The sequence below is a fragment of the Microcaecilia unicolor genome, chromosome 4 (assembly GCF_901765095.1).
Source record: "Microcaecilia unicolor chromosome 4, aMicUni1.1, whole genome shotgun sequence".
NCBI classification, from domain to species: Eukaryota; Metazoa; Chordata; class Amphibia; order Gymnophiona; family Siphonopidae; genus Microcaecilia; species Microcaecilia unicolor.
This window is the reverse complement of record NC_044034.1, coordinates 71,974,209-72,118,387: the sequence shown is the minus strand read 5'-3', so window position 1 is coordinate 72,118,387 and position 144,179 is coordinate 71,974,209. Positions and strand designations below refer to the sequence as shown.

Sequence of the window (144,179 nt, the reverse complement as noted above, 5' to 3'; positions counted from 1 at the left end):
GCCCTTAACTATACCTATTTTCTAGGCAGTAAGGGCTTATGCGCTAATAATTAGCTCATTGCAATGTTGCTGCAGTAACCGATGCCTACTGTCCAAGCCCTGCAGTAGTGGTTTTTAACCTGTGGTAAGCATGCATTAGTGCTTACCACAGCGTAGTAAAAGGGCCCCTAAAATCACTAGTAAAAGGATATTCTTTTGACTACCTTAAGAAAGAGTGCTAAGGAGCTTGGGCAAGCTTTCTACAGTTCATTCTACTTTACGTATAATTAATGCTTGCTAAGATGAAAACAGCACTTTACATGATGATGGTCTTTAAGAACATGAAATGATTATTGGACATGATAGCCAACAACAACAAAAAAAAGTCATGACGTTCTGCAAGTTGCATGTGTTTTGGACAGAAACTTGAGTACTCTTACTTTGTACCAACCATCAGAAAAACATTGTTGCTCAGACTACAGTGTCGGAAATAATTAATCATTGGATGTGCTTAATCAGGTTTATTTCATGAAAAAATAGATAGTGCTAACAACACAAGGACTTTAACCATCTCCAAGAAAGGCTGAGACAGATGATGGTTTGTTCAAGAACTGCCTGCTTTTTTTTCTTTATGGAAAATATCCTGAGTAGGTTGCTCTGAGAGCCCACTTCATTAAAATGCACTTACAAGAGTAATGCTTGATATTCTTGTCATGATTCCTGGTACATATATTATTTGAGAAATTAAAATGAAAATCATGAGTTACGATGTGATGTTTGCAAGTGACAATAATTTAGGTAAGCTATAAACATGTGGCCCTGCATAATTAAAGAGAGCAAAAGCTGAAACATTTATATTTTGCTATAAAAATTGTTAAAAGTTAAAATTTTAAAAACCTGGCCTGATCTGGTAATTTGGAAATAGCTTTTCGCTCTAGTGCAGGATTCCCAGGTTCAAGTCATATGTTCAATGCAAGTTGGGTAGAATGAGGTGAGGCAAAGGCAAGCATTTTGGGATGTCTTCAGTTATTTTCTTTGTGAACAGTTTCACTGCTTGTAATATATTTCCTGTTTGCATTGCTATATAGTCACATTCAGGCCAATTTTCTGCCAAGACCTAATTTACCAAATTTTTACAGGATCTATCTAGTGTAACTTTGAAGAGGCATTGTGAGATGAAGTCTGTTACTACAGGTGGCTGTATCCATTTGGCTTGTTTTCCATACTCAGTGACACAAATTAGAGTAGACTTTAGGGTTCCTTTTACTAAGCAGCGGTAAGCCAAAATGCGGGCTTACCGTTCACTATACAGGAAGTACCGCCAGGCTACTGCAGCAGCCCAGTGGTACTTCCCATCCCTAGCACACCATCATTTTTGGTGCTACAAAAATGTACTTATTTTTGTGGCGCTGGAGTGTACCTGGTGGTAATTGGGCAGTACCACGCACTGCCGGGTTAATGCAGGAGCCCTTACTGCCACCTCAATAGGTGGCGGTAAGGGCTCCCCCCTGAAATGGCCATGCAGCAAGTGCTTTACTTATCTCATTGCCATTTTCTGCCGGAAGATGAGACTTCCCTTTTACCAGCTGCAGTAAAAGGGGCCTTGGCACGTATGAAAACATGCGCTGACACCAGTGCCGGCCCCCTTTTGCCACAGCTTGGTGAAAGGGGGCCCTAAGTAAAGTATAGGCCACTCTGAGGAAGCTAGGTCTGTGGAGGGAAGAAGCACAATGTGAAGTAGGAAACTCACAATCCTTGGCATCTATCCCGAGATGGCTCAGGGTGTCTGAACAAGGCAGAAGACTGAAATGCCAGTCTTCATGATAATGGATTGCCACAGTGAAATGTTTGCAGTATGAACAAGGTATTACAATTGGACATAGTCTGTTGATATGTTTATATATTAGTCTTAAAGCCTTGTGGCTGTGCGTGATGCCTGTTGGTATGATATAAGGGACGAGAGAGGGGAAGCTAGGGAGTGGTGAGCAGACCAGGAGGCAGCTGATGCTGACTTTGCAAGCTGTGGGTGAGAAGCTTAGAAGTTTGAAGCCATATGTGTGTGTGTGTGGGGGGGGGGGGGGGGTATTGTGCTTGTTGGAAGGATGATATGTATACACAATCCTTCCCCTCCATCTCACTCTCCCAATGACCACAAACTACAATTAGTATTCTACATCAGGGCATTGCTGACTAGAGGAGGACAGGCCTGATCTTCCTTGTGCTGAGGAATCCATTTAGTGAGCCAGACACTCTGTACTGGAATTATAAGAGTGAGCCCCACCCTCTCTGGTGACATCATCTCCTGGGGTTAAGTGCAAGTGTGTCGATTTGACCCTAAATTCAAAACTTGAGATTATAAAAATGCTAGATAACAACTGTAAGTGCAAAGACATCACTGAAAAGTTTGGTATTGACATTTCCATTGTGTCAAAACTTGCTAACAAGCGGGACAAAATAATAAAGGATTTCCATTTGTCACTAGCAGTGGCATGCAGTAAGCGTATGTGGACTAGCCTGTACACAGACATTGAAGAGGCATTAGTAAAGAGGTTTAAACAGACCTGCGTTGCACAACTTCCGGTAACTAGGCCGATGCTTACAGAGATTTCTGAATGAGTGGCTAAAGAGATGGGGTTACCTGAATGGAAGTGTTTCAACAGATTCCTTGAACGTTTTAAAAAGTGCCATAATATCGTGTTCAAGGTTGCTGCTGGCAAGTATGCTAGTGCTGAACAGGAAGCAGTGACTGGTTGGCTTTCCCATTTGCCAAAAATAATGGAGGGCTAAAAGACCCGATGATGTTACCAGACTGAACACTGTGCTTCAAAACAAGAGAAGTGCCACGGTAGAAAAAGAGCTAAAGACCACCTCACAGCTGCAGTTTGCTGCAACATGTCTGACACTGACAAGTGCCCACTGTTTGTAACTGGTAAATCACAAAATCCGCTCTGTTTCAATAATGTTAAAAGCCTTCCGGAGACCTACAAGCAGGGGCGTAGCCACGGGCGGGCCTGGGCCCACCCATTTTCATCCCAGGCCCACCCAGCAGAAAACCAGCCAGGCAGCCACTATCCCTCCTCCGTTGATTGTTGCAGCTTCAGCAGCGAACGAAGTTGCAGCATCGGAAGATCCATGGCAGAGGAAATCAGCTGGGGATTCATTCTACTGCAGCGCGGGACCAGTCTCATATCCGCTAACAGCTTTGCAGCGTCCCGACTCCAAGTCCTGCCCCTTAAGACACAAACGGCCTGTTTCCGATACAGAGAAACAGGAAGTTTGTGTCTTAAGGGGCGGGACTTGGAGTCGGGACGCTGCAAAGCTGTTAGCGGATATGAGACTGGTCCCGCGCTGCAGTAGAATGAATCCCCAGCTGATTTCCTCTGCCATGGATCTTCCGATGCTGCAACTTCGTTCTCTGCTGAGCTGTTTCGTTCGCTGCTGAAGCTGTATGAGGGAAGGAATGGATGAGATCCTTGCCATGGGGAGGGATGGGTCATAGAGAGGGGGTACTGGGCATGAGGGAAGGAATGGGGGAGATCCTGGCCACACTGGATCACGGGAGAGAGGGCAAGAGGAAAGAGAGAAGTGACAGGAAGATGCTGGGAGGGGTGAATGGTGAGGAGAAGAGAGGGAGCAGATGCTGGGCTAGAAGGGTGGAGGGAAAGAGACACTGGGAAAGGTGGCACCATGTGGAGGAGGCCAAGGGGGGCCAACGTGAGGAGGATGGTGATTACAGGGGAAAGAAATACAAATGTTAATAATAATGGGGAATAGATTGAAGATGGAAGGGAATGGATGGATGGGGACTAGGAGAACTAGTGGGTGAAAAGGAAATGGAATCTGACAGGTATCTGCAAAGTAAAACAAAGGAAAAGGGGTTAGGATAAAATTTGGGTGGACAGAGAGCAGAAAAGAAAAAAAAAGAGAGGAAAGAGCTAAAATGGAAAGGTCAATATGTCAGAGGCAAGTGAAGTGAGGGAATGGAACAAGAGAGGAGAAAAAGACAAATGGACAGAAGCTGCTTGAAGGAGAAATAGCAGAAAGATAGGAAAGTTCAAAGGAGAAACTGGATCAACATGATGGAAAAAGAAAATGACCAGACAACAAAGGTAGAAAAGGCATTTTATTTTGAATCTTAACTGAAATATGATAGCTTGAGAAATGTGCATAGTGGATGTCACTTTATTGTGTTCAGTAGAAAAAGACATATATTTCTATTTTTATTTCTCCACTGTTGCAGTATGGTATCCGGCTAGTTGCCAGCCACCAATTCCTGCTTGGACAGTTCCCTCCTAGGACGTTTCCCCAAGGTGGAAAATTCCCTCCTAGGTCTGTTCCCTCCTGGCTAGTTCTTACTGGCATGTAGTTTTGTCTTTTTGTGTTGATGTTTTGCTGGGGGGGGTTTCTTATGCATCATATTTTTTTTATGAGGAGTGTCATTGCGTGTCGTGGATGTGTTGGAAATATTTTGTGTAAGTTTTTATATATAATATTTTATGCTCTGTATTAATTTGGATTTTGGCTTATTTTAATTTTTTTGGTGTGGTGTGGTGTGGAGTGTTAAAGGTAATATTTGAGTGTGTGTGGAGGTGGAAGGGCATACCCCCCCCCCCCCCCAAAAAAAAAAAAAAACACTATCTGGAAGAGGAAAGGGAAAGAGATAAATTTGACTGTGATGTTTCATGATTGTTAAGGGTGGGAATTGTACTCCCTGGAGCAGTGGGAATTGTTTAGGTAGTAATTGTCCTAGGTGCGAACTGACCTAGAACCTGCAGTATATGCCAAGGCTCCCAGTTCAATTTTTGTCTACATATTTTTATTTCTAATTTGTGATCACTTGTTCTGTATTTGGTGAGGGTCTGTTGGTGTGATTGCAATGGCAGGTGGGGAGATTGGAGGGGAGAAAGGGAGAAGAGGGAATTGGGGGGGGGGACCTTCCTAGCATGTCAAACACCAGTCCTGACCTTTGCTGTGGCTGGAGGGGATCCCTAATCCCCATAAGCTGAGGTGCTCTTCTGACGGCAGCCAAAACTTCCTTCTACTAAGCTTAGCAGGCGGCGGTAACTACTACTACTATAAATTATTTCTATAGCGCTACCAGTCGTACGCAGCGCTTCACATCCTCGAGTCACCAATAACTAAGCATGCCTGGGGTGCCAACATCAGTAGCTCAAGCAGCCTGCCAAGCTTGGTAAAATGGAGTTCTTCAGAGGAAATCAGCTGATAGTGCTTGGGGATCCTCATGAGCTAAAGTGTTTCTGTTTCTATTTTGAGTTGGGAGGTGCTGGGGGAGAGGTGGAGAATAGGGGGAGGAAGGAGGCGGGACAGAGAAAATTTTGTGCCCACCCACTTTGGGCTCAGGCCTACCCAAAATTGGCTGTCTGGCTACGCCACTGCCTACAAGGCAAACAAATGCACATGGATGACGGGAGATCTGTTTGAAAACTGGGCGGTTTCATTTGACAAAAAAATGAAACAAAGAAGAGGAAGGTCCCGAACCCTTACAAAGAACAACCATGTCTCAAACAACTAATTATTACCTGCATTGGTTATTACTCTGTTTACCATTAACCTTCTCTTTGCTTCATGCAGTGGCGTAGCCACAGGTGGGCCTGGGAGGGCTGGGGCCCACCCACTTAGGGCTCAGGCCCATCCAACAGTAGCACATGGTAATGAAAATGCTGCTCTCCACAATACTGGCACCTTCGCATGCTCAGTTTTTAGTGCATGCCTGCTGCAGACTACCAAGGTGGAGACTGGAGAGAAGCATTTTCCCACCAGCTGAGATATTTTTTTTGATGTGGGGGTGGGGGGAGAAAACATTTGGTGCCCACCCACTTCTTGCCCAGGCCCACCCAAAATCTGCTGTCTGGCTACGCCCCAGGCTTCATGTACAATTTCTCATTCATAATAGATTTTCTAAATGTTAACTATCCATAGCATCTCAGTACATTTATGATACTGTATTGTAAAATTGGATTCTTACAACAAATTACTTTCTTATCCATTACTCTTTGTTATGTATCCTATACTGTTTATTGTAAGCCACATTGAACTCAAACTTGTTTGGGATAATGTGAGATATAAATGTCACAAATAAATATTTGTGGACAATTGCCCAACGCACACCGACATCAGTTACCTGACTGCAACAAAGCTAATTTTTTTACCACCTAACACAACCAGTGTGATTCAACCTTGTGACCAGAGTATCAGCTATGCATTCAACAATACAGAAAGTGAATTGTGCGGTACATTCGGCATGCAATGGAACAGAAGTGATCAGCCGACATTGATGTCAAAATTGCCATTGACTTCATGCACGCTGCATGGAATTCAGTTAGCCAGGCAACGATCATCAACTGTTTTCGCAAAGTACAGTTTGATCTGTCACATGCACATGAAAATGTTGGCAACATAATCAGCATTGATCAGCCTTTACCCATGCTGAGTGGCAAAGAGTGGTCTGCACTTTTGGATGGTTCAGTGACCTTCGAACAATTTGTAACAACTGAAACACGGTCCACTGAAGAAATCACTGAAAGTTGCTGTAAAAACAATGACAACTGTGCTCTGGAGGATGCAGAATGTATTGAAGATGAAATGGATGAAACAACCTTTAAGAAATGACCACTGTTATACTTGCCCAGTCTGTGACTGCTTTCAAAATGGTACATGCTTTTATTGGTAGTTTGATAGATGTACAGGAAGATGTTTTCAATGCTGTGACTTGTATTCAGGATTTCTTAATTAACAGACCAGTGAATCTCACACCATGTAAAATCACAAATCTTTTTTTCTGCTGCAGATCAGCATATTTGATTTGACAGTTACAGCCCTTTTGTGTACTGTATAGTGTGTCAACTCTGTTGAATAAAAGCTGAAATATGAAAATAAACCTCTGGGTCTGTCTTCTGTTTTTAGTCTCATTCATTAATCCAGTGGTCTTTAATGTTTCTCATACCTCACACTAACACTATTTGCTTTTGTCTCACCTAGAATGTAAACCGCAGTGAACCCTGGAATGGGCCCTTGAATGTGATATTAAGCGAGTTTGACTGTATATTTAGGTTATATTTTGATGTTGTTCTTTGCATGTTTTATATTTTTAGATGTTGTAGTTTATTTATGGGCCTTTTTTACTAAACCACACTAGCAATTCCTGCATGGAAAATGTGACTCAGCCTATTCAAAATGAATGGGTTGTGGCGCATTTGCCATGCTGGGAATCGCTAGCATGATTTAGTAAAAGAGGCCCTATATTTATCATGAACCGCTTAAAGATTTTTGGGTAGGCAATATATCAAGTGTGATAATCAAATATTACAAAGAAATGTTTTCTTCCTCAAAATGTACCACCTGTTCCTCTGATCCCATTCCCACCCACCTTCTTAATGCCATCTCTCCTACTCTTATTCCTTTTATCTGTCACATTCTCAACCTCTCACTTTCCACTGCGACTGTCCCTGCTGCCTTTAAACATGCTGTGGTCACACCTCTCCTTAAGAAGCCTTCAATCGACCCTACTTGTCCCTCTAATTACCGACCCATCTCCCTCCTTCCTTTTCTCTCCAAATTACTTGAGCGTGCTGTTCACCGCCGCTGCCTTGATTTTCTCTCCTCACATGCTATTCTTGACCCACTACAATCTGGTTTTCGCCCTCTCCACTCAACCGAAACTGCGCTTACAAAAGTCTCCAATGATCTATTACTGGCTAAATCCAGAGGTCAATATTCCATCCTCATTCTTCTTGATCTTTCCACTGCGTTTGACACTGTCGATCACAGCATACTTCTCGATACCCTGTCCTCACTTGGATTCCAGGGCTCTGTCCTTTCCTGGTTCTCTTCCTACCTCTCCCTCCGCACCTTTAGTGTTCACTCTGGTGGATCCTCTTCTACTTCTATCCCTCTGCCTGTCGGCGTACCTCAGGGTTCTGTTCTTGGTCCCCTCCTCTTTTCTATCTACACTTCTTCCCTTGGCTCATTAATCTCATCCCATGGCTTTTCCTACCATCTTTTTGCTGATGACTCCCAAATCTACATTTCTACCCCTGATATCTCACCTTGCATCCAAACCAAAGTTTCAGCGTGCTTGTCTGACATCGCTGTCTGGATGTCTCAACGCCACCTGAAATTAAATATGTCCAAAACCGAGCTTCTCATTTTCCCCCCCAAACCCACCTCCCCGCTCCCCCCGTTTTCTATTTCTGTTGATGGCTCTCTCATTCTCCCTGTCTCCTCAGCTCGAAACCTTGGGGTCATCTTTGACTCTTCTCTCTCCTTCTCTGCTCATATCCAGCAGATTGCCAAGACCTGTCGTTTCTTTCTTTACATCATCCGTAAAATCCGCCCCTTTCTTTCCGAGCACTCTACCAAAACCCTCATCCACACCCTTGTCACCTCTCGTTTAGACTACTGCAATCTGCTTCTTGCTGGCCTCCCACTTAGTCACCTCTCCCCTCTCCAGTCGGTTCAAAACTCTGCTGCCCGTCTCATCTTCTGCCAGGGTCGCTTTACTCATACTACCCCTCTCCTCAAGACCCTTCACTGGCTCCCTATCCGTTTTCGCATCCTGTTCAAACTTCTTCTACTAACCTATAAATGTATTCACTCTGCTGCTCCCCAGTATCTCTCCACACTCGTCCTTCCCTACACCCCTTCCCATGCACTCCGCTCCATGGATAAATCCTTCTTATCTGTTCCCTTCTCCACTACTGCCAACTCCAGACTTCGCGCCTTCTATCTCGCTGCACCCTACGCCTGGAATAAACTTCCTGAGCCCCTACGTCTTGCCCCATCCTTGGCCACCTTTAAATCTAGACTGAAAGCCCACCTCTTTAACATTGCTTTTGACTCGTAACCACTCGCCTCCACCTACCCTCCTCTCTTCCTTCCCGTCCACATTAATTGATTTGATTTGCTTACTTTATTTATTTTTTGTCTATTAGATTGTAAGCTCTTTGAGCAGGGACTGTCTTTCTTCTATGCTTGTGCAGCGCTGCGTATCCCTTGTAGCGCTATAGAAATGCTAAATAGTAGTAGTAGTAGTAGTAGTTTTTAGGTATAAACTGAAACACAGAAGGAAACCTACCATATTGTAGCAGAAAATGCAAATATTATTGTATATAATAATGGGTCAATGTACATTTTTGCACACCTATCACACAGCATTTACTCTATTTAGCACAAAACTTTAAAAAAACAAAACAAAACTGGATTCCTCCTGGCGATACTACAGTCAAAATTCTGCTTCCATATGAAACCATTTTGGAAATTGAGAATTTCAGCTGTCAAATAAGGACACAACATCAAAACTGTGGTATAAGCACTGTAACCCACTTTATCAGCAAATATTCTTTTTTCAATTCTAGCTATAGTTTGACCCAGATTTTTTCATTGTCATTTTTCTCACAAATAATAAAATCTCACAAAGCAAAATAATACTTTGTTCTTTTTGGTTATTTCATTTTCATGACTGGATAATAACATGCTTCACCTTATTCAGTACATATATTTCCATTTTACCCTGGCTTGTGAAGCCTCCCCTATGCCCCCCCTCCCCCCCAATAGAGATTTCATACCAGGATTGGAAGGTTCAACTGAGATCAGTCTGAAGTCAATAAAGTTTTCACTTCAGACTTAAAGACCTTAGAATCTCAATTATGGCCGATAGAAGTGGTTCCAGAACTTTTACTCAGGAAATGTGAATCAGCAGAGTTTTAACTTTTCAGGATCTTCAGGAGTGGCCTAGTGTGTGTGGAGGAGTGGCTTAATGGTTAGAGCACCAGTTTAGACATCCAGAGATGCCAGGTTCAAATTCCACTTCTGCTCCTTTTGATCTTGGGCCAGTTACTTAACCCTCCATTAGATTGTGAGCCCTCCAGGGACAGGGAAATACCCAGTGTACCTGAATGTAACTCACCTACTGAACACGTAACAAAGGGGGACGTGTCTAGTAAAAATTTAAAAAAAAAAAGAAATCATATAATATGAAGTAATAAAGAAAATGGCCTGGCTCATTAATCCACCATAATAAGCATTAATCAGTTGTTAAATTATTACGCTGGGGACACATTAAGGACCTGCTTTTGTTCCAAGAAAGATTTTAACTGGTCCGGCTCAAAGAAAACATACTTTACATTAAGATATTTCACTATACATTTACAAGGGTAGGATAACAAAAAAGAGGCTCCAATTGCCCTTGTCTCCTCTCTTAGCGCGAGAAATAACTTTCTCCTATCTTGAGTAATTTTAGTTACGTCTGGATAAATCCAGACCCTGGATCCACAAAAAAATTTCATAGAATTTTTGAAGTACATTTTAAATATCGCGTTAAGATCTCATTCGAAGACTAATGATATCAATAGAGTCTGTCGATGTGAAACTACTGAGAAAGACTGTTCCAAAAACGCTGAAAGATCTTGAATTTCCTGCTTGTTCTCTTGTGAATTAGCTTGATTACTTATCTCCTTCGATTCTCCCTCTTTATTTTTAGGCAAAGGAACATAAAAAATCTTATTGACAGGAGGAATATGAGAGGGGGAATATTGTAGATTTTCAGTATTTTTCGGACTATAAGACGCACCGGACCATAAGACGCACCTAGGTTTTAGAGGAGGAAATAGGAAAAAAAAATTTTCCTTTTTCCCTCCTCTAAAACCTAGGTGCTCCGGTGCGTCTTGTTCGAGTTTTGGACCGCCGTCCCGTACTTACGCGATGCCATGTTCCGTGGTGGTCTAGTGACGTCGGGGCAGGAAAGAGCCCCCTCTTTCCTGCCCATCGCGCTGCTCTCCGTGCTCCTCACTGCTTTCTGACGGTCTCGGCGAGATTCAAAATGGCCGCCGAGAATCTCGGCGGTCATTTTGAATCTCGCCGAGACCGTCAGAAAGCAGTGAGGAGCATGGAGAGCAGCGCGATGGGCAGGAAAGAGGGGGCTCTTTCCTGCCCCGACGTCACTAGACCACCACGGAACATGGCATCGCGTAAGTACGGGACGGCAATCCAAAAACGCTACCTTCGGACTATAAGACGCACCCCCCCATTTTCCTCCCAAATTTTTGGGGAAAAAAGTGCGTCTTATAGTCCGAAAAATACGGTAAGTATTTACGAAATAATTCCATCGGGCTCAAACCAATTATAACAGGAAAACTTAATATCCTTAGGTTCAAACGCTTATTAAAATTTTCAAGTTGTTCAATCTTTCTCAAAGTCATCAATTTGTCTTTAATCAAAGCAGTATTAGTCAGTTTCAGCGTCGTTATTTCTGATTGAATCGAGTCTATTTTTGAAGCAGTATCTGTTTTAAAGTTAGCCATAGTTTCAGTCAAAACATCAACTTTATTTACAAGCAGGGAAGTCTCTTACCGTGTTTGCTACAGTTTGAGTCAGTTCTTGGATAGCGGTCCAGATCAACTCCAGCGTAACCACCTGGGGAGCTTGTTGTTCCACAGTCCGCTTTGGAGTGGAGCCACCACATACAGATCCGCCGCCTTCGACTTCCGAAGCAGCTAGATCCGAAATCCACTGCCGACTACGAGCTGGACAAGGTGGTTGATTAATATCCGGCGGGGATAAAGAGATCTCTGAGCCCAAGTGAGCCATCGCTCCTTCGTCGGCGCTCACAGCGGGCAAACTCTCGCCGGGATTAGACGTGGGCTTTGTTGTGAAGCGATCAAGTGTCATCTGAACCGGCGAAGAGGTAAGAACCGTTGGCGGGCGGCTCTTTACCACGCCTTTCCTCTTTGTATAAAGCATTTTTAAACGAAAAGAAACAAGTTTAAGGTATAAGTCCAGGGAGCTCGAGCGCACACAATCAGAGCTGAGCCGCCATCTTGGACACGCCCCTGACTAATTTAATTTTTTTTACTAGCTTTTTGGAGTTTACTAACCTGAGGAAGGAGGTTTAGACCTCTGAAAGCAAGTCAAAAATGTATTTAGTCCAATAAAAAGCTGTCATCTTATTTTACATTTTTTTGTTTTATTTATTTATTTTTTTATTAACCTGTAAAGTGGACTAACATGGCTATTTCATTCTACTTTAAAAATAATTTTACCTTTGCTATCTGGCATCTATTTTTTCTAATTGGGCAGGTCGCAGTCTCTGGTTACTGCTTTTCTGTCTTTTAACTCTTTCCAAATCTGTTCATTTATCATTTTTCTCTCTTCGCATGTCTTCTTCACATCTTCTATTACATCCATCTCCGACACTGATTTTTCTTTTCTGCTTTCTTCCATTTTTCTGCCTCTCTGACCACTCAGACTTATCCATGCTTCATTTCCCCTGTTTTCCATCTTTTTCCTTCACCCAGGGTGTGTGTGTGTGTGTGTCAACTCCCCCTCAGCCATATCGAATGTTTCTCTCTCTCCCACCCCACCATCCAGGATCTTGTATATGTGTCTCTCTCCCTGCCTGCCATAATCTCCTCTCTGTTTCTCTCTCTCCATCTAACTTTCTTCCCCCTCCCTGCCATGCAGCATCTCTTCCCCTGCCCCAGGCACCTAGGATCTCTCTCCCACCTCACATACCATACAGATCTCTTCTCTGTCTCTCTGTCCCCATACAATGCACCTGTCTCTCCCACACCTTCCAGCATTGCTCCTCCCTCTCTCTCTTCACTCTACACCTCAGCCTCTTTTCTTCCACTGCCTGTTTTTCTTTTCACTATCCAGCTTTGCTCCTCTGTCTGCCCCCCCCCCCCACAATATCTAGCTTTTTGCTCCTCTGTTTCTTCTCTCCCCCTAATATCCAGCTTTGCCCATCTGCCTCTTCTCCCCCAAAACATCTAGCCTTGCTTCTGTCTGCTCCCCCCCAAATATCCAATCCAACATTGTGCCTCTGCCATCTCCTGCCTCCAGCATTATCTTCTCTCTCTTTTTTTCTTCCCCCTAGCCACAAAAAGAAAAAGAAGCTGGAAATTCCCTTCCATGCTGCCAAACCCGCTGCCTCTCTGATTCAGTGGCCATCAGTAAACAAACACTGTGCACGGAGCCATAGAGCTCTGCACGGCATCGCTGACTGCTCTTCCGGTCCCACCCTCTATGATGCAACATTCTGTTCGGGCAGGAACCGGCAAGTTGTCAGCAAATTGCAGAGCTCTATGGCCCCGAACACAGTCTGTTTATTGATGGCCACTGAATCGGGGAGCAGAGAGTCTCAGGCAGAAAGGCAGCGGGGAGGGGAAGCTCCAGTTAATACCTTATGCTGTCGCCAGATTGGGAAGCGCTCCAAAACGAGCTTGCATTTGGGCCTCTTATACGGGGCACCTATGATGGATGTTATAATGCCTTTGTATCGCTCAATGGTTGCCTATTGTGTGAAATTCTGGTCACCGCATCTCAAAAAATATATAGTGGAATTAGAAAAGGTACAGAGAAGGGCAACAAAAATGATAAAGGGTATGGGATGATTTCCCTATGAGGAAAGGCTAAAGCAGCTAGGGCTCTTCAGCTTGGAGAAAAGACAGCTGAAAGGAGATATGATAGAGGGCTATAAAATGGACTTTGGCAACCTTGAAGGTGTGTAGAGGGAGATTCTTTTCGTCAGATAGTCTAGCCTATTTCCTTTAAGGGCTTTTAAGATTAGACATAGTTTTAAATTTAGCCTTGTATTTACTGGTAGCTACTATTTGCAGAAATGGTGTTTGTTTATTAAAATCTTGATTTAACACCATTTCTTGATAAAAAGGTCAAAGTGGTTCATATAAGATGATGATAATACATTAAATTAGAAAAGGATGCAAATTAAAAATAGGAAACAATCATACCAAGCAGCAACACTCTACAAACTTGTGGATACATTTCTCCACTTCTCCAATGTGTTCTTGATTACCAACTCTCACCAATGTAACACTAATTGTAAACCCTACCTAATGTAAGCCACCTTGAGCCAAATTCATTCAGATAATGTGGGATATAAGAACCAATAAATAAATACTTGCCTTTGCTTATAAAGATCGCTGTGGATGATTCAAAACACCATTAACTAGGAAAAGTTAGTTGCTCAACTAATTTGACAAACGGAATTGTGAGTTTACATGCATCCACTTTACTCAGTACAAGTTCTTCAACTGGCATGATGTTTTCTTCAGTGTGAACTGATCAGGCCCTGCTGTTTCCTGACTTGCAATCAGTTGAGCCGCTTTCTCACAATTTCTTCAAAACATATTGTACATTTAACCTCTTCCATCTCTTTTCTGGAAATTCTTGCACCAGTCGATTGGAACTCTAACCTTTCTCCAGATAAAATCTTTAATAAGGATCAGGGCCTCCTGACTGAAAACCATGGTAACTGTTTATGCTTAACGCAAAATAGTGTTTATGCATACAGTGGGGGAAATAAGTATTTGATCCCTTGCTGATTTTGTAAGTTTGCCCACTGACAAAGACATGAGCAGCCCATAATTGAAGGGTAGGTTATTGGTAACAGTGAGAGATAGCACATCACAAATTAAATCCGGAAAATCACATTGTGGAAAGTATATGAATTTATTTGCATTCTGCAGAGGGAAATAAGTATTTAATCCCTCTGGCAAACAAGACCTAATACTTGGTGGCAAAACCCTTGTTGGCAAGCACAGCAGTCAGACGTCTTCTGTAGTTGATGATGAGGTTTGCACACATGTCAGGAGGAATTTTGGTCCACTCCTCTTTGCAGATCATCTCTAAATCATTAAGAGTTCTGGGCTGTCGCTTGGCAACTCGCATCTTCAGCTCCCTCCATAAGTTTTCAATGGGATTAAGGTCTGGTGACTGGCTAGGCCACTCCATGACCCTAATGTGCTTCTTCCTGAGCCACTCCTTTGTTGCCTTGGCTGTATGTTTTGGGTCATTGTCGTGCTGGAAGACCCAGCCACGACCCATTTTTAAGGCCCTGGCGGAGGGAAGGAGGTTGTCACTCAGAATTGTACGGTACATGGCCCCATCCATTCTCCCATTGATGCGGTGAAGTAGTCCTGTGCCCTTAGCAGAGAAACACCCCCAAAACATAACATTTCCACCTCCATGCTTGACAGTGGGGACGGTGTTCTTTGGGTCATAGGCAGCATTTCTCTTCCTCCAAACACGGCGAGTTGAGTTCATGCCAAAGAGCTCAATTTTTGTCTCATCTGACCACAGCACCTTCTCCCAATCACTCTCGGCATCATCCAGGTGTTCACTGGCAAACTTCAGACGGGCCGTCACATGTGCCTTCCGGAGCAGGGGGACCTTGCGGGCACTGCAGGATTGCAATCCGTTATGTCGTAATGTGTTACCAATGGTTTTCGTGGTGACAGTGGTCCCAGCTGCCTTGAGATCATTGACAAGTTCCCCCCTTGTAGTTGTAGGCTGATTTCTAACCTTCCTCATGATCAAGGATACCCCACGAGGTGAGATTTTGCGTGGAGCCCCAGATCTTTGTCGATTGACAGTCATTTTGTACTTCTTCCATTTTCTTACTATGGCACCAACAGTTGTCTCCTTCTCGCCCAGCGTCTTACTGATGGTTTTGTAGCCCATTCCAGCCTTGTGCAGGTGTATGATCTTGTCCCTGACATCCTTAGACAGCTCCTTGCTCTTGGCCATTTTGTAGAGGTTAGAGTCTGACTGATTCACTGAGTCTGTGGACAGGTGTCTTTCATACAGGTGACCATTGCCGACAGCTGTCTGTCATGCAGGTAACGAGTTGATTTGGAGCATCTACCTGGTCTGTAGGGGCCAGATCTCTTACTGGTTGGTGGGGGATCAAATACTTATTTCCCTCTGCAGAATGCAAATAAATTCATATACTTTCCACAATGTGATTTTCCTGATTTAATTTGTGATGTGCTATCTCTCACTGTTACCAATAACCTACCCTTCAATTATGGGCTGCTCATGTCTTTGTCAGTGGGCAAACTTACAAAATCAGCAAGGGATCAAATACTTATTTCCCCCACTGTATCTTGATGATAAGCACTAAGTAGTGACAAAATCATTTGAGTGGCCAGCCTGTGTAGGCTTATTGCAAATTGATTCAGGATGATATATCACAAATTTTATTGAAATTGGTCAAGGTTTACTCAGTTTTCACACATGCATGGGGGCAGGAGCAGTTGAGAGAACAACAGTGGACAATCTCTTCGGATTTCAGGGCTTGACGATCCCCACCAGCCATAGCAGCAGATGCCAAAAGCCTCAGAGCCCCCTCCCCCCCTGGTGACTGTGGTTGAGCTGGTGAGCAGGGAGGCAACTTTAATGAGTTACTTGATGTTTGAGAAATGATTAAATAATTGTGATGAACATATCAAGTTTTCCATTCAATACAAATATTTTGGCAAGATTTCATGTCTAGATATGGAGAGCACAGAGGTACAGATTTTGCTCCAAGGTTGACACTTGAAGACATTTAGAGTTCCCGAGGAAGTTTTTTCAACGAAACTCTGCAGTGTTGGACTCTTGATGCTTTAAGGATAGAGACGCTGCCGAGCCTTAGTGTGAAGCCTTCACTTTGACTTAGCGGCTTTTGTGGGAAGCAAATAAAGAAGAGACAATCTTACCAGTAATTCCAAGGAAATCCAAGGAAAGATAAGTGATTAATATTGGTAAGTGCCTCGTGAGCATAAGAACTATAAAAGGACTATAAATGAGTCAATATAGAAGTCCTTAGTGAGAGTGAGAGGAACTAGGGGTATGAGATTGACGAGCACAACTAGCATTGATTTTGCACTTTAAAGAGCACTATAGTGGTTTTTGCGAAGGAAGCGCACAAATAAAAAAATTGTCAATACAAAATCACGGAGAGGCTCTATGATTGAGAAGCTCAACCACCCCTTGAGATTTACACATGTGTAATTTCTCATATTTGGGTGAGTTAATACTCTGAGAGCCCTCCAACACACATTAGATATGATATAGTGAATGATATCAGCAAAGGTCAGATGTGCAGCCAATCTTTTAATTGAACCCCAGTATCCACGTTTTCAGCTTTTGGTTTATTTTGTATTTAGATATGGAAGTTAATACATGTGCAATTGGATGTACCACCATGGTCTACCCGAAATCAACAGACTGCAATAGCTTATTGCACAGCACCAGCTGTCATTTTCCTTTAATGGAGGAGCCTTCTAGATTCACAATTTTTGTGGTTTAGGAGAAACCAATACTCAGCTGGCGGCGGTCAGTGTTTTTTTAAATGCTGATCATCGCTGGCTAAATTATCCTCCGCTATTCAGTCCCACGCCATGTCCAGGCACCAGCACTGAATATTAGGAGATAATGGATGGGCAGGCTGCTGGCGCTTATGCGGGCCCGGTTGATATTTAGCCGAGCCTGCATAAGAAAGTTATGTGGGCCCTGGCTGAATAGCAGGACAGGACCTGCATTAAAAAACAAAAGCCCCCCCCCCCCCCAGTCAGCAGCCCTATCCCACCCCCACCTCCTCCCAGGGCCTTCCTGACCTCCCTGGTGATCAAGTGGGGCGTCGGGGGCAGGAGAGAACCCCCCTCACTGCAGCTTCTTGAAAATTACTGCTGCAACCTTTCACTGTACTTAAGACTGCCCTGAGAGGTCACAGCAGCCATTTTCAAGAAGCTGCCACTAGGGGAAGGCACAAGATAATCACAATCAAGTAGAGCATAGAGGGCTAATACAATGCTCAAATAAAGGTTGACTTTTGTATTTATCTTTGGAGCCTGTTCTTGGATTTGTTTAGGAAGGCTGATCCCTATTTTGGTATTTTTGGACTCTGCTGATTATATACAAGTAAAAGTAGGTGAATAGTGATCAGTGAAGACATCATACTTCCTTGAATCACTATTGGATGCAGTAGTTGATTGGCTGATAGCCAATGGTCTCAACTAAATCTCAAGAAATGAGGTCACTTGGATATCCCATTCTCTTACTACCCTAAGATCCCATCAACCATTGTAAGTCATCAATTAACTGCATGAATGTATTATAGTCTTTGGTATTTATCTGGACTCTTATCCTTTAAGGCTCAAATCTCTTTGGTGATATCAGTATCTTTTTGGCATTACATCAAATTCATTCTATTATACCTCTTTTGGACACAAATTCACATCTCTTGATGAGTGCATTTACAGCATTATATTTAGTCTTCCACTGTAACTATGTTTAATGGTTTTTCTTTCTTCCCTGTATTGTAACTAGTACAGATACAGCCATCAAGCTAATTTATAATGCCTTCAGGTCTTACAAGCTTAAATTTAAAATTCTAATTCACACATATGGTGTTCTTCAATCATACATCTCTTTGTACCTGGCCCTATCATCCTTCATATGCTCAACACTCACAGAGTCAATACCTGTTAACAGTGACAGCCAGATCCCTAGCTAGCCTGGAGTACTTTCTTTATCTTGCCTAGCAACGTTATTGTAAAATGCACTACCAACTTTAATTACATTTAGAAACTTCCCATCAGAAATTCAAGTAAAATTTAAATCTTTTCTTTTTCTACCTCAGGCTTTCTAGGAGTAGTTGACACAAAGTAAGGTAGGCGGCAGAGGCCAATATTGACACCCGCTGTGCCTCCCCTTGCCCTCCCTTCTTCTGGTTGACAATTATACTGTACATTTTTACATGAGATACTGTAAATTATGCAATTAGATAGCCTTGTATTTCCATTATGTTATTTCAGGGTTTTTTGTGTTTTTATTGCCCATCATTTATATTTCCTTTTGAGTTTTGTAAACCACTTTGATGTACATTCCAAAAGGCAGAACAAATTAATACACTAACACCACATTTAATTTTTTTTTTTTTTTAATTTTCCTTAGGTACAAAAGGTACAAAGACAAGTCCACATTAATAGAAAGAAAAATGGAAGTCAAAGGCAACAAGCAATTAGGAAAGCATTCACAGTAACCTGCTTATAAATCAAGGCTGATGTTTAACAAACTCTCAACTGAATTCAAGATGATACAGAATCAAACTTAAGCTATGAAACTTCTACATCAATAAGTATTCTATCTGTGCTGGATCATGAAAAACATAACTAAATATCCTGAAAATTTGACCAGGTGCTTGGAAGAGACTTAAAATAAACCTCATTCCCACTGCAAGTGCTCTAGTTTTCAACTGAAAACATTTAATCTGCAACTATATGGATTTAACCACTTCAGGAAATACTTACATTGTTTGACCACAAAATAACAAAATCTATTTTAAAAGTAAAATTTACACACAGCCAATTTCTCTCATTCAGATGGAAAGCTAACAAGGATATGACATGAAGTGATGCTATCCTGAGATGTTTCCAAAAACTGGATTAAAATAATCTAAAGTATATATCAGAAATCCCCTCTTCCCTATTTTCCTTTTTAAAAGGTAAAGTAACAATTTGAAATATGTGACTCAGATAGCGATAGCATTTTCTTAAATCTTCCTCAACATTTCTGGAAATAGGTGAATCAAAGACATTTTAAAAAATGTACATTTTGGCCCTATATTGATTCTCCAAGAATTAAAACTGCCTATGCAATACTAAACTTTTATGCAGGAGGCCCTTGCAGCCTACAAATTTGAAGCTTGAGGTTCTAAGGTTCCCAACAAAGGTTTCAAGTCCAGTGTTATTCAATGTCTTGAAAAGTTAACACTGTAATGGATGCTATGTTTTCCTATAGCCAACACCAAAAGGAAAAGGAATGGTAAAGCGCAAGACAGAGGGGAAAAAGGGGTTCTTGTATTTGAGGTACAGCAGTATATAAAGGGATGGCAATGTAGCTGATTCAAATTTGGTGAGTCACAATACATTAAAACTGAAGTAAGGCACAAATGCAGTAGATAAGGAAAGGTAAAATTAATATAAAATCAGACACAAAGATGATGGAGAAGAGAGGTTAGTAGAAAGCACTGGAAGGGACAGTATACATTATAGACTAGGTATTTTAGGTAAGGCTGAAAAAAAAAAAAGAGACAGTATGTAAAGGCATAGTAGGCAGCCATGCATGGACTATGACTGAAGATTCAATTTATCACTCTTTAGTCTGGTCTTATCACAAAAATAAAGCGTTGCTTCTCCACAATATTAACAGATTGCAAATGCAAAGCTCTGCAGCAACAATCTTGAAAAATATTAAATGGCCCTTTTACTGAGCTGAAGTAAAAGGGGGCCTGCGCTAACATCAGGACGTGTTTTTGACGCATGCTGAGGCCCCCTTTTAGCGCAGCAGGTAAAAGGCTGTCCATTTTTGACAAAAAGAAATGGCCGTGCTCTAAGTAAACCACTTCTGCACGGCCATTTTGGTAGGGAGCCTTTACTACCACCCATTGAGATAGCGGTAGGGGTTCCCACGCTAGCCCAGCGGTAAGATTATCGCCGGTTAAGTTCCAGCACTACAAAAAAAAAATCTTACAGCACCAGAAATGGCACATGCTGGGGGTGGGAACTACTAACAGGCTCTTACCATAGCCCAGCAGTAGTTTCGGATTGGCGCATGGCAAGCCTGTTGCTGTGCGCCAACCCTTTAGTAAAAGGGCCCCTAATGTCCAAAATTATAATAGATGTTTACTGAATTTTCCATTTTATATATAATCAAGACATGCATGACTAATTTGCATTATACTTTATGTTGAAGCAATATAAAAACATAAGATTGATTTAAGCAAAGGGAAAAGTATAAAAGTATGAAATCACAAGACTTCACAGAAAATTGCAAGTGCCAGGTAATAAAGCAGAGAATAGAGAATAATCATGGTGAGAGATAGATCTTACCCAAAAAACAGCAAGGCTACTAACTTTTTTGGTCCAGCACATTTCCTCCTGCTCCTTTGGACTGCCAACTTAATTAGAAACAGCTTCTATCAAGCTAAGATGTCACCAGCTTTCATTCATTGTACATATGCTCTAGGTGTAGTAAGTAGGTAATCAGAGCAAAAACTGAACTTCTTCCTTTTCCCACAACATTCCCAACCCAGTAAGAAGCCAAGACTAAGGGCATGGGGTAATATAGCACCCCAAGCCCAACCAGAGTTTTAAATGAAACTCACTGATTTTACAGAATTCTTAACTAATGAAAATTAAATCAATTTTACACAAAATTTCAAGCTGCCCTGTAGTGCTACTCATCTCAACTTGCTGTATGCTCTCAGTTCGCCGGTGAAATATCTAGAATTTATTTCATCCAGATTCAGTCAACAGAGGAGAATCATCATTGAGCATAGCAAAGTTTCAACAAAAGATGGCCAAGGAAAACAAATCCCAGTTTTCTCAATATGAATTTGCCTTACTATCCACTATATCTTGTTAACTATGCCAGACTTCCATTACATCCCACAGATCAATCCAGAGAGACAAAGTGGGTTATGTCCCTCTACCAGCAGGTGGAGATAGAGAGAACACTAGAGCTCTCCCATAAAGGATACTGTTCAGCAGCCTCACTTTCAGTATTCTCTCTCAGCAGGTGGAAGGCCATCTTCTCTGCAGCTCTCTGGAGGGGCCTTGCTCCTAGCCAGTTCCCTCAGGTTTAGTTGAACTGGGGGTCTTGGCTGGTCTTGGCCATTTTATGGGTACACCTGGTGGTGCCAGGTCCCTCCCCTACCCATTCCCTGACTCTCTTGTCTTCCAGCATGCCAACACTCTGGTTCTGTTCACTTGAACTCCTGCCTCTGAAAAAAAAAAAAAGGGAAGAGCATTGGCGGCAGAAGGGCCAGGCTCTCTGTGCTGCTGAGAGAAGGGAATACTTGAACTCTGTGGGTGCCTGCGCTGAGACACTGTCTTCAAGCGTAAGTTGTTAAGTTTTGCCTTCTCCTGTTCCCCAACCGAATGGTAGTGGTTACCACGGTTCTGTTGGCGGATTCCAGGCCTTTCCTTTTGTTTTTTTTCTCTAAAGCCAGGCTGATTGCTGGATTCCTTTGGGGTAATCCGCTGTAGGCTTGTTGGACCTTGCTCTTTCAGAACCGGTGCTGCATGTAGGAGGGGATGTGGCACACCATTTCTGAATGTTGGTCCGTGCTCCACCTCCAGGCGTAGGGCCTCACCCCACCTCCAGATAGCAAACTTTGCTTGGTCTTATCACGTAGAGCCTTGCTTAGTCTCAGCAGAGGCTATGCTGCCTTACTCGGTCTTGGCACTGGCAATGCTGCCTTTCTCTCTTACTTGGCTGGTAGAGCCTGGCTCTGCCCCTAGAGGTCGAGTTGTTATCTATCTTGGGATGTCGAGCCTTGCGCCATCTCTGTCTGTCGAGCCTTCTACAGGCTCCGGCTGGGGCCCCTTGTTCCGTCTGTGGCTCTGTCTCTGAAGTTGAAACCTTTCTCCGTCTCGGGATGCCGTTCCTTGCCCCTGTAGGTGGACGTCGGACCTTGTCGCATCTCGGCCTGCCGAGCTTTGTTCCATTTTGGGCTGTCGAGTTCTGGTCTGGATGTCAAGCTTTGTTCCGTTTCTGGTTGTCAAGCCTTGCTGTCACTCCATTTTGTGCCACGTACAGTCTCTGGAGGTTGCACCTTGCTCCATTTCTGGGAGGCGGCCTTGGCGCCGTCTCTATCAAGCTTTGTCTCCATCTCTGGCCGACAGACCTGACTTTATATCTGTCAATTCTGGCTTTCAAGGCAGGCGCCGGCTCTGGGGGGGGGGGGGGGGTGTCGAGGATTCTCCGATATGGGCCCTTGTGCCTTGCTATGTTGCTCACGGTTGAGCCTACAGCTTGCTTCGTCTCTGGTGGTCAGACTTTCTTCCACCTCAGGGTGGGGGGGGGGCTCGAGCTGAAGGTTGAGTCTTGCTTAGTCTCTGGACAACGGGTATTCCTTGCTCGCTGATCTTTGAGCCTTCCACCATTTCGTCTTGCAGTCTTCCTCCTTCAGGCAGTCGAGGTTTCCTACTTACAAGGTGGTCGGAGCTTTCTTCTGGCTTGGTTAGCTTTGCTCTGTCCATCTCTGGAGGTTGTCTCTTGTGCTGTCTCGAAATGGGGAGTTCTCTAGGGTCTCGGCCCTCGTCCTGCCTATACATCTTGACTCTGAATCTAGCGCTACTTGTCAGGGCGTGGCATGTCTTGGTGGCCTGTTCTGCAGGACTTCTGCTCTCCCACCCCACTTGGGGATTGCTTTGGTATTTCCCACTCATCTCTGCATTGATCTGTTGGACTTAATGGAAATTTATATTTCTTATCTGATAATTTTCTTTCCTTTAGTCCCAACAGATCAATCCAAAGGCCCGACCTCTCCTTGGCTGACATAGTGTGTGTATGTATATCTGTCATCCTTTTCAGGTCTGGATTTCAATTTACAGCAGATGTGACTTTCAGTTTCTTGCGGATGTCTCGTTCCATAGAAGGGTGATACAGGAGAAAGACCGTGGTGCTTTCCCATGGGCCGCTGGTTCTTTTGGTGTCAGAGGTAGGAGTTGGTTTAGGGCAGAAGTTTTCAACCTAGGCCTCAGGGCACACCCAGCCAGTCAGGGTTTTCACAATATCTCCATTGAATTCAGTGGGGATATCTTGAAAACCCCGACTAGCTGGGTGTACCCAGAGGACTGGGTTGAAAACCTCTGATTTAGGGGCTCATGGTTTCCTTACTGCTTTGGTATCAAACATCCTGAAAGTGAGGCTGCTGCACAGTATCCTTTATGGCAGAGCTCTGGTATTCTATCTCCACCTGCTGGTAGAAGGACATATTGTTGGGACTAAAGGAAAGAAAATTATCAGGTAAGAAAATTTTTTTACAGACATCCCGTGGGTGAGGACAAATTGGTAACTAACCAGTGCCATCTAATACCTGATATGCAAAACATTTAACTATTGACCAGTATCTACATTACCAGTTTTGGCCAAGATTGAGTACTGGGGCTCATCAGGCTTCAGTATTTTGAGGATCATAAGTTGCTGGATCAAAGACAGTGTCTTGCCTGGGTTTCAGCATAGAGATGTTTTTTGTCTTGCTGCTGATGGTATGAGATGGTCACTGGACCAAGAGGAGTCATCTTTGATTCAATAAAGTATGAAGTCCTCCTAAATTATACCAGAATTGGTTAAGGGAAGAGGCAAACACTCACTATCCAATCTTTTTGGGAGATCACGTGGTGGTGAAGGTAAAATTATGTATAATCATACCTGATAATTTTCTTTCCATTAATCATAGCTGATCAATCCATAGACTGGTGGGTTGTGTCCATCTACCAGCAGGTGGAGATAGAGAGCAAACTTTTGCCTCCCTATATGTGGTCATGTGCTGCCGGAAACTCCTCAGTATGTCGATATCAAAGCTCCATCCGCAGGACTCAGCACTTAGAGAATTACACCCACGAAGGGACACTCTGCCCAGCTCACCACCGCCGAAACGGGGGAGGGGAATTAACCCAGCTCATCCCCACACAAGTGGGGGAGGGGAATCTGTCCAGCTCATCCCCGCGGAGCGGGGGAGGGACACCACACCCGCCGATGCGGGGGGATCTGGCTTATCCTGCAACCGCAACCGCGGGAGGAGCTGACTGACCCTAACACCGCCGAAGCGGGAGGGGTACAAAGCTGCCCTACAGCCGCACGAAGCGGGAGGGAGTGCCGGCAGAATTTATGTCTCAATCCAGCCCCGTAAAACGGAGGGGAGAGGAATGCAGCAGCTCACTGTAACACAAACTCGTCTCAACTCTTGAAGAATCCAAGTGAAAGAACTTGAACACGAAGTCTTTCTGAAATAACTGAAGACTAAACTTGAACCTGAAATGCAACCAGAATAAAAACAGAACAGATATCTGGGAGGGGCTATGGATTGATCAGCTATGATTAATGGAAAGAAAATTATCAGGTATGATTATACATAATTTTACCTTCCATATCATCAAGCTGATCAATCCATAGACTGGTGGGATGTACCGAAGCAGTACTCACCCAGGGCAGGACATTGAAATCCCTGACCTCAACACTGAAGCTCCAAACCGGGCCTCCGCCCGTGCAGCCACAGTCAAACGGTAATGCTTGGAGAATGTATGAGCCGAAGCCCAAGTTGCCGCCTTGCATATCTCTTCCAAGGAGACAGATCCGGCCTCTGCCATCGAGGCCGCCTGAGCTCTCGTGGAGTGAGCCTTCAGCTGGATAGGCGGCACCTTCCCCGCGGCCACATAAGCCGCTGCAATGGCTTCCTTGACCCATCTTGCCACTGTAGGCTTAGCAGCCTGCAGACCCTTACGAGGACCTGCAAACAGGACAAACAGATGATCCGATTTCCGGAAATCATTGGTCACTTCCAAGTATCTGAAGATGACTCGTCTCACATCCAGATATTTAAGAGCAGAGTACTCCTCTGGGTAGTCCTCCCTACGAAAGGAAGGGAGACAGAGCTGCTGATTCACATGGAAGCGAGAAACAATCTTGGGCAGGAAGGCACTGTGCGAATAGTCACTCCTGCCTCAGTGAACTGCAGAAAAGGCTCTCGACATGAGAGCGCCTGGAGCTCGGAAACTCTTCTGGCTGTAGTGATAGCCACCAAAAAGACTGCTTTCAACGTCAGGTCTTTCAGAGATGCCCTCGACAAGGGTTCAAAAGGCGGCTTCTGCAATGCTCTTAGCACCAGGTTGAGATTCCACGCAGGCACCACTGAGTGCAGAGGAGGCGCAGGTGATTAACTCCCTTGAGAAAGCGCACCACATCTGGCTGCGAAGCCAGGGAAGCACCCTTCAGGCGGCCCCTGAAGCAAGCCAGAGCCGCTACCTGGACTTTAAGGGAACTGAGCGAAAGGCCTTTCTCCAGACCTTCTTGCAGGAACGCCAACACTGAAGAAATTGGAGCAGTGAAGGGAGAAAGTGAGCCTGCTTCACACCATGCTGCAAAGATACGCCAAACCCTGGCGTAAGCAGTAGAAGTAGAGCGTTTCCTCGCTCTCAGCATAGTGGCGATGACCTTGTCTGAGAAGCCCTTCTTCCTCAGACGCTGCCGCTCAATAGCCAGGCCGTAAGACCAAAGGGAGAGGGATCCTCCATCACCACGGGACCCTGATGTAACCGGCCCTGCTCCACTGACAGCCGCAGAGGATCGTCGACTGAGAGCCTGATCAAGTCCGCATACCAGGGACGTCTGGGCCAATCCGGACCCACCAGGATTACCCTGCCGGGATGCTTTGCCACCCGGTCTAGCACCCTGCCCAACATGGGCCAGGGCGGGAACACATAGAGGAGCTCTTGTGTCGGCCACTGTTGGAGAAGAGCATCTACTCCCAGGGATCGAGGGTCCCGTCCTCTGCTGAAAAAAGCGCGGCACTTGGCAATTGGCCGATGACGCCATCAGATCTAGGCTCGGCTGGCCCCAGCGCTTCGTGATGTCCAAGAACGCCTGAGCAGATAGTTGCCACTCTCCGGGCTCCAAGGTATGGCGACTGAGAAAGTCCGCCTTGACATTCATGACTCCGGCAATGTGGGCCGCTGAAAGCTGCTCCAGGTTCGCTTCCGCCCACTGGCAAAGACTCATAGCCTCCTTGGCTAGAGGGGCGCTCTTGGTACCTCCCTGGCGGTTGATATAGGCCACAGCCGTGGCATTGTCCGACAGGACCCGTACAGGCTACAACACCAGTACCGGGATGAACTCCAATAACACCAACCGAATGGCTCTGAGTTCCAGGAGGTTGATAGACCACTTGCCTCTGCAGGAGACTAGAGCCCCTGCGCTGTCCTTCCCAAGCAGTGGGCTCCCCAGCCCATCAAAGAGGCGTCTGTCGTGACGACAATCCACTCCGGGGTCACCAGAGGCAATCCTGCAGACAACTTGTCTGTCTGCGTCCACCAGCTCAGCGCCTTGCGCACTGCTGGGTCCACGGGAAGGCGCACAGCATAATCCTCCGACATCGGAGTCCAGCGCAGCAGCAGAGATAGCTGTAGTGGTCTCATATGAGCCCTGGCCCAGGGCACTACTTCCATCGTGGCCGTCATAGAGCCCAACAGCTGCACGTAGTCCCAAGCCCGAATAGGAGAGGCTACTAGGAACTAGTCCACCTGAGCCTGAAGCTTGACAATCCGATTGTCTGGCAGGAACACTCTGCCCACTTGGGTGTCGAATCGAACTCCCAGATACTCCAGGGACTGAGTCGGGCGCAGCTGGCTCTTCTTCCAGTTGATGATCCATCCCAGGGAGCTCACAAGAGCAACTACCCGGTCCATAGCTTTGCCGCACTCTGCATAAGAGGGGGCTCGGATCAACCAGTCGTCCAGATAAGGATGGACCTGTACTCCTTCCTTTAGCAGGAAGGCCGCTATGACCCCCATTACTTTGGAAAAGGTCCGCGGAGCAGTAGCCAACCCGAAAGGGAGGGCTCTGAACTGGAAGTGTCGTCTCAGGACTGTAAAACGCAGAAAGCGTGGAGAGGAGGCCAGATGGGAATATGCAGGTACGCTTCCTTGATGTCCAAGGAAGCCAAGAACTCTCCTGCCTTCACTGCCGCTATAACAGAGCGGAGAGTCTCCATGCGAAAGTGCCTCACTTTCCAGGCCCGATTGACCCCTTTGAGGTCGAGGATAGGCCGGACAGAACCTCCTTTCTTTGGAACCACAAAGTAAATGGAGTAACGTCCCTTGCCAATCTGATTTTTTGGCACCGGAACGACCGCACCCAGGCGGATCAGGTTGTCCAAGGTCTGCTGCACTGCCACAGCTTGACCGGAGACTTGCAGGGAGAGAGTACAAACCCGTCTCTTAAGGGTTGGCAGAACTCTAGCTTGTAGCCGTCTCTGATGACTTCCAGCACCCACGCGTCTGAAGTTATAGTGGTCCACTCGCCCAGAAACGAGGACAGCCGTCCTCCAATCTGCACTGGGGCGTGGACCAAGGCCCCGTCATTGGGTACGAGACCCTGGGGGAGGACCGGAGGGAGCACCTCCGGGACGGCGGTCTCTGCGAAAGGAATGCTGCTTGGGGGAGAAAATCCTCTTGAAGGAAGAGGGGGCAGAGGAACCCGACTTGCCCGGGCGGTACCGACGGGCTTCCAGCCACCGTCCTCTGGAGGTACCGGGACGAGTACTAGCCCGAGCCCTGACCTCTGGTAATTTCTTGCCCTTAGACGTGCCGAGATCGGTCACGATTTTGTCCAGCTCGACCCCAAAGAGCAGCTTGCCTTTAAAAGGCAACCTAGCCAGGCGGGATTTAGAGGCGTGGTCAGCAGACCAATGTTTCAGCCAAAGCCACCGCCGCGCAGAGACTGTCTGAGCCATGCCTTTAGCTGAGGCTCTCAAGACATCATACAGCAAGTCTGCCAAATAGGCTAAGCCCGATTCCAGGGCCGGCCAATCAGCCCTCAAGGAAAGATCCGAGGGGGAAGCCTGCTGCACCATAGTCAGGCACGCCCTGGCCACATAGGAGCCGCAAACTGAGGCCTGCAAACTTAAAGCAGCTGCCTCAAAGGACGACCTTAAGGCCGCCTCCAATCTTCTGTCTTGGGCGTCCTTTAGGGCCGTGCCACCTTCCACCGGCAACGCCGTTTTCTTAGTCACCGCAGTGATTAAAGAATCCACGGTAGGCCACAGATAGGCCTCACGTTCACTCACAGCCAAAGGATAGAGGCGGGACATAGCCCTAGCCACTTTAAGGCTCGTTTCCGGGACATCCCATTGAGCCGCAATTAAGGTGTGCATGGCATCATGCACGTGGAAGGATCTAGGCGGGCGCTTCGTCCCCAGCATAATGGCAGAGCCAACAGGGGCTGAGGGAGAGACGTCCTCCGGAGAGGAAATCTTCAAAGTGTCCATGGCCTGTAAAAACAGGTTGGGCAAATCCTCTGGGCTAAAAAGCCGCGCTGCAGAGGGGTCATCTGCTCCATCCGAGCGGGGATCTATCTCCTCCAAGGAATCCGCAAAGGACCGTTGGGAGACCTCAGACACGCTGCCCTCATCTACATCGGAGGAGACAAAGTCCTCCAAGGCCTGGAAATCAACCCGAGGGCGTTTACCTCTGGGAACCTCAACCTCTTTATCAGAAGAGGGAGCAGGGGCAGCGTTTTGCATGAGGAAAGCCTGATGCAGCAGCAAAACAAACTCGGGGGAGAAACCCCCCAGACTGTGCACTTCCGCAGCCTGGGCAACAGCCCTAGACGCACTCTCAACCGGCGCTCGCAATAGCGGGGGAGAGACATGCTGCGCATCCAAAATGGCGTCCGGCGCGAAACTCCGCGAAGGAGCCGCGCGGGAAGAACGGCGCTTAACTTTAGCCGCTTGTGCCGTCGCCCAAATTAAGGGCGTTCATGGCATTAATGTCTCCAACCTCAAGGGCGGCCCACGAAGAAGCCGTCCGAGCCGCGTGGCCGGCCAAGATGGCGGAGGCGAGGAGCGGGGGATGGGCGTTTATGGCGGGAAAAAACCGCCACGCCGGAGGAACGACCGGGACATTCATCGGTCACTAAACTGTCACCCATCAAGGGCGAATCAGGTTGTAAAACCCCCGCATCCCCTCTAGAAGCGCTCCAGCGATCCGGGGAGCGACCCTTTGCGCCCTCGCCCTCCGACGCCATATGCCACGAGGAGAAGAATCGGGGGAACCCCCTGCCCGCTATAAAAAGGTAAAATTACCTGCTTGCCGCTCCGAGCTGCAACGAACTGGTGTCCCAGTGAGTAGCTGCAATGAACGTTTAAAGAAACGTCGAATTAAACGCCTTTAAAGACGTTTAAAATTTTTTTTATTTTTTTTTATTTTTTTTTTTTAAACGGAGCCAGCGGGAGGGGGGAGAAAAGGAGGGACCTGGCACCACCAGGTTTGCACTTGCTCAAAAGAGCCCTCAACCCCAGGCCTCAACAAAACCTAAGGATTAGGCTTGGAGGCCTAGCCAGAGCTGCTGCTGTGTGTGACCACCACCTGCTGAGATAGAGAACATACTGAGGAGTTTCCGGCAGCACATGACCACATATAGGGAGGCAAAAGTTTGCTCTCTATCTCCACCTGCTGGTAGATGGACACAACCCACCAGTCTATGGATTGATCAGCTTGATGATATGGAAAAGAGGTTAATGCTGGCTCCTTGCTGTGAGGACTGCTCCTTGAGTCTCTACTATCTACAATAAATATTTATATCCCCTTTAAGATTACTTACAAGCACTGGGGTTTAAGGACACACATGTTTTGTTTCATTGGAAAGTAGACCTGGACAAACTTTGCAGGGCTTTTTTAAAGCACATTTGGATGCTGTTAGAACTGGATGAAAATTTTTTAAAAAACTTAGCTGAGAAAAAATGGCAATAACTCTGGGGTGACTGCACACCCATTCCAAATTGAGAATATTCAAAAATGTCTAGGGATTATTTTGGACTCTTCACATTCTGTAAAACAGCCATGGTTACTACAAAGTCATGGGGTTATTTTTAAAAATGCTTAGACAAATCTTCCATATTTATGCTCATAGGAATTTACAGTTGTAGCACAGATGATGGGGTTTGCTCGATCAATGCTATACCATGTATGTGGCTCTTCCAAAAGAGCTTCAATAGACTTTAAATGATTCAGGATGCTGCAGCAAGGGTGATCATGCATAGGTCATTATTCCCTTACATGGGTTGCCATTACAGGATAAATCAGGTTTAAGCTGTAGTATTTGGGTCCATTACTCTTTTATGAAGCAGGCCCACATATTTGAGTGGTAGATATCAAAATATGTTCCATTTTGAGAACTATACTTGAGCCAGTTACACAACCTAGCATCACCCGTGTTAAATCTTTTAGGTTGTAACAAACAAAAAAGCCTTGTTCGTTTTTAGAAATGGCAGCTAGATTGTGGAATTATTTAGCTCTGGAATTAAGGGGACTTTAGGATTAATTAGGTGTAAACAGAAACATTAGCTACTTGAAAAGGCTCAATGATCTTTAAGAGGTAATGTTTAAAAAGTGCAGATTATATTCAAGTTTGTTGTCCTGGGCTGAGGTGGGGGCTGGGCACCCTGGGTTTACTGCGTGTATGCTTTTAGGCTGGTTGTTTTCCTCCACGTCTCCTTGCACTATCCCCCTTTAGCAGAATAGTTACTTGGAACATCGAAGGCATCTCTTCCCCAATAAAATGCACAAAAATATTATCTGTTAAAACATCTAGAGGCAGACATTTCATGCCTACAAGACACGGTCTCACGGACACAACATCAAAAAAGCTTCAGTGGGTGTGTGATGTATTTTTTGCTTCTTCAGGTAGACTGGGTGGGGGGGGGGGGGGGGGGGGTGAATATCCTCATGTAAATCCCTGGCTTGCACGGCCAAGGTCCTCCTGCATGAGGTGGACTGATATGGCTGCAGGGGTGGGAGATTTATTTGCTGACTACATATTTATTTTTGTTACATTTGTACCCCGCGCTTTCCCACTCATGGCAGGCTCAATGCGGCTTACATATTGTATACAGGTACTTATTTGTACCTGGGGCAATGGAGGGTTAAGTGACTTGCCCAGAGTCACAAGGAGCTGCCTGTGCCTGAAGTGGGAATCGAACTCAGTTCCTCATGGCTCCACATCTTTCGATAAGAATTTCTACCCTTTCCTCCTGAAGCGTCTCTTACCTTATCAGGATAAAACTCTTGTAGTGCTTAGGGATCTGAATCTCCTTGCGTCCCCGAATTAGACAGTAATGCCACACCATGACAAGGGACTCACTTTTGGCCTAGTCATGGAGTTCTTTCCTCATTTTATACTTCATTAGATCTCGTAGATGCTTGGCGTGTGCTTCACCTGACTGGCCTTGACTATACCCATAGATCCCAGGCTGACAATAATCTTGTATTGTCCACATTATTTCCCTCAGTTACCAAGGCAGTTATTGGCCCTGAATTGGTTTCTGATCATTCAGCAGTTTGGATAGACCTGGAGGCAGCTTCTCATTTCCACACAGTATCAATGCTGATCAACCCGAACTCTTCTGGTGCACTGTTGAAGAAGTGATTCACAGAGACATCGTAGCCTATAGTCGCACAACCTAGGAAGACAGCAGTGAGCATCAGAAACAGAAGCTCGGTTACGAGTCAAGCGTGCATACATCCAAGCCCCATCCCCCCACACTAAAGATATTTATCCACACAGGTCACACTTAAATCTCTTATTCATGAACAAACCAAAAGAAGCTTAATTTATCACAAATATAGATTTCATACTTATGGGAATAAGCCAGGTAAAATGTTGGCCCAGGTGGTAAAATCTTGGGGGGGGCTCTAGACTCATCAGGGCACTCCGTGATCCTGTAGGACATATAGTTTATTGACTGGATTGAATTGCGCCGCTTTTTTATCATTTCCAGCTTTTGTATGCAGCAAAGTCTGGGGAAGGGTCACTGCGGATTTTGACAGCATAGCTCTGCCATGATTATTGGACACAGATCTTCAAGTTCTGAATAAGCTGCTACAGACTAAAGAGCTTCAGCAGGCTATTAAAAAAATGGAATCCTTCCTCGGCTCCAGGGGCTGATGGATTCTCCGGCGAGTATTATAAACTTCCTAGGCCCTTTATGTCCTATCAATTGGTAATTGTTCAGGTACCTTTCCACTACACGAAAATGTTGCCTTGATAACCTTATTCCCTAAACCGAGGAAACTCCATGAGGACACTGATTCCTATCGTCCTCTCTCTTTATTAAATGTTGACATTAAGCTTCTTGCATGGATAATGGGCACTTGCTTAGCCTGATTTGATCTGCCCTGCACAAAGGGGCTTTGTCCCAACTAGACAGTCTGTTCTTAACACACAGTGGGTTCTTTTGGCTATGTCACTGTCAGGCACATGATACACCAGCTATGTTAGTGAGCCTTGATGCGGCTAAAGCCTTTTATCAGGTTCACTGGCCACATCTTCTTTGGGTGCTTGATTGGGTGGGGCTCCAAGTTTGGTTTCTTGACGCGATACACACCCTATACAAGGCACCTGAAGCACATATTTTGGTGAGTGGTGACCGGACTCCCTTCTATTTGTCATGGGACGCATCAGAGTTGCTCCCTCTCCTCTTGTTTGTACTTTAATCTTTAGAGCCCCTACTTCAGGTACTTAATGCCTCTATTTCCGGTCTAAATCTCCATGGTCACCAAATCAAAGCTTTAGCTTATGCGGATGATACTTTGGTGGTGCTTACTTCTCCTCAGGAGTCTCACTGGGCTGCTCTCTCTTGAACTCTTTCGAAGCTTCTCAGGGTTTTCCTTTAACTATACTAAATCCAAGGTGCTGCCGCTTTCACAGGAGATGCAGGGTCACTGGAAGGGGGGGGTCTTTCCTCTCGTGGGAAAATACTGTGCTGCGCTATCCGAGGGTTCTTTTGCCTAGGGACCCGACAACCCGCTATAGAGTTAATATAGGGCCCTTATTTGAAGGCACACAACATAGACTGCAGGTTTGGAAGGCTTATCCTCTCTCTGTGGGGGTGTATCCATCTTATTAGATGCTTATTGTCCCCAAGTGGCTATATTTTTCATATGCTGCCTATGTATTTACGAGGTCAGAAGAGCAACTAGCTAAAATTCTTCAACACTGTGAGTGGGTAAATGACCTCGCTTACTATTGGCCCTGATCCAAACTCCTAAAGTTTATAGCTTTATAATCAGCAGGGCAAATGGACAGAATGTAAGGTGAGCTATGATCAGGGATCCATGTCTCCGTAATGAAAACCACTCCTGGTACTTGATCCTCAATAAATTAACTATATGGGCCTGTCTGAAAGATCTAGTATAGGCATCGCCAAAATATTTTACAAGGGATCTTGATAAGAATTACTTTTTTGTCGATCATTTTCATGCCTAGATTTCTTTCTTCTTTTTCCAGTACATACCAGTATAGTTTTGGAACATGAATGCAGGCTGCCAGTTAAATTTCCTAAATTTTGCACCTGCAAAGTAGATGGTTTAGATCATCATGACTAGTTAGTAATTATAGGAATACAGACTGTATGGTCATAATTAAACTTTTAGTTCACTGACTCCTCCAAACCATCCAATCCTAGACATAAAAGCAAAAGCATATAGCACCAGAGCATTTTGACTAAACATCTGCACCCAAGAAGTAACATGGTAAAAGCAAGAGTGGACTTATGTACTTGCAGTTTTTAGCTCAAAGCCGCTGGCACAAAGGCATGCACTAAGGTGTGTGCCGCTAGCCACCTGCGGAAAATATGCGCCGTGACTTGCTTCAGCAAGTAGTGGGAGGAGCCTGCTCCCATGTTCTATCACAGCTGGTAAAAGATTGAACGAAGCATGCTCCCATGCCCTCCTACTACTTGCTGGAACAGGGAAAAGGACCAATATAACAGCCGATCAGACATCAGGAAACACTCTTCAAAGCGGGGACACTCTCAAGGCTGTCCTGTGGTCTAAAGGCGATACTGATGAAATGGCTGGATTCTTCTGACCCCACTCTTCAAGGCTGGCGCTCTCTGCTTATTCAGCAAATGAGGATGGAGAGAAAAGGAATTTTCTCCCTTGATATTGTTCTGGGGAGATTACTCCAAGTGACTTGGGAGGCCTTCTGGCAGATATTACCTTTTAGAGCTCGTAGTTATCTGTTAAACTTCTGATGTTGGTACTATTACTCCTGTACCTTTAGGGGGAGCTATGGGAGGGGTGAGGGGAGTTTGGTTCATTAGTACCAACTGAGTTTTCTTACTACGTACCATGGTTGTTTCTTGAATCTGGTTTCTTAATAAAAAAAAGTTTTAATAAAAAGTGCCGATTTTGAGGGAAGTGCTGCTTTTGGCCCAGGTTTGGGTCACTTGTTTATGTGAATGTTTTATCTTGTGCTTAGATGGTTATTTTCAATTGCATTATATTAGAATATTTGTTCTTTATTGTACTCCAGTTTGTACTTTCTTACTGAAAAGCAACATAAATGTTGAAATTAAAAGGCAGAAGAAATCCTGTTCACTCAATGTTTTAAATTAATACATTTTAGATTTAGACCACCACAGGCTTTGTTTTCTGGTAACAATTGTCTTTATTTTGTAATGTGCCCTATGCCATAAACTCATAAGGAATTGGCTCCAGCAGTTCTGGTTCTTTGCCCTGTGTTCTCACGAAGTGGGCTCCTCTGGGTGCTGCAGGCTACAAAGAAAAGAAAAGGCCAAAATCTGCTAGTTACACAATCCAATAATTAATGCAGCATTAAATCCACTTGGCTTTAGAAATGTACTAGCTATATATGTGATTCAAATTTAAGGCATAAAATTATGAACTTTGATCAAAATATTAAGATTTGTTATTGCAAGTTATAACTAATTTGCTTTTGCTCTCAGAACCGGTGAAACAATATAATCATCTTAACTTCTTGTGAAGTAATCTTAGGAGAAGTTCATCACTGAGCACACCTGACCTACAACTTTACCACAACTTTTAAAACTGTCACAATTTGCAAGTGCTTTTCACATTTACTGAACAGCAATCCAAATAGCAACATAGCACTAACATGAGTAAATGACACCCTACATGCATCTGCAGCAGGGCCCATTTCATTCCAGTGGACCTTGTAATGATGGCATATTAACCATTCGTAAATGGCCGCTATACCATAAAATCTGAAATTATAATAGGATGTACACAGGACCACATACCATAAACTATATGTCCCATTTTGAGTAAAAAAGTTGGAATAATATTTAGCTATTGAAGAGCATAGGAAACATTACCTGTCGTTTCAGCTCAACCCAGACGCCCTTTTCCTTGGCCTCTTTTTTCTTTCTCTCATTCTCCTTCACACGTTTCAGGAAGCTGTGCCTGCTCTTTGAGTGCTTAATATGTTCAATACGCACATTAATTCTCTTTGCAAGAATCTTGCCTCTGTGAGAAAAATAATATTTGAGCCCTCTACTACCTTTTTACATATTCATGCAAGGCTGGTATAAACAGAAACTTATTACTCAATAGCATGGCTTCCATAAAATGAGAGTGTATACTCTTCCACAACTAAATTAAAGAACCTGAACATCTTTTAAAGTCATTTCTCATTAGTGCTTCTTCTAGAACAATTAAAATATGCCATTAAAAGTGTTCCTGTTTGTACAACTCCTCTACATTATTACAGCTATGAAAGAAGGTACTTATTCAAATAAATACAGGTGGAATAATACAGGGAACTTTCCATAATATTTTTTTATGGTTCAACAAGTCAGGAAGAAGGTTAAGCCATATTTTTCTTAGCTCCTAATCTAGTGTATTTTGAGTTTCTTTATATTTCTCATCTTAATTCAGTGGTCTTCATTAATTGTTAAACTGGGGCCATTTTGGATTTTAATGAGCTGATGGAAAGCTGACAAATATGTTCTCATGCAGTATAACACTGCTGACCAGTGTGTGCCAATGACATCCATTCCACCAGTCCACTTTCAGACTTCATTGGGGGGTACCCTCAAGGTTTTAAAACGCTTTCTATTAAGAAATGACTTGTCTTTCAACCATGTAGCTTTTCCCCTCCACCCATTCACTGGGGGGTACCCTCAAGGTTTTAAAACGCTTTCTATTAAGAAATGACTTGTCTTTCAACCATGTAGCTTTTCCCCTCCACCCATTCACTTTCCCCTTTCTGTCCTGAGCTTGGGTAGAGAGGCAAACTAGCAGAAAAAAATAAATAAAACCACAAAGACAATGGGAGCCACCACTGGCCCCCAGGCCTTAAGCTGAAGAACACTGTCTTAACTAGTACTTTATTCAGATAGAAAATAGGCTGGGCTACAATGTGCTTTTTCAAAAATTATTTTAGTTTCTGTAAGTATTGTACTGTATATGTTAATGGCTACTGTGGAACCCTTATTTTGTTGAATGATTGCAAAATTTGAGACTTTACAGCTCTAGTTCAACATGCAGCTAAAGAACTGTGTACTCCTATAACCCTTCCCCTCATAATAAAGTCCATTGCTGTAATCTATTTGGCATCTGAAGTTGAATAGAATACCCACATCAGCATCTACAGCTGAAAATCTTCTATTTGTTGATAGCACAAAAGCACAATATACACACAGGGTGAGGCTTTTAAAAAAAAAAAAAAGGCAAGCAACACCTTTGAGTTTTTTTGCTGTTTTACCTGCAACCGCTCAGAATTTCAACGTGAAATTTTACAGATTTATTGTTACAATCTATATTTATGTGCCAAGAGGAATATGATTATTTTTAAACACAGTGAAGTTACAGACTTTTTAGTGTGACCACCCTGCGATTTTCATGCATTCAAACATGTTTGCACTGTAAGGCTACCATTATTTGGGGAGAAAAAAAAAAAACTTCACACAGGGTACCAGCTTATTATTGACATCAGAAATGTAGACTTTTGTCTGGGGATCAACACTGGAGGCCTATCACAAGTTCCATCCAAAGCTGCAAACAATCACCAAACTCAAGGAACATAAGAACGTAAGTATTGCCATACTGGGACGGACGAGAGGTCTATCAAGCCCAGCATCCCGTTTCCAACAGTGGCCAATCCAGGTTACAAGTACCCAGCAAGATCCCAAAACAGTACATTTTATGCTGCTTATCTTAGAAATAAGCAGTGGATTTTCCCCAAGTTCATTTTAATAATGGACTGTGACTTTTAAGTAATCAAAACCTTTTTTAAACCCCGCTAAACTAACTGCTTTTACAACACTCTTTGGCAACAAATTCCAGAGTTTAGACACAATCCGAGTGAAGAAATATCTTCTCCGATTCGTTTTAAATTTATTACTTTGTAGCTTCATTGCGTGCCCCCTAGTCCTAGTATTTTTGGAAAGCGTAAGCAAGCGATTCACATCTACCCGTTTCATTCCACTCATTTTATAGACCTCTAACATGTCTCCCCTCAGCTGTCTTTTCTCCAAGTTGAAGAGCCCTAGCCACTTTAGCCTTTCCTCATAGGGAAGACGTCCCATCCCTTTTGTCATTTTTGTCACCCTTCTCTGTACCTAATTTCACTATACCTTTTTTGAGATGCAGTGACCAGAATTGAACACAATATTCGAGATACGGTTGCACCATGGAGCGATACAAAGGCATTATAACATTTTTATTTTCCATTTCTTTCATAACACCACCTAACATTCTATTTGATTTCTTAGCCGCCAAATAAACACTGAGCAGAGGGGTTTCAATGTATTATCAACGATAACATCTAGATGCCTTTCCTGGTCAGTGACTCCTAATGTGGAACCTTGCATTACATAGCTATAGTTTGGGTTCCTCTTCCCCACCTTTGCACTTGCTTACATTAAAATCATCTGCCATTTGGATGCCCAGTCTCCCAGTCTCATAAAGTCCTCTTGTAATTTTTCACTATCCTCTTGCGATTTAACAACTTTGAATAACTTTGTTGTCGTTATCAATTACCTCGCTAGTTACTCCCATCTCTAGATCATTTATATATATATATTAAAAAGCAACGGTCCCAGCACAGACCCCTGGGGAACTACTACTACTACTATTTAGCATTTCTATAGCGCTACAAGGCATACCACACTATCTACCCTTCTCCACTGGAAGAACTGCAGATGATCTGGGACAGCCTCCCACAAGGACCAATCAACAAGGCCATTAAGAACTTACGAAAGTGACTGAAGGTCTGTGTTAAACATGGTGGACACAACCCTCACTGGCAGTTTTCTCTGGAAAATGACCTCGTTGGAAACTAATGACCACCCTCACACATTGTTAAATGTATTATTTGAATGACGTTATTTTACTGTGTTTTAGCTTGAAAATTTTTAACACGCAAAAATCACTAGGTAGTAATGCTAAAATGTCAGTAGCATCAACACAGCTTAAGTTAATTAAATATTTAATAGTAATATGTACATATGACGACAATTTCTCACTGAAATTCAAAGCAGTTGCTGAGAACGGCAAAAAAAAAAAAACTAGTTTTTTTTTTTTTGTTTGTCTTGTTTCTGGCCTCATCCAGTAAGCGGAATTTCTTACCTGTAGCAGGTGTTCGCCGAGAACAGCAGGACATGCATTCTAATACGGGCGATGTCATTTGATGGAGCCCGATATTGCCCAGCATAATACCTCTTCAAGAGACCTTTGGCAGCTTTCCACTGCGCATGCGGAGGTGCCTTCCTGCCCGAAGCGCAAGCATGGGACTAGCAGTACAATACTATAGCTAAAAAAAATATAACCCAAGGGAAGATGGGAAGGGATGTGAGAATACTTGTCCTGCTGTCCTCGGAGAACACCTGCTACAGGTAAGTAACTTTGCTTTCTCCAGGACATTGTCTCTCATATATGGGAATCCCTAGCTACCAGACTCACCGAAAGCAACAATAGGCCAAGAGAAACTCGCAACGATGAGTCCCTGGAAAAGCATATAACCCCAAACTATATAGATAGATAGATAGATTAGGGTTATATGCTTTTTCAGGGACTCATCGTTGTGAGTTTCTCTTGGCCTATTGTTGCTTTCGGTGAGCCTGGTAGCTAGGGATTCCCATATATGACAATGTCCTAGAGAAAGCAAAGTTACTTACCTGTAGCAGGTGTTCTCAGAGGACAGAAGCCCAAGCAGTCCTGCAGATCTGATCTATATAATCTCAACAAGGGTACCAATGTAGCCATGGCTCTGACAATGTCATCTATGACATGACCCTCCAGTCAGCCCAGCCTGAGCAGAAGTGAAATAAATGCAGTCTGTAAGCCAATTGGACAGCATGCATTTACTAATGTCTGCCCCCGATTTGTTTGGATTAAAGCTGGGTGGACTGCCAAAAGGCTTTAATCCTCTCCAAGTAAAGCACCAAGGCTCACTGACAGCCCAAGGTGTGGAATGTGCTCTCACCAGGATGGGAATGAGGTCTGGGATACAATGTTTGTAGGACATATAAATGATTAAGATGGAAGTCCGACAGCACCCTAGGAAGGAACTTAGGGTGCGTACAAAACTACCCTGTTGTGATGAAATTTCATCTAAGGCAGATCCACTACTAGGACCTAAAGCTCACTGACACCGCAAGCTGAAGCGACCACCACAAAAACACGAGCCCTTCAAGGGCAGGTACTGCAGATGACAGGAATCTAGCAGTTCAAAAGGAGCTTTCATCAGCTGGGTGATAATGACTTTGAGGTCTCATGACAGTTGGGAGGTTTGAAAGGTGAGGTGCAGGAGGTATTCAAGCAGTCTTTGTGCAGGGCAAGTAGGAGGACCTTGCACCCACACTAGACAACAAACCTTCTCCATTTCGAAATATAACACCTCAGTGAAATGCTTTCGGGAAGCCAGCAAGACCTTGGAGAGACCCTCAAGCAGCTGCAAGGAGGCAAGTGTACGCTCCCACCATCCAAGCTGAAAAGGCCAGGGAGTAGAAGGTGGGATGGAGACCCCTCGTTCTGAGAGATGAGGTTGGAACACAGTCCAATGTCCATAGCAGTTCAGAGGAAAACTCCATAAGTAGAGGGATCCAGATCTGCCTCGGCTAGCAGAGTGAGGAGAATCACGGTTCCCTAGTTTTGCCTAACTTTGAACAAGGCCGTCCCTATAAGAGGTATTGGAGAAAACATATTCATAAGGCTCATTCCCGCAGTGAAGGAGAAAGCCCGTTATGTGACCTGAGCCTGGAGCAAAGCTGAGGTACTTTGTGGATGAAATGAGTGGCCAAAACTTTTCATCAAAGAAGAGCCACACTCAGAGGAGCTGACAAGCGACACCCATATTAAGAGACCACTGTTAGTGTTGTATCACCCTCCTCTGACAGGTATGTGGAATAGAGCACCATTTTGTGGCTGGTGGCCCCAGTCCACATTGTGACCGCTTCCTGCACAAGTAGTAGGACCCCATACTCCCGTTTGTCACACATGGTGCATGGCTATCTGATTGTCTGTTCGAGTAAGCATAATTTGTTTGGACAGCTAATCTCTAAAAACTAATTAAAGCATTTCAAATTGCCCAGAGTTCCAAGAGGTTGAACTGATGCTCCTTCTCTCTCTTAGGTGGACCAAGTCCTCTGTGTGTGAACCCCATCTACATAGGCCCCTCAGTAAAGAGTGGATGCATTTGTGGAAATTTTGAATGGTAATCCCAAGATCAAAGTGGTCCAGAATGTGCACTAGAGCAATGACTGACTCAGCTCTGGGAAGATCTGGATGACATCTGCTATGTGCTCTTCAACTTGCTACGACTGGGAAGCTAAGGTCCCTTGGATGCCTCTGAAGAATAGGCGCATAACGTGTACTGTGGAGGCCATGTAGTCTAGCAAGTTCAACGTCTGCTGAGCTGCAACTCAATAGCTGCTAAGGACTTAAGGAAGGAAGGCTCAAGCTTGCACAGTGTCCAGAAGGCCTCCGGGGCACAGATGGGACTCAGGGTAATTGATGAGAAACTCCAGGAGCTCCACTACTCAAATAATTCTCTGCATGGACACCTGAACACCTTTTCTCGATGTGTTCTCGACCTGGAACTCACCCAGGTAAGTCAACATATGGATTTCCTGTCTGTGGAATAATGCCACAACTACTGTTAGACACTTTGTGAACACCCTGGGAGCTGATGTAAGGCTAAATGTCTGAACGCGGTACTGATAGTGATGTTGCCCCACCCAACATCTGAGATATTTCCTGTGGCTCAGAAGAATCTGAATGTGAGTGAATGCCTGCTTTAAACCCAGACATAGCACAGCCAATTGGTCACCAGAATCATGAGACGAAGGGTACCCGGGGAAATCATCCTGGAGTTTTTTTTTTTACTAGATATTTTGATCCTTGTCTACAAGACGTACCTGGAATAGAATCTCGTCCTTTCTTGCCCTGGCTGGAATGTGTTCTACTGCATTAGTCTGGAGAAGGGCAGAGCTGCTCTGCAAATACTTCTTTGTGTGGAGAACTGAAGTATGAAGTTCTTGCTGGGCATGATAGTGGTCTTTTTCGCCAACTCAGAGCGTAGCCGAGCTGGTCTATCTGAAGAACCCACAGGTCGGAAGTTACAAATGCCCACCTTTCCTGGAGAAAAATTCAGCTTCCCTCTAACTGGAAAATCTTCTGAAACTAGAAGGCAGCTATGCTCTCCAGGAAGCAGTCAAACGTTTGCTCCCTGCTACAACAGAAGAGCAGCCTGGGCCTCCTGGATATGCTGTTGATGCGGGAGGGAGCATTAGAACTGGGCCTGCTGAGGAGTATGGGAAGAAGGGGGTAAATCTATACCCAGAATAGTAGCTACTGCTTCTGGGAGGTCTTTGGGCAGTCCTAGAAGAGGATGACACAACTGGAGGTGGCCAAAAGAGGAACTTTATGGTGTGTGTGATTCTTGTGGTCCGTGACCTCTTTCACCTTGCCCACCAAAAGATTATTTCCTCAGCAAGCAGCATCAAGATCAGAGACATGCAGCCAGAAAATTGTGCGCATTTCCACACCAGAGTGGAGAGTCTGAACGCAATGTCAAAATAAAGGTGCCTCTGGTCAGGTATCGTCTACAAAACTGCTTATGGCTCAGCTTGCAAACTCAGCAACCTTATCCATGGGGAGACAGTCTGCAAACAAGAGTGCAGTCTGCAACTCAAGAGACAGTAGTGTAGAACTGATAGGTTCAAATGCAGCCTAATAAGATGCCTCCCAAAATTTAGGGTTCAGGCCACCTTGCCCAGAAGAGCAGTGGTATGAGACATCGAACTCTGCGCGCCCTCAAGAGCAGACAACCATCAAGGAGTGGTGTGGTAACTGGATCTTTCTGGCTTCTATAGGTGCCATTTGGACAGAGATGTCTAGGTAAAGATTCATAGTCCAGAACAGCAAGGAACACAGCTCTAGGCTGGCCCTCAGTCTTCAATTTGAAAACAATGGCCTTTGTCATCTCCTGTACAAAGCTCCTCAGGAGGAAACTTGCGCCTTTCTTGTGGTGGGGAAAGATCAGATGGTATATCATTAGACTCCTCCACTGAGAAATACTATGGATTCCCTTCAGACTCCCAGGAAAGGCCTGAATCACACTGTGCGAATTACCCCTTATGGGAAGTACAAGTATGTGCTTGTCTGCCAGACTGAGGACCATAAATTGAAGAAAGCAAGGTACAGGTCTACCTTCAGACTCTGGAGAAATCTCCTCCCCCCCCCCCCCCAAATTTGAGGGCTGTACTGGACAAGTGTACTCTGACCCTGATGCAGGACTAGCATCTAGCACTTCTCCCATGAATGACTGAGCCTCCTCGGGCATCTGGAACTGTGCTGTGGCTGGCACAAGCACCCTCATGCCTAAGCACTCTGCAATGTCTGGGACCTTTCTCCAGACTGGGTCTCCTTGGACAGTGGGGGCAGTGCCATATCTGGCACAAGCGCCCTCGATGACTAAGCATTCTGTATCTGAAGAAGTCCCCCAGTTCCCTCCTTGAGCATGGCCTGGATCTCCTCATGAAGGGCAGGCATGAGTAAAAACTGGGGAGTCAGCACAGAGAAATTCTGCAGATTTGTCGGTGCTGAAGGGGTGGGTTACTGCCAGAGGGCACCGGGCAGCTTGGCACCATCACCAAGGAAGGCTAACAATCTTCTCAGTGCCGACGCCTTTCAGAGACCAGCGATGCTGAAGTTCTTGGCACCGTCCGCTGAGGTAAGCAACGTTGATGCTTCTTTGCTGATGCACGGTGCCGATCCTCAGAAACGTGCAGTTATCAACAAGGATGTAAAATGCACACGCCTCCACAGTGTTGTGCTCAATACCGGCTGGTCTCAGGGTGCCATTCAGCGGCTGATGTCAATGCCTGTAGTCCCTGGGTCTGGAATAGACAACAGCTATCAGACCTGACATCACCGATGCCAACGTTGAAGGACCTGAGCGACAAAAATTTTCACACTGAGTTTCCTAGGCTCTTTGTGACAGAGAACACAATTTAGATCCTTGTGGTTCAGTCCCAAGAAGTGGACACACTGGATACAGGTGTTGGTGCCCAAAATAATCCTGATGCACCAAACAGAACGATTAAATCTGCTAAGTGCCTTCTGAGACATGTAGTGGAAAACAGCCAAATCAAAGGGCTCAATGGGAGTAAAGTTAAACTACACCCGAAAACAGTCGATGCGACTTGGCACAACCTGGGCTACGGGTCGAGAAAAACAAAAGAAGTCAGAAACTCACACAACTCGCTAGGGTACACACTGGAGAGAGAAAAAAAAATAAAAGACATGAAAAAACAGCACAAAAACCCACAAGGGAAGGCCCCACAAAAAGAAAACATTTGACGCACAGAGATCACAGACATGACCTCTCTGCTCCATGGAAAAACGAAAGAAGCTAGTGAGGTAGAATGCTACCAAAGGTCTCTTAGATATGCTAGGCAGTGTCCACACCAGGCTCCATCAGATGAGAATAGAGAATACAATGACCTTAACTAAGAAATATGAAAGTAACAAACTGTTTGTACTCACAGTTAATAGAAAAGTAATATCCAGGATGATTTAAGAACATACAATATTAATTTATTTACCATTATAGAACACACAATATTAATTTATTTACCATTATAGAACACTTCTCCCATCCAAATGAAAGGGACAGTTTGAAACTGGCAACATATAATGTAAGGCAATAAAACATTTAAAAGGGTACTGAAGATATTTGTCAAATTATCTTATGTTAGTATTCACTCACTGGACTGACCCATGCTGTCAGCACGACAATCCAACATTGCATGATCTAATCTAACACAATTGTGTATTAGATTATTTATCATAAGGTTTCAAACATGACAGCTTTGAGGTGATTAGAGAATTGCAAACGGAACGCGACGTCACACACGAGGGTGTCGTCGTCCCTCCCTCCCTTCCAGTTCCAGGCCCCCTCCCTCCAATTTTAAAAGTCATCTTCACTTACCAAGTCGGGTTTACGGCGGCCGGCAGCAGTGGTAAAAGGCGTGCAGGCTTGGCCCTTCTCTCTCTCTCTCAGCTCTGGTCCTGCCCTCATTTCCTGTTTCCGCAAGGGCGGGACCAGAGCTGAGAGAGAGAGAGAAGGGCCAAGCCTGCACGCCTTTTACTGCTGCTGACAGCCGCTGTAACCTCGACTTGGTTAGTGAAGATGACTTCTAAAATTTGGAGGGAGGGGTGCTGGACCTGGAAGGGAGGGAGGGATGATGACCCTGGAACTGGGAGTGAGGGGGGATCCTGGAACTGGGGGAGGGGACCCTGAAACTCAGAGAGGGAGGGGGGCCATGGCACACTCTCATTCTCACACACACACTCTCTCTCTCTCTCACAGACACACTCACACCCAGTCTCACTCTCTCTGTCACACACACACTCGCACATTCACTCTCTCTCTCACACGGTCACTCTCAAACATACACAGAGGAAAACATTGCTAGCGCCCATTTCATTTGTGTCAGAAACGGGCCTTTTTTACTAGTTTTGAATAAAAGTATCAAAAACTGACAAAGAGCCATGAAGAAACAGACCGATGTTCAACTACTGTGTGACATAATGTAGAAAACCTTTTCCCTCTGAATTCAGAATGTATCTAGTATTTTTGTAGTACTCCCAAACTCAGAATCACCACATGTACCATTATATGAAGAGAGGATTAAAGTTCCTAAAAAGTCTCCAGATCCTCTTTTCTATGACAAAACTGTTTCCCCAGACAGGACACAAGTCAAATATAAAATTTGCTTGCGTTTTATAAGGATGATTGTTGTTCCCTACCTGAATGACCATTATGGACATGACAAATGACCAAATGGTAAAGTGGCAGGGGATTAAAGTCTCTAAATCAGGCTCATAAGAGAAATATTCATCAGTACTTACTTAACTTGTTTGTTTACAATGATGCCCACAGCATGCTGTGTTACATTATAGACCCTGCCAGTCTTGCCATGGTAACATTTATGGGGCATGCCTTTTTGAATTGTGCCCATACCCTGGAAAACAAAAACATTGTAAAAATAAAATTGGCAGCAATGGACTGCTCTTCTTATTTCGCCCGTTTGGGTTAACAGTAGCAATATCACATGACTACTTTAAGGTATGCAGTGTCACAATATCAAATGAATGACAGACTACCAATGACCTTTAACTGCCTCTGGCAAAGTATTCAAGCTTAGGCTTCCACTTCTATTACCTTACAAAAGTTGCAAAAATTCTAATTGTTTGTGACCAAATCTCCTTGCCTATGACAACTAAAAGAAATACAGCAAGATTTAATATAGCTTGTGTTGTCACTTCTTTTCCTTACTTACTGGAAAACCATATTGTTACAGAAAATCACACACTAACAAATCCTGAGTTTCAGCAAAGGATGAAAACACTGCATATGATACCACATTCTAGCATATGAAAATAAACATAGAAAGCATTACATTGGTTATGCAGTAACAAGCTATGTGCTAACCAGATTCACCACCATTTCTGCTTTCTAAGGCTGCATATAAGCTTCCAAAGACAAAAGGATGAAAGGGGACTGGTTTTTATTGTATTTTCTGCATCTGTACTGTTGAAAAGCTGTAACTTTGACCTCTCAAGTTATAGTCTCAAGGACAGGGGAACTTAAAGATTCCTCTAAAAAACTAAGTTAAACATGGACTACTAATAACAAAATCAATTAATTACAATCTATGTAGTTGATAAGGAGATGCCAATCTCTGATCTCTACACAACCCCAAACTTCTGGAGATCCTGGCAGACTTATAAGTTTTGAAGTTAAGAAAAAAGCTTTTGTAGTTATTTCCTGAAGGGTTATTACTGTGATTCTACTATGTGATTTGTGCAGCTGAACTGCTGAATAACAACTAAGCTTTGTCTCTTACAGGAGAGTTAAGGGAAGGGACATGTAAAAAAGGGAAAAAAAAACCCTCTTCAAAACTTGATTAGGCTTTATCTGTTCCCTCACTCACCCAATAATCAGCCTTACACTGATTACTTCCAGAGCAAAACCTATTTCTGCTCATTGACCAATTAACCTCTTGATTCTATTGGCTGAGATCCATCTGAACCCCCACAAACAGCTGGGGGAGATGTTAGTTATTAATAGAACTACTTAAAATCTGCTATGGCTTATAATATGTAAAACATTTGATATTTTTTCTGTACAACCTAAAGAACTCTGTTTCTCAATTGGACAAATAGTTAATAGCCCTCTTTGTGACCCAAGTCTGGCATGTTTTAGCATAGTAAAGGGTCATATGATATACCACCTTTCTGTGGGGTACAATCAAAGTGGTTCACATATATTATATGCAGGTACATTTTCTGTCCATAGAGGGCTCACAATCTAACTCGGTACCCACGGCAATGGATGGTTAAGTGACTTTCCCAGAGTCACAAAGAGCTTGCTGTGGGAATCAAACCCAGTTCCCCAGGTTCTCAGCCCACTGCACTAACCATTAGGTAACTCTTACACAGAAGGCAAACCTTTTGATTTGTACCTGTTAAAAGCACCCCAGGAGTCTGATGTCCCTCAATTCCTATAGACACTAGAAATTGAGGACCAGCTTAATCCACCCACCTCAGGATCTGCTTCTTATATAGATGATTGGGGAGGGGGTGGAGGGTAGAGTATGAACCTTCTCTCAGAGCACTACCCAATTACAGTAGCTCCTCCCCCATTTCCTCAATTAAACCTTGGCCATTCACAATCTGCTGTATCTGTGCTTCCACAACTTGTCCACTCTGTCCCCAGAGTTAAAATGGGGACAAACATTTAAATCTTCATGTGACCCCCCCACCCAGATGGCAAACAGCAGGCCTCCACTCTAGTCCCTCATCTATGCCTGCCATCATGTGTTGGCTAACTGTGTGTGTGGGAAGGGGGAAGGAGTGTACAGCAGTGCCAATAGTCAGCACAGTGCCCAGTGTTTCAACATACAAGAAAGGCCCTGCTACCGATCTTAATAGGTCCCAACAGTAAAGCACATATACTGGAGCTGAACAATCCAATACAACAGCCAAAGTTGGCACAATTGTTAGCTGATTCTTTCGACGCTGTTGTATTGGATTGTTCAGCTGAGTTATAATGGACTCCTGAGGCAGGCGCATTGTGTGCAGAAATACAAACTGCGTAGAGTCCCAAACATTTAAAAAAGGCTTGTACCACAATGCCAAGCCTTAAACTTTATGCAAAAAAAACCCCATCTTGTACTGTTAATAGGGTGAAAGAGCATTTACTAGGGTTAAGACTGAGCTTAATGTCTTTCCACCCAAACCCATTTCTCCTCTCCCTGCACTCTCTATCTCAGTTGATAACACCCTCATCCTCCCCGTCTCATCTGCCCGCAACCTCGGAGTCATATTCGACTCCTCCCTCTCCTTTTCTGCGCATATCCAGCAGATAGCCAAAACCTTTCGCTTCTTTCTCTACACATCAGCAAAATTTGTCCTTTCCTCTCGGAGCACACCACCCGAACACTCGTCCACTCTCTCATTACCTCTCGCCTTGACTACTACAACCTACTCCTCACTGGCCTCCCACTTAGCCATCTATCCCCCTTCAATCCGTTCAGAACTCTGCTGCACGTCTTATCTTCTGTCAGGACCGATATGCCCATATCACCCCTCTCCTCAAGTCACTTCACTGGTTTCCGATCAGGTACCGCATACAGTTCAAGCTTCTCCTATTTACCTACAAATGCACTCGGATCTGCAGCCCCTCACTACCCTCATCGCCCCTTACGTTCCTGCCCGCAACCTCCGCTCACAGGTCAAATACCTCCTCTCAGTACCTTCCTCCACCACCGCCAACTCCAGGCTCCGCCCTTTCTGCCTCGCCTACCCTATGCTTGGAATAAACTCCCTGAGCCCATACGTCAAGCCCCCTCCCCGCCCATCTTCAAATCCTTACTCAAAGCCCACCTCTTCGATGTCGCCTTCGGCACATAACCATCACACCTCCATTGAGGAAATCTAGACTACCCCAACTTGACATTTCGTCCTTTAGATTGTAAGCTCCTTTGAGCAGGGACTGTCCTTCTTTGTTAAACTACAGCACTGTGTAACCCTAGTAGCGCTACAGAAATGTTAAGTAGTAGTAGTAGTGGTGGTTAAGCAAAATAAAAATTGTACTGCTGAGTCTATAGAGTTTTGATCATCCTAGTCTACTATCAATTCTGGTTAAATTTACTGATCTTGATTCTATAGAATCATAAGAGAAAAATTATCACTGAGCTCCAACACTGTGAAGAATGTGACATCACCCTATAAACTCTTCCACATCAGCTCATAAAACTCTGGATTTATATCACCTGCGAAAGCCACACATCCAATTTTATAACTTCACCAAAAATAAGATCAGGTTAAATTACTAAACTCACTATCCAAATCTAAAAATCTAATCCACGTGGGCAAGCAAAAACCTTGAAGGGACGGGATAACTACATATTTGGATGTTGTTCACTCATCTTCAGTAGTAGCTCAAGGTGAGTTACATTCAGATAAACTAAGTATTTCCCTGTCACAGGATGGCTCAATCTAATTTTGTACCTGAGACAATGGATGGTTAAATAACTTGTCCCAAGATCACAAAGAGAAGCAGAGTGCTCCACAGACAGAAAGAGAAACTCTTCTGTGCTGGGCATGCAGTCTTTGCTAAAAACAGCAAACTCTTAAAAATGTAATTTCTCCTTCAATAAAAAAGTATTCTAATTCAGAATTAGAGAACTATATGATATGCAATGCAGGACACTACCCAGCTGACAGCGTGTTTCTGAAAGATTTTCAGGTAAACCAATGTAAACTCCCCATACACACGAACAATTTCAGCATTTAAAAGCCCCCCCCCCCCCCCCCCAAATGTAGCCTTGTGATTTTTTTTGAAATATCGCTTGTTGGAAACCCCAGTTTTTAGGCTCCCAGAGTGGGAAGTATTCAATATAAAACAGCCAGGAGTATTTGGTATTACAATATCCAACTGTAAATTTGAAAGTACCTTGATGTCCACAATATCACCTTTCTTGTAGATACGCATGTAGGTTGACAGTGCAACAACTCCTATAACAAAAAATGCAACACCATTCAATTACATATAAGTCTGCTGCTTACAAAACAAATAGTTTTATTGTAAATTTTCTGTTTACAATGGATAATATTCCTATATATTTAAAAACAACTTGTTCTGCATTTTACATATTGACTTATTTGTCCAAGTCTTTGCCATAAAACTAGGACTACTATGTAAAAAGTCCATGAGAAAGGCAGAAATATGTAGAAATTTTGGCAATTGCAAAAATATTCAGTTACAGAAAGTGTTAATTTTGTCTACTGTTTGTTCTGTTCATACTTGCCCAATGTGGCTTCTCTCCCCAAACAACAGTGGCTTACTTTCGTTTTCTTTCCAAACTTCAGCCTCTTCCCCTACCTTGCTCTTTAGTTGCTCTCTCTTCCTTCTTGCTAGCTTGTCTCTCCCTCCAGCTGCAATACCATTTTTTACTCCCACAGTCTGTCCTTCCTTGGCCCAAAAATAACTGCTCTTTTTGGCCCTGACCCAGTATCAGCAGTAACAGCAAACTACCACCAGTTATGAAAATCTTTTGAACACAAACGTAATTCCTGGTGCTGACAGCATTACTTAATGCTCCCGTTGGGCAATTTGGAGAAGAATGTTCCAACTGCAGTGTGTAGCTTGTCCAGACTATTTTGAGAATCCACTGCTCGGAGGATCTAAGGGGCCACCTTGCTTAGAAAAAAAATTCAGCCTCTTCCTCTGGTAGGCTGTCCAGCACAGCTATGGGAACTGCGACCATGCAGAGTCAAAAGCTTATTCCCTGTTTTGACTGTGGAGCCAGCTAGCTGGGAATTCTGGGCCTTCTGCTGCTTTGGGTGGGAATGAAAACCCAGGTTATTTGGAAGAAGTTGGAGGGGGGAGGGTGGAATACCGGTACCTCTAAGAGTGGTAGGAATTCTATTGTCCTCCACCAGAGTACCTCCTAGAAATGGGCTTGGACATTGACTTGATGGTTTCAGAACATTTCTTAATGAAGTCTGCTACCTCTTCCACCTTGTTACCAAAAAGGATGTCGTCACCTTGGCACAGAATGTCTGCCAGCTTCTCCTGAACTGCCAATTCTAGGTGCAAGGTGTACAGCAAAGCAAATTTGCACAATCCAAAACCCGTGACACAGGTTCAAAAGCATCATTGGTTGCTCAGACCAAGTACTTTCTGCACTCCTCTCTCCCTGGCTACTAGCTGACAAAGCTCCTCAGCCTTTTCCAAAGGGAAAATGTCGGCAAACTTTGCCACACTGTGCACAGTGTTCCGCAAATGTATGCTTATAAAAAGCTGGTAATACGCTATACAAGCATAGCATTATTCTGATAAATCTTTCACCCCCCCCCCCCCAAACGACTCAAAGGTCCAGGCCTCCCTCCCCAGGGGCAACGAGAAGAAAGTCTTAGAACTCTTGGCTCTTCTGAGAGAGGATTCAACCACAAAAGAAGATTCAACCAGAAAAGAATGGTGAGGAAGCTGAAGCTTCTGTAATCTTGGAACCTTCTGGACTCTATAGTCAACCTTCTTGTTTAATGGCTGTACTGGGGGGGGGGGGGGGGGGGGGGGGGGGGGAATTGGAGGGAGGAATGGGAAGTGTCCTGGGTTCTTCCACTGCTTCATTTGTACCAGCTTAAAGATTCTATGCAAGGGCACTATCACAGCTTCCTATAGGGGAACATGAATCTGAAAGATGTCAGTCTTGGCCTTGGGCTCAGTCTCCAAATCAACAAGGAATAGCTTCTCCAGAGGAATTCTCTCCTTTCAATTGGGGGGGGGGGGGGGGGGGTATGAGGGGAGACTAAGGGACCCTCCAGTGCCTCCTCAGAAGAAGTCTGAATCAAACTCATAGAAATACTCCCCTGGAGACCGTCAAGTCTCTGCCTGCCTTGAGACACCAGAGGAACCCTGGTTCACCAGGAAGGCTCCTTCCCCCACCACGGCTCTAGAAATAGACACCAATTGGCTCCAAGGCCCTTTGAGGCCTTGGTGTCGATGTGTTCCCACAGGCAGTGCATGGGCATCCTGGAAGGAGCAGCCGCTACCGCACTCAACCTCAACCCCTCTGTTCCTGAAGCACATCCTTGAGCTGCTCCTCAAAAGCTGGGGCTTCATATCTTTTGAAGTCACTGGGGCAGTATTGGTAAACCGGTCCCAGCTCGATGGAGGTTGTTACATCCCATCAGGTTCCCAGAAGGGTGAGTTGCCTATATGTCAGGGGCACACCCTTAATGTGTTGCCTCCAGGAGGATCAATGCTTCTTGGCCTCCACCCAACGCATAGAATTTGGAGTCCCTCTGTGATGATGAGAATAAATCCTTCTTTGCCCTCAGGAGGGAAAGCGGAGGTTCTCCAAGGACAAGCAGAATAATACTATTCTTACTGTTGGGCGACATCATCTAACTGAGCCTGCCACAGTAAGCACTGCACAATAGGACATGGTCCTACTGTACCAGGTGCACTTCTTAAAACCACAGGGAGGCAAAATCAAATTGTTCAATGGTGAAAAAGGTTCCCACCAAGTGCTCAAGGCCTAAGGGGGCTTAGTGAACCACGGAAAAAAAAAAAAAAAAAAATGAACACGTCTACATTGCGGTGGGCTCCATTCTCCCTGCTTGTCCTCTTACAAAGAGCAGGGACCCACTGGTTGGAAGGACTGGAGAATTTTGGGGAAGGACTAGAAGGGGGATGGAAGAATGGGGACAGAAGGAGGTAGGGAGGCCTGAAGAATAGAAGAATGGTGACTTGAGGACTGAATAGGAGAGCAGGAACATGGAAAATAAGTGAAAAATAACATGGAGGAAGAAAGATGCCTGGAGAGACTCATATTGTGTTTGGGAGGGTGAGTGAGGAATGTGTGACTGAGCATAAGAATGAGAATTTGGAAGAAGAGTTGGAAATAAAACTGGGGATGGGGAACTGAGGAAGAAAATATGTATGCAATTACAGGGGATAAGGGCACGAAATATGTAGGGAATAATGAAGAGGAAAGAATGCATGTTATTTGATTCAATCTAAAAAAAAAAAAAAAAACACTTTTACAATACAAATTATAGTGAAACTCTTATTTTTCCTACAGGGTGCCAAAAACACTGAATTGCCTGAAAATAGTCCCCAAGTTTTCAAAATGATAAACTTCTGGATTCAGAATCCTTAACTAGAAAGGGAAATGGGACTTGATATACTGCCTCTCTGAGGTTTTTGCAACTGCATTCAAAGCGGTTTACATATATTCAGGTACTTATTTTGTACCAAGGGCAATGGAGGGTTAAGTGACTTGCCCAGAGTCACAAGGAGCTGCAGTGGGAATTGAATTCAGTTCTCCAGGATCAAAGTCCGCTGCACTAACCACTAGGCTACTCCTCCACTCCAAGCCACTGAAACATCATCTAACTGGAATTAAAGACAGTATCGCATAAAGCTTTCATCAAGATAAGTACAGTTTAATATGTGTTCTAGTACTGAAGCGCTTAGATTTGTAAAGTAGTGCAGGGGTTGGTGCCTTTTCATTAAGGTGATAGGAGATCTGATGAGGTTTCCCCCCTTTTCTTTTCTTGAACACCATCTTTGCTGGATTTTTTGTTTTTTTTCGGGGGGGGGGGGGGGGGGCTACATTTGATTTTTTTTTTTTTAATTCATTATTGGTGACTTTTTTTCCTTCATATTTTGTTTTTTTAAAGTGAATTTCTTTTTGTACTCTTTTTGATATAGAATACTACCTGTGATTGAGTGTAGCTGTACTCTTCCGCATGAATCTGTCAGGTCTGGTGGAGATATTTAGCTCCGAGGTCCACCCTTTATCATTTATCAATTCCAGCAAAGAGAATATGCTTGAGCATGCGTCAATGTTGCCATTAGCGCTTCACAGCCATTACCAAAAATTAGCGTGTGGTAATGTGGCTGCACTAACCAATTTGTGTTGCCACACCCATTCTCCACACCCTAGACATACCCACTCAGAGAAAAATAAAGAAACATTTTTCAGTGTGTGATCTGTGTGCACATGTTGGGCTTTTAAAACAGGATGCCTTGCAGTAAGCTCCTTTAAGCACTAGCGCTTACCACAGCTTAGTAAAAGGAGTCCCAAGTAACTTGCCCAATATCACAAGGAGCAGCAGTGGTATTTCAACCCTGGCTTCCCTGGGTCTCAGCCTTACGCCTCTACTCTAACATTCCATTTTCCACTGAGTGAATCCATGTGGTGTCTAGCAGCAAGAACAGTAGTGTACATTCACCTGTATTCTTCAATAAAACTAGCATTAGCACTAGCTGCAGGGTACAAAACAGACCTAACTAGCAACCAAAAAATAAAAGGTAATAGGAGACTTTTTTTTTTGTTATTGTGAAGCTCTGTCTTGTACAGAAAACACTAAAACTGCCCTTTTAAGAAACCTAAGCATTACAAACCATTTGTAAGCAGCACTTACCATGTTTGCGAAAGGGTCTGGAGAACATATAACGTGTTCCTCTCCGCTTTCCTTTTGTGTTTGTCATGTTGGCAACTTAGTACTAAAATAAATTTTACAGAAAAAAAATATTACTAAATTCTTAAATAAATCAAGGTTTCTTATCTTTACAAATTAACTTTTTTTTTTAATAGTTGCACATCTTACTTTACGATAGGTCAGAAGTTTAACTGGCTGTCACATAAACCATGTGGAAATGTGATGCAGTTTTTAGACTGCTAAAGGGAATGAAAATTTTTCAACACCAAAAGAGACCAAGAGTTATGACTTAACAGTACAAACAACCAGAAAACTTTATATGCTTCACATAGGATTAGTACCAATAATAGATTCTATCAGAGGCAGTCCCATGTTTTTACATAGTTTATTGTGGATCATATGGTGGTCTGCACAGGCAGTGTTCAATAGGTGCTATCAATCAATGCAGAAATGCCAGGCAAGCTGCACAGGGCCACTGGACTTCAACAGCACTAACACATTTGAATGACAACTGCTGGGGAGCCCAAGTTCCATCAGCTGGTGATAGATTAATAAACCATACACACTATGGCAAACAAGGAAAGTGATGATACTTACCTGTAGCAGGTTTTCTACAAGGGCTTATAACAAGCCTTAACAGCTCTGTGGAGTGCGAGACACCCACCTGCAAGGGTGCGGTTACCACAGTTAAATATTACAGCAAGAAAATAAAAAATAGGAAACAACTCCAAGAGAAGGTGGGAGGGTTTGTGAGAATATAAGGCTTTCTGTCCTCAGAGAATACTTCCACAAGTATCTTTGCTTTTTCCGAGGACAAGCAGGCCATTAATTCTCACAATTGGGGTAAACCTAGCATCCAGGCTCACCAAAACAAGCATTGGTCAACTGGGCCTCACAACAGTGAGGACATAATTCAGATTAACCTGAAACTACATACAAACTGAGTGCAGCCTGGAACAGAATAAAATGAGTCTTGGGGGGGGGGGGGGGGGGGGTGGATTCTAGACCCCGAACAAGATTCTGCAACACTGTCTGCCTGAACCACCTGTCGCATAAGGTATCCTGCTCGCGGCAGTAATGACATGTGAATGTGTGAACTGAAGACCACGTCGCAGCCTTGCAAATTTCTTCAATGGAGACTGACGCAAGTGGGCTACAGACGCAGCCATGGCTCTAACATTATGAGCTTTGACATGACTCTCCAGTGTCAGCCCAGCCCGGGCATAAGTGAAAGAAATGCAATCTACCAGCCAATTAGAGATTGTACGTTTCCCCGATGACAACCCCCATCCTGTTGGGATCAAAAGAAACAAAATGCTGGGCAGACTGTCTATGGAGCCTTCTCCGCTACACATAGTATGCCAATGCTCGTTGCAGTCCAAGGTGTGCAAAGTGCTCTTGCCAGGCTGGGCATGAGGTTGGGGAAAGAATGCTGGAAATCAACTGGTTCAGATGAAATTCCGACACAACCTTCGATAGGAACTTAGGGTACGTGTGGAGGACTATTCTGTTGTAAAGAAACTTAATATAAGGTGCATCCACTACTAGAGCTTGAAGCTCACTGACTTTGTGAGCGGAAGTAACAGTCACCAAGAAAATGACCTTCCAGGTCAAGTACTTCAGATGGCAGGAATTCAGTGGCTCGAAAGGAGCTTTCATCAGCTGGTTGAGAACAGCATTGAGGTCCCATGACATAGGCAGAGGTCTGACAGAGGGCTTTGACAAAAGCAAACCTCTCATGAAGCCAACAACTAGAGGCTGTCTAGAGATGGGCTTACCCTCCACACGTTGATAAGCACTAATTGCACAGAGGTGAACCCTTACAGAGTTGGTCTTAAGACCAGACTTGGAAAAGTGTAAGAAGCTATTCAAGCAGGGAATGTGTAGGACAGTAAACAGGATCTAGGGCCTTGCCCTCACACCAAAAGGCAAACCTCCTCGATCTGAAAAGAATAACATCTCTTAGTGGAATCTTTCCTGGAAGCCAGCAAGACTCAGAACACCGTCTGACAGACTGAGAGATGCAAATTCTAAACTCTCAACATCCAGGCCATGAGGGCCAGAGACTGAAGGTTGGGATGTAGAAGAGATCCCTCGCTCGGCATGATGAGGGTTGGAAAACACGCCAATCTCCACAGTTTTTCGGAGGATAACTCCAAAAGAAGAGGGAACCAGATCTGCCAAGGCCAGTAAGATGTGATTAAGATCATGGTGTTGCTTGAGTTTCAGTAAAGTCTTCCCCACAAGAGGAATGGGAGGATATGCATACAGCAGACCTGTCCCCCAATGCAAGAGAAAGGCATCTGACACTAGTCTGTCGTGGGCCTGAAGCCTGGAGTAGAACTGAAGGACTCTGTGATTCAGCTGAGTGGCAAAGAAATCCACCGAGGGGATACCCTACTGTCAAAGATCTCGCAGGCAATTCCCATATTAAGAGACCACTCATGCGGTTGAACAACCCTGCTCAGCCTGTTGGCTAGGCTGTTTTTGCCCGCCAGATAAGTGGCCTTTAGCGCTACATCCAGACGGTCTCCTGACACAGGGGACATGATCCCCCCCTCCACACACACACATGTTGGTTTAATACACTGCAACCTGGTTGTCTGAATGAGCACAATTTGGTTGGACAGTCGAAGAGGCTCCAGAAGATTAATCAGAAGACCTGTTTTCTGGAGGGACCATGCTCCCTGAGTGTGAAGCCCATCTACATGAGCTTCCCAACCAAAGAGAGATGCATCTATTGTTAGCACTTTTTGAGGCTGAGGAATTTGGAATGGGAGTTCCAGGGTCAAACTGGATCAAAACAGCCCACCAGAGCAGAGAATGAACAAGGTCTGGAGACACTCTGATGACATCTCCCAGCTCTCCTGTAGCCTGGTACCACTGGGAGGCTAGGGTCCACTGGGCGGATCTCATGTGAAGGTGTGTCATGGATGCCACAACTATGGAAGCCATGTGGCCTAAAACTCAACACCTGCCGAGCCGTGACCTGCTGAGAGGTTCAAACCTGAGAGGCCAGAGCGACTAGAGTGTCCGCCCTCGGTCCTGGAAGGGAAGCTCAAACTCTCTACGTATCAAACAGGGCTCCAATGAATTCCAATTGTTGTGCAGGGTGAAGATGGAACTTGGGGTAGTTTATAACAAACCTTAAGAGTTCCAGTACCGAAAAGGTTTCTACATGGACTCCGAAGTACCATCCTCTGACGTGCTCTTCACCAGCGAAATCATTGAGATAAGGGAACACAGACTCCCAGTCTCCGTAGCAACGCAGCGACTATTGCTAGACATTTGGTGAACACCCTGGGAGCTGATGTGAGGTCAAAAGGCAACACATAATACTGGTAGAGATGTGTTCCCAGCCGAAATCAAAGATACTTTCAGGGACGCCTTGTGCTGCTTGGCCAACCGACACACTGATTTGGCCTCCTCCGAGAGTCCATCAGCTTGCAAACCCATTCCCACAAGTGCACACTTGTAAAGAGTTGGTAAGACTGCATACAGGTCATGAGCATTGAGGCCTGGAACATCTTCCTACCAAAAGTGTCCAAGCTCGTAGCTTCTCTGCCTAGGGGCACCAAGGCACAGTCCCTAGAACTCCTGGCTCTTTTGAGAGTAACTGTGCAGTAACCGTGCCCTCATGACAGGTAGGAGGGCACCCGGGCAGGAGCAGTGGAGTGTGTCTCACACTGCTCTTAAGGCTGGTTAAAAACCCAAGACCGTGGAACCGCGTTACCCAATTCTGTGACTTAAAGGCCTGCTTGTCCTCAGAGAATGGCACATTCTCAATTACTGGCTCTTGTGAACGGAATAAACTGCCCTTGGCATTAAGACAGCAAAGGAACTTATCTTTCTCCAAATTGATGCTGAAGCACTACTTGATCAGGCCTATGACTTGTCTTGACTTTATTTGCAGTGTATGTTTTAATTATGTACATTGTTTTTCCCCCGCTTTTAATAAAGGTAGCTTATAAATAAACCAACACTATAGACCCTGATATTGGACCAGTGTTAACCCCCCCCCCCCCCCAAAAAAAAAGTCCAATGCCATGCCAACTAAAATATTTATATAGAAAATATGTTTACATAATGTTTTCATCCAAAATAGACCCATATCAGAAGGATTTCAAGGTAATAACTACATTTTTATTTATTTTTTTATTACATTTGTACCCCGCGCTTTCCCACTCATGGCAGGCTCAATGCGGCTTACATGGGGCAATGGAGGATTAAGTGACTTGCCCAGAGTCACAAGGAGCTGCCTGTGCCTGAAGTGGGAATCAAACTCAGTTCCTCAGGACCAAAGTCCACCACCCTAACCACTAGGCCACTCCTTTTCTTTCATCGCGTCTTCTAGTGTGGCACTTCACTATATAATGCTCTCAATCAAGCCCAAAGCAAAATAATTGTAATTGCGAACATAACCAGTGTAATGAAACACTAAGTTACCAAACTTGCAATCAAAATAAATCAAACTTATGTCACTTATCTCAATTGAAGTGACAGCATCTAAAGAATTCTGTGTGTGCCTGCTGTGAAATTCTAAGGCAGTAAAAGTCCCCCCTGCAAGTAAGCATACCCAACACTGCAGGTTTCATAATCTAACTGCTTCCAAGGACTCGGTGGCGACTTGACTTTGCTGTCATTGTTCTTCTGAAGTGCTGGACCAGCTGAACAGCGATAGTAAGGTAAAATTATGTATAATCATACCTGATAATTTTCTTTCCATTAATCATAGCTGATCAATCCATAGACTGGTGGGTTGTGTCCATCTACCAGCAGGTGGAGATAGAGAGCAAACTTTTGCCTCCCTATATGTGGTCATGTGCTGCCGGAAACTCCTCAGTAAGTCGATATCAAAGCTCCATCCGCAGGACTCAGCACTTAGAGAATTACACCCACGAAGGGACACTCTGCCCAGCTCACCACCGCCGAAACGGGGGAGGGGAATTAACCCAGCTCATCCCCACACAAGTGGGGGAGGGGAATCTGTCCAGCTCATCCCCGCGGAGCGGGGGAGGGACACCACACCCGCCGATGCGGGGGGATCTGGCTTATCCTGCAACCGCAACCGCGGGAGGAGCTGACTGACCCTAACACCGCCGAAGCGGGAGGGGTACAAAGCTGCCCTACAGCCGCACGAAGCGGGAGGGAGTGCCGGCAGAATTTTAAGTCTCAATCCAGCCCCGTAAAACGGAGGGGAGAGGAATGCAGCAGCTCACTGTAACACAAACTCGTCTTAACTCTTGAAGAATCCAAGTGAAAAAACTTGAACACGAAGTCTTTCTGAAGTAACTGAAGACTAAACTTGAACCTGAAATGCAACCAGAATAAAAACAGTACAGATATCTGGGAGGGGCTATGGATTGATCAGCTATGATTAATGGAAAGAAAATTATCAGGTATGATTATACATAATTTTACCTTCCATATCATCAAGCTGATCAATCCATAGACTGGTGGGATGTACCGAAGCAGTACTCACCCAGGGCGGGACATTGAAATCCCTGACCTCAACATTGAAGCTCCAAACCGGGCCTCCGCCCGTGCAGCCACAGTCAAACGGTAATGCTTGGAGAATGTATGAGCCGAAGCCCAAGTTGCCGCCTTGCATATCTCTTCCAAGGAGACGGATCCGGCCTCTGCCATCGAGGCCACCTGAGCTCTCGTGGAGTGAGCCTTCAGCTGGATAGGCGGCACCTTCCCCGCGGCCACATAAGCCGCTGCAATGGCTTCCTTGACCCATCTTGCCACTGTAGGCTTAGCAGCCTGCAGACCCTTACGAGGACCTGCAAACAGGACAAACAGATGATCCGATTTCCGGAAATCATTGGTCACTTCCAAGTATCTGATGATGACTCGTCTCACATCCAGATATTTAAGAGCAGAGTACTCCTCTGGGTAGTCCTCCCTACGAAAGGAAGGGAGACAGAGCTGCTGATTCACATGGAAGCGAGAAACAATCTTGGGCAGGAAGGAAGGCACTGTGCGAATAGTCACTCCTGCCTCAGTGAACTGCAGAAAAGGCTCTCGACATGAGAGCGCCTGGAGCTCGGAAACTCTTCTGGCTGAAGTGATAGCCACCAAAAAGACTGCTTTCAACGTCAGGTCTTTCAGAGATGCCCTCGACAAGGGTTCAGAAGGCGGCTTCTGCAATGCTCTTAGTACCAGGTTGAGATTCCACGCAGGCACCACTGAGTGCAGAGGAGGGCGCAGGTGATTAACTCCCTTGAGAAAGCGCACCACATCTGGCTGCGAAGCCAGGGAAGCACCCTTCAGGCGGCCCCTGAAGCAAGCCAGAGCCGCTACCTGGACTTTAAGGGAACTGAGTGACAGGCCTTTCTCCAGACCTTCTTGCAGGAACGCCAACACTGAAGAAATTGGAGCAGTGAAGGGAGAAAGTGAGCCTGCTTCACACCACGCTGCAAAGATACGCCAAACCCTGGCGTAAGCAGTAGAAGTAGAGCGCTTCCTCGCTCTCAGCATAGTGGCGATGACCTTGTCTGAGAAGCCCTTCTTCCTCAGACGCTGCCCGCTCAATAGCCAGGCCGTAAGACCAAAGGGGGAGGGATCCTCCATCACCACGGGACCCTGATGTAACAGGCCCTGCTCCACTGGCAGCCGCAGAGGATCGTCGACTGAGAGCCTGATCAAGTCCGCATACCAGGGACGCCTGGGCCAATCCGGACCCACCAGGATTACCCTGCCAGGATGCTTTGCCACCCGGTCTAGCACCCTGCCCAACATGGGCCAGGGCGGGAACACATAGAGAAGCTCTTGTGTCGGCCACTGTTGGAGAAGAGCATCTACTCCCAGGGATCGAGGGTCCCGTCCTCTGCTGAAAAAGCGCGGCACTTGGCAATTGGCCGATGACGCCATCAGATCTAGGCTCGGCTGGCCCCAGCGCTTCGTGATGACCAAGAACGCCTGAGTAGATAGCTGCCACTCTCCGGGCTCCAAGGTATGGCGACTGAGAAAGTCCGCCTTGACATTCATGACTCCGGCAATGTGGGCCGCTGAAAGCTGCTCCAGGTTCGCTTCCGCCCACTGGCAAAGATTCATAGCCTCCTTGGCTAGAGGGGCGCTCTTGGTACCTCCCTGGCGGTTGACATAGGCCACAGCCGTGGCATTGTCCGACAGGACCCGTACAGGCTTCAACACCAGTACCGGGATGAACTCCAAAAGCGCCAACCGAATGGCTCTGAGTTCCAGGAGGTTGATAGACCACTTTGCCTCTGCAGGAGACCAGAGCCCCTGCGCTGTCCTTCCCAAGCAGTGGGCTCCCCAGCCCGACAACGAGGCGTCCGTCGTGACGACAATCCACTCTGGGGTCACCAGAGGCATTCCCGCAGACAACTTGTCTGTCTGCATTCACCAGCTCAGCGCCTTGCTGGGTCCAAGGGAAGGCGCACAGCATAATCCTCCGACATCGGAGTCCAGCGCTGCAGCAAAGAGTGTTGAAGTGGTCTCATATGAGCCCTGGCCCAGGGCACAACTTCCATCGTGGCCGTCATAGAGCCCAACAGCTGCACATAGTCCCAAGCCCGAAGGGGAGAGGCTACTAGGAACTGGTCCACCTGAGCCTGAAGTTTGACAATCCGATTGTCTGGCAGGAACACTCTGCCCACTTGGGTGTCGAATCGAACTCCCAGGTACTCCAGGGACTGAGTCGGGCGCAGCTGGCTCTTCTCCCAGTTGATGATCCATCCCAGGGAGCTCAAAAGAGCAACTACCCGGTCCACAGCTTTGCCGCACTCTGCATAAGAGGGGGCTCGGATCAACCAGTCGTCCAGATAAGGATGGACTTGTACCCCTTCCTTTCGTAGGAAGGCCGCGATGACCACCATTACTTTGGAAAAGGTCCGCGGAGCAGTAGCCAACCCGAAAGGGAGGGCTCTGAACTGGAAGTGTCGTCCCAGGACTGCAAAACGCAGAAAGCGTTGATGAGGAGGCCAGATGGGAATATGCAGGTACGCTTCCTTGATGTCCAAGGATGCCAGGAACTCTCCTGCCTTCACTGCCGCTATAACAGAGCGGAGAGTCTCCATGCGAAAGTGCCGCACTTTCAAGGCCCGATTGACCCCTTTGAGGTCGAGGATAGGCCGGACAGAACCTCCTTTCTTTGGTACCACAAAGTAAATGGAGTAACGTCCCTTGCCAAGCTGACTTTCTGGCACCGGAACGACCGCGCCCAGGCGGATCAGATTGTCCAAGGTCTGCTGCACTGCCACAGCTTTGACCGGAGACTTGCAGGGAGAGAGTACAAACCCGTCTTTTAAGGGTCGGCAGAACTCTAGTTTGTAGCCGTCTCTGATGACTTCCAGCACCCACGCGTCTGAAGTTATTGTGGTCCACTCGCCCAGAAACGAGGACAGCCGTCCTCCAATCTGCACTGGGGCGTGGACCAAGACCCCGTCATTGGGTACGAGACCCTGGGGGAGGACCGGAGGGAGCACCTCCGGGACAGCGGTCTCTGCGAAAGGAATGCTGCTTGGGGGAGAAATTCCTCTTGAAGGAAGAGGGGGCAGAGGAACCCGACTTGCCCGGGCTGGTACCGACGGGCTTCCTGCAACCGTCCTCTGGAGGTACCGGGACGAGTACTAGCCCGAGCCCTGACCTCTGGTAATTTCTTGCCCTTAGACGTGCCGAGATCGGTCACGATTTTGTCCAGCTCGACCCCAAAGAGCAGCTTGCCTTTAAAAGGCAACCTAGCCAGGCGGGATTTAGAGGCGTGGTCAGCAGACCAATGTTTCAGCCAAAGCCACCGCCGCGCAGAGATTGTCTGAGCCATGCCTTTCGCTGAGGCCCTCAAGACATCATACAGCAAGTCTGCCAAATAGGCTAAGCCCGATTCCAGGGCCGGCCAATCAGCCCTCAAGGAATGATCCGAGGGGGAAGCCCGCTGCACCATAGTCAGGCACGCCCTGGCCACATAGGAGCCGCAAACTGAGGCCTGCAAACTTAAAGCAGCCGCCTCAAAGGACGACCTTAAGGCCGCCTCCAATCTTCTGTCTTGGGCGTCCTTTAGGGCCGTGCCACCCTCCACCGGCAACGCCGTTTTCTTAGTCACCGCAGTGATTAAAGAATCCACGGTAGGCCACAGATAGGCCTCACGTTCACTCACAGCCAAAGGATAGAGGCGGGACATAGCCCTAGCCACTTTAAGGCTCGCTTCTGGGACATCCCATTGAGCCGAAATTAAGGTGTGCATGGCATCATGCACGTGGAAGGTTCTAGGCGGGCGCTTCGTCCCCAGCATAATGGCAGAGCCAACAGGGGCTGAGGGAGAGACGTCCTCCGGAGAGGAAATCTTCAAAGTGTCCATGGCCTGTAACAACAGGTTGGGCAAATCCTCTGGGCTAAAAAGCCGCGCTGCAGAGGGGTCATCCGCTCCATCCGAGCGGGGATCCGTCTCCTCCAAGGAATCCGCAAAGGACCGTTGGGAGACCTCAGACACGCTGCCCTCATCTACATCGGAGGAGACAAATTCCTCCAAGGCCTGGGAATCAACCCGAGGGCGTTTACCTCTGGGAACCTCAACCTCTTTACCAGACGAGGGAGCAGGGGCAGCGTTGTGCATGAGGAAGGCCTGATGCAGCAGCAAAACAAACTCGGGGGAGAAACCCCCCAGACTGTGCACTTCCGCAGCCTGGGCAACAGCCCTAGACGCACCCTCAACCGGCGCTCGCAATAGCGGGGGAGAGACATGCTGCGCATCCAAAATGGCGTCCAGTGCGAAACTCCGCGAAGGAGCCGCGCGGGAAGAACGGCTCTTAACTTTAGCCGCTTCTGTGCCGTCGCCCAAATTAAGGGCGTTCATGGCATTAATGTCTCCAACCTCAAGGGCGGCCCAAGAAGAAGCCGTCCGAGCCGCGTGGCCGGCCAAGATGGCGGAGGCGAGGAGCGGGGGATGGGCGTTTATGGCGGGAAAAACCGCCACGCCGGAGGAAGGACCGGGACATTCATCGGTCACGAAACTGTCACCCAACAAGGGCGAATCAGGCTTTAAGACCCCCGCATCCCCTCTAGAAGCGCTCAAGCGACCCGGGGAGCGACCCTTTGCGCCCTCGCCCTCCGACGCCATATGCCACGAGGAGAAGAATCGGGGAACCCCCTGCCCGCTAGAAAAAGGTAAAAATTACCTGCTGTCCGCTCCGAGTTGTAACGACCTGGTGTCCCAGTGAGTAGCTGCAATAGACGCTTAAATAAACGTCGAAATAAACGCCTTTAAGGACGTTCAAAATTTTTTTTTTTTTTTTTTAACGGAGCCAGCGGGAGGGGGGAGAAAAGGAGGGACCTGGCACCACCAGGTTTGCACTTGCTCAAAAGAGCCCTCAACCCCAGGCACTCAACAAAACCTAAAAATTAGGCTTGGAGGCCTAGCCAGAGCTGCTGCTGTGTGTGACCACCACCTGCTGAGATAGAGAACATACTGAGGAGTTTCCGGCAGCACATGACCACATATAGGGAGGCAAAAGTTTGCTCTCTATCTCCACCTGCTGGTAGATGGACACAACCCACCAGTCTATGGATTGATCAGCTTGATGATATGGAATGTCAAGATGCTACCCGAGTCCGTAGAAGCGGTTAGATAACTGAAATTTCCAAAGCTGCAGGTTTCGTAATCACTTTGAGAGCCTTCCAACACAGGTCCATTTTTGGTGAAGCCAACCGATGGGCCGAAATTTATGACCGGAGGAGCAGTGAAGCCTCGTGGTTGATATATTTAAAAGATAAGTTCATGTTTTGATTTTTGAGAGTCTAGATATCACTTATCACATAGGCTATAGCACGTTTTTTTAAGAAAATAACGTTGAAAGGCCCGATGAAAGAAGTGCTATACCACTTGGCAATAATATTGCCTGAAGAAAAAAAGTGGATACTTGTCTGAGGGCACTCTTTAAAATTATAAAGCTATCAAACCTATAAATGGCAAGTGACCGACTCACCTGCAAATGCGCAGTAGAGACTTCCCTCTCTGTCCCGCCCCCGCGTCAAGACGTGATGACGGGGGGCGGGACAGAGAGGGAAACTGCGCGGAAGGGGAGGGAGGGAACCGCTGACGTCGCTACCGCTCCCCCCCCCAAGGTAGCCGCTACCGCCCCCCCCCCCGGAGTCGCTACCACCCCCCCTTCACCCGGCCCGGGCCCTCTCTTCGTTATTCAACTTACAGCAGCGCCGAAACAGCAGCAAGCAGCTCAGCTTCAGCTCCCGTCGGCCTTCCTTCCCTGCCTGTGCCCCGCCCTCACCGACGTGACATCACACGAGGGCGAGGCACAGGCAGTGAAGGAAGGCCAACGGGAGCTGCTGCTTGCTGCTGTTTTGGCGCTGCTGTAAGTTGAATAACGAAGAGAGGGCCCGGGCCGGGTGAAGGGGGGAGCGGGGGCGACTCCGGGGTGGGGGAGCGGGGGCGGCTACCTTGTGGGGGGGGGGGGGGGGGAGGAGACATGGGAGGTCTCAGGAGGGGGGGGGCCTTGGAGCTGGGAGGGCTGGACTGAAGGGGGCCTTCCAGCTGGCTGGGAAGAAGGCACGGGGGGGCAGGGGGGCCCTTACAGTTGTGAGGGAGAGCAGGGGGCCTTGCAGCTGGGAAGGGAGGAGGACTGGAGCCTTGGAGCTGGGAGGGAGGGACAGAGGGGGCCTTGGAGCTGGCAGGGAAGGAGGATGGCAGGGGGCCTTGCAGCTGCAACGGGAGGGGGGCCTTGGGAAAAAAAACATTCAAATACACGCCCGTTTTAACGGGCTTAACGGCTAGTTGTTGAATATAAGAAGATATTGGTAGCACTGGGTTAAACACCTATAATTTAGAGGGTGGGGACAGTGCTTTTGTGACTTATGCCTATGTTTCAGCAATTGTCCTGGTTGTAGTTTTTGAACTTGACTGTCTGATTACCAGAGACTGGGGATTCGATTTGTTTTGACACCAGTATTGGACCATTTTAGGTGAAAACATTATCTGATGGTATTTGCTTTTAAGGCCACATTTCAATTAAAATTTTAATTGCGATTAATCATGCAATTAAAGTTGTGGTACTGTTTCTTCCCCCCCCCCCCCCCAGCTCCTTGTGACTCCAGGCAAGTCACTTCTCTCCATTGCCCAGAGTCACAAGGAGCTGCAGTGGGGGATAGTGAAACAAGCACACATACAATTGTGATTATAAATGTTGCTCATCTTCCAATGTGGTATATATCATTCAGTGTAAAAAATGTAATGAAGGATGCTATATTGGAGAAACAGGCCAGATGCTTAAGACAAGATTCAATTTACATAGACATCATATGAACAATACTGGTGCCAGCAGGGTTCCCACGCCTGTTGGTCAACATTTTACAGGACCAGGACACTGTACCAGTGATTTCACAGTGAGAATCCTCAAAGGTAACTTTAAAACCATACAAGAACGTAAGACCTTTGAAGTCAGAATGATTGAATATTTTAACACCCAACAGAAAGGACTTAACAAGGATCTGGGGTTCCTAGCCCATTATAAACCATAAAGCTGTATGTCTCTGTTGATCACCCTCCCCTCACCTATCCACACCCACACTGTTAGAATATCAATGATCTGCTTTGATGTCCCCATGCATACTTCCTACCCACCCCCCTCCTCCCACCCTGTCAGACTGTCATAGTAATGCTTGAATGTTTTCACTTATATACACTGTCAGCTAGCACATTTGCTTATTTCCGATCTGAGGAAGAAGGGCAACCTTCGAAAGCTAATCAAGAAATGTATTAAGTTATGTCCAATAAAAAAAGGTATCATTTTATTTTCTTTTCCATGTTTTATTTTGTTTGATTTCTATTGATAACCTTAAGAGTGGACTAACACGGCTACCACACTCCTCTACTATAAATGTTAATCAAAATGCAGCCCTAAATAAAAGGAAAAAAATAAAGAAATAAAAAATACAAAAATTTGTAAATATTTTGGCACTGCACATTGGACTTTTGCTTTGGTGATAAATTGGAGCCGATGACCCTGGGAAGCATAGAGCTACATGTGGCCAGTTTAGACTATTGTGGTGTTTGGGTGGAAGTGAGCAGTGCTAATCTATTAGAGCAGCATAGCTGGTAAACACATCAGGCCAAGGCACTCAAAAGATACTAAGCTGCCAGCAACCATGGTGGGATCACATTAAGCATATGAGAAATCTACCTCATGCCAATAACCCAATGCAACCAATGTATACTCCGCATACCCCGAATCATTACTGTCACGGGGGTGGATGCAGAAGGCTTGCATTAGCGTCATGCACTGGCTTACACATAACTAATGTATGCTGAATACACCGTTTTTGCTCCTCAATAAGAAACAAACGTACACAAATTATCACGTTAAGTGTGCGCCTTCAGAAAACAACCAGCACACACTGCAGAGGTAAATAAGCCCATCCAAATAAAAGCCGAAATAACATTTTCCCCCTTAAAAAAAAAAAGAGGGGGGATGTTAACTCGAAAATAAGCCAAGGGCTTATATTCAAGTATTCCTCTCCCAGTGACTGGCATTTCTCTCTCTCTTCCCTGTCCCTCCTCCTCCCGCAGTCACTGGCATTTCTGTCTCTCCTAATTCCCTTCCTCCAGCACTGACTGATACTTCAGACTTCTGCTTTCCTTCCTTTCATAAAGAAAATTAATCAATCCCAAGAAATAAACAGATGGTGTGGCTACGATAGAGACCCTGGCTTTTCCCAAAAACAAAAAAAATAACTCATTTTGAGACATTACCCCAAAACATGTTACTTTTTACACTAATCCAGGCCTCAAACTACAGCAGAGCGATTAATTACTTAGATTTAACTCACGTCTTTTTCTGTAATAATTTAAACCAAAATACTTTCAGATACAATAGTTTTTTTCCATATTAAAAAGTAGGCCACGGGGTCTCTCCTAGATCGGACTAGAGTTTTCCTCTGTTTGCGGTTCCTTCACATGGCCGACAAGCATCATCCCGACGAGGCCAACACGTGGAACCAAGAAAGGTAAAAAAAAAAAAACAACAAGAACGGCATTGCTGGCACAAAAACTATAACCCAGATCAATCACTCTCCCAGATCCTGACGGCACCCGGGGCTCCCTCTCTTCTTTCCCCGGGCCACGTTGTTTTCACCATCCTCCAACAGTAACACGCTGCCCACTCTACTACTATCTCCACCCCACATTCCAACATTACAAGCTAACCCCCAGTCCGTCCCGCCTGTACTAAAGCAGAACAAGCAATATTTTTCAGTTAATTATCCCTTTATACAGAGACCGACATTCCAACCACCTTACCTGCAAGATGGCGGGTCCCTGCGAAAAGGAAGCGCACAAGTCCCCGCCAGACCTTACTTGGGCAGCAAGGGACTGGTCAACTTAATGCCTGTCTACAAAACTTGAGAACGACTTCTAAACCAAGGGAAAGGAAAAAGCATGCAACCGTGCATCATTCACAGGCGATCACTGAGAAGTGATACTGCCAGACATCTTCATAACGTCGTCTTCATTTAAATTACAGAATACGAGATGGCGATTGAGAAAGACAGCCTTGATAGGGGTCCTGTTCCGAGAGCGTCTACGTACGCGCATGCAAAGGAGGCGGGATGACATAATGGAGAGGCGGGTCAATGAGATTGATGAACGGGATGACAGCAGCAGGAAGTTGAAGAAGCTTTTCTTATTTTCTCACTGCAACACGGACAGAAAAAAAAATATCTGCTTTTGAAGTTCACTGATCAAAGGTATCTTCTCTTCCCAATATTTCATTAAACTTTTCTTTTGAGGGAGGGGGATTCATACGATTTTATTTTTTTTTTATTTCAGAGCATTCCCAATCATGAGACCTTGCAATTTTGATTTGGTGGTTGCATTTCCCACCTACCCTTTTCTGAGGGCAGCCCAGTATCCGCGCTGATATCTGTGGGCGGACATGCAGGGTCGTACAGGTCTTTATCTGCCGTCATTTACTATGTTACTATGTCTTAATGACAATCATTTTTGACTGGGAGAGTGTCAAATACTGAGTCCAGGGACTTATGTTTTTATTTATATTGTTTTAGTTTTCTTCTTTTGTGGGACTTTACATAGTAACATAGTAGATGACGGCAGAAAAAGACCTGCACGGTCCATCTAGTCTGCCCACGATAAACTCATATGTGTATACCTTACCTTGATTTGTACCTGTCTTTTTCAGGGCACAGACCGTATAAGTCTGTGCAGCAGTATTTCCCGCCTCCCAACCACCAGTCCCGCCTCCCATCACCGGCTCTGGCACAGACCCCGTATAAGTCTGCCCTCCCCCATCCTAGCCTCTCAACCACCAACCCCTCTTCCCCCCGCCACTCTGTTCTATTATACATTGATTTTTTTTTTTTTTTTTTTGGGGGGGGGGGGTTCTAATTAATGTTTTGTTTATGCATTGGGGTTGAGAGTGAGTTTTGCTGGAAGGAAAATGGGTGAAGGAGTGGGTAGGGCAGGAGGACTTGGAAGGAAGGGGGTGCTTTGTTTTCAGTGATGTTGATACAGGGATTGTTACACAGTGTGCTATCCTCTGTGGAAATTACTGGGAGGTGAGGACAGAAGGGAGAAAGTTTATTCACACCTATAGATCCTGGGCTGATAATAGGCTTAGGTTCAGTAAGACAGGATGTGATTGGTTGTGGGTTATGTTCTCATTCTCCTGGGTTGGTTTTGGTAGATTAGGTGAGGAAGGGGGTGGTAGGACTAGGACAGGAGGATTAGATAAAGGGAGGATTTGGGGAGGGCAAAGACAGGGTCGGTCTTACAACTGCGGGGCCTAGTGCAGACCAGTTCAGTGGGGCTCCCCGCCCATGCCCCCCACCTGCACCCGCCACCATAAGCCATAATTTATCAGAGTTTAAAAGGAGGTTTAGAGTTCTTGGAACCCCATCTCACCCCGTACCTTGATGTGCATTCACTACGTTTCAGTAGAGAGGGACAGACAGCGACAGCGATTTTCATATCCCGTCAGCTGCCGAGCCCACAGCCTCCATTCTGCTGCATCCAGCCCGTGCAGAAGCAGGAAGTGACATCAGAAGGGGGCGGGAGGCAGCAGCGAGAAGGCTCTGGGCTTGGCAGCTGATGGGATATGAAAATTGCTGCCGCTGCTATCTACTGAAATGCGTAAGCACATTAAGGTACAGAGCAGGGAGGTGTTCTGAGACAGGACAGACATGCCAGATATGCGGGGCCCCTAGGAGCACAGGGCCCTCTGTGACCGCCCCCTGTCGCCCCTGCCTAAGACCGGCCCTGGGCAGAGAACATGGGGTAATGAAGAGGTTTTTATGAGCGTTGGATAGGGGTGGATGCTTTTGGGACTTGCATCCAATGAGTTACTATAAACTCACACTGTGATGTGAGTTCAAAACCAAATCACAATAATTTGTAAATGTATGTACTTTGAAAATGAGCACCCAAGTCTTCCGCCTGAAACTAGGTAATTTGGAAGCTCTGGAATGCCTGAGAGGAGAGGGTCTACCCATGTGTATGTATAAGTTCTCCAGTTGCATGTGTTACACTCCCAATGCACCTTTCTTCATTCATCATATCTGGACTACAAATTCAGCTTGAAAGAGTGTATTTAACTTTGGGAGGAGGGGGTTTATACATTTTTAAATACATAAATTCTATACATCCAAACCGGAATGGGCAGAAAGTATTCCTCTTGAAAGTGGGTATTAGGAGTTTCAGGGGGTTTCAGTACCACTGAGAAGCTGTTGGGTATATTTGCATCTTGCACTTTAAGATACAGGAGGATCCAATCCATCCTTGTGTATCTTAGGCAAGGAGGTTTAATAGACAGGAGACCAAGAGGCATATTTTCAAAGCACTTTGGGAGGCTAAGTTCCATAGGTTTCTATGGAACTTTGGGAGGCTAAGTGCTTTGAAAATGAGCCTCCAAGTGACGTCAAAATATTGCAACCAGTTAGGTCAGTCTCAGTTTCCCCTTCCCCGCGCATCTGTCATTGTCATTCACTCAAAACAAAATAAGCAAACTTATGAGCTTCTGCATCCACGTTGTCGCTCTTTATTGTTCATAGCATTTGTATTTAATCTCACTTATAGTTTCCAACATGCAGACTTGTGCAGTATACGGATGTACACAGAAGAAGTATAATAAGGGAATAACGTTTCATTGGTAGAGCAGTAATTTGTTATAAATCGTAATCAGTGTGTCATTTAGAAGTCCAGAGTCAGTCTAAATGTGCCAACATTGTCCAGTTCAGCACAATATTAGCCGCAAAGAGGCATATTTTCAAAGCACTTAGCCTTCCAAAGTTCCATAGGTTTCTATGGAACTTTGGAAGGCTAAGTGCTTTGAAAATATGCCTGCAAGTCATACAAAGTTAATTATGTTCAGTGGAAAATGAATCTGTTGGGTCAGGCTGCCTGCTATGTGAATATTCCATCATTGTTTCGTTGTTGCTACCACATATTACATATGGGCATTTGTTTTAATTTGTATATCCAGACATTACATACACATGGTTTGCTTTTTAAACCCAAAGGTGAATCCTAAGGGTGATTGAACAATTAGGTTCAATTTTGGATGTACTCTGTAGAAGTCGTTGTTTACTTTTGCAATGTGATGGATGCCTGTTCTGGTGTGTGCATGTGATAATCTTTGAATAACTGTCTATACTTATGGCTATGATTTCTGAACATGTGATATCATTAAAGGACAAACTTTTAAATGCCCAGTTGGGTATATATGCTAATCTCAACTTTGTTAAATGTTTCAGACATATCCATCTGTTTGTTCCCATGATATAACTGAATTCTATTATTCTGTCTCACTGTATTTTTAAATGTAAGCCACATTGAATCAGACTTTGCTTAGCATAATGTGTAATATAAATGTAAAAAAAAAAATCCTTTATCTTCCACCTTTTAAGACACTGCCTACCTACTGGATAGTGATGGCACAAGGAAAGCAAGTTTTTTTTTTTTTTTGGTTACATTTGTACCCCGCGCTTTCCCACTCATGGCAGGCTCCATGCAGCTTACATGGGGCAATGGAGGGTTAAGTGACTTGCCCAGAGTCACAAGGAGCTGCCTGTGCAGGGAATCGAAATCAGTTCCTCAGTTCCCCAGGACCAAAGTCCACCACCCTAACCACTAGGCCACTCCTCCAGTGAAGACTAACTGAAAATAACCTGTTCCTTAGCTGGGCCCTAGTATTGCCATGTGAAAAATGCAACCATATCATGCCTCTGTGGTTATGTTCCACTAATAAGTTAAACAATTAACTGGGTTTCTTGAAAGGATTATATAAACGTAGGATGCATGACTAGGGACACAAACATACACTCATTTATTCAATATCACAATTCCTCATGCACAGCCACAAAACAACTTTTTAGGGTGGATAGTGTTCATTTTATTATTGACCAGATGGAGATAAGAGTTTTCAGTTTTGCCACAGTATAAGTCATCACAAGAACAAAATATAAGAAAACCAATGGACTGCGTTATGGGTTTATAGCCCATTTAGTTATGTTTATACAAAAGAGATGTGAATGAAACAAAATATTTTTATTTTGACTTATAAAACCACTTGCCCCTGGAACATGTTCAAAACAGAATCTATTTGTGTTATCTAAAAGGTAAACGTCTACAAAACAGATGAAGATGTGATTTGTGATTGATTCCATGTGCCCCAATGAAAGAAGAGTTTAATTCTACTTCCGTTTAATTTCAATAGGCGCCAGTTTGTGAGGAGAAACTGTCATCTTTATAACACCAGGCTTCCCAAGGCAGATTACAACAACAGTTAAGATGAACCCATCAGGAAACAGAATATCCTCACTGAAATATGGCCATCTGTATTGTATAGAAGAACAGTGAAGAAAAACGAACATAAACTACAGAGTTTATAATTGCTGTGTCTACAAGCTACAATTTTTGAAACTATTTTAGTGATATTCAATTGTTATTTATTTTTCTTCCACCTTTTAAGGCATTGCCTATCCAACTGAAACAGCTTTAAACTTGTTACAGATGGACCAGCAATAAAAAAACGACAACGTGGATGCAGCAGCTTATACGTTTGCTTGCTTTGTTTTGAGAGAATGACGATGGCTGCACTAGGAAGTGGAAACGGAGATTAACCAAATTGGCTTCCTTGCTTACAGTAGACTAGATAGGCTCACTTCCACTCCTGTCTATTAAACTTCCTTGATCTTAGGCTTTGGGACCTGGGAAAAGCACCCAATAAGTCTGTGCGCATGCGGGCTTAGAACCCAGGATGAAGTGTGAGTTGCACCTGCGCATTTCGGCAGTTGGTGGGTTCAGCTCTCTGCTTCCTTCGCTGTGATTGGATGGAAGATGGCGCTGGGCGGATGGAAATCTTAAGGACAATCTCCAGAATCACTTACAGACTATTTGTACTTTGGTAGGTGCAGCAGCGACTCTGGGGGAGCGGGGGAGGATTCGCTCCCTTCCAGCTGAGTGCCTGGGTGCAGTAAGGCCTAGCACTGCCCAGCCAGTTTGGAACTACTGCCTGCTTGTCTTTCTTTCCCTCACAGGCTGCTGGGGCTGGGCAGAAGAGACCGTTCTTTTCTAGTGCACAGGCTGCTTGCAGTAATTTGACCTGGGAGAATAGAAAAACGAAGTGTAGTAATGGGTTTGATGTAATGCATTATTGATGCAATCTGGTGCTGTTGTGAACGGAGACTCAGAATGTGGAATCGGCAAGTCCTCTTTCATTCTAAGCTTGCAGAGTAGAGAGATGTGGTATCCGTGTTAGTACACTTCTAAAGCCAGTCAATAGAAATAGAATAAAATAAAACATAGAAAAGAAAATAAGATGATACCTTTTTTATTGGACTAACTTAATACATTTTTGATTAGCTTTCAAAGGTAGCCCTTCTTCGTCAGATCAGAAATAAGCACATTTTGATAAGTAACAGCATATATGAACCAAATCATTCCTAAACCACCCAAATACACCAAAGAACACCTCTCACACGACCTTATCTAACACCTTTCCATCTTATTCCTCTTTCACCTCAGTTCATGATCAACTGTCTGTATAAAACATGTAATGACATTCTCATATCCATACTCTGTAAGCCACATTGAGCCTGCAAAAAGGTGGGAAAATGTGGGGTACAAATACAATAAATATATAATATAATATATAAGTGAAACATCAAAGTATTTCAGTGGCAGTCTGAAAGGATGAGGGAGGTGTGGGCTAGGTAAGAAACAGAGAGGGCTGAGAGGGTGGGGGACAGGGAGATATGCATGGTGATCAGAGGGTGACAAAGCAGTGAAATTTCATGGTTTATAATGGGCTAGAAAACCCAGATCTTTGTTAAGTCCTGTCTGGTGGGTGTCAGAATATTTAATCATTTTGACTTCAAAGGTCTTGCGTTCCTGTATTGTTTTAAAGTTTCCATAAAGTATTCTCACTATAAAATCATTAGTACTGTGTTCTGGTTTTGTAAAGTGTTGTCCCACAGAGGTAACATCTTGATTGGCACTGGCATTTTTCATATGATGTCTATGTAAATTAAATCTCTTCTTCAGCTTGTTTCTCCAGTATTTATTTATTTGTTACATTTATATCCCACATTTTCCCACCTATTTGTAGAGTCAATGTGGCTTACATAGTACCGGAGAGGTGTTATAGACTCCGGTGTATATATATATAGCACCCTTCATCACATTTTTTACACTGGATGACATATACTATATTGGAAAATGAGCATATGAAGGATTCCTTTATGTTGAATATTTTTCCTTTGTGAATGACTGTGAGGTCTTCTGAAATGTTTTGGCATACTTTGCAGCTGGATATATTGCAAGGATGCATGCCATTCTCTTCTTTTTGGGTCTCTGTTGAGAGCTTGCTTCTCACTAGCTTGTGTTTTAAATTGGGTGGCTTGTCGGAAGGCCAGCACTGGTGGGGATTGGAATATCTCTTTCAGTAATTCATCCTCCTGGAGTAGTGGCTGCAGATCTCTTATGATTTTTCTCAGTTTTTCCAGCTCTGGGTTGTGTGTCACTATAAGGGGGGTTCTGTCTGTGGCTTTCTTTTCCTTGTATTGTAGCAGATTTTCCCTGGGTGTTTTGAGGGAGGAGGCAATATTCTTGGAGATTATTTTGGGTTTTTATCCTTTCTGTTCAAAGGATGCAGTCAGGATTTTGAGGTGCCTATCTTTGTCCCCTGGGTCAGAGCAGATACGGTGGTATCTTGTGGCTTGGCTATGGATAATGGATTTTTTTTTGTATATGAAGGGTGGAAGCTGGAGTTGTGGAGGTAGCTGCATTTGTCTGTGGGTTTCCTGTATATGGATGTTTGTATGTAGCCATTGCTGATTGAAACTGTGGTGTCCAAAAAATTGACTTTTTCTGGGGAGTAGTCAATTTTGAATCTGATTGTAGGATGGTATGTATTGAAAGAACTGTAAAATTGTTTTAGATTCTTCCCCCTCAGTCCAAATCATAAAAATGTCATCAATATACCGGTAGTATTTTAGGGGTGTGGTCTGATATGTATTCAGAAATGTCTCTTCCAGTTCAGCCATAAAGAGGTTAGCATATTGAGGTGCTGCCCTGGTGCCCATTGCAGTGCCCATGATTTGTAGGTAGATATCATTGTTGAAGCGGAAATAGTTGTGAGTTAGAATAAATTTGATTAATTTTGTAATAGTTTCTGGTGAGTATTGATGGTCCAGTGTGGGTGTTTTTAGGAGCTTCTCACATGCAGCTATGCCATCCGCATGGGGAATGTTGCTGTATAGTGATTCTATATCCATCGTGACCGGAGGGGTACCCGGTGGTAATTGCTTGATATTTTTCAATTTATTCAGAAAGTCTGTGGTGTAATGTCTGTATAAGTCATCTGGACTTATAGAAACCTATAGAACTTTGGAAGGCTAAGTGCTTTGAAAATATGCCTAATAGTCTCCTAGATCTCAGTGGCCTTACAGGACAGTCATCACCAGTCTGCTGATACTAAATTCCCTCCTTTATGGCTTGCAATATTGCTAGGTTATGTCTTTTTCTTTTGTTGTTCGTACCATGTTTGTTCTCTGCTCTTGAGAGTGAGGGGTGTATTTTCTGCAATGCTGAAACATCCCATAGGTTCACTAGTCAGCTAAATTTTAATACCAGGTGCAATACCATCAGCCTTGGCTCATGTCTGGCTTTCCCTTCAGTTTGTAAGTAGGGATTCTGTATGCATATCCCAGGACTTCTTGAGTTTTGGTGCTATTTTTGTCTTTACTGTCTTAATTGGAAGTCCATTCCATGAATCCACTATCCTATTCTTGAAGTATTTCCTGATTGTTGCTCCTTGATCTACTTACTTGGAGTTTCTTATGGTGACCTCTTATTCTACAGCATTCTTTCTTCCTGAAAAAGATTTTTCTTTTGCGTTACCTATATCTTTGTTCTGTTTGAATACAGCTTTATATTATCCTCCACCCCTTCTGTTCTGAAAGGTATACATATTTGGGTACTTAAGTTGTGTTTTATTTATTGCTAGATTACTTTCTTTTGTCAACTCTGCACTATTTTGGTAGCCTTTCTCAGACCATCTCCACTCTGTATCTGTTTGGAGGTGTGGTCTCTAGAATTGGTCAGAATATTCTAAGTGAGGTGCATTGTGAATTTAGGCCTCACCCTGTGCACCCTAGCTCCCTGTAGTTCTTGCCACCTCTGTATCACAGTTTAGCTACTTTGAGGTCACAGACAGGATAATGTTGAGGTCTCTTCTGGTTAGGGTACATTAGTATCTCGCCCACCATCATAGTGTACCACACTCTTGCATTTCTGTACCCTAATGCATGGTTCTGCAGTTTTATGCATTGAACTTTAACTGTCATTGCACTCCTACACCCCACGTCTATAAATACTCTTTTCTTTGCCCCTGGGGAGTGTCGTTTCTGCTCCAGACAAGCTTTTTTCCAGGCTTTGATATCGACCTCTCTCCTGGACTTATCCACTGCCAATGTGAGGGAAGCCCTTGCAGATTTGGAAGACCTGATTGCATGTAGCACTAGCTAGTCTACCTGTGAGCTAACATATGCATTTGGACGCATATCTGGGGAGTGCCTCGTACTCCCAAGTGTATTTTTTTAGGGTATATTTATCCCTCCTAATGTGGTGGTCCACCCACCAATACCTAGGAAGGAATAAATCACCCAAGGCTGCATCAGTTTGCTCTTTATTGGATACCTTATTTCTTATCAAGTATTTGTACAATTAGCAGATCAGTGATATCTCACTGGAAGTATGGAATATTGCTATGCAAAAGTACTGATATATCTGAGACTCCAAAGAATATATATACAATCAAATACTTTTATTTATCATTCTCCAAGTATATGTGCAATTAAGTGTTTATGGGGGTATAGTACCACAGCTACACATAAGTGTTTTTCAGGGTCTGAGTCTCTTAAGTTTAATTTTAGGGTCTTTTTCACCCTCACCCCAAATTACTAACTAAAGCCAATTTGCAGATATAAAAGACCCAAGATTACTTATGAGAAAGCAATAGGATTTATTCCAATTGATTGGTTTCTTATGGGAGGGCAGCCTGAAAGCCCACCTCTTTAACATTGCTTTTGACTCGTAACCACTTATTTATTTATTTATTTATTTATTTGTTGCTTATATCCCACATTTTCCCACTCGTGCATGCTCAATGTGGCTTACAGTAAATTAAATAAAAGTACAAACTTAAAGGTAATACAAGCATCTAACAGAGTGAACTAGATAGGGAAGGGGACAAGGATACATTAATCAACATTGCAAGTTGAGGGGTAAGTCTTAGCAAAGAGGAATGTCTTTAACAACTTCTTAAAAAGGCCGTGGTCTTCTTGAGTTTTGAGGTGATGAGGTAACATATTCCAGTGTTTGGGACTCCAGTAACGGAAGGACGAGGCAAAGAGTTTCTTGTACTTTACTCCCTTACAGTTCGGAAAGTGAAGATGGAGATAGGACCGAGCGGCAGGGTTGGCATTTCTAGGCGGAAGGTCAATCAAGGGGAGCATGTATTCCGGTGCAGTCCCATAGATGATTTTATGAGTTAGGGAGCAGATCTTAAAAGCAATTCGCTCATGTACAGGCAGCCAATGAAGTTTAAAGCGCAGGGGTTCGGCATGTTCAAAACGTCTTACTTTAAGGATGAGCCTCGCCGCAGTGTTCTGAGCCGTTTGGAACGTTTTCAATAAGGAAGCCTGACAACCCACGTAAATACCACTACAATAATCCAGGTGGGATAGGACCAGCCAGTGGACAAGGGTACGAAACAAGTCTCTTGGAAGGAGGTATCTGATGCGCCGAAGCCTCCACATTGCCTGGAACATTTTTTTGGTAACCAAGTGTACATGATCAGCCAGCTGGAGATGTGAGTCCAGGTGTATTCCTAAAAGTCTCATGCTATTGGCAATCGGGAGGGCCGAGCCCAGTACTGGAAGCATTGTGTCAGATACATGAGCGTACGTGGACGAGAGGATGAGACAGTGAGTTTTTTCCCTGTTGAGCCTGAATCGGAACACCTTGGCCCAGTGTTCTAAAGTGGTGAAACATGCATCTATGAGGTTGGCAACTTCTGATATTGAGGATTGAAAAGGGATGTAAACTGTAATATCATCCGCATAGATGAAAGGGTTGAGGTTTAGGTTTGCAAGTGCTGTGGCTAACGGCATCATCATAATATTGAACAGGGTAGGTGAAAGGGGCGAACCCTGAGGGACCCCACAGGAAGCATTCCACGGTTCTGAAGTGTGGGAGTTCGCCATGACCTGATAGGACCTTGAAGTCAAGAAACCCTTGAACCAATGCAAAACTGGCCCTCCTATACCGAAAGAATCCAGTAGATGGAGCAGGAGTTCATGATCCACCATATCAAAAGCACTAGACATGTCAAATTGTAGTAGAAGAATCTTCCGTCCAACTGATAGTTCTCGTCTAAAGTTTGATAAGAGAGTGACCAAGACTGTCTCCGTGCTGTAATGAACTCGAAATCCTGATTGCGAATGGTGGAGGATATCAAAATTAGTCAAAAATTCGTTGAGCTGAACATTGACCAGACTTTCCAACAGTTTGATAACTAGAGGAATCGAAGCCACTGGGCGATAGTTGGAGATGACATCTGGCTTGATCTTTAAATTCTTTGGGATTGGGGTGAGAAGGATGTTTCCATGGCCTGGCGGGAAAAGACCTATGTTTAACATATAATTGAGGTAACGAGTCAATTCTTCAATGTAACATTTTGGTGCAACTTTTAAGAGGTGGGATGGACATACATCTAATCTACAGCTTTTATTTGTGAATTTACGTAAAGCCATAGTCACCTTTTCAGGCAACAGGCGATTGAATTTGATCCAATAGCGGTCAGCCGGGCAAGCGCCCAATGGTACGACCAGGGATGCCAGGAAGTCGTCCACATCAGAGAGGCTGCTGACAGTTGAGGATCGCAGGGTAAGGATTTTCTCCTTGTAACCACTCGCCTCCACCTACCCTCCTCCTCCTTCCTGTACACATTAATAGATTTGATTTGCTTACTTTATTTTTTTGTCTATTAGATTGTAAGCTCTTTGAGCAGGAACTGTCTTTCTTCTATGTTTGTGCAGCGCTGCGTACGCCTTGTAGCGCTATAGAAATGCTAAATAGTAGTAGTGCACAAAGGTACTGGCTGTGGCTGTCTCTCACCAAAGAAATAGGAAGTACACACCTTATTGGATATAATATATTGTAGTTACCACCTTAGTGACCATATATGGTACCATTTACCGTATGTGCTTGGCTTTTTTTTAGCATTGCTCGGAATCTTCTTGCGAGACCACTCAGTTCTACTTTTCTGTCCGTATCTTCCTGGGTGTAACTGACTATGCCCTGTTGGAAGACCCCACCATCCTGTTTATGAGGTTTTTGCACCCTAGCCGTTCCTTATTTTGCTGCATGGTGTGTCCCAATAGCTCAGGAGCTTTACTGGAACTTCCAGAGTTCAAATTACAGTTAAAGGCCTGCAAGCTTTTCTGTCATTTTTAGATCCTGAACCAAAGTCAGGCTTTGAACCAAGGCTCTCAGTTATGATAATATTCACAAGGCTGCAGTTTTCCTAGGTCTCGACAGCGGGATACTTTGATTTGATGTCCTGCGTAAGGGGGTTACCCCTTTGGGAGCCCATTGGGACACAAGGTGGTGTTTTTACATTTTAGAGATTTGATAATTCACTTTTATTGGTGGTAACCCAGTTTTGTTGGATTTTCTGCACCCATGAATTTAATTCAGTTTACAATTTTTATAGCCTGCCTTACTAAATAATGCAGTGACATTTCCTTACAAATATCCAAGCAAATGAAATATATGCCTAATTCAGCACTGCAGTGTTTTTACAAACAAAGAAAATGATGCTAAGTAAAAACTATATAGCCTATCTAGTCTACCCAGCTATAGCAACTGTAAACCACATGGAGGGGCATAATTGAACGAAAACATCTATCTCCATGGGCGTTTATCTCCGAGAACGGGTCCGTGAAGGAGCGGAACGAACTGTATTTTCGCAAAAAATAGACGTCCATGTTTTATTCGACAATTTGTGAGCTGGGCGTTTTTGTTTTTCAGCGATAATGGAAAATGAAAGCGCCCAGCTCAAAAACGAATAAATCCAAGGCATTTGTTCGTGGGAGGGGCCAGGATTCGTAGTGCACTGGTCCCCCTCGCATGCCAGGACACCAACCGGGCACCCTTCAAGTCTCTGCTTAAAGCCCACCTCTTCAATGCTGCCTTCTGCACCTAACTCTTACCTTCAGGCTATCCGGACTGCCCCAAATTGACTGCCCCCATCGTATCGTCTACTCACTTGTCCTTTAGATTGTAAGCTCTTTGAGCAGGGCCTGTCCTTTTATGTTAAATTGTACAGCGCTGCGTAACCCTAGTAGCGCTTTAGAAATGTTACGTAGTAGTAGTAGTAGTTTTACAAAAATAAAAAAAAAGGTAAAAGAGCTCCCAGGTGCATAGCACCCTTCCCTTGTGTGTTGAGCCCCCCAAATCCCCCTCAAAACCCACTGCCCACAAGTCTACACCATTACTATAGCCCTAAGGGGTGAAGGGGGGCACCTACATGTGGGTACAGTGGGTTTGGGGGGGTTGGACGACTAATAAGCATTAAGCAGCACAATTGTAACAGGTAGGGGGGGGATGGGCCTGGGTCCACCTGCCTGAAGTCCACTGCACCCCCTAACAACTGCTCCAGGGACCTGCATACTGCTGCCAGGGAGGTGGGTATGACATTTGATGGTGAAAATAAAAAGTTGTGAAACATCATTTTTTTGTTGTGGGAGGGGGTTAGTGACCACTGGGGGAGTCAGGGGAGGTCATCCCCGATTCCCTCTGGGGGTAATCTGGTCATTTAGGGCACTTTTTGGGGCCTTATTCGTGAAAAAACAGGGTCCAGGAAAAGTGCCCTAAATTCTAGCTACAAACGCATACTTTTTTTCCATTATCGGCGAAAGGCGCCCATCTCTGTTTGGGTGATAACCATGCCCCAGTCCCGCCTTCACCACGCCTCCGACACGCCCCCGTCAACTTTGTACGCTTCTGCGATGGAGTGCAGTTGAAAACGTCCAAGTTCGGCTTTCAATTATACCGCGTTATTCGTTTTTGTGAGATAAACGTCCATCTCCCGATTTCGGTCTGAACTTGGGCGTTTTTCTCGTTCGATTATAAGCAGGAGAGTCACCTCAGAGATCACGTGTAGCATATATCAAGTGCTGAAAATAATTAAACTGCACAGATCTCTGTGCTTGTCCCATGCTTTCTTGAATTCAGATCCAGTCTTTGTCTCCTACCTCCACTGGGAGGCTATTTGTGCATTCATCACCCTTTCTGTAAAGAGATTTGCTCAGATTACTCCTTTCACCCTCATCTGACCCTTCTGCATTGAAAAAGGCTTACTTCCTAGGATATGGGTGGGCAACTTTGGACCTGGAGTGCTGCAACCCAGTCAGGTTTCCCCCCAGTAAATATGCATGAGATATAGTTGCATATACTGCCTCCATTGTATGCAAATAATCTCATGCATATGCATTGGGAGAATCATGAAAACCCAACTGGGTGTGGCTCTCAAGGTCCAAGGTTGCCCACTCCTGTCCTGGGAGGTATCTAAATTCTATCATACCTCTCCTGTCCTACTTGTCTTCTAGTGGTTAGGGTGGTGGACTTTGGTCCTGGGGAACTGAGGAACTGAGTTCAATTCCCACTTCAGGCAGCTCCTTGTGACTCTGGGCAAGTCACTTAACCCTCCATTGCCCCATGTAAGCCGCATTGAGCCTGCCATGAGTGGGAAAGCGCGGGGTACAAATGTAACAAAAAAAAAAAGTATACATTTTTAGATCTTTAAGTGTTTGTCCCATTTGCTTTATGACAAAGCCCATTGACTGTTTTAGTAGCTGCTGTCTGGCTGACTCCATCCGGTTTGTATCATTTTGAAGTTGCACCCTCCATAAATTAGTGCTGCTGAATCCTTCAATCTTGTAACTTCCGTAGGTTTGCATCAGGTGAACTTCAGTACTATTAACTTAATCTTGCCATTAATATGGCCTGACCATCACCTTTTTAAAATTCATTCTTATCATGAGTCTTCATTGGTGAGAAGTAGGTTGTGTCATACTACTCTATTATGTTTTTTCCCTCTGTGAACTGCTTTGAACATGTATTTAAAAAGCTTACATACAGTTTCCTCATAACACCATATTTAAATAAATGGTTTAGAATGAATTAGTGAGATTACGTACAGTGGGGGAAATAAGTATTTGATCCCTTGCTGATTTTGTAAGTTTGCCCACTGACAAAGACATGAGCAGCCCATAATTGAAGGGTAGGTTATTGGTAACAGTGAGAGATAGCACATCACAAATTAAATCCGGAAAATCACATTGTGGAAAGTATATGAATTTATTTGCATTCTGCAGAGGGAAATAAGTATTTAATCCCTCTGGCAAACAAGACCTAATACTTGGTGGCAAAACCCTTGTTGGCAAGCACAGCGGTCAGACGTCTTCTGTAGTTGATGATGAGGTTTGCACACATGTCAGGAGGAATTTTGGTCCACTCCTCTTTGCAGATCATCTCTAAATCATTAAGAGTTCTGGGCTGTCGCTTGGCAACTCGCAGCTTCAGCTCCCTCCATAAGTTTTCAATGGGATTAAGGTCTGGTGACTGGCTAGGCCACTCCATGACCCTAATGTGCTTCTTCCTGAGCCACTCCTTTGTTGCCTTGGCTGTATGCTTTGGGTCATTGTCGTGCTGGAAGACCCAGCCACGACCCATTTTTAAGGCCCTGGCGGAGGGAAGGAGGTTGTCACTCAGAATTGTACGGTACATGGCCCCATCCATTCTCCCATTGATGCGGTGAAGTAGTCCTGTGCCCTTAGCAGAGAAACACCCCCAAAACATAACATTTCCACCTCCATGCTTGACAGTGGGGACGGTGTTCTTTGGGTCATAGGCAGCATTTCTCTTCCTCCAAACACGGCGAGTTGAGTTCATGCCAAAGAGCTCAATTTTTGTCTCATCTGACCACAGCACCTTCTCCCAATCACTCTCGGCATCATCCAGGTGTTCACTGGCAAACTTCAGACGGGCCGTCACATGTGCCTTCCGGAGCAGGGGGACCTTGCGGGCACTGCAGGATTGCAATCCGTTATGTCGTAATGTGTTACCAATGGTTTTCGTGGTGACAGTGGTCCCAGCTGCCTTGAGATCATTGACAAGTTCCCCCCTTGTAGTTGTAGGCTGATTTCTAACCTTCCTCATGATCAAGGATACCCCACGAGGTGAGATTTTGCGTGGAGCCCCAGATCTTTGTCGATTGACAGTCATTTTGTACTTCTTCCATTTTCTTACTATGGCACCAACAGTTGTCTCCTTCTCGCCCAGCGTCTTACTGATGGTTTTGTAGCCCATTCCAGCCTTGTGCAGGTGTATGATCTTGTCCCTGACATCCTTAGACAGCTCCTTGCTCTTGGCCATTTTGTAGAGGTTAGAGTCTGACTGATTCACTGAGTCTGTGGACAGGTGTCTTTCATACAGGTGACCATTGCCGACAGCTGTCTGTCATGCAGGTAACGAGTTGATTTGGAGCATCTACCTGGTCTGTAGGGGCCAGATCTCTTACTGGTTGGTGGGGGATCAAATACTTATTTCCCTCTGCAGAATGCAAATAAATTCATATACTTTCCACAATGTGATTTTCCGGATTTAATTTGTGATGTGCTATCTCTCACTGTTACCAATAACCTACCCTTCAATTATGGGCTGCTCATGTCTTTGTCAGTGGGCAAACTTACAAAATCAGCAAGGGATCAAATACTTATTTCCCCCACTGTATGCCCATGATTGCTCATTGGATGATATTGTGGGCAAATGGAGCACAGCTGTAACCAGTGTGCTTGATAAGGCTCTTTCAAGTGTAAAAAGCTCCCAAGTAGAACTACTCTCTGGTAAGCAAACAAACTTTAGGTTAGAGGTAGCTTGAAAGAGCTTGACGGGACTACCAGATGCAAGAAGTTATAAGCAAGACTGTAGAAGCCAAGAAGGTAAAGCACACTTGATCTGACAGTGAAAGGAAGGAACAGTATTTTTCCACCATTTTTAAACACTTCAAGGACTCTGATGTGAAACCAGATACTTTTAATACACTTCAAGGACTCTGTGAAGTCAGATACTTCTAATGCAGTCCCAAACCTTGAACACTTAGCACAGTGTTTCTGTAAGAAGGATAATTAAAACATCCTTTGATCAGCAAATGTCTTGCAGCAGTCTGATTTGAATGCTATTCAGCAAGCATTTGAGAGGCCCTGTGCTGTTACACACTCAATCTGAAGCATCTTGGTTTGAAATCTTTGAAGTCTTAATTACTGAGGGTAAAGCTATGGTCTTAAATTAGTAAGCATACTAATGACCCTGAACCTTCCTCTGCAGGTCTTTGTTTAAAGGCAGACAAGCCTATGATTAAGTAGCTTACCACTTTTTATCAATAGCTCACTTAATAGAGAGCATTTTCCTCCTTTTGCTATGCTTGATCAATTGTGATAATGACCTTGGGTGCTATGCAAGAGTTATAGGCTAATCTGCCATTTCAGTGCAACTTGAGACCATCTTGATCTATGTAGCCACCAGGATGAAACACAGAAATGGTGCTAATTGTATTGGACTATCTCAGATTGGTGTTGTGCAAGGATGGCGCATGTTTGTTTGTGCAAGTTAGACCTGTCAGCCAGCCGCCCTTTGACCTTGTTGGTCATGGGTTTCTTTTAAAGACATTGGAAAATCCTAGGTATCAAGGGTAAGGTAGTGAACTGGTTTGCCTCATTTGTCTGATATGCAACCAAGTCAAACTGGGTCCACACTTCAAACCTTGGACCTTATTTTCTGACGTCCACAAGGGTCACTACTTTTTTTTTTTGTTATTTCAATGTTTTCCTGCAGCCCTTGTGTGCCTTTATAAGATAACTAGGCTCGGTGTATTATATTATACAGATGATAGCCACATTTTCTTTACAATGGTGGAATCTTTTTTGGAAAGACTAGCACACTGCATAAATGCTTTTCCTGTGATAAGTATTTTTTTTTATACTTTTGACTGGTCCCTTCTAGGGTGTTCAGACGATCAGCCCCAAACTATTTGATCCATCAAGTTGAACAGCAGATGCCAACTTGATCTTACCTTCCAGACAGGATGTTTTGTTGGTTCTGACACCAGTAAAGGACTTGGACTCATATCCCTCAAACTCAGATAGATCATTATTATTATTAGTATTTGTAGCATTTGTATCCCACATTTTCCCACCTATTTGCAGGCTCAATGTGGCTTACATTTGCCGTAATGGTGGTTGCCATTTCCGGTTAACAGAATTACAATTGGTATTGCATTAAGGAGCATACATACATGGTAGCATTCATGGTGTATACATGCATGGTAACATATATGGGACATAGTGTATATGGAATAAATCGTGATATATATATATATATATATATAACATGTGATACATATATGGTAGAGAATAAATTGTGGTAGTGCAAGACGATTCCTGAGGAATACATTATGGTAGTGCAAGAAGGTTCCTGAGTAATATGATAGATTGTAACAGACTTTAGTTCACCGTCTATTGAGAAGTTCTGTTCAGAATAAAGATAGAGAGGTAGTGTTTGATCATTAATAGCAAAGAGGTTGAACAGTCAAGTGATAGCAGTTCGCATTTGTATAGGTCGTGTATAATGTTAGTATTTAGTATTTAAGCTGGATGTTTTTGGTAGGCCTTCTTGACAAGGTCTGTTTTCAGAAGTCTTCGGAAGATGGTTAGGTCTTGCGTTGTTTTTACGGCCTTCGGTAGTGCGTTCCATAGCTGCGTGCAGATGTATGAGAAGTTAGACGCGTATATGGATTTGTATTTCATCCCTTTACAGTTAGGGTAGTGGAGATTGAGGAATGTGCGTGATGATCTTTTTGCGTTCCTAATAGGCAAGTCTATAAGGTCTGACATGTAGGTTGGGGCTTCTCTGTAGATGATTTTGTGGACCAGGGTACAGACTTTGAACGCAATTCGTTCTTTTAGTGGGAGCCAGTATAGTTTTTCTCTTAGGGGTTTAGCGCTTTCATATTTCATTTTCCCGAATATGAGTCTGGCTGCTGTGTTTTGGGCGGTTTGCAGCTTCTTGATGATTTGTTCTTTGCATCCAGCATAAATGGCATTGCAGTAATCTAGATGACTTAGCACCATTGATTGTACTAGGCTGCGGAATACTTCCCTTGGGAAGAAAGGTTTGATTCTTTTAAGTTTCCACATTGAGTAGAACATCTTCTTTGCTGTGTTTTTTGCATGATCTTCAAGTGTTAGATTTCGGTCAATAGTGACTCCCAGAATTTTCAAGCTGGCTCAGACTGGGAGAGTGTAGTCTGGGGTGTTTATGGTCTTGCGTTTGTGTTGTATTGTGAGGACAGGATGAGACACTGTGTTTTTTCTGCGTTTAGCTTAAGTTGGAATGCGTCCGCCCATGAGTTCATTAGTTGGAGGCTATGTGTGATTTCATTTGTGATTTCGGTTATGTCTTGTTTGAACAGGATGTATATCGTAACATCATCGGCATTGATGAACAGGTTAAGACCTTGGTTGGACAATGATTTGGCTAAAGGTGTCATCATTAGGTTGAAGAGGGTTGGTGAGAGCGGTGATCCTTGTGGTACACCACATTCAGGTTTCCATGGTGTTGATGTTTTTGAATTTGAGATCACTAGGTAAGATCTAGCTGTTAAGAAGCCTTTAAACCATCCTAGTACGTTTCCTCCAATCCCAAAGTAGTCTAGGATGTTCGGGAGTATTTGGTGGCTGACCATGTCGAACGTGCTGGACATATCAAATTGTAGGGGAAGCACATTATTTCCAGTTGCAATAAGGTGTTTAAATTTGGTTATGAGAATGGTCATCACTGTTTCGGTACTATGGTTGGATCTAAATCCTGATTGCGATTCATGTAATATTGTGAATTTGTTTAGGTAATCGGTGAGTTGTTTGGTTACCATACTTTCCATTAGTTTTACTATCCGAGGGATGGATGCAACTGGTCGATATCTATCCCGCGATAGATCATTGTCTTTTTAGGAGCAAAACAAACATACTATGAAGCACTATATAGCAAGGGTATATGGGATCATAATACCTGACACTATTCAGCATTAGTAACCTGACTTCAGAAATGTAGACCTAAGCTTACAATGCAAAGCCTATTGTTTGCTAAAGCTGCAACCTTGCATACAAACGAAGACTGCTGACAAGGGTCACGATGTGCTAGAATAACAATGTTGTCATCAGCATCAACGTCATGGCCAGAATAGCAAAGGAATCTTGGAATTACCCTTGCTGCTGGAGAGACACTGTGGATGGCAAATTGCACATTGTTTATGAAACCCCGGTGTCTTGTCAAGGTGGCTTCAGTGTGGTACCAGTGAAACAATATGCTGTGGGTTCATGGTGACTTTTGTTTTTTACTTAGGAGTCTTGGTAGGGATTTATGTGCATTTACTTCAAGCTGTTTCTATAATCAGACTTCCTGTGGCTTTATTCTTGCTTTCTTTGCACATTATCTTTGCTGCTATTGTAAATAAAATTAATTGCCTTATATTCATACTACCCTTGGTGTTGAGTTAGTTCTTTTATTGTTTAGGGCACAACAAACTTGGATTAATGATAAAAGGGAATACGTTTGCTTGTGTCGCTTTTAGGTGAATCTAAGCCAAGTGTCTGGTACCCTAATAACACCCCAAAAGTGTGTTATCTGTATTGTGCATACAGTCTAGTAATGCACAGAGGCTCTGGAACCTGTTGTCCCCCAAATCGAAACTGGAGTCCAGTTGCCTGCTGTTTTGCAAAATCTGAATACCTGATTATTTTACCATTTCTACTATTGATAGCCGCAGAAAGGAAGACTGTGATGTCTATTATTATAAATAAGCCTATCTAAATTATCACCTCTATCAGCACATTAACAACTTGCAATCATCAGGGCCGGCTTAACCTATGGGCCAGGTGAGGCAGTGGTCCAGGGCGCCAGCGCAAACTGCCTGAGCCCATGATGTCACCGGCCCATAGGTTACGCTTAGCTATTACTAGGGCTGCGCATTAATTGCAGTTAATGTCATGAGTAAGATGTTAATTATTAATCACAATTTAATCGTGATTAATAATTTACCTTCTGCCTGCCTTCCTCCATGTCTGCACATGGGCTGGCATCTCTTTCCCCCTCCTCCCCCCCCCCCCCCCCCCCCCCCCGGACCACCAGCAGCTCTCTTCCCTCCCCTTCCGGTTTTACCTTTTTCCATCTTCAATAACATTTTTGGCCCTGCAGCCTCGGCAGCTGTAATGAAAGCTGCCTGCACCTGGCGTTTCCTCATATCTGTCCCACCCCCTTGACCTTCTGATGCAATTTCCTATTTGAGACAGGTTAGAGGCAGTGTTGCCAGGTGGGCGGTTTTACCGCCCAATTGGGCGGTTTTCCGCGACCCGCCGCGGGAAATTTTTGCCCGCGGCGGGTTGCGGTTTTTTTGGGCTGTTTTTGGGCTTCAGGGCGGTTTTTTCGGCCGCGGGGGGGCGGGGTTAGTGACGTTTTTTGGGCGGGGTTAGTGACGTTTTGGGCGGGGTTAGTGACGTGGTAGGCGGGGCCGATGACGTGGGAGGCGGGGCCGATGACGGAGGAGGCGGGGCCGATGACTGGGAGGCGGGGCCGATGACGGGGAGGCGGGGCCGGTGACGGCGGGGGCGGGGTTGATGACGGCGGGGGCGGGGTGATGACGCAGGGGTGGGGGTGTCAGGGGCGGGGTTTGTGTTTGGGCGGGTTTTGGGCTGTTTTTTGGCCTGGATTGGGCTGGAAAAAAAATTTCCACCTGGCAACCCTGGTTAGAGGGAAGGCCCGGCGCAGGCCCCAGGCAGCTTTTCAGTGCCACTGCTGTGGCTGCAGGGCTGAAGATTTTACTGAGGATGGAAAAAGTTAATACAGGTGGGAAAGGGAAGGAAGATAGAGCCACCGGGGGGGGGAGACAATATTGAATCGGTGAAACTTCAAAAATTTTGTTTCTTAAGATTTGGATTACATTTTCAGTGTAACCTTCTATATTCTGCCTTCTCCTCTATTACACATGCCGTTTTAAAATATAGAGCTTCATATTTTCAGTTATAACGAGAAAATCCTGATCATCCCCCCTCCAAATCAAGGGAATTGGAGTGTTTGGTTATAACCAAAAAACCCTGCCAATCTACTTAACTTTGGGGCTCTGGTGCATGACCCAGTGACTTAGTGGAAGCAGGCCACTGTCATAGTAGTATCCTTTTCCAAGGGCAGGATCCTGCCTTTGTGTTTGTTCCCTCTGTTCTCTGCTGCTTTGTCCTTGAGGGTTTACAATGGGTATGTCCTGTTTCTCACAGGAATACAAGAAAGTGTGTGTTCTGACACTTTAAAATGCCTTGTAGAGCCAGCGCAAGAGGACAAAGCCAGGAAAGCAAAAAAGACAAGATCCTTCTGCTTTGTGCCAGGCCCACGCTGGGAGAAGGGACTGGTATTAGAGTATTTGGGTAGAAGTGAATAGAATCTGCCTAAAAGGGTGCAAGCTTTGTTTTTTGCAACTTAAATACATATTTTCTGACCTTGGGATCACTTAATTGCCCCAGAATTAAACCCATAAATCACTCTTGTCCAACCCGCAGCCCGCCAACTTAATTTTTCTGGCCCGCAGAAGCTCAATAGAAACACAGATTCCTTCAGTGTGATCCCTGCTACAACTCCTCTAACATGAGCTTGAGCTGCATGGCACCGGAAGTTCAACTAGGTCCTGTGGTTTCAAGTCTCGTGAGACTTGATATGATGAGACCAACCCAAACTTCTGGTGCCACGTGACTCAAGCTCACAGTTAGAGGAGTCGCAGCAGGGACTTCGATGGAGAACTTTGCAGCTGAAGCCAGGTGAGGCACAATGAGTCCAACTAAGACAAAATAGGACTGTCAGGTTTTTTTCAACTTTTTCTTCCTCTGCTCTACTGATGTAAAAATGAACCAAAGATTTGTTTGCATATGAGAGAGAGAATGAATGAGGCATCAGGAGTTGCAAGCATATATATTTATATGTATATATTTATATTTAACAGAGAATATGAGTGAAGGCAGGAGGGGGGTTGAATATGAGAGAGAGAGAGAATGAGGGCAGGAGGAGTTGCAAGCATATATATTTACTAGGAAAAAAGGTCCGTTTCTGAACGCAATGAAACGGGCGCTAGCAAGGTTGTCTGAGTGAGTGTAGTGTGTCCTGTGCCATGGTGTCCCCTTGTGTCCAGATCGAGCAATGTGTTGTCTCCCCCTGGTCTCCCCTCCATATGTGTCTGTATGTTTCCTTTCACCCATATAGAGTGTCCCCCTCCCTGTCTGTGTGCCCTGTGAGTTGTAGGCCCTCCTCCCTGTCCCCTGTGAGTTGTAGGCGTCCCCTCCCTCCCTTTCTCTCCCTCTGCCTTTGATTTCCAGGGGCCCTCCCTCCCTCTCCCTCTGTGTCCTGTGATTTGCAGGTCCCCTCCCTCCGTCCCTCCGAGAACAGCACCCCCTTACCCCCCCCCCCCCCAGGTCGGTGGGAGCTCACTCCCCCCCCCAGACCGAGGTCAGCACTCAGCACAATCTATATAAATAATTCTCACCTCCAACATTCACCACTCAGCCCCCGAGGTCGGCGGAGCCAGCGCTTTAAAGTTTTGTGAGCTGAGAGCAAGAGAAGCACAGTACAACAGCATCGTGTTCAACTTTCCCCTTCTCTGTGAGCGAAACAGGAAATGAGGGCGGGACGCAGAGAGAGAAGGGGAAAGTTGAACGCGATTCTGCTGTACTGTGCTTCTCTTGCTGTCAGCTCACATAACTTTAAAGCGCTGGCTCCGTCGACCTCGGGGGGTGAGTAGCGGCCTCCGGGGGGGGGGGGGGGAAGCAAGTGAGCGACGGGTCTTGCTGTGAGGTCTCAGAAGTTTGAAGCGCTGCCTCCATGGACCTCGGGGGGTGAGTGGCGTCCTCCGGGGGGGGGGAATGCGAGTGAGCGACGCCCGTGGGGGGACTCGGGAGGGGGGAGTGAGAGAGTAGTGGGTGCAGTGGCGAGTGGGAGGGAGTGGATGGAGAGGGTGGTGTGCACCATTGAGTGGGGGTGCAGGTGAGAGAGGGTGGACGGTGAGGGCAGGCAGCCGCAGCGGGGAGTTGGTTCCTCCGTGGCTCCGCCCTCGACGTCATGACGTTTGACGCGAGGGCGGGGCAGACAGTCATGGTGCCAGCTCGATCTACACCATGACGGAAGTTGGAGGGGAAAAATGTGGCTTCATTAGAACTTTGGGGTTGAGAATTATGTCCGGAAGGGGTGTGGCTGAGGGCGGGGCTATGAGTGAGGGTGAGTGGTGGTGACAGCCTAGGAGGGTGAGTGGTCCTGACAGCCTACCCTAGGAACAGTACATTCAGTGCTTCACTGAATGTTGGAGGTGAGAATTATTTATATAGATATGTATATATTTAACAGAGAATATGAGTGAAGGCGGGAGGGGGGGTTGCTTATGAGAGAGAGAGAGAGAATGAGGGCAGGAGGAGTTGCAAGCATATATATTTATATGTATATATTTATATTTAACAGAATATGAGTGAAGGTGGGAGGGGGGGTTGCATATGAGAGAGAGAGAGAATGAGGGCAGGAGGAGTTGCAAGCATATATATTTATATGTATATATATTTATATTTAACAGAGAATATGAGTGAAGGCGGGAGGGGCACGTGTGATTCTCAGAGCATGAATTCGCACGCATGTTTTGGCCCTCTGAATGTTACAAAATGATAAAATGTGGCCCTCAATAGAAAAAGGTTGGACAACCCTGCACTAAATATTTCAAATCATTAACACCTAGTATTAGAAGCCCAAGATACCAAATATCCCACTGAACTGTAGTTCCAATTCTTGTGTATGAAAATAAGTTATTTCCTGCTGAAAAGACTAATTAATTAAATCCACAAAGCATAGGTGAGGACAAAGAGGAAAATCTTATGAATAATTAGTAGGGTTGCAAACCCCAGTTAACTTTGCAATTAATGCATTAATAATTTTGTACCATCTGTCTTCTCCAAACATCTCTTCTGTGGCGCAATCTGGCATCGCAACCCCCCCCCCCCCCTGCAATTCAACATCACCCTGCACCTCAAAGGTGGTCTTTTTTGTTGGTCCCCAGCAGTGTCAGCTTGCACATACTGCCTGCAGCCTGGTCCAAAGCTTTCCTTCTGATCTGTCCTGCCCATGCAGAAACAGGAAGTAATGTCAGAGGAGGCAGGCTGGGTATGGGGAAAGCTTTGGAGGGAGGGAGATCAGGGAAGGGAATGGGGTTGAGATTTGAAATTTAAATCACTGTAACCATAGAAAAGTGGTATTTTATATTTGAGCGCTTATTTTGTACCTGGCACAGTAGAGGATTAAGTGACTTGCCCAGAGTCACAAGGCGCTGCAGTGGGAAATAAAATAAAAATTGCCTTTAATTGTGTGATTAATTGCAATTAAAATTAAATTTTTTAAATTCAGACTTAATAATTAGTAGCTGTAGTATAAAATGATCTTTCTTCTCTACAATAAAGTTCCATTGTAAACCTTTGCATTTTAAGTTTGATTAATCACATTTCTAAATCCAAGCTCAAGGTGAATTACATATAAGCTTATTAGGCATGAGCGTGCCCAAGAAGGCTTACAGTCTGTCTTCTATCTGAGATAATGGAGAGTTGAGTGATTGTTCAAAATGACCAAGAGCGTCAGTGGGTTTGTTTTTGGCTCACTAGGCTGCTACTTAAAATGTCGCAATTAATCCTGGGGAAATTCTGTGCAAAAAAATTGAAAATTCTGCCCACTTTATTTGTAACTTTTTTTTTTTTGCACAGAATTCCCCTACAGCATCATTTACAGAAGAGAGTGTGTATGAACAACTTGTAAAGCTAAAGGTGGACAAAGCCATGGGACCGGACGGGATCCACCCCAGGATATTAAGGGAGCTCAGAGAGGTTCTGGAGGGTCCTCTTAAAGATTTGTTTAATAAATCCTTGGAGACGGGAGAAGTTCCGAGGGATTGGAGAATGGCGGAGGTGGTCCCTCTTCACAAAAGTGGTGATAGGGAAGTAGCTGGAAACTACAGGCCGGTAAGCCTCACTTCGGTTATTGGAAAAGTAATGGAAGCGATGCTGAAGGAAAGGATAGTGAATTTCCTGGAAGCCAATAAGTTGCAAGATCCGAGACAACATGGTTTTACCAAAGGGAAATCGTGCCAAACGAATCTCATTGAGTTTTTTGATTGGGTGACAGGAGAATTGAATCAGGGACGAGCTATGGACGTAATCTACTTAGATTTCAGCAAAGCTTTTGACACGGTTCCCCACAGGAGGCTTTTAAATAAACTGGATGGGCTGAAGATAGGACCTAAAGTGGTGAACTGGATTAGGAACTGGTTGACGGACAGACGCCAGAGGGTGGTGGTGAATGGAGTTAGCTCGGAGGAGGGAAAGGTGAGTAGTGTAGTGCCTCAAGGATCGGTGCTGGGGCCGATTCTGTTCAATATATTTGTGAGTGACCTTGCTGAAGGGTTAGAAGGTAAAGTTTGCCTATTTGCGGATGATACTAAGATCTGTAACAGAGTGGACATCCCGGAGGGCGTGGAAAACATGAAAAAGGACCTGAAGAAGCTAGAACAATGGTCTAAGGTCTGGCAATTAAAATTCAATGCGAAGAAATGCAAAGTGATGCACTTAGGGAATAGAAATCCATGGGAGACGTATGTATTAGGTGGCGAGAGTCTGATAGGTACAGACGGGGAGAGGGACCTTGGGGTGATAGTATCTGAGGATTTGAAGGCGACGAAACAGTGTGATAAGGTGGTGGCTGTATCTAGAAGGTTGTTGGGCTGTATAGAGAGAGGTGTGACCAGCAGAAGAAAGGGAGTGTTGATGCCCCTGTATAAGTCGTTGGTGAGGCCCCATCTGGAGTATTGTGTTCAGTTTTGGAGGCCATATCTTGCTAAGGATGTAAAAAGAATCGAAGTGGTGCAAAGAAAAGCTACGAGAATGATATGGGATTTGCATAACAAGACGTATGAGGAGAGACTTGCTGACCTGAACATGTATACCCTGGAGGAAAGGAGAAACGGGTGATATGATACAGACGTTCAAATATTTGAAAGGTATTAATCTGCAAACGAACCTTTTCCGGAGATACGAAGGCGGTAGAACGAGAGGACATGAAATGAGATTGAAGGGGGACAGACTCAAGAAAAATGTCAGGAAGTATTCCTTCACGGAGAGAGTGGTGGATGCTTGGAATGCCCTCCCGCGGGAGGTGGTGGAGAGGAAAACGGTAACGGAATTCAAACATGCGTGGGATAAACATAAAGGAATCCTGTTTAGAAGGAAAGGATCCTCAGAAGCTTAACCGAGATTGGATAGCAGAGCCGGTAGTGGGAGGCGGGGCTGGAGGTTGGGAGGCGGGGATAGTGCGGGGCAGACTTATACGGTCTGTGCCAGAGCCAGTGGTGGGAGGCGGGACTGGAGGTTGGGAGGCAGGGATAGCGCTGGGCAGACTTATACGGTCTGTGCCAGAGCCGGTGGTGGGAGGCGGGGATAGTGCTGGGCAGACTTATACGGTCTGTGCCAGAGCCAGTGGTTGGGAGGCGGGGCTAGTGCTGGGCAGACTTCTACGGTCTGTGCCCTGAAGAGCACAGGTACAAATCAAAGTAGGGTATACACAAAAGTAGCACACATGAGTTGTCTTGTTGGGCAGACTGGATGGACCGTGCAGGTCTTTTTCTGCCATCATCTACTATGTTACTACTATGTTACTATGTTACTATTATAAGGGCTGGCATCTCCTCCAGGCATTAAATCTCCTCCTCTCTCTCCCCCCCCCCCCCCTGCAGTTTCCCCATGCACTTTTGTGCAGACCTCCATCCCATTCCTATGACATGCATATCTACACACCTCATCCACCTCTTTTTTTTTTTTTTTTTTTTTTCCCCCAGCCCCCCTCCCTGCACCCACACTCTATCAACCTATTTTCCAGGCCCCCCTCTGGCGCGCACACACACCATCCATATCTTTTTTCCAGCTCCCCTCTCTGTACCCACACTCCATCTATATTTTTCCAGACCCTCCCCCATCCCCATTCACATTCACTTATCCAGAGCAATAGAAGGAGAAGGAGAATCGGGCTGATTTTTGCTCCTCTGCTGTCCTTGGTCTGACTGTTCCTTTGAGCAGTGCGGGCTTCTGTACAGTTGTGTGGCTTAAAAGAACTGCCGCAGCAGAGGAGGAAGAAGCCCAACCTGTGGCTGTGTGCATCTTCTTCTCCTAGGTGCTGGACCAGTGAGTGTGTAGGGAAGGTGGGAGTCACTTTCTGACTGCCAGTATCTGTGCCGCTCTGCCTGCAAAGGCAGACTGCATAGAATTCTGCGTGGGAAAGGCAGACTGCATAGAATTCTGCGTGGGAAAGGCAGAATTCTACACAGTCTGCTACGATGAAGAATTCTGTGTTGCACAGTAGCACAGAATTCCCCAAGCAATTCACAATGGCTTATATTCTCCTAAATTCCGAGGCATGAAAAATATGCTTGGGAGTAAATCTCTGACAGACAATATCCCCTCCAATGGGATGAATTTGTTTTGGATGAGAATAAACTGCTGTAAGTTAAGTACATCCATTTATGCACAACCTTGAAGCCTACAGGGACTTTGTAGAGAAGTCCCACCTCCAGCCTGGCAGCCCCTGTGCTGTCATGGAGGAGGGACTTAAAGAAGAGCATTACCCTGCGGCAGTAGGAGGTAATCCTGTAACCAGGACCTGCCCATCAGGGGATGCGATATCCTTTCAGACTGAGGATGTGTCTCCAGGAGCTTTTGCCCAGGAGGGAATGGTTAGGACAGCTGTTGTAGTTGGCGATTCGATCAATAGTAATGTAGATAGCTGGGTGGCTGGTGGACGTGCGGATTGATTTGCTTGCCTGGTGCGAAGGTGGTGGACCTCGCGCATCACCTAGATAGGATTTTAGGTAGTGCTGGGGAAGAGCCAGCTGTCTTGGAGTGATAATGACCAGGAGTGTCAGTGCATTTGTTTTTGGGAGGTTCTGGAAGCCAAATTTAGGCTTATAGCTAGAAAGCTGAATTCCATATCCTCAAGGGTAGCATTTTTTAAAAAAATGCTCCCTGTGTTGGATTTAGATTTGTTAGGAGCTGGGCAGCATTCTGGTAAAGGGGGAGCCTGTTCTGAAAGGATAGACTCCACCTTAACCAGGATGGAACCAGACTGCTGGCACTAACATTTAAAAAGGAGAGAGAGCAGCTTTTAAACTAAAATGGGGGGGGGGGGGGGGCATCAGTTGCCCATGAGTGCACGGTTCGATGTGGCAGATGCTATTGAATCAGGGTCTTGGAATCCCAATAGAGAGGTTTCAATAATGGTATTAGAAAGCCAGGATTGTTTAATGGGAGAACAGAGTAAACGATGCAAATTATCCCCATCAACTTCAAAGCAGCTTGTAGATGCAAGGAAAAAGCACAATTTGAAGTGCTATATACAAATGCTAGAAGCCTAAAAAATAAGATGGGCGAGTTGGAGTATATAGCAATAAATGAAGAGGTAGGTATAATAGGTACCTCAGAGACCTGGTGGAAGGAGGACAATCCATGGGACACTGTGTTTATCAGAGTACAAATTATATTGCGATGACAGAGTGGATCAAATTGGAGGGGGAGGTTGCACTATATCTTAAAGAGACAATTGAGTCAGACAAAATAAACATTCTATATGAAGCAGATAGCAGTGTGGAATCTTCATGGATAGAAATTCCATGTGTGAAGGTAAAGAGAATACTGCTAGGGCTATACTACCGTCCACCAGGACAGAACGCACATACAGAAGAAGAAATGTTTACAGAAATTAGGAAGGTAGGCAAATTGGGCAACATTATAGTAGTGATTTCAATTACCCCAGTATTGATTGGATAAATGTTATATCAGGGAGGTAAAACTCCTAGATATAATAAATGACTGCTTCTTGGAGCAACTGGTCTGAGAATTGACAAAAGGGGGAACTATTTTAGTCCTTAGTGGAATGCAGGGCATGGTATGAGAGAGAACTCTGTTGAATCCGCTGGGAAACAGTGATCATAACATGATCAAATTTGAGCTGATATCTGGAGTGAAGTCACTAAGGAAATCTACTGTAGCAGCATTTAATTTTCAAAAGAGAAAATGGTTAAAAAGAAGCTAAAAGGATTGGCCGCAAAGGTTAAGGACTTTTAAATTGGGCATGGATGTTGTTTACAAATACCATTGCCGAAGCCTAGACCAGATGTGTTCCACGTATTAACAAAAGTAGAAAGAAGAGCAAACGACAGCCAGCATGGTTAAAAGGTGAAGTCAAAGAGATTATTAGAGCCAAAAGAACATCCTTCAAAGAATGGAAAAAGTATCTGAATGAAGAAAATAAGAAGCAACATAAGCTAGATGCAAAGCACTGATAAAGAAGGCTAAAAGAACATGAAGAGAAACTTGCTGTGGAGACAAAAACTCATAGTAACTTCTTTTTCAGGTATATCAGAATCGGAAAGCCTGTGAGGGAATTCGTGGGACTGTTAGATCATAAAGGAGCACTCGGAGGACAAGGCCATAGTGGAGAGATTGAATGGATTTTTTACCTCAGTCTTTACAGAAGAAGATGTAAGAGATCTACCTGTTCTGGAAATGGTTTTCTTTCTTTGTTAAAAAAAAATATATTTATTGTAGGTTTTCACAAAAATGCAGCCAACATCCATCACAAACATGGACTCTGATTGTTCCCCAACATCCTCCCCCCCCCCCCCCCCCCAAAAACCAAGCAAAAACCCTCCAGGTTGTCTTAACTCCAGCTCCAATTGCACACAGCATCCAAGGTAACCACTCAGGGCAGCCTGCTAGTAATTAACTGTCCCTGCCAAGTCTAATAAACGTCATGTGAAATTGCAATGGTCTTTCTTGACAAATAGCTGTCAGCTGGGACATCTGATAAACATAATCTAAATGATTAAGTAACTGTTCCTCTGTAGGTAATGCAGTGCATTTCCAATGTGCTGCTATGGTGACTGTCTACTGTAAATAAACAGCAAACTTGTGTATCTCCCACTTAACCCCAGTGGGGTGAAAATGCAGTAAGCAATAATCTGCTTTCTGTGAGTAGTGCACCTGGGTAATATGATGCAGACGGTCTAAAATGTTTGCCCAGTAATTATGTACCTTGAGGCATAGCCACCAGATGTGAAAAAAATCTCCACTGGCTCCGCAGTCACACCAGTAGTGATCAAAGGGATGATGATGCAGAGGAACTGAAAGAAATCTCGGTGAACCTGGAAGACGTACTGACCCAAATCAACAAGTTAGAGTGATAAATCACCTGGACTGGATGGTATACACCCATGAGTACTGAAAATACTTAAACATTAAATTGCTGATCTGCTGCTAGTGATTTGTAATGTATCATTAAAATTGTTTGTAGTGCCTACAGCTCATTCGTCCTATCCCCTTACGGCTCGGCTTCCCTATAGCTCAGCTCTCTATCAATCTTAGGGTCACCTCCTGGCACGCTCTCTTTTTCTCGTCTGCCCAAGCTCAGTCCCTATCACTTCCTCTTCCATCATAGCCTGCACCTTGCACAAAATTCCGCCAGGAATGAAATCTCTCTCACCTGAATCCCCCATTCCTTTATAGTCCTATTATTTTCTTTGGCACTAGGTATAGTAATTAAATTTTATAAACTGCAGTAGTTTGCCTTTCTGCATTTATTTATTTAGATTTATCTCAATGTTTACCTTTTGGTAGAAAGGCGGGAGAGGGGAGAAAAGAGACATTTAAATACCTCTGTGGCATAAATGTACAGGAGACATCTCTTTAAGTTAAAAGGAAGCTCTGGAATGAGGGGGAACGTAGGATGAAGGTGAAAGAAGATGACTCTGGGGTAATCTAAAGAAATATATTTTTACAGAAAGGGTGGTCTGCATGTGGAATTGCCTTCCAGTGGGTGTGGTATAGATTAGGATTGTATCTGAATTCAAGAAAGCATGGGACAAGTACATAGGATCTTTGAGGAAGAGGAAGGGATAGTAACTAGTATGGAGGACCAGACTGGATAGGCCATTATGGTTTTTATCTTCCATCAGTTTCTATGTTTGTGTCAGCACTCTGCCCTAACCATCTAACTGGCCAAAGGTTGATCATGTTATATCTTTAGTTGGTCCCTTGCCAAGCCTGGATTTTCCCCTAGATCATGTAGGCAGCTGCCTAGAAAAAACATGTTCAGGCTTCAGAACACTGTAGAGTTGCCATCAGTCCACCCTGGCTTCTTTAAGGGAGTGGTTTTGGTGAGGCAGTGCTGCTCAGACTAAATGGTGCTTGAGAGAGAGAGAGAGGGCTGCCCTGTGAAGGAGGTGCCTCTCTCACTATGGTGCTATTTTATGGGGAGATTGGGAAGGGAGAAGGACAGAGTTGTCCCATCAGTCTCTGTGTCCTTGGAGGGTCCACCTTCCTTCCCCACACTTAAGGGCACTAAAGAGTTTAATCCAGCGATCTGGACACATTAGTCAGTCACTAGATTTATTGTTCCCATGTAGAGGGAGTATGGCTTGCAAACCGCTATCCCCATATACTTTTTTTTTGTTCTTTAAATTTATGCTGAATACATTGCTGATGTATTGTTCTTTTTTACTTCTTTAGCTGGCTCTTTGCTGATTTTAGCTTCTACCTACTCTACTCCCTACACTAGATTTTTCTTTGTGGTTGACCGTGTTCTGGCACCAGACAAGGTAAAAATGAGAATGATATGGGTGTGCATTATCATGTTTATCATTTTCTATCTTTTCTGAGCCATTTAACCTGTAATGGGTGGTATATCAAATTAATGAATGTAAAGAAATGAAATTCTCTCCAAACAGAAAGCTTAGTACATAGGAGCCGATGCACCAGGCAGCTGGCTGAGTTCGCGGCTTCTACTGCAAACTTAAAACCATGCCATGCAGAAAGCTAAACAGATGCAAATTTTATGCACGTAGAACTTGCAGGCTTATTGAGGGAGCCTGCAGGATGAACGCGCACAAAGGTTCAGCAGTAAGCGTGGCTTGTGTGCTGGCACTTTTATTTGTATTCAGACATATGCACATCTGCGGCTATTGATTTTAGCATAAATATTAGTCTCGCAAAAATTTATTTTTGCTAGGCTGATATTTATGTACAGAACAGCAGCTGCGGATGTGTGCTGGCACTTTAGTAAAGTTGCAGATATTTGTTCTGGCTGCAGAAGAAAGAAAAATGAAGCATTTAATCCTCTCGATGTACATGTCAAAAGCCATTGCAGAGGAATACTTAATGGCCTCCTTACCATTCATTTTGGTGCAGTGTATGGCCATGTGTACAGCACAGGTTAACTCCTTCATTCAACTCCTCTCTGCATTTTGTGGGAACTAACATGTGCGTACAACCTGCAGTAACTGAGTGGTTAGGATTGCAGTAGCTTTCTGCCTTGGTCCCATGACGCTGAAGCATTTTTGGCTGGATGCATCCCCATGGTTCAGGCAAACTTTAAGTTCGAGGAGTAGCCTAGTGGTTAGTGCAGTGTACTATAAACCAAGGGACCCAGGTTCAAATCCCAATTCAACTGTTGCTGACTGAAGATATGATAGAAATTTATAAAATACCGACTGGAGTGGAAATGGTAGATGTGAATTGCTTGTTTACTCTTTCCAAAAAATACAAGTGGTGTGGAATACAAGGACTAAGGTAAAATTATGTATAATCATACCTGATAATTTTCTTTCCATTAATCATAGCTGATCAATCCATAGACTGGTGGGTTGTGTCCATCTACCAGCAGGTGGAGATAGAGAGCAAACTTTTGCCTCCCTATATGTGGTCATGTGCTGCCGGAAACTCCTCAGTATGTCGATATCAAAGCTCCATCCGCAGGACTCAGCACTTAGAGAATTACACCCACGAAGGGACACTCTGCCCAGCTCACCACCGCCGAAACGGGGGAGGGGAATTAACCCAGCTCATCCCCACACAAGTGGGGGAGGGGAATCCGTCCAGCTCATCCCCGCGGAGCGGGGGAGGGACACCACACCCGCCGATGCGGGGGAATCTGGCTTATCCTGCAACCGCAACCGCGGGAGGAGCTGACTGACCCTAACACCGCCGAAGCGGGAGGGGTACAAAGCTGCCCTACAGCCGCACGAAGCGGGAGGGAGTGCCGGCAGAATTTATGTCTCAATCCAGCCCCGTAAAACGGAGGGGAGAGGAATGCAGCAGCTCACTGTAACACAAACTCGTCTCAACTCTTGAAGAATCCAAGTGAAAGAAGAACTTGAACACGAAGTCCTCCTGAAGTAACTGAAGGCTAAACTTGAACCTAAATTCAACCAGAATATAAACAGTACAGATATCTGGGAGGGGCTATGGATTGATCAGCTATGATTAATGGAAAGAAAATTATCAGGTATGATTATACATAATTTTACCTTCCATATCATCAAGCTGATCAATCCATAGACTGGTGGGATGTACCGAAGCAGTACTCACCCAGGGCGGGACATAGAAATCCCTGACCTCAACACTGAAGCTCCAAACCGGGCCTCCGCCCGTGCAGCCACAGTCAAACGGTAATGCTTGGAGAATGTATGAGCCGAAGCCCACGTTGCCGCCTTGCATATCTCTTCCAAGGAGACGGATCCGGCCTCTGCCATCGAGGCCGCCTGAGCTCTCGTGGAGTGAGCCTTCAGCTGGATAGGCGGCACCTTCCCCGCGGCCACATAAGCCGCTGCAATGGCTTCCTTGACCCACCTTGCCACTGTAGGCTTAGCAGCCTGCAGACCCTTACGAGGACCTGCAAACAGGACAAACAGATGATCCGATTTCCGGAAATCATTGGTCACTTCCAAGTATCTGATGATGACTCGTCTCACATCCAGATTTCAAGAGCGGAGTACTCCTCTGGGTAGTCCTCCCTACGAAAGGAAGGGAGACAGAGCTGCTGATTCACATAGAAGCGAGAACCAAACTTGGGCAGGAAGGCAGGCACTGTGCGAATAGTCACTCCTGCCTCAGTGAACTGCAGAAAAGGCTCTCGACATGAGAGCGCCTGGAGCTCGGAAACTCTTCTGGCTGAAGTGATAGCCACCAAAAAGACTGCTTTCAACGTCAGGTCTTTCAGAGATGCCCTCGACAAGGGTTCCAAAGGCGGCTTCTGCAATGCTCTTAGCACCAGGTTGAGATTCCACGCAGGCACCACTGAGTGCAGAGGAGGGCGCAGGTGATTAACTCCCTTGAGAAAGCGCACCACATCTGGCTGCGAAGCCAGGGAAGCACCCTTCAGGCGGCCCCTGAAGCAAGCCAGAGCCGCTACCTGGACTTTAAGGGAACTGAGCGACAGGCCTTTCTCCAGACCTTCTTGCAGGAACGCCAACACTGAAGAAATTGGAGCAGTGAAGGGAGAAAGTGAGCCTGCTTCACACCATGCTGCAAAGATACGCCAAACCCTGGCGTAAGCAGTAGAAGTAGAGCGCTTCCTCGCTCTCAGCATAGTGGCGATGACCTTGTCCGAGAAGCCCTTCTTCCTCAGACGCTGCCGCTCAATAGCCAGGCCGTAAGACCAAAGGGAGAGGGATCCTCCATCACCACGGGACCCTGATGTAACAGGCCCTGCTCCACTGACAGCCGCAGAGGATCGTCGACTGAGAGCCTGAACAAGTCCGCATACCAGGGACGTCTGGGCCAATCCGGACCCACCAGGATTACCCTGCCGGGATGCTTTGCCACCCGGTCTAGCACCCTGCCCAACATGGGCCAGGGCGGGAACACATAGAGGAGCTCTTGTGTCGGCCACTGTTGGAGAAGAGCATCTACTCCCAGGGATCGAGGGTCCCGTCCTCTGCTGAAAAAGCGCGGCACTTGGCCATTGGCCGATGACGCCATCAGATCTAGGCTCGGCTGGCCCCAGCGCTTCGTGATGTCCAAGAACGCCTGAGCAGATAGTTGCCACTCTCCGGGCTCCAAGGTATGGCGACTGAGAAAGTCCGCCTTGACATTCATGACTCCGGCAATGTGGGCCGCTGAAAGCTGCTCCAGGTTCGCTTCCGCCCACTGGCAAAGACTCATAGCCTCCTGGCTAGAGGGGCGCTCTTGGTACCTCCCTGGCGGTTGATATAGGCCACAGCCGTGGCATTGTCCGACAGGACCCGTACAGGCTTCAACACCAGTACCGGGATGAACTCCAATAACACCAACCGAATGGCTCTGAGTTCCAGGAGGTTGATAGACCACTTGCCTCTGCAGGAGACTAGAGCCCCTGCGCTGTCCTTCCCAAGCAGTGGGCTCCCCAGCCCATCAAAGAGGCGTCTGTCGTGACGACAATCCACTCCGGGGTCACCAGAGGCAATCCTGCAGACAACTCGTCTGTCTGCGTCCACCAGCTCAGCGCCTTGCGCACTGCTGGGTCCACGGGAAGGCGCACAGCATAATCCTCCGACATCGGAGTCCAGCGCAGCAGCAGAGATAGCTGTAGTGGTCTCATATGAGCCCTGGCCCAGGGCACTACTTCCATCGTGGCCGTCATAGAGCCCAACAGCTGCACGTAGTCCCAAGCCCAAAAGGAGAGGCTACTAGGAACTAGTCCACCTGAGCCTGAAGCTTGACAATCCGATTGTCTGGCAGGAACACTCTGCCCACTTGGGTGTCGAATCGAACTCCCAGATACACCAGGGACTGAGTCGGGCGCAGCCGGCTCTTCTTCCAGTTGATGATCCATCCCAGGGAGCTCAAAAGAGCAACTACCCGGTCCATAGCTTTGCCGCACTCTGCATAAGAGGGGGCTCGGATCAACCAGTCGTCCAGATAAGGATGGACTTGTACTCCTTCCTTTAGCAGGAAGGCCGCTATGACCCCCATTACTTTGGAAAAGGTCCGCGGAGCAGTAGCCAACCCGAAAGGGAGGGCTCTGAACTGGAAGTGTCGTCTCAGGACTGTAAAACGCAGAAAGCGTTGGAGAGGAGGCCAGATGGGAATATGCAGGTACGCTTCCTTGATGTCCAAGGAAGCCAAGAACTCTCCTGCCTTCACTGCCGCTATAACAGAGCGGAGAGTCTCCATGCGAAAGTGCCTCACTTTCCAGGCCCGATTGACCACTTGAGGTCGAGGATAGGCCGGACAGAACCTCCTTTCTTTGGAACCACAAAGTAAATGGAGTAACGTCCCTTGCCAATCTGATTTTTTGGCACCGGAACGACCGCACCCAGGCGGATCAGGTTGTCCAAGGTCTGCTGCACTACCACAGCTTGACCGGAGACTTGCAGGGAGAGAGTACAAACCCGTCTCTTAAGGGTTGGCAGAACTCTAGCTTGTAGCCGTCTCTGATGACTTCCAGCACCCACGCGTCTGAAGTTATAGTGGTCCACTCGCCCAGAAACGAGGACAGCCGTCCTCCAATCTGCACTGGGGCGTGGACCAAGGCCCCGTCATTGGGTACGAGACCCTGGGGGAGGACCGGAGGGAGCACCTCCGGGACGGCGGTCTCTGCGAAAGGAATGCTGCTTGGGGGAGAAATTCCTCTTGAAGGAAGAGGGGGCAGAGGAACCCGACTTGCCCGGGCGGTACCGATGGGCTTCCTGCAACCGCCCTCTGGAGGTATCGGGACGAGTACTAACCCGAGCCCTGACCTCTGGTAACTTCTTGCCCTTAGACGTGCCGAGATCGGTCACGATTTTGTCCAGCTCGACCCCAAAGAGCAGCTTGCCTTTAAAAGGCAATCTAGCCAGGCGGGATTTAGAGGCGTGGTCAGCAGACCAATGTTTCAGCCAAAGCCACCGCCGCGCAGAGACTGTCTGAGCCATGCCTTTAGCTGAGGCTCTCCAGACATCATACAGCAAGTCTGCCAAATAGGCTAAGCCCGATTCCAGGGCCGGCCAATCAGCCCTCAAGGAATGATCCGAGGGGGAAGCCCGCTGCACCATAGTCCGGCACGCCCTGGCCACATAGGAGCCGCAAACTGAGGCCTGCAAACTGAAAGCAGCTGCCTCAAAGGACGACCTTAAGGCCGCCTCCAATCTTCTGTCTTGGGCGTCCTTTAGGGCCGTGCCACCTTCCACCGGCAACGCCGTTTTCTTAGTCACCGCAGTGATTAAAGAATCCACGGTAGGCCACAGATAGGCCTCACGTTCACTCACAGCCAAAGGATAGAGGCGGGACATAGCCCTAGCCACTTTAAGGCTCGTTTCCGGGACATCCCATTGAGCCGCAATTAAGGTGTGCATGCATCATGCACGTGGAAGGTTCTAGGCGGGCGCTTCGTCCCCAGTATAATGGCAGAGCCAACAGGGGCTGAGGGAGAGACGTCCTCCGGAGAGGAAATCTTCAAAGTGTCCATGGCCTGTAACAACAGGTTGGGCAAATCCTCTGGGCTAAAAAGCCGCGCTGCAGAGGGGTCATCCGCTCCATCCGAGCGGGGATCTATCTCCTCCAAGGAATCCGCAAAGGATCGTTGGGAGACCTCAGACACGCTGCCCTCATCTACATCGGAGGAGACAAAAGTCCTCCAAGGCCTGGAAATCAACCCGAGGGCGTTTACCTCTGGGAACCTCAATCTCTTTATCCGAAGAGGGAGCAGGGGCAGCGTTTTGCATGAGGAAAGCCTGATGCAGCAGCAAAACAAACTCGGGGGAGAAACCCCCCAGACTGTGCACTTCCGCAGCCTGGGCAACAGCCCTAGACGCACTCTCAACCGGCGCTCGCAATAGCGGGGGAGAGACATGCTGCGCATCCAAAATGGCGTCCGGCGCGAAACTCCGTGAAGGAGCCGCGCGGGAAGAACGGCGCTTAACTTTAGCCGCTTTTGTGCCGTCGCCCAAATTAAGGGCGTTCATGGCATTAATGTCTCCAACCTCAAGGGCGGCCCCGAAGAAGCCGTCCGAGCCGCGTGGCCGGCCAAGATGGCGGAGGCGAGGAGCGGGGGATGGGCGTTTATGGCGGGAAAAAACCGCCACGCCAGAGGAACGACCGGGACATTCATCGGTCACTAAACTATCACCCATCAAGGGCGAATCAGGTTGTAAAACCCCCGCATCCCCTCTAGAAGTGCTCCAGCGATCCGGGGAGCGACCCTTTGCGCCCTCGCCCTCCAACGCCATTGCCACGAGGAGAAGAATCGGGGAACCCCCTGCCCACTATAAAAAGGTAAAATTACCTGCTTGCCGCTCCGAGCTGTAACGAACTGGTGTCCCAGTGAGTAGCTGCAATGAACGTTTAAAGAAACGTCGAATTAAACGCCTTTAAAGACGTTTAAAAAAATTTTTTTTTTTTTTTTTTAAACGGAGCCAGCGGGAGGGGGGAGAAAAGGAGGGACCTGGCACCACCAGGTTTGCACTTGCTCAAAAGAGCCCTCAACCCCAGGCCTCAACAAAACCTAAGGATTAGGCTTGGAGGCCTAGCCAGAGCTGCTGCTGTGTGTGACCACCACCTGCTGAGATAGAGAACATACTGAGGAGTTTCCGGCAGCACATGACCACATATAGGGAGGCAAAAGTTTGCTCTCTATCTCCACCTGCTGGTAGATGGACACAACCCACCAGTCTATGGATTGATCAGCTTGATGATATGGAAGTAGTAAATTTAGAACAAATTGGAGAAAATATTTCTTCACTCGAAGTGTAATTTAAACTCTGGAATTCATTGCCAGAGAATGTGGTATAAGTAGTTACCAGAATTTTAAAAAAAGGGTTTGGATAATTTCCTAAAAAATCAATAAGATGGTATAAAAATGGACTTGTGAAAATCCACTGCTTATTTCTAGAATGAGCAGCATAAAATCTGTTTTACTCTTTTGGTATATTACCAGATACTTATGACCTGGATTGGCCACTGTTGGAAACAGGATACTGGGCTTGATGGACCTTCATTCTGTCCCAGTATGGTGACACTTATGTTTTTATGAACTTGATATGGTGGGTAGTGAGTCTGAAATCATAAAACGTTAGGTGTATACTTCATTAAGTTTTGTGCTTTCTTCATTTATATTCAGTGTTTTATAATTGATGTTTTCATATTGTCCTCACACTATTCCAGAACTTGAGGGTTAGTCTCCACCTGCTGGTCGATGGACATGACTAACCTGCAAGTTCTGGAATAGTGTAAAGCAGTGGCGTACCAAGGTGGGGGCGGTCCGCCCCGGGTGCACGCCACTGGGGGGTGCTGCGGCGTGCGCCTCCTCTGAGTTCGCTGACTTCGCGCGTTCGCTGCAGCTCCCCCTGCCATAGAACAGGTTACTTCCTGTTCCGGGTCAGAGGGAGCTCCCGCGAACGCGCGAAGTCAGGGAACTCTGAGCAGGCGCGCGCTGCGGCACCCACCCCCAGCGGCGTGCACCGGGGGGGGGGGTTCCGCGCTGCATTCGGGGGGGGGGGGGGGTGCTGCACCCGGGGGGCGGGGCGCCACCCCGGGTGTCTGCCCCCCTAGGAACGCCATTGGTGTAAAGGACTAATGGAAAGAAATGATCAGACAAGACCTGATTTCTCCAAAAGTTATTTTCTGGTCTCTGTTTACACTTAAATAATGTATCTGGTTATCATTTTAGGGCACTAGTGACCACTAGCATCATGTTTGTCTTGTAGACAAGAGTGATTGTGTTTGGTGCTCATAACTCGAAAAGCTGCAGTAGTCCTGTCCCCTCACTCTGAGATTCTTTTATTTTGTTTTCAGGAAATTATTCTTATCTGTATTTCTTGCTGCCTCTTGCCCTCTTCTTCCTTTGTGTATTCCCCTGTTGGGTTGGGGGTTACTAGGAGAATAAGTCACTGTAGAGAATCACTGGAGGGATTGACTGGGAGGTTCCTGGGTGGGAGGAAGCCCAGACCAAAGGGGAGTAGTCTTGAAATAAAATGCAGAGAGATAGTGCCCTGGCACTGAAGAGTGGCAGGGGGGAGGAGACTGGAGGGAAAGATGCCCCAGAATGCTTTATCATAGATCTTACCTCCCACCTAAACTTCATGCTACAGCAAAGTTCATTCCCTACTGAACATGGCAACATACTACTCACACCAATACCTAAAAATCCCAAGAAGCCAGCGAGTGATGTCACCAACTACCGCCCTGTCCTCTTCTAATTAAATTGATGGAAAACAGGGTGACCTCTCAAATCAATGACTATATACAAAAATTCTACATGAGTCGCAATCGGGTTTCCGCCCAGCCCACAGTACAGAAACCGTTCTACTCACCCTAGTATCCAAATTCAAACAAGAAATCGCATTCGGAAACAACATCCTCCTTCTACAATTCGATTTATCCAGTGCTTTTGACATGGTAAATCACAACATTCTAACCAAACTACTGAACAAACTTGGAATCGGTGGAAATATCATTAATTGGATAAAAGGCTTCATCACCTCAAGATCTTACCAAATTAAATCATCCTCAGCTATCTCATCTCCCTGGGAATCGGTGGAATTATCATTAATTGGATAAAAGGCTTCATCACCTCAAGATCTTACCAAATTAAATCATCCTCAGCTATCTCATCTCCCCTGGCCACCAGATTGTGAAGTACCTCAAGGATCCCCTTTATCACCGATACTCTTCAATCTTATGATGATCCCACTAGCCAAAGCTCTATTCAGACACGGTCTCAACCATTTCATTTACGCTGATGACATCACCATATTCATTCCCTTTAAATTTAACCTAACAGAAATCTCTGACAAAATATCCATGGGCATGAACATCCTAACCTCTAGGGCCAACGCCTTTATGATGAAATTGAACAAAGAAAAAACATAATGCCTAATCCTCTCATCTCAACACTCTGCGCTCCTCCCATCCAACCTTAACACCTCTGGCATCACAATCCTCATTTCCGACAACCTGAAAATCCTTGGAGTGACACTAGACAACCACCTTTTGCTTGAGAATCACGCTACATCCACCACAAAGAAAATGTTCAATATGATGTGGATATTGAACGCGTAGAACCCTATCTACCCCTGAAAACATTCCAGAACTGTCCTTTCCTGGTTCTCTTCCTACCTCTCCCTCCGCACCTTTAGTGTTCACTCTGGTGGATCCTCTTCTACTTCTATCCCTCTGCCTGTCGGCGTACCTCAGGGTTCTGTTCTTGGTCCCCTCCTCTTTTCTATCTACACTTCTTCCCTTGGTTCATTAATCTCATCCCATGGCTTTTCCTACCATCGCTATGCTGATGACTCCCAAATCTACCTTTCTATCCCTGATATCTCACCTTGCATCCAAACAAAAGTTTCAGCGTGCTTGTCTGACATTGCTGTCTGGATGTCTCAACGCCACCTGAAATTAAATATGACCAAAACCGAGCTTCTCATTTCCCCCCCCCCCCCCAAACCCACCTCCCCGCTCCCCCCGTTTTCTATTTCTGTTGATGGCTCTCTCATTCTCCCTGTCTCCTCAGCTTGAAACCTTGGGGTCATCTTTGACTCTTCTCTCTCCTTCTCTGCTCATATCCAGCAGATTGCCAAGACCTGTCATTTCTTTCTTTACAACATCCGTAAAATCCGCCCCTTTCTTTCCGAGCACTCTACCAAAACCCTCATCCACACCCTTGTCACCTCTCGTTTAGACTACTGCAATCTGCTTCTTGCTGGCCTCCCACTTAGTCACCTCTCTCCTCTCCAGTCAGTTCAAAACTCTGCTGCCCGTCTCATCTTCCGCCAGGGTCGCTTTACTCATACTACCCCTCTCCTCAAGACCCTTCACTGGCTCCCTATCCGTTTTCGCATCCTGTTCAAACTTCTTCTACTAACCTATAAATGTACTCACTCTGCTGCTCCCCAGTATCTCTCCACACTCGTCCTTCCCTACACCCCTTCCCGTGCACTCCGCTCCATGGATAAATCCTTCTTATCTGTTCCCTTCTCCACTACTGCCAACTCCAGACTTCGCGCCTTCTGTCTCGCTGCACCCTACGCCTGGAATAAACTTCCTGAGCCCCTACGTCTTGCTCCATCCTTGGCCACCTTTAAATCTAGACTGAAAGCCCACCTCTTTAACATTGCTTTTGACTCGTAACCACTTGTAACCACTCGCCTCCACCTACCCTCCTCTCTTCCTTCCCGTTCACATTAATTGATTTGATTTGCTTACTTTATTTTTTTTTGTCTATTAGATTGTAAGCTCTTTGAGCAGGGACTGTCTTTCTTCTATGTTTGTGCAGTGCTGCGTACGCCTTGTAGCGCTATAGAAATGCTGAATAGTAGTAGTAGTAGTAGAACTTAGTGCAATCCACGGTACTTACCCATGTTGATTACTGCAACAGTATTTTCTTAGGCTGCAAGGCCCATATCCTGAAAAAGCTTCAGACTGCCCAAAATACAGCAGCGAGACTCATCTTTGGCAAATCACATTTTGAGAGCGCAACTCTTCTCCATGCAAAACCTCACTGGCTCCCTATCAAAGAGCGAACCAACTTCAAGATCCACACATCAATCCACAAGATTATCCATGGTGAATCTCCGGACTATATGCTAAATCTGATTGACCTTCCAACAAGAAACATGGCTGAATCTTTGCGAAATTACCTCAACCTGCACTATCCCAATTGTAAAGGACTCAAGTACAAAACATATTATGGATCCAATTTCTCCTTCCTAAGCAGCCAACTCTGGAATGCCCTCCCCAGACCTATTCGACCAATCCGTGACCATCTACCCTTCCGGAAAGCACTAAAAACCCATTTATTCAAGCAAGTCTATCCAAATGACCCAAACTAATGAACCCATCTACTTAACAAATACCAAGAGACAACGACATTGACCCAATCTATATCTCCCACCTTAATCCCTTCTCCATTACTTATCTCTACCTACTTATCTATTTTACTACTCAGTTATACTTAATTTTTACTCTTTCTACAATATTCTGTATTCCCTATTACTGTGTAAGCCGCATTGAACCTGCTATGAGTGGGAAAGCGTGGGATACAAATGTAATAATAAATAAATAAGGAGGAGCGTTTGCCCGTTAGAGGGGTCTTTGGTTGACTGATGGTCCCCTGCCACTGGCCTGGAGGACAGAAAGGGAAATGGAAAGCCGAGAGATCCTTTGGCTGCAGGGCTGGTGGTTGTGTCTCTGCCCCCCCCCCCCCCCCTGCAAACTATCAGTTGGTGCCCTCCCCCTGGTCCAACATCTCCTTTCTCTCTTCTCCCTCCCCCCCCTTCTTCCACCCCGCACCCTTTTTCAGCCGAGAGCCTTAAAAGGTGAAGAACAAAAGTTGTTGTTGTTTTTTTTAACTTGACAGCTGTTTAATTTATTTGAAAGCTTCCCATATGTAGATATAAATGCCATGAAATGAAATTGAATATCACTAAAACTGCTTAAAAAATTACTGTAGATGGTGGAAACAGCACTAATAAAGGCTATATTTTGTGCTCCTTTTTCTACACTGTTCTATAAATGCAGTAATATATGGCCAAATTTCAGTGAGGATATCCTGTTTACTGATGTGTTCATCTTAACTGTTGTTGTAATCTGCCTTGGGAAGCCTGGTGTTATAAAGATTGGAAGTAAAATTAAACTCTTTCATTGGGGCACATGGCATCACATCTTCATCTCATCTCTTTTGTACAAATGGATTATTCTGTTTTGAGCATGTTTCAGGGACAAGTGGTTTTCATAAGTTAAAATAATAATAATAATAAAAAACTTCTTTCATGTAAATCTCTCATTTGCTTTAACATAACTAAATAGGCTTTAAGCCCCTAATGCAGTCCATTGGTTTCCTTATATTTTGTCCTTGTGATGACTTATACTGTGCCAAAACTTTCCCCCCAGTAATGCCACCATTCCCCTCCAGCGTACTAGAGTCCTACCTTGCCGCCTGCCCTGGTGGTATCGTGGGCTTAGGGGCAGGATAGAATCCCACTCTTTCCTGCCTCTAGTCTATCTCCGACGTTCTCCGCTTTTCTCTTCTGTGCTGTGGGCGCCGCCGCCGTATTTTCCCACTCTTTACCGCCCACTGCCGCTACTCCATCTCCAATGCTCTCCGCTTTTCTGTGCTGTGGGCACCTCCTCCGTGTTTTCCCAAAATGGCTGCCAAAACATGTGGTTCCTGGACTGAAAAGCTGAGTGGAACCCAAACTGGAGGAATGTCTCCCAAACCCCTGGATTGCTATTCTGGACCATTGAACCACTTCCAAGCTCGACTGCATGTGTGCTGGAACTAATGAGTGAGAGGGGATCGGCCATGAATCTGTTTTATGGCCCGGGGCCAGAGCTATGTACTGGCTGCGTTTGATTGCTATTCTTATTTTAAAAATAAAAAAAACTCAGGCTAAGGTAGAAAGCCAAAAGGAATCTTTATTTCTCACTGCAACAGCACAAGAAATATTATTGGCTCTTGGCATTAGTAGTTTTACAGAATAGAGTCACAATAAGAAAGAAAGTTTATTCCTCACTGTCATACAAAGGTCAAGGTCATAGAACAGAGAGAAAGAAAGGAAGAAAGAATGAATGAAAGATTCTTAGCTACAGAGAATTAGTTTTTACGAAGGGGGGGGGGGGAAGAGTACCCCCCACCTTTGGGAAAAATAGGCCATGGAGGGTATGAAACTCTCTTACAAGTTTTCAAAGTTTCTTTGTCTGCAGCTTCCTTTTATAGGCTGTGGTGAGCATTCACTTCTTCTCCAGCCTGGACCAATCATAGCTGCTGCATATGTGCTGGAGACTTGTAATTGGGTCTTTCATATGTGCTGGAGGCTTTCATTTGGTGTCCTTGCCACACCTCTTCTCAGTAAATTACATTTGTAACAAGTTATACCAGGTAGCTGAGTTGCCCTAGCAACAGGAAGGCACCATCAGAGTCTGTGACCAGCCAGAAATTCCTTCATGAGGCTGATAGTAAAGAAAGATGGGGGATGGGAAATAGTGCAGCATACCTGAAGTAGAACATTATAGCTAAAAATTATAGACATCTAGTACACGGGTGAGACCCAGGTTACATTTGTGTGTCTAGAGCCTAGGAATCTGACTTGGAGAGAGGACTTACACAGAACTCACCTGTAGAGTCTGGGTATGTTTTGTAGTGCTGATGGCCATTGTTTCCTCAGGCAAGTTTTACATTGAGTTGCAACTGATTAAAGTGCTGAAGCCTCGTTTTGCTCTTTTTTTTTTCCTGTCTGTCCTTTCCTAAGATATTTTTCTGTCAAAAATTATGGTATTAACCAGCAATTTAAAAAAAAATCAGCTTTCTTTTTTGTAGCAGTTAGCACCTGCTTGGTTAATTACATTTTCTATCTACACAGCTCCAGGGAATGTATTTTTCCACCACCATCTCTTTTGACTGTAGGATGGCAGTTTGGATGTAAAAAGGGGTTGAATTAGCACAAGCTTTGTATATATTAGTGTCCAATATATGCATACATATTTTGTAAGTTACACAATACATTTTTTTATAGTGTCCCTCTTTGACTGGGGTGCCCCTTTCCTTTCAAAAATAAACAAAGGGGAAATCATAGAGCACCTATAAAAGGTAACAAAGTAATGAGAGCAGAAAAGGCTCATCTAGTCTTGAGTTACTTCCTAAAGATGTTTTATGGTTCTGAGGGCTCAAGCAGGTCGTGATTGGTAAATTCCTTAGTTATTCCATCATTAAGGAGATGTAGGTAGCCGGTTACCAGAGTGAGGGCTTTTTCTGGTTTTCTATTACTGGAGATGCTGAAGAAAAGATTTAATTTACATAGACATCATATGAAAAATGCCAGTACAAACAAAGATGTCTCTCCTGTGGGACAGCACTTTACAAAACCAGAACACTGTACCAGTGATTTCATGGTAAGGATCCTGAAAGGGAACTTTAAAACAATACAGGAACGTAAGACCTTTGAAGTCAAAATGATTAAATATTTTGACACTCACCAGACAGGACTTAACAAAGATCTGGGTTTTCTAGCCCATTACAAAGCATAAAATTGTATTGCCTTGTAAATTGTAGTGCTCTCCTGTCTCCCTCTCACCTATCCACCCCCATCCTGTTAGATTGTTACTGAAATGCTTTGATGTTTCGCTCATATATACTGTCATCTACCAACATTTGCTTATTTCCGATCTGACAAAGAAGGGCAACCTTCGAAAGCTAATCAAGAAATGTATTAAGTTATGTCCAATAAAAAAGATATCATCTTATTTTCTTTTCCATGTTTTATTTTGTTTTATTTCTATTGATTACCTTTAAAAGTGGACTAACAAGGCTACCACACCTCCATTAGCATGGAATCCATTGCCCCTTCTGATTGAAATGTTTCTCATAAGAAGTCAAATACCTACTTGTTTACCTGAGCTTTTAGTTGATAAGTTGAATGATCTTTTTGATGTATTTATGAGCATTTAAAATAATATATGTTTGTGTGCCTCTGCTTTTCAGTGTATGTGTTATTGTACCCTGCTGTGATAGCATGAGTCAGTGCGACAGCTCTGGGCTTTTTGGAGGTCTGTAAACAGTTGGCAGCTTCAATAACAAACAAAAGTTTTTTATTTGGGACTGTAATGCAAACGTAAAACAGGGAGCTAGTACTACCTTATAGACTGTGGCAGTGGTTCACATACTTTCTCGGGTCACGGCATCCCTAGACTACACATTTCCTTTCAAGTCTCCCTGTCCCCAACAATATTGAGTCCTACCTTTGCTGGCAGGGATGCTCAAGCCCTGCCAGCTGAAGAGGTCCACTGCCTGAGGCCCAAGCTCCATGCTGCTTGTGCAGCAAGCAAGTTAGTGGCATGCTTCAGCCACCAACACCTGCATTCCCACACATGCCCTCCTCTCCCCACTTTCATCCACTGTCCTCTCTTGCTGCCCTTCCATCCAGCCTAAGCCCCCCCCCCCATTAACCCCGTTCAACATTACCCCTTTTGCTCCGTTTTTTTCCCTTCTCTCTCTGTTTCTTCTCCCCCATCCAGCATTACCCTGTTCTCTCTTTCCTCCCTCATCCTTTTATTACCCCCCCATCTCTTTCTGTCTCTGACTTTCTTTCTCTGCCTCCTTCTCTCCCTTCCCCTCTCCCATTCACCCTCTGCAGATTTCCCTGATCGGCAGCAGGTCAGAACTGTCAGCTAGTGTAAAGACGGTGGGGCCAGTTTTCTGTGCACATCGTCACTAGCTCTGCTGGTCACACCCCTCTGACGAAGAAAATTTACATCAGAGGAGCTGTGACTGTCAGAGCGAGCGACTGTGCATGCAGGAAACTGATCCCGCGGTCATCAAGCTGCTTAGTGCTGCAGCCCGCTGCCGACCTCAGGGAACAACGGGCCTTTCTAAAGAGGTTAGATTGAGAACAGGAGAGGGAAGATCATAGTTATGGCTCAGTGGGAAAATATGCCGTGGCACCCCTGAGTGCGGCGCACCAGGGTGCCACTGCAGATAGTTTGGGATCCGCTGAACTATGGAATACATAGGGAACCTCAGCTATTGCTGACATTGTTTTGGAGGCTTTCCTCTGACTTCCTTCAACTCAGATGTTTTATCCTTCCTGTTCTGAGCTACACCCTTCTGACTAGGCTTCCTTTCATAGCTCTGTTAAGGTGGCTTGGGGCAGTTATGTCTTGAGGAGAACTAGGATTTACCTAGCCGTTTCCTCACACCTGCCTTGAACTATGATGATTTGGTGGGATGTAAGATATATAAAATAAAGTGCCACACAATTCCTCCTGCCTGCTGATGGTTTACAGATCACCAGAACACAATTGCTGTGAGAACTGTAGATTGTAAGCTCTTTGAGCAGGGACTGTCTTTCTTCTATGTTTGTGCAGCGCTGCGTGCGCCTTGTAGCGCTATAGAAATGCTAAATAGTAGTAGTAGTAGTAACTGGAGGTGGCCCATAAGGAGGAAAGCACATCAGTATGCTGCTAGGTTAAATCAAACCCTCTTTTTAATACCAAGGGTCTGTTAAGCAGATCACTGCTGGACTGTGCAGTGGTTTTAAAACACTTTACATGTGGAGGGGGGGTGGTGATAGGAAGGGATACCAAGTGTTTTACTACAGGGAACTATCATAGTCCAAGCCCTTCGCTCACATGTGTGTTAGCTTTTCAGAAATTTAACATTTGTGTCAGCTAATGAGAGAGATGTATCTATCGATACAATTTTTGAAAACTGCTCTTGTTCTAAAACTGCTGAAGTACCCTAGACTTACCGATGAACCATCAATATGGTCAGCAGAACACAACATTGGAGGACCAAAGTCAGCCTCTTCACACATCAACTGACGGGCAGATTATCTGTCAGAATCTTGAATAAAAATGATCCCATTCCAATTCAAGATCTAAAACTAGAGTGGCTACAGTATGTGGATTAAAAATCCACTTTTTATTTATACTATATCATTTACAACTTGTCAGTGATTGGTTGGCTTATGAAATGTGACATTGATCTACAGGATTTGAAAATTTTGCGTAAAATAGAGCTTATGAGAGACATTGTTCATGATTGGCTAAGTTAATTTCGTCTCTACTGACTATGCAAGAATTACCCCCAGGCAAGCTGTTGAGCTGAAAGATTGACAGTGTTGGGTTTACTTTCTGGAAGCATCTTGAGTGTCTATACTTTCAAGCAAAGCCAAAACAAAGGAACAAACATGGTTTACACAAATGATGGCAAAATATAATGTTTTATTTTGAATATGTAGAAACACAACTGTTCATTTGGCACATGATTATAAACTGAGTGGTTAATAGCAAGGTAAATAGACAGTATTAACAGTGCTTACGTGAATACAGAAATTCTTATTTTGCTATTAAGAAAAGAAATGCTACTAAGTCTGACCAAGAGGCCCTTTTAGTAAACCATAATAAAAACACTTAACATGCAATTTAGCGTGCGGTAACCACCATCACAGAGCTGCATTAAGGGTCTTAGCAGTATTTTTGCAGTAAACCATGCATTTAAGTGCTTTTTCTATCAGGAGGCATAGTTTGGGCGGAGAGTGGGTGTGGAAAGTGTTTGGCATGTTTGTGCAGCGCTGCGTACGCTTTGTAGCGCTATATAAATGCTAAATAGTAGTAGTAGTAGTAGTTAGCACATGGTAAGTGCAGCACATTAACTGACTAATGTATAGTTAACATGGGACCACTTATCACCTCCTAATAGCAGGTACTAAGTGCTTCCACGTTAACCAGGATCATGTATCGTGTGTTGATATGAATGTTAATGAATGACTTGCAAAGGAAAATACAAGGAACTCCCCCACTAGGGTGCCGTGTTAGATTTTATACTTGCTGCGCATTAATTTCCTGTGGAAAATCTAACACATTTTAGTAAAACAGCCCTCAAAAAGTCCATCAATCTTTGTATCCTATTTCCAACAGTAGCCAATCCAGTCCACAAGTTCCTGGCAGGATCCTGAAAAGTAGCAAAATTCCAGGCTGCTTGCAGCATTAATAAGAAACATACTGCTTTGTTGATTAGCCTTATGCTCTTCAGAATCAGATTTAAATAAGTTTCTTCTTTCTCATTGGCAGAATGTCTGCTTTTTGCTTCAGGAAATTAATTTGCCAGGCCACAAGGAATGAAATGAACTGTCTGAGAAGATATTTTGGTCTTCTTTTGGCTCAAACTATGATAAAGACTACTTTACCCCAATTGAGACCAATTAGTTTTGCCAGAAGAGCATCTATGACCATACGTATAAGAGCATTTTCGTCTTCTGGAGATGCAGCGGAAGAGGAAAAAGGGACACCAGAGAGGAAGAAGAAAAAAGACGATCCAAGTGCAAGAACGTTTGGGAGTATTGGCAGAAAAATTCCTCACCGGCTTATTCACGTGATTAGTGAGAGCGGGGAAGACCTTGGTACAATGCACAGAGCGGATGTCATTCGAATAATGGACGAACGGGGCTTAAAGCTAGTTCCTGTGAGGGAGAATGCTGACACACCAGTGTACCAGCTGATGACTGGCAAACAGATCCATGAGGAGCAACTGAAACACAGAGAAATGAAAAAAGCCAAGCCTAAAACTGGTAGGCAGATTTGTTTTATTTATTTATATTTAATTGTTGTGAGTGCTGTCTTTGAAGAATATAATGTACTAGCCATTTGTTATGTGATGCCTAACTAGGCATGTTGAGCTACTGATGTAAGCTTCTGAAAAGATTGTCAATTTTTTTTATTTGGGTGGGGGTGGAGGGTTAAGGGATCTCCCCAATTTATGCCTTTAAAGGTCTGTGCTGGCTCCATCCTATACCAGTGAGTTGCATCCAGGCAGCCAGATCCCCTTAATATGGGCTGGCAAGAGACTTAGCTGGGCCACTGCCACCGCTACCCCCTCCCCTAGGATTGCCGCTGCAACTGAGATACCTTGAGGCTTGCAGGGATCCAGAGGCCCCGCCAGCAGAAGAATCCAGTGTCGCTCTTCACTCCATGCCTGCCCTGCCCCACGGCTGCTTTTTTTCTCAGGTCGCGCATGCTTGGTTTCAAAACCGAGCATGCGCCTGAGAGAAAGAGCAGGGGGACCCGGCGCCAGAGTTCTCTCTCCTGCTCCTCTTAGGACGTGATCACGCAGGACCCGTCAGGAGCAGGGGAGAGAGAGCGAGAAATACTGGCGCTGGGTCCCCCTTGGAGGCAGGGCCCGGGGAATTTTGCCCCCCCTGCCCCCCCTCTCGGTGGCTCTGCCCTTCACTAACCCTAAAGCTGAAGTAGTATTACCCTCACCATATATGCACCTTCAGTAAACCAATAGGAGGCAGCACCATAGCAAGTCATTCTTTCTTTCTCCTTATTCCTGAGGGGCTGATGCCAAAAGGCTCAGGATAGAGCTGCATGTGGATGTCTGACTGCATGGCTTCTGTTACAAGCATAATACTATGCCATGCAGAAAGTTAAATATATGCAGATTTTATGTGTGGAAATCTTGAGGCTAATGGAGGAGGAGCGTGGTGGACACGTGCACAAAGGTTTTGCAGTAAGAGTGCAAACATGTGCAAACAAAACCAAAAGTGGGAGCAGCAGTATTGGTGTCTTTTCTGCATCTAAATGAGCCTTGCAAAAATTTATGGGCACAAATTTTAGCAAGGCTCAATTTTTGCACTTCTGGTTTTGTTTGTATATGCACACATCTGTTACCTCCTGTCAGTCTTTGAAATTTGCAGGCAGTTCCTTCTGGTTGCAAAAAAAGACAAAGGTGGCAGTTAAATCTCAAACTGGCATGAAATTCTCTGTGTTAACCCTTCTATGCTTTTGGACCTGGCAACAGTTTCTCCTGTGTGCATATAAGAAGCCACTGTTGCCTTTTCTGCATTGCACAAAATACTTATATCACAGTTGTCCAAAGAAGTGAGCCCTTAGGCTGGTCCGAGAACCAGCGGTCAGCAAACCCAACGCTTCGCCTGCAGCAACCACCGTTCCCCAGCGGTTGAGCCCCTGGGTTCGGGTGGCCAATAGGACTTAGGAGTCGGGCGGGAGAGAAAGGGGCTCAGGCTCGGACAGGAAGAAGTCAAGATAGGCGCATTCCAGTAGAGGTCAAGTCCAGGCAGGAGTCAGGGCAGGTGATGTTCCAGTAGAGGTCAAGTCCAGGCAGAAGTCAGGGCAGGCGGCGTTCTAGCAGTGGTCAGGTCCAGGCAGAAGTAATGGCAGGCAGCGTTCCAGTAGAGGTCAAGTCCAGGCAGGAGTCAGGGCAGGCTGCGTTCCAGCAGTGGTCAGATCCGGGCAGAAGCCAGGGCAGGCGGCGTTCCAGCAGTGGTCAGGTCTGGGCAGGCGGCGTTCCAGTAGAGGTCAAGTCCAAGCAGGAGTCAGGGCAGGAGGCGTTCCAGCAGTGGTCCGGTCCAGGCAGAAGTCAAGCAGTAAATAAGAGGAGAAACGCACCAGTACAACCAACCAAGAAGTAGCCGAGGCAAGGAGGAAAAGTAAGGTTCCTGGTTTTATACTGAAGGCGTCTGACGTCACAGTAGGTGCGCCCAGACTTAGACGTGCTCAGAGTGTAAGCGCGCCCAGACGTAGACATGCTCAGAATGTAGACACGCCCAGACAGTGGGCACTCAGGAGGAAAGGAATCAGCAGCATCGTGAGCATGTGTGTCTGGCCCCGCACTTGACAGGCCAGGTTTGTGACAACTTACAATGCAGTCATTAACATACATTTTAATGGGGGGGGGGGGGGGGGTGGCAATGTTTTCTGCTTGAGTTAACTCTGGTGCTGAATGCAGAATGGAGTTGAGCCCGCATTAATGTCCGCACACAGCTTGGAGAAGAGACGGCTGAGGGGAGACATGATAGAGGTATATAAAATAATGAGTGGAGTGGAACAGGTGGATGTGAAGCGTCTGTTCACGCTTTCCAAAAATACTACAGATACACTTTTACCTATGGAAATGGTTTTATTAGGACTTGCTATAATGACAGCTAACATGCAGATCTAAGAGGTTTACAAACTAAGGCAAACTTTCAAAGAAGGAAAGGAGCTACAAGCTAAGACTGGACAGAATTACTCAGAAGTAATCAATGATAGAGTAGGTTAAAGGTAGGGATGGGGGGAGGAGGCGGAGGGGATAGGAGGACAGGTATTGGAATAGTGATGGTAAACAGCAGTCTTAACACTTGTCTTTAGCGGGTTAATCTGGGTTGAAAGCCTGAGCAAACAGCCAGTTCTTTAGTGCAACTTTGAAGTTCTCGAACGAGGTTTCAGCACGGACATGTAAAGGCAAGGAATTCCAGAAGCAAGGGGTTGTGAAATAAAAGTCATTGTGTCTGGTTGATTCCAACTGGGCAGGTCAGGGACCAGGGAGAACCAAATGATGATCGTTGATTGATAGAGCGGAGGAGATGGGCAGGGGAATAAGGAATAGTATGAAGCTAGGTAGAGGGGAAGGCCGGTCCTATGAGCTCTAAAGGTAAGGATCAGAAGCTTGAAGAGTATACACTGCTCTATAGGAAGCCAGTGATGGCTCTTAAACAGTGGCATAGCAGTCTAATTGCAGCGCTTATGTGCACGATTTCGCCACAAATTGGCATTTACGCACGTAAGTGCTAGGCACCATTCTATACTACATGCAGCAGAATCACTTACCCCCAGATTCTATATATGGTGCCCAGATTTGGGTGTCTAAATTTGTGCCTGATCCCAAGATATGAGTTGCAACTTAATCAGCTAATGAGCAATTGGCCGCTAATAACCGGTTATTGATGTTAATTGGCACCAGTTAAGATTAGTGCTGGTATCTGGCTGCATGCTATAATGTAACACATGGCATCCAAATCCCATTGCATGCAACTCAGAAGGGGGTGTGGTCATGGGAGTGGCATGGGCGTGTCATGAGTGTTTCAAAAAACTGTATGCTTTTGCTTCAGAACACTGTGTCTGGCACCCAAAGTTAGGGCGTGGGAATTGGCGCTAAGCACAGTTCTATAAAGTGTGTGCACCCTTTATAGACTTGCACAGCATCGATCTTTCCTGGCTCCCATTTTTGAGCACAATTTATAGAATCGGGCCCTTAGTGCGTAAGCTAAAGGGGGTGCACATGGGTCGATGGAGCACATGTTTCCTGCGCTAAAGCCCTTTAAACATTCTGCGCAGATTACTGCTGGCACTAGTCCAGTGCTAATTGGCTCTAATGCTGGTATTATCGAGACCTGAGAGGGCTAGAGGAACAGCATCCTGAACAAATGGAGTTTGTTGGGGAAAGAAAGCAGCTTCCAGAAGAGGAGAAAATGGAAATCTCAGCAGAGTAGACCTGATCTTCAGGTCAGTAGTTGGGACTCACAGGGACTGTTCCTGAAGCTTACAGACCAGCAGGTGGTATCAGGTCTGCCAAAGTACCTAATAAGTGAGAGTTGGGCTGAGGACACAGTTATTATAAAAACTGTAGAAGTAAATGAACTGCTGTAAATATGAGCTGAAAGTTTGCTATTGGAGGGGAAATTTGAACCCTTCCTGCATTTTCCTTGCATGAACACTTTTGCTGGACAATTATTGTGGAAGCATTAACTGTACCTGGAGTTTGAACTTGTTTATGTGAACTTTACTACTTTTGGGTTTCCCACTGTGAGCCCTGAGCCAGGGTACTATGAAGAAAATGTGGTATTTGGGCAGGGTTGCCAGGTGGAAAATTTTTTTCCCACCCAATCCAGCCTAAAAACAGCCCAAAACCCGGCCAAACTCAAACCCCGCCCCTGACACCCCCGCCCCCGCCGTCATCAACCCCGCCCCTGCCGTCATCAACCCTGCCCCCGCTGTCATTGGCCCCGCCCAGAACGTCACTAACCCCGCCCAAAACGTCACTAACCCCGCCCCCCGTGGCCGAAAAAACCGCCTGAAAACCGCCGAAAAGAAAATAAAGAAGCCCAAAAAACCGCGACCCGCCGCGGGCAAAAATTTCCCGCGGCGGGTCACGGAAAACCGCCCAATTGGGCGGTAAAACCGCTCACCTGGCAACACTGTGTTTGGGTTGTTCTCCCCTTTTTTTTTAAATGGCCTCCATGTGAAACCTAGAGCTCCACCCTGGCTTGGTGGGGGAGGGGAAAAAGAAGAAGGCACAACAGAGACTGAATTACATTTAAAAAAAAAAAAAAGGCTATAAAACCAAACAGATTTGAACTTTATCCTTCTTGCCATGGTTTCAAAGCTCTTTATGTTTGGACCCCATAGCGTTGCAGGCATTAACCGGCAACCAGGACACTCTGGACAGCACATATGTACATATTTACCCAGTTATGCTAGTATTCTAAAAAGGAAAATAGGCACCTACTTTCTTAACTAGAGTATGTGCCAATCAGGTTCCCTCTAAGGATTAGATTTAATGGTAAGGCAAAAGTAAGTTCCAAAAGTGCAAATTAAAAAAAAAACAACAACAACCCCAAAACTGGCCAGTCCATATGCTTCCATTGTACACAGTACTTTTTTGGCAGACATTTTGGGTTGCAGTTGTCCTCCTTTCCCTGTCCCAGTAGAGCCCTGCTATTGTGACACTCGTACTGTCATATGTCATGACAAATCTACCTGCAAGCCAGAAGGGCAGCTTTTTTGTTTGTGCGTCCTTCTTTTTTGGTGTTTTGGGTTTTGTTTTGTTTTGTTTTTTCCATGTTGATTAACATTCTTTTATGAATTCTTTACATAGCTTTTAAATTAATTAAGCCTCTATTTTTTTTAATAGGACCTACCCAAATAAAAGAGCTCACCTTTTCTGTAGCTATTGCTAAGCATGATTTAGAAACAAAAAGAAAGCAGATTCAGCTGTGGCTTGAGAAGAAGCATCATGTTCGCATTACTGTACAGAAAGGAAGCACCGATGATGGAACAGACAAGCAGGTAAGATAATATATTATGGGTAAATGATTTACTGTGGATGATAGAGGAATGATAGAGGCTTATGAAATCATGAGTGGTGTAGAGCAAGTTAACGGAATGGTTATGTACTCTTCTCACTGATTCATAGAACTAATTGTTTGCAGATTTAAAAGAAACTTAGTTTTGTCAGTCAATGCACAACAAGCAACAGCGGTTGATGCTGAAGGTTGTTGTACAGTAGTACAGCTATGTTAAAGTTTAGGTGAGTTCCTGGAGAACAGGCCCATTAACGGTGATTGACTAGGCAGACTTGGAGTGCCATCTTTGCTGGTATGGACTGGGGGTAGTCTGCATAGCAGGGAATGGGTCGCCTTATTGTCATCTGTTGGGTATTTCTTCCATGCTACTGAATTTTGAATACAGAATGTGGACCTGGTAGACCATTGGTCTGACTCGCTATAGTCTTTTCTAATAATCTAACCCTGCATTGTCCAAGTAGTAAAGATTCCAGGATTGTTCTGTATAATCTTTAAAACTGCAGACACGAGTAATTCTGATCTGCTTTGGTCAGATTATGTTAGTGCGAGGAATTTCAATGGTGTTCTTATACAAAATCCTATACAGTGTTATAACTGATATATGCATTAAGTGCAGCAGGTTGTTCAGAGCACAACTGGGTGCTTTTTATAGGGGGATTATTAGCAGGCCAGGTTCCACAACCTGTATTGTAAGTTGCAGTGCTCCTCAGAAAAGATACTGTGAGATTTGTCATTTTCCACGTAGTAAATAGGAACTCAGTTTAGCTTTTCAACTGGTGGTGGGCAGTCTTTGCAGCATGGGGTGTGTAGCATAGATCTGGGGCACTAATTTAATACTGACTTCCCATCAATGAAATAGTACTTGTGTACGGAACCATTGCTCCTTGAATGTGACCATTGGAATACTTGACAGGGCCAGTTCTGCTTAGTTCCTGTGATCTCATAGAATCAGAATCTTAAGGCGACACATCAACAGGCTGTTTTGGACAGCTTAAATAGATGGTACTAGTGGAAGAGCCAAAAAAGAACAGCCCAAAAATCTGTACAATAATGATCAAAATCCACTAAATTATGGCATATTAATATCCTAATGTCTTTCATTCAGTTAGTTTAACAATACACACACACACTTCATCCCTTCCAAAAAAAAAAATATCAAAGGGGCTCATTTACTGCTTACAAATAGCAAAATCGCTGAGTATTAGTGGTGAACACTCATCTCTCCTTTACGCTGCATTATATCAAATCCATAAACTCTTTACCTTTTATATTATATGCAAACACCCGAGCTCCAAAAAACTGAAAATATATAGTTTGTGAATTTATACCCCAGTCTTTAAAAAGGTGTAACATATGACATTTATCTGAAATGGATCCTATTCAGTTATGTGAACATATTTATTTGAAATCTTATTCAATACATATACAGTAAGATATCAAAAGAATCAACGGTTACTTCATGATTTCAGTCATTGAACACTCCATCTCTCATGCTCCAACGTGGCTGGTGGTTTAGTCAAAAAAGCTTTTTCAAAGTGCAAACCTTTAATTGTTGGCAACCAGTCATGCTGTGAAAGTAAGCACACACCACATTAAAAAAACATTACAGTTGTATTTATAAATCTCTATATACTGTCACCCCCTGGTGGCAGAACAGCTTAGAGGTCCTACACAGATAGTCCAGGTTGGCTTTTTCCATACCTCAGACCATCGGGAGATGGATCACCAGATATTCTGAGAATGCAGTACAGCTTCCTGGATACATTTTAAATCCATGTTTGTGATAGCATGAGAGAGGGTAGAGCACTAAGCCTTCACAGAACAGCTGACCAGGTATGGAATTTGAACAAAATTTTTTATTTCTTAAATCTGCACATAGGTAGAGTCCTCCCAAGGTTAGCTTCTTGCCCAACCTCAAACTCAGGATGCAGCAAGTTAGATAGCTTTTCTGTAACCCAGGCCTATCCCTAGCCTGGCCTCACACCTTCAAATTCTCCAGGAAAAAAAACTTCTACCTTGACAGTTTTCTGTTTGCTCACATATATAGTTGAGGCATATGTGGGAAGGAAATTCCCTTCTCCTGGGCCCATCTTAGGACACTGCAGCCCTTGTGAGCCCACTAGGGACAGAGAATATCTTTATATGATACCACCTTTCAGTGATACAATTGAAGCAGTTTACATCACATGCCATTACCTTTTTCCTGTTCTGGCTCCCCCCCCCCCCCCTCCCACACACACACTCTCGATAAGATAGCTGTGCCTGTTTGAACCATGCCCTTTCTACTATACATTGCAATCTCTAGCCTCTTAAGATGATCCTGTGAGGGAGTGTTAAGGGAGACTATCAGTTTCCTGTTTACTCTTTCAGTGTCTTCCTTTATAAATATTAATTCCGGAACCTCCAATTAGGAATGCCAGGAGTTGAAACAAATTGTAAACCCAAAAGAAAAAAAGAAAAATCTTTATAAATACTTGGTTATAGCTATTACTGGGAGAAGAACATTTGAGTCTCTGCTGGTTCCTGGGCCTTTTCACACAGTTCCCTCAGGCCCCAGATAACTGGCACAATCAATACCAAAACTAAGCCAATAACACAGTTCAGTCTGGAAGAATTTCTTCCTTCAGGCCTAGTGTTCTACTGCTGGTTCCTGTCCAGAAGATATAATGGATAGCCCTTTAAACTCTTAGTCCAGGATTTAGAACAAGCTTTTTTCCCCAACCCCCAACCAAAAAAAAAAAAAAAAAAGGCAAGCAAGCAAACAAAATCACAATGTTGCTTTTGCAGCTTTACCTGCCATAGTTTACAGCTTAGCCAATACAGCTTACTGGATACATTTTAAGCTGTAGCGTTCCAGCCCCCAGCAAGGGCTGCAGGAAAATCCTACAGTTTTCCACAGTTTTTACTTCTCTGTACAAAAAAATATTAAACCGGGGAAAGGCTTATGTAACAAATCCTCTTTTAGTTATCTTCCAAAACCCCTTATGAAACTTTGCTTCCTTGGAGTCTTCCCCTTTGCCTCACCTAAACCCCAGCATCTTGCCCTGCTTGGCAGATTCCTCCGAACAGCCTTCCTAACAAACTGCTGGCAACAAAAACAAAACTGAAAATAGCTTAAGCAGCACTCACCCTTATTCCGGTGTCTGAATATCTGTTCCTTCAATTGAATCAGTCTCTGGTACTTCAAAAGTTACCTTCACCTCTGCAGGTTCTGAAAGTGCTTCTGTTTCTGCTGGAAGCTCCTTCTTCCCCATCCCCTACATCAGGTGTCGTGTCTTATTCCCAGCTCACAAGCTTCTAAAGGTCCCATTCCTGAATTTGGCTCTTCTCTGATAAATCCATCTCGTGTAGTTCTTCTGTTAAGGGACAGGGGGTCTTCACTACCCAATATTCCTATGGTTGTCATGGGCTGGCTAAGATGCCAGGCCTCAGTAGGAGCTTTTCCTTTTACCCCTTCCCTGAGGAATATAGCTGGTTCTCCATTCAGCAGCCACCCATGGATCTTGCTGCCATTCCCTCAGATAAGAGTTAAATTTTTCTGCTGCTGTCCCCAGGTTTTTAGATTAAAGTATTCACCACCTCCATCTTATCATACTGGTACCTGGTCCCCAGCTCACAATACAAACATACCTTATAATGAGACACACATAGTTGTCATGCCGCCTACCCGTGGGCATAGGCCAGACTTCCTCTCACTTCTGTCCGCGTGGGCCAAATCCTCCAGTTGTGCACACCGTCCACCCGTAAGTGTGGACTAAATGTCCTGTTTACACTGCCCACCCAGAAGCGTGAACTGAGTCTCTCCACTGTCACACTGCCCATCCATAAGCATGGGCCAAATGTCCAATGGAACCTCCCCACAACTTGAGTGGAGGAGTGGCCTAGTGGAGTGGAGGAGTGGCCTAGAGGTTAGAGCACCGGTCTTGCAATCCAGAGGTGGCTGGTTCAAATCCCGCTGCTGCTCCTTGTGATCTTGGGCAAGTCACTTAACCCTCCATTGCCTCAGATACAAACTTAGATTGTGAGCCCTCCTGGGACAGAGAAATATCCAGTGTACCTGAATGTAACTTAGCTTGAGCTACTACTGAAAAAGGTCTGAGCAAAATTTAAATAAATAAACTTGGGGTAAACTTAGCCCGGGTCTATGCAGATCCCAAAACAGTCCAAATCAAACCTCCTTCTCCACCAGCGTAAGTCCAAACAGTTAGTGGTTTGAATATCAGCATCAAAATGAAAGTGTTCACAGCAATTGCACCATTAGCACAAACAAATAACCAAGACAAAAGGTCTCAGGTTAGGACTAGACCTGGCTTTGGCCTGCCCACCCATGTAGCTCCACTTGCAGCTACAACCTCCCACTGTCAAGAAAAAACACAATTGGATTTTACCAAACGATATTCAAAAACAAGGTATTTTGTGGGGAACAAAAATACCCAACAGAATAAAAACTACAGGTAAAATGAACAAGAGTATCCCATACCTTCAGACAAAGTTGCAAGCTTAAGACTGATTTCCAGCATCTTGCACCTTGGCCTCCTCACAGGGAGACCAAGCTCTGCACTCACCTCTAAATTTCCACGTTTATTAAAAATGTGATGTACTGCCCTAGGGTGGGGTTCCTTCAGAACTGTTAACAATAAACAAATAAGAACAAAATTAGGCTAAAAATATATATAATAGCTTTACTCCTGCTGGAATTCTGCACCAGAAAATTCAAAATTCTGTGCTCAAAATTTTCCAATTCTACAAAATTCTGCACACAAAATTTGCAAGTTCTGCAAGTTTGTCATCATTTAACCAATGTTACAGCCCCACTTCCCTGTACATAAATACTGTCCATATTTTTCCCAGCACCCATAGCATCCACCTTTTTTATAACCCCCCCCTGCACCCACACATAGCATCCACCTTTTATTACAGCCCCCCCTGCCCTCCACCTTTTTACAGCCCTCCCCTTACCCACATCATCCACCTTTTTTACAGCCCTCCCTTCACCCACAGCATCCATCTTTTTTTTTTTTTTTAACAGCTACCTCTCTCCACCTTTTTTACAGACCCCCTGCACCCACACATATCATCCAGCTTTTTTTTGCAACTCCCTCCCTGCCTGCACGCACCAACACGCCATCCATATTTTTTGTTCAGCTGCCCCTGCACTCACCTATGAGGTAGGAGGAGGACCTGCATCGGGAGTACCACTTTGGGGCAGGAAAGAACCCTACTCTTTCTGCCCGCTGCTGCTGCTGCTCTGGGAAGATGCTGCCACTTCTTCTGAATGGCCGCTGAGACCTCCTGTGGCAGTCTCACGAGATTACCTCTTGAAGTATTGGCGGACATTTTGAAGAAGCTATGGCACCGGCCCAGAGCAGTGGCAGCAGGCAGGAAAGATTGGGGTTCAGGGTTCTTTCCTGCCCCTGATGAGGCCACTAGCTCACCAGGATGTGCTCAGGTTGGCCCAAGGAGGGCCCACCAAGGCTCAGGGGTGGTGGCGGGAGAGGCAGCCAGCACCACGGGTTGGAAGGGCCCACCTAGGCTTGGTGGGGTGGGGGGCAGCCAGCCAGCCAATTCCTCTCAGAGCTCAGATTCTGCGCAGCTGGGGAATTCTGTGCTCCACAGTCACGCAGAATTCTGGCAGGAGTGGAGGTTATATAGTAGAAGGAAAGAAGAGGAGAGGAATAGCATAAAAGAGGAAGGAAGAGCTGGTCATGAAGTCAAAGCAGGCTGAATGCAACTGAAATCTAGTCGGAAAAGGGTAACAGTAGGCTTAAGGAGGAAAAGCGTCCTTTAAATACAAAGGGTTTAAGAGCTGAACGGAAGTCAGAATGAACTGTCGGTGATCTGAGGGGGAAAGCTAGGGTATTCCACAGCGCAGGGCCTATGATGCTAAAGATTTTAGAACGTATTGAGTCATATCAAATCTGTCTTAAGAGATGGAACATGTGGGGAATTGGATTGAGAGGACCAGAATAAGGCGACAGGAAAGATATAATGGAACACCAAGGTGCATAGTTTTATGGATGAGAATAAGGATTTTGTAAGTAATGCAATGAGATATGGGTAGCCAGTGTTCCTTTTTAAGAAAGGGAGTTACATGGTCATAGTTACTTGAACCCATCAGAAGTTTTATTGCAGTATGCTGCAGCAGTTGAGGATGGCGTTGTTCACACAGGTTAGTCCCATAGAAAAGACTATTGTAGTAATAGAAGTTGTAAATAGGGTAGTAGACTCCTCCCTTATGTCCCTCTCCCTAGCCTGATTGGAGGCTCTTCTGATCCATGGATTCTATTGGAAGGGCCAGAGGACCTCCCTCTAACTGTCATGTGATCTCCCTATTCTAGCTGTTTCGCTTGGAATTGATCTTGTGGTGCACTCGGCTGGTGAAGTCTGATTCTATGGTGTTGGTCCCCACCTTCAGCTTTTCCTCCCAGGCCCAAGGTTTCTTATGGGATGGGACATAGACGCTGTCACAATAGCACATACTGCTTGGATTAACAATCCTGCAAAAAAAAGACTAACGCATTGTATTCTCGGTGGCACAGCTTTTCAAGTATGTATCAGCCACACATGCGCCAAACTGAAGTAAGGAACACCTACCAATTGGTGCTAATATTCAAAGTCCCCAAGAGGGGAGGGTATGCCAATTATAAATATATTATTGTTCCTTACAAAGAAGAAATTTAAAAATAATTTTCTATTCTCATTACTTTTTTATTACAAAAAATTGTAAGTCTGACATGGCTTGTGTAGCCAACTGCCAATGTGATACTAGTCAAGACATTGGATGTTTGGATGGCTACCTGCATGCTTTAAGTTAAGTGCTCGTTTTCTTCCTTTTTTATCATTATACGTATTAAAAAAACATTTTTAAAGGTGTTGTTTATTAAAGGATTATAAGTGCAAAAGTTGATTTTCACGAGAGGAATAAATGATTGAAGAAGATAAACTTTGTGGCTGTGGTCTGAAATGGAATGGCTCATAAGAGACCGAATAGCCTATAACTGAGTCTTGATGAATTATTTCTGATATTCCTCCCATTGGTTCGGCTTGATTTAGAGTAGGGGTTGTCTAGCCTCGGTCCTCAAGGGTTGCAATCCAGTCAGGCCTTCAAGATTTCCACAATGAAATATGCATGATATTAATATAACATTTTTGATTCTGCTCTTTAACCTTAATAATAAACTCTAAAATTTCTATAAATCATCAACTTAAATTGTAGAATAATGGTGCTCAGTACATCTCCATATTGCCCTGCTGGGTAATGATGGTAAAGGACGATAATCACTGCACCAGCAGTGCCTAAATTAATAGCAATAATGTGAAGAAAAATGTACTTAAATTAATGAGCTATTGGGATTCTCTTTCCATACTGATGTTCTCCCAGCTGCAATCCTCCCAAGTGTCCACACTTGTGATAAACAAATCCTCTGCTGAAAAATTTGTAGACGGTACTCCCAGTATGTGTAGTTCATAGTCGACACGCCTCATAGCGCAAAAAAAAAAAAAGCTGAAAAAACTTTGAGTTCACAAACCAAATTCACAAAAAAACGCTCTGAAAAGATCCAGTTATCAATCCTTCAAGTGACCTTCCATCCCATGATGAATCTCTGTCTGTCTGCTTTCACATATAAGGCTGTACGTGCTGTCTTCCCATGCAAAATGCTGTTCAACTCAAAATCAGCTGAGGATCCTCTATAAAAAAACATTCCGTTACTGTTGCATTCCAAACATGAATAGTTCTTCTCAGTATCCTTCTCCCTCAGTCTCAACATGGGCCATGTTTCAAAAATTGCTTCATCAAGAGACCAAACTGCAAAATTCAAAGGATACCATGTAAAGCTATTCTAAAAAATTATTATATATTGACTTCTAAATACAAAACATGCTAAAAACTCATACCGACTGCTCCTTCCAGCTTGAGAACGAGCCTCTCCCATTATGGCACCTTCCATCCAAAATAATCCCATTGCTCTTAATACTTAATCCTTCCTTTGCAGTTTATTATCTTGTTGACTTAATTATGTCTCTTCATCAAGATTATCTTGTCAACAATACACTCCAGTCCACTTCTTTATTCAATCCATTGGGTTTCACTGTATCCCATGAATAGATGAATCTTTCTTCCTTATTAAACAATATATGCTGAATATCACCTCCGAATCAGTTCTCCTCTTGTACCAAAACTACAAATCTGAATTCTCGCAATTGATGATTCATTTGTACCCAGTTCTCTACAAGGGGTGTCTCTAAATGTTGCAACCTAATGTTGCTTAGATGTTGAGCTATACGATGTTTAATTTTTCTAGTGGTCTCTCCAATGTACCACAACAAGTAAGGGCATTGAATAGCATATACTACTTGCTTTGAGTCACAGTTGGTGATAAATTTTAACACAAAATGACTATTTAATTTTGCCACCCAGATCTTATCTGTGACCATTGCATATTTACAATAGATGCAGTGGTTCCACTGTGAATACTTTGAATCTCCCTCAATTCCTAAAGCCTGCTGATGATTCTTTAATAATTCCCCTAAATTCAAGCCTCGGATAAAAGCAAATGTGGGAGGTTGACCAAATCCTTCATGTAAAGACAATAATCCCCAATATGTCTTAATAGAATTTTGTATGCCTTGCATTTGAGCATAATAAGGAAGGACACAGATAATCCTAGGCTCTGTTATCCTGTTAGTCTTCTGTAATAACCAACACTGTTGGGCATTGATAACCCGTTTAATTGCCTGCTTAATTACCTTATGAGGATACCCTCTCTTCCGAAATCGTTGATACATTTGTTGTGCTTGCTCCTTATATTGTTGATTATGAGTACACAATCTTCAATTTCTCATAAATTAACCCACTGGAATACTGTTTTTTTTTTTATTGCTTAGGGTGACTTGGTGAGGGTCAAGGTTGGATACCCCTGGTTTAGAGTGAACTGCTAGTTGTTTTATATATTGAATACAAGTGGGCACATACCCTTTTTTTCCCCACTATTCCTTTTTGTGGAGAAATATGTTTAATAGTAGTTTATTTACCCTCTTCTTTTGAAAATGTGATAATGGTAGCATCTCCTTCTTATTGATACAAATGACACTTCAGTGCTTTTCAACCCATTCCTCAGGGCACACTCAGCCACTCAGGTTTTCAGGATATCCACAATGAATATGCACGAGAGAGATTTACATACCAAGAAGGCAGTGTGTGTTTTGTCTAATTCAAATCAATTTTACTGAATAAAAGGAATTAAGATATCTAATACTTCACAATTTATTTTGATTGCTAATGGAAAAGAGTCATCAAAGCTTGGACAGGAGATCACTCTCCAGTGGCTCTCTTCAAATGGCTAGGAGATAGAGAGCAGTACTAGCCCAGGAGCTCTTCGCAGATTGAGATGAAGAAGCTTAGACAGCCACCATATAGTCGGTGTAGAGGCTGGCCGAAACCGAACCAGCAACCAAAATGTGCAGTTTGGTTTTGGACGAAACTGAAACCAAACTCCCTGTCCACCACAGTCACTCTTGGCATCCTCTGCCCCCCCTCCCTTGCAAACACACTTGCTGCCACAGCCTGCCCCTCTTGCCTCCCACCACCCATCCAAAGCCCTCCCTGGGCCTACCTTTCAACCTCCTTGTGGTCTAGTGGGCCTTCAGGACAAGGGTGATCCCCAGTCACTCTTGCCCCTGCTGGTTCCACATACAAAATGGCTGCTGGGACTTCCTGCAACAACCTCGCAAGACTGCTGTGGGAGGTCCCAGTGGCCATCTTGGGATTGCTCCTGCTTATGCTGCTTCCTAACTCCAGTCCAGGAGTCTCTTCCTTGCAGCATATGAGGAAAGAATAACAGTCACAGGCCCGGATAACTTAGCTTTGTGGCCTGCAAAAGATAAGAGACAAGACATGGTTGGGTCAACTTCTAGGGGAGCAGGGGAGAAAAGTGATAAGAAAAGAAGAGAAGCTGATACCATTCTTATGCAGGGAAGAAGATAATAAAAAGCTTGGCAGGAGGGAGGGAAGTTAGAACCTGGAATGAAGTTTGTAGAGGAAGGAAGAGAGAACTAGTGATGGAGGGAAGGCTAGAAGGAACTGATGGAGGAAGAGAGGAAAGATGAAAGCAGAAAAAACAAGAACATTTATGAGGGGAAAGGAGAGGTGGAAAGATAGCAAAGGCTAGTTGCTTATTTTCCCCTGAGAAATCTGTTCTGCATAGCCACTAGTTACATTGTCAAAGTCTATCAGCCTTCCTGAAATATCTTTGATAAATTACCTTCCACAAACAAGTGATTAAATAGCAGTTAATAATTAACAAGCACACTGGACTAAATCCAGAATACTCCAGTGTAGTAGCTATGAATCAGTCATTTCTGCAATGGTAGTTAAAAACTGTGGGTCCTAATGAACATCAGAAAACAGGTTTATTGAGATGTATCATTACAATTCTAATAACATGTTGATACAGTGAAAACTGATATGTAAGTTCATTTGATTACCTAAACTGTTCAAGAAGGATTCCCTAAACTTCCTAATATAGGTTTAGGCTCTGCCAAATAACATGTTTTCCTAGGATAGCAAGAGATGTTAGCTCTGCTAATCACAAGTGCACAGTAGCAGGGTAAGCATCCTTCCAGTGTGCAGTATGAAATAACCAATATGCCAATATCAAGGATGGCTAATAGTTATCTGGATGGTTCTATCACATGCTTGATGTCTAACCTCTACGTCAGTGGTTCCCAAACCTGGTCCTAGAGGCACTCCAACCAGTCAAGGTTTCAGGATATCCACAATGAATAATTATGAGAGAGATATTTATGCAGTGGAGGCAGTGCATGCAAAATCTCTCTCATGAATATTCATTGTGGGTATCCTGAAAATCTGACTGGCTGAGTTGCCGTCACGACCAGGCTTAGGAACCACTTTTGTACGTGGTATATGTGACCATTTACTGCATTCACTAATGAATAAAAGTTAGCTGTACATATTTTTTTGCAGAAGTCTCTCTAATCACAAATGGGAAGGAATAATGAAATGCTTTTGTTTTTTCCCCCCTCTTTTTCTGAACAGCAAATTCTAGATCGAATTGTTGATTCCATGCCTGAAACGGCCACCTTTGTTTCCAAACCAAAGCTCATTAAAGACGGGAAGGCCATGATGTGTGTCCTAAGGCCCACCTCAGAAAAAGAACTACATGAATACAAGCAGAAGCAGAAAAGGGAAACTCTTAAGGATGTGAGCCCTTCAGACAAGGAAAGTGGACTTGTTGAAACTTCTTCATCCATGGTGCTTAGGAAAGGAGAGGAAATAAATTAAACAGGTCATATTTCTTCAGCCTTGCAAACTGAATTATTGCTGTCAGTGGTTACAGTGCATGTGCAGGAAAATAATGTATGTGAGGATCCAGGTGCCCGATGATAAAATAGTCTGCAGTGAATATATGTAGAGAAATACAAGGAGTGGGTGACTGCTGCCCTCTCGTATAGGTGGGAGGCTGCAGTATTCCAAAGACTGCAGGTAGCAGAAGAAATGCTTCTTTCTCCCATAAAGTTTTCACTGGTGAGTAAAGCATGGAAAATGCCAAGCAAAGGATGGTTGGTTTCTGTATTTCTGCAGTGCAAATCTGTCCTTCCATCAGGAAGAGAAAAGCATGGAACAAAGAAATACCATCTTTCTAAGTAAAAAGTGAGTTACTTCTGTAGTGTTACTTGTTAGTGTATTAGGTACTTTAACACTGAGGACAATAGATGCAGTGTTCTAAGGTACATTTCTTTAAAATTTGTTAATGAATTTGGTGCCTGTGCAATGTGCTAGAATAAGCATTTCCACACTGCCTCATTAGTGAGTCATTATCCTGTTCCGAGGAGATCACCTCTCAGCATGAGGGGCTAATGCAGCCTTCATTCCTATTTAGGGCCAGATGCACTAAACTTAACGAGGCATTAACGAGCAAGTAGTAAACCACCGTGGCATGCACAAAAGGCTTCTCCAAGCCATTTTCGGATCAGGGTAGCAGCTAACAAAAACGGAATGCAGATGAGCAAATTGGTACCCCAATGTGTATAAATCGTATTGTAATGAGAAGCACTACCATTTTCCGATTCCCTTACTGTGGAAACCCTAACGGGAGGTTGGCATAACGCTTGGCTACTCTGCGCATGCTCGACCAGCTAACTGGCCGACTGTTTACCGATTGAATAGAGAATGCAAGTGAGCTACAACCAGCAGCTCATTTGCATTCCTTTTCCTTGATGCATGCCCGTTCCTTACCGATTCCGTAAGGGAAGGGCTTTAACGATTTTTTAGTGCATCTTCCCCTTAGTGGGCTGATGCTCAGAACTCTGGTACTATAGGGAACAACGTTGGAAAATACTGCAGAATCAGTGCACAAAAATAACTTACCAATGCTCAGTGTTAATAGCATAGAAATTATATATGCACTGTGGAAGGGGGAGGAATGTGGCTGGCGCATGCCCATTCAAACCCTGACGTGCAGGCACACATCAGCGCTGTTCTTCTCTTTAAATATAAGCATTTTAAATTTGTTTTCAGTTGAAAAGCTTATATTTAAGCAAAGAAAACAGGGGCTAATGTGTGCTTCCATTTCGGTTTTGCTCAGACTCCTTCATATTTGTTCCTCACCACCAGCACTCAGAGGCTTGCAGATTTAAAAGGAAAATCATGAGAAATTCTCTCTTCTAACCCCTCTACGTGACCTTGGAGCTGGCGGTAGGTTCCCAGCATCAGGGCCGGGTTTTTTCAATGCTGTTTCTCTGAGCTTTGGGAAGGAATAGCTGACCTCATTTACATGAGGTCATTAAATGTTTGCATACACTTAAATGCAAGTTGTGCTAATCTTTGGTGCACATGTTTCCTGTGCTAGAGCTTTCTGAGCATTCTGCGCACATTAACGCTGGCGCTAGTCGCCTCTATGGCTGGCATTAGGTTTTGAGCATCAGCCTATAGGTTATTGGTTTTTGCTGAGATGGCAAACCTTTGGTACAAGTTGTTGTGATGGTAATTTTAAGGCGGTATATGTTTGGGCTTTGGCAACAAAATCAAGACCACCAGCTTATTTTACAAAGACTGCCAACCAACTGTTAGATAATGATGCTGTTTGCTGACTTCAGACCCAATCTAAATTTGGCCCACTGACCTACAAGAAACAATTATTCACTCCTGGCCTATTGTTTGAAGCCATTAAGTCAATCAATAGCTAGTATAATTCATGGAAACACCATGTGTATGGCCCTGTGATCATCAGCTATTAGTATAGGGGCCCTGGAATACAGGACTGCACTTAGCTGCACCAGTCCCCAAAAGGCAGGGAATAGGCACAGTAGCAGCAGAGGGGGGGGGGGGGTAGGTTACCCGTTGGCTGCATTGCAGCCACAGATACTGGGGCAAAGGTATGTATATAGTGTTAGCCAGCTGTGGGGTAGACCACAAGTGGTTCACATGTACTGCATCGGTCCAAGTGTCCTCACCATACTTGTGATGAGAAGGATGGCAAGGCAGGAGAATGAAAACATAGAACAGGTAGAGCAACTAGAGGCTGTAGCCCCAGAGGAAATTGGTCACATGTGTATTAGTAGGAAGGTGAGTATGGGTATGGGGGTGGGAGTATGGTGTTGCATTGGAGATATGAATTTACCTGGAGCTCAGTTGCAAGATTCAGCTTGTTTGAAATAAAATGGTTTCTAGGGTTTATGAAAAATCATGTTGTGATTACATTTCCCAAAGCAATAGATTTGCCTCTTTTCTTTTGCTAAACTGGCACCTCCTCATTTAATCGCCTCCTAACAATCAGATTCTCAAGATGGGTTACAATAAAATCAAGCATAAAACCATCCAGCCAAAATAAAACATATAACAATATCTCCACAATCCTACACACAGATAATTTAACATACTAATATGGAGGAGTAGCCTAGTGGTTAGAGCACCAGTCTTGGCATCTAGAGGTGGCCAGTTCAAATCACTTAACACTAGAGAGCTAAGTGACATCCACAACAAAGACAATGTTCCACTCAATGTGGAAACTCAAACGCGTAAAACAATTCTTCCCGAGGGAAACATTTCGCAACCTGATACAATCAATGGTACTAAGCCATGTAGACTACTGCAATGGAATTTATGCAGGATGCAAAGAACAAACATTAAAGAAACTTCAGACCGCTCAAAACATGGCAGCCAGGCTTATCTTTAAAAAAACGCGATTTGAAAGCGCAAAACCCCTCCGTGAAAAACTACACTGGCTCCCAATCAAAGAACGCATTGCCTTCAAAGTCTGTACTCTGGTTCACAAAATTATCTACGGTGAAGCCCCGGGATACATGACAGACCTGATCGACCTACCAACTAGAAACACATCTGAATCAACACGAACATTCCTAAATCGGCACTACCCAAGCTGCAAAGGACTCAAATATAAATCTACCTACGCATCCAGTTTCTCCTACATAAGCACACAACTGTGGAACGCATTACCAAAAGCCTTGAAAACCACGAACGACCACCTAAATTTCCGGAAATCACTAAAAACTTACCTGTTTAAAAAGGCATACCCTACCAATCCAACATAAATGCCGATATCTGCAACACACTAAAACTAAAGTACGTAAAGGACATGACGCAACTCTTCCGTTGTACGATTCCCAAATGTGGCTGTGCCACATGAACTTTATCTTACCACAACATCACTTTGTATTTGTTTACACCAGAGTCTGCAAACGCAGCTCCGGCACTATGTAAGCCACATTGAGCCTACAAATAGGTGGGAAAATGTGGGATACAAATGTAACAAATAAATAAATCCCACTGCTGGTGTGATCTTCCCTTGCCCCCCCCCCCCCCCCCACACCCAAAAAAAAGACTGGTGAGCACTAGTGCTGATAAAGCCTTCTAATTGCTAATAGCGTCCGATTACATCCTCCTCCCCTCCCTCACTTAGCTGCTTAAATGTACACTGGGTGGTCACACAGATATCTGTGTTTGCACAGTCCTGATTATGTAGCCTTGTAATTTCCTTGGGGGGGGGGGGGGGGTAGAAGCAGGACTCTAGTATCACAGATTGTGAGGATGCCACAGCCTGATCTATGGCTGCTCATGATGGCAGTGAAGAGAGAGGGGACAGAGGGGCGGCATCCAGAAGCGAAATTACTCACAATACCTATCAACAGTCTTTTTAAAGACCACAATGTTTTACATTTTAAAGATCCATCTCTGAAGACAAAACAATAAGGATTGTCAGGCACGTCTACCAAGACTCCTGAAGAAGGCACTTTTAATGCCGAAACATGGTACCGTGTTGAGTCATCCTTAAAGTTTACAATCTATATTGAACATCTTTGGTCTGTTTTGAAGAGTCTGATTCTGTTCCCACTCTTAGTCTTATTGTTCAAATAGGGTCAAACACTTTGCAATATAACACACAAACCCTGCAAAATTTCCACGCCATCTCTCTTATCCATAATTCTCAGCTTTTCCCCCCTCCCCCAACACTTTCCCACTTAATCAAGTTGCTCTGTTTCCCTTCTCCTTCTACGACCCCTAGTCCCTTTCTCTTTTCTGCTGTTCCCCTCCCCATCCCCTAGTTCCATTCACCTTCTGCTTGGCTTCCCTTTCTTCCCTCTCCCACACCCACCGCCTTGCCCCTTTTTCATTTTTACTCTGTTCCCCTTCTCTCCCACCCCTAGTCCCATCCATCTTGTGCTCTATTCCCCCTAGTCCTGTGTTCAGTTCTGTTCCCCTTCTTCCCCCCTCCAAGAGCCATCCATCTTCTGCTCTGTTCCCCTCTCCTCGAGCCAACTATCTCCTGTTCTGTTCCCCACCTGAGTGCTATCCACCTTCTGCTCTGTCCCCCCTCCCCAAGTGTCATCCATCTTCTGCTCTTTCCAGGGTCTTTTGTCCAGTTGACTTTTTTTGTCCAAGTATTTTTATTGGTATCAAAATAAGAGTTCACTTAACATATGGCATTCATATATCATGTGGATCAGAGTTCCAGGGTGAGATTTGCTGGACCTTCAAAGGTTAGAAGGGTTTAGTCCCGCAACTGCCATTTTTTTTTTTTTGCAGAGTCCATATGGCACGATGATGTAAAAAGAATAATGACTGAAGGTAACTGGCTGACGATATTGAAGATTAAATTTTGTCCAAAAGTAAACTCAGCATCATTTTCCCAGTCATGAAGTAGACTGTCATTCAATGAAATATTTGGAAATGAAAATTTTGTATAATGGAGAGGCCACATGTCTCTTACCGAGAAATATGGTTGAGAAGGTGATGATGGAGGGAGGAACAGTGACCAGGGTGCTGAGGTTCTTATTATTTCCAATGGAATGTTTGAGTTGTAGCCATTTATATAGTTGAAATTTGGGGAGAGAAAAAAGTGATTGAAGGCTTGAGAAGTATTTTAGAGATCCGTTAGAACTTGAGAAAATGCCCATATGTCTGTATCAGCCCATTCATTCCAGAAAAAGGATTTTTAGAAATTAATTTTCAGGTTTGTACGTCCCCATATACTAGCATGAAGTGAAGTGAAGTGGCACTTGGAACTTCTATGTAACTATCCAATTCTAATAGGCAGCCATGAGATGGTAAAATAATGGGGTTAGAACTCAAGTTTTGAGAAATAAACAAGGGTAGAATTCCAGTCTTAAGAAATGATTTTCCATAATTTTCTTTCTAACATTAATCACAGAGGGGACTCATCAGTGTCATCTAGAAGCCATTCGCAAGCTTGCTTTTGTTATGAACGCTTTATGATAAAGGAAGAAATCAGGGAAAGAGACTCCTGATTGTTCTTTAGGGGTTTTCAAAGTTTTCAATGCAGTTTTGGGGGTTTTAGAGCATTAGAGAAAATCTGAAAGGAGTTTATCTAGTTGGATATAGAAGGGTTTAGGGAAGAGAACGGTAATCATACTTAAAGTGAAACTGACTTTGGGCATTAGCATCATTTTAATGGTGTCAAGACGACCCCCCCCCCCCCCCCCCCCCCCCAAGGATAGGTGTAAATGATTCCAGGTACTTAAAAGATCTTTAACTGAAAAAAGGATTTTCTTATTATTATCTATTGTTGATTCTAAGTCTATAAATAAATCAATACCTAAGTACCGTAAGCCTTTTTGCAACCACAGCAGACCATGCGGTGAAATTAACCCTGGGGTTGCATGTACATTTAGGGGAAGTACCTCCAATTTTGCTTGTTAATTTTATATCCCGAGAAGGAGGAGGATTATCTATTCACTAATTGAAAAAAAAAAAGATTTAGAGATGATAATGGATCTGTAAAGAATAGCATGATGTCATCAGCATAGGCAGATACTTTAATTTCTAGGTTACCCATGGAGATACCTCTGATTTTATCTGATCTGATTGCTATAAATAGGAGTGGGGAGAGGGGGCATCCCTGCCTTGTACCTTGTTCTAAAAAAAATGGTGTTTTAAAGAGTGTTATTTAATAATTATGAGAGCCGTATGAGAGGTATAGAGAATTATTACTTGATTTTATTAAAATCTCAGGAGCTCCAAACCATCTTAAAGTTTGAAAGAGAAAGTCCCTTTCCACACTGTCAAATGCCTTCTCTGCATCAACTGACAACGCGATGACGGGGTCAAAATGGGATTTAGCAAGCAAAGGTAGTTGATGGAAAGGGCGTGAGCTATCTGTAATGAGTCTGTTGGGCACTTTGAACGGGCTGCACCAGCAGCTGCTATTGCAGCTTTGTAAAAAGCGGGTTTAGTGTTCGTTATTTTGGCAGGGTACCACAGGCCGTAATAGTGGAATTTACCGGAATTGCTTCCATTTGATTACAGAGGATTTGGCTAAATCAAGCACATTTTAAATTTTGCATCCTTCACATAATATAGATGGAATTGAATGAGTCGCTGTAAGGATAAGAAGGACCTGTGGAAACTGCATTAGTTTCTCCACAATTTGCTCGGTGGTTTATTGCCAGGCTTCAGCTTTCTTGGCAAGTGGTGTGCTTGTTTACTCCAGAGGTTGCTGAATATGAAGTTTCAGAATCGAGGGAAGCCAAGATGTTAAAAAGTTAACTAAGTCAGGTCCTTCGGCACCTTCGATCAAGCCTGTAATCCAAATATTTCGGCAGCTTCTGTTTGCAAGGTCCTTCAGGGAGCATTCCAGTTGTTGGAATTTGTCTACAGTATTAGATTGAAAAAGATTGAGTTCTTTTGCAGTGTTTTCAGTTCTAAGTTCTACTTGCTTCAAGCGTGTGTTGAATTCAGATACTGAGGAAGATAGGCAGCAAGATCTTTTGGGAGGTCGCAGGTGTTGTCATAATGTTTCATGGTAAGGTCTCTGAGCACTTTGAGCTCTTTCATGAGTGCATCAGAAGAGGCCGCAGTTGTTTTAGTGGGTGCCATCTTCTCTGGTGTCGGTGGATCATACCTGTTTCTTTTGGAGCCAGCAGACAGAAGTGCTTCACTTTCTTTTCTGCTTTAGAGAGGGACATTATCCGAGCATGAAATTGCTATCAGGAAAGCGAGTTAGTTGAAAAACAATGATCTAGAAAATATTGGGAGATAGCTTTCTGTTTACACGACCATCTTCTCCATGGCTCTCTAGTGCCCCAAGTTGACATTTCTTTCTCTCTCCATGTCCACCATCATTCCCAATATGTATCTATCTTTCCTTTAAAGCATCTCCCTATCCCCCTCCCCATGCTCACCATCTGTCCTGTGTGTCCCCATCCCTCCTTCTGTGTCCAGTATCCAGTGCAGTTTTTCTAGCGAAAAAGGTGCCGGTACTCAAATGCCAGGCCACCCTTCAGGGATGGGGTGATCACTGAGGGACCCACCCCATAATAGCCAGGCCCCCTGCAACCAGTCACAGAATCTATGACAAGGCAGAATTGGTGTGTAGAGCCTGAGCTCTTTCATTAAAACGGGGACCATGGGTCAATTTTAGCAGACAATGGAAAAGGTGCCGGTACTCAGTACCCCCAAGTACCCCCTCAAAAAAAAGCCCTGCCAGTATCACACTTCTTGTCCCACCCCCTATGTACAGCTTCTACCCTTTCTCCTGCACCTCGCCTCACCCCAAAGCCAGCATCTCTCCTTCTCTGTCCCCTGCCCCATGGTACTGCATCTCTTTCTCACTTTTGTGGATCCAGCGTTTCTCCCCTCATTGGAGCTCTCTTCCACTCTCTCTCCAGTCCTCCCCCCCCCCCCCCCCCACAGTCTCCCTTCCCTGTCCTTGTCTCCCTTCCCTTGCTCATGGTGTGGCATCTCTTTTAGCCTTCTTTTCCTCCCCTCCCCCATCTCCCGACCTGGTTCAGTAGCTTTCTCTCACCCCACCCAGTTCAGTGGCTGTCATGTCTTTCCCTCCTCCCCTTGGCAGTGTTTCTGCAGGCTGCTGGCAGGCAGCTTAAAAAAAGAAAGCAACCTGCCTCCAGCCAACCTCCAACGTGTTCCCTCTGCTTTGTCCCTCCTGCTTGGACACAGGAAGTTGTATTGGAGGAAGCGGGACAAAGCAGAGGGAACATTTTCGAGTATGTTTGCTTTCTTTTTTTATGTTGCCAGAAGCATGATAATTACAGTTATGAATTACTCTCAACTTTAGTTGACTAAACTAAAGCTGAGAGTAAGACATAATTGTAATTATCAGAGATATAGGCATAGTTAGAAAAGGTCTTACTACTTTGAGTTATTTAAGTTAAGGAGTAGGTTTGTAGCCAGAAGATGAAGAGGAGACTTACCTGAAGAGAAGATCCGGTCTGGTGTCCAATTAAGCTAGCCAACACAAGACAGAGAAGCCCGGAAAAAGGAAAAAAAGTTAAGTGACCAAGCAAAATAAAAATATAGTGTGCACACTACAATTTAAACAAGAGACTTAGAAAAGACCACAACAATTTAAACATCTAAATCCATGTAATGCTTATCTGATTTCTTTATTCTTGAACCTTGTAGAAATAAGTCTTAAAACTGTGAAATTATTTTCACTTGATTTGTTAGAAGCATTGTTTAAAATTCTGAAAGAGAAACATTATTAATGGATTGCATGGAAATAATAGAAAAGTTACAGAATTCTTTAATATTTGAACCAGATTTTATTGCTAGCATTTTTGCTCAATAAACAAATTGTTTTATTGTGACAAGGTCTGCTATCATAAAGGTGCTTGATACAAATTGCCTTAATAAAATTAATAATTTTATTGTGACAGGGTACTT

The 144,179-nt window shown here is 44.9% G+C and overlaps 2 protein-coding genes and 1 non-coding gene across 5 annotated transcripts; 1 reads left to right on the top strand and 2 right to left on the bottom strand.

The window, feature by feature from the left end:
- Positions 1-34,770: 34,770 nt before the first annotated feature.
- Positions 34,771-68,502, bottom strand: RPL21 (ribosomal protein L21). The gene is made up of 6 exons (XM_030200333.1): positions 68,410-68,502; positions 54,123-54,204; positions 49,639-49,700; positions 45,528-45,640; positions 35,483-35,633; positions 34,771-34,901 (listed from the first exon to the last, which is right to left on the bottom strand). Exons 2-6 carry the CDS (start codon positions 54,187-54,189, stop codon positions 34,812-34,814), a joined length of 483 nt encoding a protein of 160 aa, XP_030056193.1. The 5' UTR covers positions 54,190-54,204; positions 68,410-68,502; the 3' UTR covers positions 34,771-34,811.
- Positions 45,350-45,481, bottom strand: LOC115469765. Its single transcript, XR_003942046.1, has one exon. It is a non-coding gene; the product is annotated as a small nucleolar RNA SNORA27 (small nucleolar RNA).
- A 259-nt stretch (positions 68,503-68,761) lies between the features above and the next one.
- On the top strand, positions 68,762-135,925 carry MTIF3 (mitochondrial translational initiation factor 3). 3 transcript variants are annotated; one of them, XM_030200330.1, is made up of 5 exons: positions 68,762-68,855; positions 100,416-100,504; positions 118,209-118,705; positions 123,829-123,983; positions 135,057-135,925. In XM_030200330.1, the coding sequence occupies exons 3-5, from the start codon at positions 118,210-118,212 to the stop codon at positions 135,300-135,302; spliced, it is 897 nt and encodes a 298-aa protein (XP_030056190.1). In that variant the 5' UTR covers positions 68,762-68,855; positions 100,416-100,504; position 118,209; the 3' UTR covers positions 135,303-135,925. The 3 variants fall into 3 exon arrangements, with proteins under 3 accessions (XP_030056190.1, XP_030056192.1, XP_030056191.1); XM_030200332.1 differs by lacking the exon at positions 100,416-100,504 and adding an exon at positions 68,938-69,059; XM_030200331.1 differs by lacking the exon at positions 100,416-100,504.
- Positions 135,926-144,179: the final 8,254 nt, after the last annotated feature.

Coding starts and splice junctions, on each gene's coding strand:
- MTIF3 (XM_030200331.1), top strand. CDS start 118,210: ATGTCTGCTTTTTGCTTCAGGAAATTAATTTGCCAGGCCACAAGGAAT. Junction 118,706..123,828: donor AAAAGCCAAGCCTAAAACTG/GTAGGCAGATTT, acceptor TTTTTTTAATAG/GACCTACCCAAATAAAAGAG. Junction 123,984..135,056: donor ATGATGGAACAGACAAGCAG/GTAAGATAATAT, acceptor TTTTCTGAACAG/CAAATTCTAGATCGAATTGT.
- RPL21 (XM_030200333.1), bottom strand. CDS start 54,189: ATGACAAACACAAAAGGAAAGCGGAGAGGAACACGTTATATGTTCTCC. Junction 45,641..49,638: donor GTGATATTGTGGACATCAAG/GTACTTTCAAAT, acceptor TTTGTTTTCCAG/GGTATGGGCACAATTCAAAA. Junction 35,634..45,527: donor ATTGTAAACAAACAAGTTAA/GTAAGTACTGAT, acceptor TTTTTCTCACAG/AGGCAAGATTCTTGCAAAGA.